Raw genomic sequence first — 144,179 nt, 5'->3', positions numbered from 1 at the left:
TCCATCCATCCATCTTCTATACCACCTATCCCTTTCAGGGCTGGAGCCTATCCCAGCTTCAATGGGCGAGAGGCGGGGTACACCCTGGACCGGTCGCCAGCCGATTGCAGGGCAACATGCAAAGACAGACAACCATTCACACTCACACTCACACCTAAGGACAATTTAGAGTCACCAGTTAACCTAATGAGCATGTTTTTGGCCTGTGGGAGGAAGCCGGAGTACCCGGAGAGAACCCACGGGAAGAACATGCAAGCTTCACACAGAAAGGCCCCGCCCAGGGATCGAACCAGCAACCTTCTTGCTGTGAGGCACGCGCACTACCTGCTTGTTCCACCGTGCCGCCTGGTCCCCATCATGTAAACCATTAAATTTTAGGGTGATGACTTGGGTTAAGGTTAGGCAAGTATGGTTGTGGTTAGGGTAAGTCTCAGAAATGAATGTAAGTCTATGCAATGTCCCCAAAAGTGATGAAAACCTAATGTGTGTGTGTGGGAGTTCTTGCTATTTATTGTCATGACTGTTTTCTGCAAGACTAAACAGTTATTACTACTTAAACGTTTCTATTTTGCAACCTTGTCAAGCATTGGACTGCTCAAAAAGTCACAACTCTACTGGAGCTTGTAGCAAAGACATCCTGCACCAGGACTCCATGATTGCCTGGGATCCCAAACTCCAGACATGTATTGTATGTTAGACTGGGGCCTGTTTACGTGTGCTCCAGCAGCAGCAGCGGCGGCAGCAACAGTTCTGCAGGTCTTCTGTGTATTGTCAGTGAGCCAGTTGCGAAACACATCAGTCTCGCAGTCAGATTGTTCAACAGATGTGGGGCTGACTGGCTTCCAGCTCCTTTGATGTGACGCTGGAGTTTCTAGATTCCACGTCTGCCTATCTGCATTGGCTGACAACGGAGGCTGCCGAGGGTTAGATCTTATTTGCGGAGCTCAGCGTAAACAAGCCCGTTGTGGCGAGCCAAGTCAACCTGACATCCAAAGAACAGGAGTGTAAGCAACGTTGGGAGATGGGGCCCAGGCTTTCTGTAAGCCGCCGTAATCAGTGACACTGAGATGGAATCGGCGCAGATGTGAGATGGAGGTCTTGCGCCATAAACAAAGGGTAGGGGAAAGTTATATCTAATCTGTGTTCTTATTTGTAACATTGTTGGGTAAACAGTTGGCGTCTCAGGAGGGCCTCAGCATCGGGTGGCAGAAGTTCAAAGGCGATTCATGGGTCATGGGATGAAGAGGCAGAAGGCAGGAGGGGATTTGGTTGGGACAGGGCTCTTGTTGTCCCCAGCTGTCCTGTCCATGTCCTTCCTGATCGAAGGGCAGTCCAAGGTCATAGGGCACCAAGAAGAAAGGGAAGAGAGAGAAGAGGGGGTTCAAATACAGGCTACAGACCGGAGGAGCCTGGAGGAGGGGTGGAGTCTATGTATATGAGTGTGTATGTGTGTGTTTTGCGACAGCACACACTGTCATCCACTCCCCTTCCCTGTTCTCACACACACAGGGACAGCGTGACCAGACGTCCCTTTGGCCTCTGATATATTTATATGCTTGGAGCAGTCTCTGCTCAGAGAGGGAGACCCGCGAGATGCACCTGAGCAAATATTAACATCCTCCATAAGGAGCCTTTGATGTGCTGGGGCCAGAGCCCGGGGTCGGCACCCCTCAGCGGGCGCGGCTCAGAGCGCAGGGTCTGCAGAGTCAATAGAGGAGTGGGAAGATATTGAAGAGCAGACGGGTCAGACTCTCAGCCAGACATGAAGGCGAGGCAACACGTTTTGGGGTCAGAGAAATCTGCATCTAAATGATGAGGGTTTTTCAAGTAAATTTATGTAGAGGTGGGACAGAAGAAAGACATGCAGTGACCTATTAAACACATTCAAATGTCAAAGCATCAAAAACACTGCATCAAATACAGTGTTTGTGATTGAACAGCGGAAAAACTTACTCTCATGACAGTTTTAAGGCAATTCTTGAGATTTTTTTCGTTATTATTACAAAGGCCATGGTTAGCGCAGGGAATTCTGTCTGTCAACCCTCCCTGAACTACTGTCAAAAGTTCATAAAACTCAACAGCATACAAAAAAAAATCCACAACTTATTTGAAAGAGGAAAAAAAGATTAACTTCCAGAGACTTAAGTGTCTTCGTTGCTAAATCCCTTTTCAAACGTTCGGAAGAGACTTGAGGGAAATAAATATATAAAGTCATCCAAGAACCAGGCTAAGTGGTTTATCTCCTTTCATCTTGCCACCGCTGTATGAGGACTAATCCTGCCTTGTGTCTTCAGCGCGGAGCCGGGACCCCTCTGAACTACATTAAATAGAATAGATTAGCTCCTCCAAAAGTCATGAGGTGGCATTTCAGAATCTGCCTTGTTTTTTGGTGCCATAGATAGTGGTTGGCACGAGTCAGTATCTGTGCTCGGCTTTGTCTTTGGGTGTGTAGCTGACATCTGAACTCTCACCAGAGCGAAGGGACTTTGTGCAGGATTGCTGACGATAAGGGGACATTGATTGTCTTTTGGTAACCAGGTTTATTTTGAAGTTTGAAAAATCTGTGTGAGACACTTTTTGTGTGTGAGATCTGTCTTTGGGGAAGGCTGTGTTTGTAGCTGGGTGGAACAGGGAGTGCAGCACTGATAAAACCCATGTGAACCATTCAACAAACCATCATCTGCAGGAGCATTGTCCTCCATCTATTCATCACAAGGTTCATTCCAGCAGATGGAGAGGACAGTTCACTGCAGGAAGTGGAGGGTGGGTGTGTAATGCAATTAAATGACTCCTTCATCTTGTTTGATCTGCTTCATTTCATTTGGTCTTACTAATTTGGAAGAAAAATCAGATAAAGTGAAGCCATCATGTGTTTTCACATCAAAAGTGATGGATGACAATGTTTCCACTATATTTCCTCTTCATCTCCTCACTCAGACTTCTGAGGGCAGCAGTGATTAGATCATCCCCAGCTCTCTACACAATGAGCTATTGTGGGGAGAAACAGTCATAAATTGGACTTGTCAAAGCGATCTAGTTAAGACAGGATCAAAGGCTTTACTGAATACTACTACCTCTGCTTCTGAGAAGCCTTGTTTATATCTGCTAATTTCTCCTCAGTCTGTGGGTGTGAGTTTATGGGCAGGAGATGTCCTCACAGACCTGAAATCAGCAGAAATAGGGGCTAGACAGTTTATCTGAGGACAAGCTTGGCATCAGTGAGACAGTTCAAGCTATGAACTATGGATTTATGAAGTTGCACACCGTTTGGAGTGTGTATATGTATTTATGGTTTGTGTGATACAGCTAAGGAGATGTGTAGGACATTCTCCAGATGTACTGAGTTGAGAGAAGTATTAACAAGACCGCAGCTATGCAAGTTATGCCCAAACCAAACAAGAGGAGCTGAAAAGACACAGGCGGCACACAAGGACTGTCAAATTAAGGGGACAGGGAGACAGAAAGCCAAGGTAGACAAGGATTTCACCTTTATTGATCTAATCGCACGTCAGATTGAGGCCAAGAGCACAGATTTGAGAGCGAGAAGAAGGCTGTGACCATTTCTGGGAAAATCACGAGGTTTTAAATTGTAGAGTGATGCGCTGGGTTGTTGTTTCCCATGTCTTATTGATTTGGAGGGAGCATCTATTAGCATGTCAAAGTGTAGGCAGTCTGATGTTATTTATGGACTTTCATAAATTGTCCTCTTGTTCCATCTCTGCATGTCTGTGGTGCAGCATGTGTGCCAAACAACTTTCAGCTTCAAGGTTTGTGAGACATAAAGCAGTCTGCATTAGAGGAGAGAATGCTGTATGTATCTGCATCTCATCACAGCATGTGACAGTCATAGCAGATGAGTTTATGACTGTAAATTAGGAACTAAAAGCCCTAATACCACACAAGTTGATGCCTAACTGTTGTAGCTTCACAAGGACATTATTTAGCTTTGCCTTCATTTAAAAGCTCTTTTAACCACGTCCATACCTTTGTGTAGTATCTGAGTATGTGACCAACCCTACGAATGTGTTTACTTCACCTCATTTACTACTTACCTACATGAAGACAGCAGCACGCATCACTTAAGTAGCTGCTTCTGTTAAACCCTCACTGGAATAAATACTGCATATTATAATGCGTGTTGTTTTTAAATGTGCTGTAAATATAATCTGATTTGAATTTGTGAAAAATTTTTAAGGATATTTTTCCGTAGCAGTCACTAGAACCTAGATAAACCAGACTACATATTAGCAATATACAAATACATTGATATACAAGCAATATAGTAAATACTGAATAAACTATGTACTACACATACTGTAAACACATGCAAAATGATACACACATACACACATTCACATACATACATGCACATAAACAAACAGACTTATATCCACTCATATATATATAAATACACGGCCCTGCAATCGGCTGGCGACCGGTTCAGGGTGTACCCCGCCTCTCGCCCATTGTAGCTGGGATAGGCTCCAGCCCCCCACAACCCCGAAAGGGATAGGCGGTATAGATAATGGATGGATGGATATAAATACACACACACACACACACACACACACACACACACACACACACACACACACACACACACACACACACACACACACACACACACACACACTCCCAACCAATTATAATTACTGTATAATATAAATTGGTAGTTTGATCTCAAACAATCCATTATATTCTATAGGCAGGTCATACATTTTAATTTTAATGCAAATAAGTACTTGAGTAAATGTACTATCCACCACTGCTGCAGTATAACAGGGAGTCAGCCATAATGGAAATGCACTACATTTGCTTCCTGTATTGGTATGGAGTAGACCACATGTAGCCTATGATTAAAACATCCTTTAATACCTTGTGAACTGTGACTAAAGTTGGAGGAAATAAGAAACAGTTCGCTGATTTCAGATCTCCTCATATGTACATAAACAAACAAATAAATCAACATAGTCAACATAGTGGCGATGAAGAATATCTATGTGTAAGGTTGAAATGAAAACGTAAAAACCTCCCTAAGGCGGCCGTAATATCATCAAAGCTCCAGTCATGCTTTTTTAACACAGTATTGGGACTTGCCTGCTGTTCTATTTTGGTATGTGTAAACAGGGGCCAGTAGTGGACCTCTATCTGTCAGCAGAAACACATTTGCGGGAGCATCAAATAAGGGCCAGAGCTGGAGAGCGGGCCGCCTTATTTAATAATTAATCAAGGTGCAGTTCAAGGCACACAATCTGATGAAAGCGCCGTCTGTCAGGCAAAATTAAGCCCCTCTATCATTCCATTATTGTTGTTAGTTTAGGCTGATCTCGCTTTCATTCCTCAGCCCCTCTCCCCCTCCCTCTTTCCTTCCATCCTTCTTGCCCCCACTCGCCTCTTCTTATCATAAGTTTGAGGTTGTCAATGTGTCAATTAAAACAGGCTGCGGCATGTTGTTTCATCGCATGGGATGTTTGATGTCTTGATATAAAAGTGCTTTGAAATCTGTTTATTTTGCCTTTGCGTTGCTCTTTCTTCAGCGCTCTTCTTCTCACCGCCTGGTATGCTGTGGGTTCCTCTCATCTTTTGTGGCTGTGAATTAAAGCGTGGAGGGAAACGCAACAAACTATGCAAGAGTGCCAATGATGTCACATGTGGATGATGATGATGATGATGATGATGAGTTGAAAGTACAGAAAGCTCCTCTAGGGCATGCAGACAAGGTGGTTTAATCAAGACAGCAACATATTCCTCATACACAAGGACGAGGTGGGAGGTCAGGTACGAACCCACTGAAAAACTTTCAAAACTTAAGCCTCACTCAGTTCACAGTTCTACATACTTGCTTGCCATAAATTTTGCTCACTTGATAAAGAATTTTCCTCAAATATGTGGAGCACTTTGGGGATGTATAGGTACTTAGGTCTTATGATGTCATGTAGGAACAAGTATGCTGCTTGTGCTTGAGGCATGCATTACTGTAGTGACGTAAAAAAATCCAAACTGATAATACCGTCTGACACGCGTCTTTGCCCTATTGGCCTCTTTTCTAATATCAGGTCTTAAGTTAGTGTGTAAAAAGTTGTCATAACCGAAACAGAAAGACGCAGGTTGTAAAAAAAACGAAACAAAACAAAGGATCTTCCTTTAAAGAGAGCAGCGCTCGCCTTCCATCACCACCATCCATTAACATCAACTCTTGGCTCTGAACTTAAAAGCCTTAATCAAATAAGTCTTTCATCGTCAGGTGTATAAACCTCCACCTTCTGCATTCCAAAATGCTACCCCTGTGTGTGCTTGTGTGTGAGTCTGTGCACACGCTCCTTGTTCACAGTATGTCTATCTATCGCATCCATATGCCCATGCAGTGCATTCCTCATTACCCACATGAAGCGCTCTCAGGCACATTTGACTGCAGCAACAGAAAACATAAGCAGAACTGACAGGAACAATATGTGCAACAGTAAATCTGTTCTTCATACCTGTATGGCAGTGTTTCTTCAGAATGAAACCACAGGAGGGAAATTACCAACGACTACTGAAAGACAAAAAAAAAAAAGTGCAGTAATTCCCCCCAAAACAAAACAACAATGAATGAGTAATGTCTATATCTATCCAAACACTAAACCATTTGAGTGCTTCAGCAGGTGTTGATGTATGGTGCAGAGCTACCTTAAGCATGTACACTCACTCTTCAGACATTTATTGCAATGACATTTAGGCTGAAAAATATTATTATTCTTTGCGATGATCTTAAATCTAATCTCAAAATCTGTGAACACAAAGCAAAGAGTGAATCTGTGGTGCTGTAAAACCAAAACAATTAGCTAAAAGGTGCTAAAATGCTCTGTGAAGCTGAGGGAAACTGCAGAGCTGGGTGACAATTCTCTGTGGGTTCGTCAAAATATGTGAGTCATCTGACTTGAAACTACTGATGAGTGCAGCTTCAAAGTATCAGTTACAGGCATGCATCCACATTATATTAGCTAGAGGCCCTCAAGGAAGCTTTTAACATTGTTCAGCTTGTTGTACAGTAGTATTCTGGGCAAAAGTTGAATCTGTTATTCTATCACAGCACACACCATGTTGTTCTTGTGGATTCCTGTTCATAACACCAAACCTGGTTATCACTTTTTTCTGCTCATAAGTCTTTTATTATCTCAGCCACTTTGTTTTTTTGTTTTTTTTTACATATGTGAGTGTCACTAGGGTCAAAGTGCATTCTACAGTCAGACAATGAGGTCTTTTTTTGAAAACTACAGTATTTTTTTCATTTCCATTCAGAATTCAGATTAAAGTTCTTTTTTTTCAGTTTGTGCTTTCACAGCAGCTCTACCACTCTTCCCTGTGTCTTCAGCCCGTGAGAGTCACACAGGAACGTGGGGGATTTCTGTTGAACAGACAATGTGGGTCTGAGTGTGCTGCTCCTTTTCAACTGCCCTCATGATGTTTTGTGGGAATTTGCCAGCTTTACTTTGCAGAGTCATCAAAGGCCATGTTTGAAAAAGAAAATCAGATTAGATGTAGAAGGCCTTCAGAGCATGCCTGTGATCTGTGAGCAAGATTCATGATTCACATGTGTAGGTTTCAACTAAGAAGCCATGACTGCTTATTATAGCCAGCCCAAAAGCAGCAGCTATTTCAAACTGACACTTTCTCTAAAGCAATAAAACAGGTTTTCATGTTAAGAGGGAAATCTACTGTGTTCAGTGTTGAGAAAGTCAAGGCACAGGTATGTGTTTATGAGCAGATAATAACGCTGATTTCACTCTGCAGTTATTGGCATGAAATGAGGTTTCAATTTTCAGATAATGTTGTATCTGAATAACATGTACTACTATCTTTCAGTTTGCATCAGCCCGTAAAGAAATACAATTAGACCTCCGGGTGAAATGGTAAGATTTCCAATATGGAAATTCCCAGATGGCTTCATTATGGACGGCCCAGAGAAAATTTACATTTCAGTAGAGTAGTAGCATGATGTTGTATACATGCATTCACATAAATTATATATGATCTCAGCAGTGGAAGAAAGAGCCTCTGAATGGTATAATTGCTGAGAAACCATGAAAAACACACACACCTCGGCAGACGTGGTGTGTGGATAACACTGAACATTATACATGAATTGGTGCTTCTTGTTTCTGCGTAAATGTGTCAGAATATTAGAACTCATTTAGGATCAATAATGTGGGTTTTTGCCATTAAATCATAAGTCAAGCAACTGGACAAAAATCATGTGAGGTGAGGAAAAGAACACAAAAATGAATGCACATGACTCAAAATATACAGACATTTACAGATGCAACATCAGATGTATTTTTCATGTGGCCTCACTCTTTGACTTGAACGTAACAGAACATAAAGGTGTATGTGTGTGAGTGTGTGTGAATCTGTTGAAGAAGGTGTACTGGTAAGGCCTGAGGCCCCGGGCCTTTGTTAAGTAGAGGGGACGGTAATTAGGACGGACTTCGTCTGGGGCCGACGGTCTAATTCAGTGGTGCTGTTAACAGCCTCACTAAAGATCAAATACAGAGCAAACAGATCAAAGCGAGCGGCGGACTGGTTTTAAAAGGGAAGCTACAGCCTAAATTAATCAAGGCCTTTATTCTTCTCAGTCAGGTGGCTGAGAGGAGACAGGTATGTGAACAGCATGAAGGTAACACCTGGTCAATGTCCAGGGGTGCAGTGTCAATTAAGCTGTAACTGAGGCTGAGACTGTGTGTCAGTGCTGGCTTGCACACCTGCCTTTTCCCTTGAATGAAGACACCTGCATCCATCCTCCACCTTCCTCATATGGCTGATTTAAAGGGTAACTCCTTTCTTTAGAACAGGGGTTTTGGTTCTTTATTTAAGTTTTGGTTATGATTTACACTTGGGTTGAGTGATAACCATCAAAAGAATAAAGTCTCAATTTTTTAAAGCTTGGGGTCACAGTTTAATTGCGACTAAAACATGACTGAAACGTCACACAGATAGAGCAGAGTCCACAGACTGATTCATCTGCTTCTGTTGGTGTATTGACAAGACAGCAAACTCTTCAGTCTGCTCCTGTGGTCTACCTTATCAACAAACACAAACTGAAAATGTGCAAATCACAAAAATCCTATCCCAGTCTCTCTCTTGTAGATGCAGATATTAAATTCATCATGACCTCTTTACACCTGGCATTAAAATGATCGGAGTGCAGTCAGACAGTGCTTGACCACATGAAAGTGCAGGTGGAAATGCAGACAAGATGCACTGAAGATAGATTGTGATCGGGTCAGCCAAACCATGTCTGGAGGTGGTCAGGGAGGCATTGTGTCCACTTTGGACAAAAATGCAAAATGCAACTGTGTTTTCCATCCACATACAACTGCAAGGGTGGAAATAACACCAATAACTGGATAGCAGTGGTCACAGTCTCCCAGTCCCCATCACAATCCTCTCCAGCCAGCCTTGAGGGAACCCAGATCATCCTCCTGACAGTGGTGGCACTGACCACAGCTGAAATAAAAGCAGCTGCATAAAACGGCATTCTCCTCTGTTCTCATCTTCAGAAGGCCAATTTCCATTTTTCTGTGTGTAATAGGCTACTATCATATATGACAGAATGAAATGAGAACACTTTCTTTATTATTTATCATGCTTTTACCCATTAAGATTTAATGGGACTTTTTTTTTTCTCATTGTAGCTGTGTGATGTGTTGAGGTTTCAGTTTTGTTTTTGCAAAGCAAGCTAATTCCCATCAACTCCATTAAAATGGAAATAATGCTGAATCTTGAGTCACTACTCTGTATCATTGAAATTCTAAACTGGTTTCTTTTTTCAACTTGCTACTCTTCCCTTTAAGGTTAAAAGTCTAAACACAGATTCCACCCTAAAGCTAGGCACTGCTCTTGAACATTTCCCACTGATGTCACACTCGATCGGTTCCCATAGATGATGTCAGTGTTTACTCTGTGTTTACTTGGCTTCTGCCTGAGAGATATCACACCAGGCTACCACGTGGACTTGGGCCTGATGAGTGGATTCTACAGTCACCAAGCCAGGGCCTCATTTAAGGCTAATCTGTTTGGCCGCAGAAAACAATGTTGACGTCATCTGTAATTTGGCCCCTTGTGTGAAGTATGGCGAGGGGGTCTGGCTTTCATCTCTGAATTCCATTCCAAAAGCCTTTTCACTGCAAATTTTTGACTTGCCCTTTACAAAATTCCCAGAGATTCCCTCCTGGGATTACTGAAAGTCTGTTTTTGCTGAAAGAATTCCAGCCTCGTGTCCCCTCTCTTCTCTGTCATTTGCTTGAACGTTCCATGTTGCTGCAAGATGACAAACAACCTATGTGAAGTGACTAATGGCTGCCATGCTTTATGAAGGCCTATAAAGATTAAGCTCAGTGCTAAGTGGAGTCAGAGGGCTGTCGGGAGGTAATTACATGCCAGCGTTACGAACACCACGTTTCCTTGGGATGCAGCCAAACCTGCTTTAGTTTTCCTCTTTGAAATGACTTCACCCCTGGCTGTAACCTGAAGGGGGATATGCAGTATGTGATCCTTGCTAATGTTAGGCCAAAGGACTCTCTTTTTTAATATGTACAAGATTATCCTGTGGATTCTGAATTTGAATGAATTTCTTGCTCCTCCTTTCCTGTGTGAGGCCAGAACCAACAGAAAGCATGCCTTCTTGACCATGCATAGAGATAATGAGATCCAGTGGAGTTCTACAACAAATACCACCCAGAAACTCCTGATGTCATGTCCTCTTACCTCCCTCCTGCTCTCTTCATGGGTGGGAGCCCGTCGAACACTGATCTGACATCAACCTCCTTCTGTCACTAACCTCAACTGTTGCATGATGAATTATAAAGCTGATGTAGGTGCAGTCAAACTGTTTTTTGTAACTAACATCCCCTGGAGTCAGCTGGGTGTAGTGATAGATGAATGGGAGGAGACCGCTGACAGAAGGTGTGTATTTGGTGCCACCTCCAATCTGTCTGTATGAATGGTAATTAGGCTGAGGGGTTTGGTGTTGATATCCAGAGAAAGGGAGTATGTCTGCACAACCTGCAGACACTTTGAGTACGCCACTCTGATAGCGCAGTAAGATGTTTCCTAATCATTCCATGCATGTGCACACGCTCAGTCTTTACGCAGCACTGCACTCTGAGGACAAACAGATTGAGCTGAATAAATTACACCATTCATTAACAGCTGCCCAGTCTGGGAACCTGATAAATGACGAGATAGAGCGAGCGATGTACGGTGGAGCTGAGCTAATTAACAACTAATTAAGCATTCACAAGCTGAATCAGAATCAGGGATCGGGGCTGCAGTTGGTTGGAGTAGCTTGGATGGCAGCTGTAGCTCCGTTGCTCCTGCAGTCGGCAGCACACGGTTCAGAGCAGGAGTAGATGGTTTGCGAGGGGCAGGATAATCATAGCTCCATAGCCCTGTGAACAACTTCAAAGTGGAGTGAGCAGCATGCAGGGTGCATATCAAGTGAATGGTGTAGAATGGGATCTACATGGGCGTGTTGTAGAGACCGGCTAAAAGCTCTCAGATAGGGGAAAGAGTTGGGTTGTTTCTGTTTCCTTGCAAGTGCACTTTAATAAGCAATTGGCCTGGAAGTGTTTTCCATGCATAAATAGAGGTTGTTCTTGTTAAACTAGCCCGTACTGAAGGAAGGGTGATGCTCTGCAGTGTGGGATGGCATTTGTTTTCCCTGTCTCTGCCTCCTCTTTTTACTCTTCCTCTCTCTCTTTCCCTTCTGTTTCTGTTTAAGGTTTCTTTTTCTCCATGCAAATGAGAGAAGCCACATTGATTTGGCCTCGAGTTTCATGTTACTATGGCAACAATATAAAAACTACAAAGTGCTTAAAGCACAGTACTTTTATCCCTGCGTCCCTCTGATCATCACAGGAAATTAGCATACCGGGAAACAGGAGAGCTCACAGAGGAAAGCAATTGTGCATTTGGAAGGCCATGCTGGCTGCCTGAACAAAAATGGGGGTTTTTGGGGGGATTTGGCGAATGAGTGGGAAAAAGCACATTGAAAAAAAAAGAAGAAGAAATAATCATGAGGCGAATAGAAAGATGCAAAGCAAAAATCAATCTGTTTTTGTCAAGGCAAAGTTACATGGCATCTCATTCCCTCTTCTCACTGTTATTATCAGTGTCAACCTGTCAACACACATAAACATGTGCACGTAAACACCAACTAGTCATATACTCTGTCCCCATCTCCCTCTTTCATACAAACAAAGAAAAGAAAAGTAGGTGCACATTCTTCCTCATTTCATCATCAGCTGAGTGCTGCAAGAGAGCGAGGCACCGTGTTTCCTATTGGCAATGTAAATGAGTGAGTATCCGCCTGCATGTGTGATGTTGACTCTGTGTGTAAAGAGTGTTTTTCAGTACGAGAAAGAGGGAGGATGGAGGGGTGGACACCAGGGCCAGAGCACCAAAGGAGATTTGAAGGCCAACATCAAATGCTACATCAGCTCATTAATGCATGTAGGGGTGACCCCGACCCAGCACGGAACAAAACAAACACATCAAAAACGCCTTCCAAAGCCCCCATCTTGACCGTCATCACACCCAGCCATAGGAAGGCTGTGAAATCCGCCCACCAGCCCCATAGATTTGAATTGTTGCCTTGTTTATCGGGTCTCCCTGAACCACAGAGGCGGACAAAGGCTGCAGATTGAGTTTGGAAAGCATGGCATGGGGCTGACAAAACTAGATTCACACCAACACCAGTGTGGAATGGGTGTTCTTTCGCCATGCATGAGAGTGAGTCCAGACTTTTCTGAGAAGAAAGGAGACCAAAAAAATTGCCTTTTCTCACACTGGTATCTGAGCCATTACATTGGTCAGATATCAATATTGTTTTCCAATTTTGCCTGCTGCACGAGGTGGTTAGCCACAGATGAAAAACGTTACGCTTCTAACTGTCTCACTCACCGAATCTGTCTGCCTGAAGGCTACCCAGCATGCAATTCTGAAACAAAGAGGCCTCTTTTTGATTTCTACACAGCGTGACCTTTTTTGATTGGGTGAGATTGGTTGGCATGGAAATCAATACTGCGTTGCGCATTTGATGCAGCCTTATCTCTTCTCCACACTGTCTGCAGGTAGAGGCAAGGGAGGTTTGTGTGTGTGTGTGTGTGTGTTTGTGTGTGTGTCTGCGGGTATATGTGCGCTTAGCACCAACACTCTCTCACAGCGTTTGGAACATAACAATAGTTCCTCTTCATGAAGTAAATTACTTTTGTGTGCCAGACGAAACAGAGAGAAACAGTTTGAAATAATTCTGAGGAGACAAAAAGGGAAAACAGCAGGTTTGTTGTGTGATTCTGGAAAACATGTTCACATGTCCAGATATTACAGTGGAATATGTTCTTCTTTGTTACCCCAGCTTTAGTAGACTGCTCCAGACCTCCAAATTTCCATCTCAGATTTTAGATGTCGTCCTCATTCACGGCTGGCTCATTGCTTCAAACAATCGACCAATCAGTCAAATAGGCAGGATTCAGAATGGGGAAGTCTTCTTCCTACATAGCTGGCTAGCTGGAAACATTCGCAAATGACAGAATTAAAGACATGGCAACAATCGTGGATGAGACTGACACCATTGCTGTTGCCTTAAGCTTCCATGTCAACTGATTATGATGGTAAAATATGTCACTTGCTACTGATTGGTTAGAGCAAAACAACACAAAGCACCACTCCCTTCCAAACAGAAACTGACTCTGGCTGAAATAAATGGCAATTAAATAGCAATTCAGTGTGATTATCAGGCTAACGTTTTAGGTCATTTACTACACAGCAGCTTGGTTCTAAACCCATCATGCTGCATTTCAAACCACAAAATCAAACAGATGTATCTTTAGAAAAGCTACATTTATGTATAATAATTTTTAGAACAGCCACTGTACCTGCAGACTTAAAGTACAGTGAGTTCAAATCACACAAACACAACAAATCTGTTCTTTTTCCTTGAAAGTGAGCGCTCATACATACAGTCTTTCATTTGAAGACAAATATAGCTTCATAGCGTTGTATCTCTTCTTTGTGTTACGATGCCATATGAACATTAAAGACGATCTCATAAGATGCTCAGAACTGAGGGTGATAATAAGCTCAACCTCTCCTCTGTGTTCAGTCATGTCAGCTCAGTTGGGAGCTGAAATAGACTGAGCTCCGTTGGCTGAGCTGAGCAGCATGTGATGGAGAACCATCAAAGGTGATGGGGTAGGACTACGTCCTGGGTGGCTGTTCTCTCTGTGGCAGCATGACTTTTTGCCTCCAAATCCCTGCGTTACAAGCCCTGAGTCAGAGCGATCACATTGGGTCAGTCCAACCATGGACGAAGCCAAAGGACCCGGAAGCAAATTGAACTTCACTGGAGCTCACCACCGACCCCCAAAAGAGAAAAACTTCATAGCTTTTTTTCTTGTTATATGTGCTCATTGAGAAGGTTTCAACTCACTGACAAACTTTTCTTGTGTTCAAACTGTGCCTTTAAGTGCATTGGGAGTGTAGAATCCTGCTAGGATGTGATTCAGAGTCGCCATTATGTGATTTCTTTCCCCCTCTGGGATATCTACTAAAAACCCATTTAATCAAAAGCAATCTACAGTCTTTTAGAAGATTTTTCAAAGAAATTCCTTAAATGAATTCAGCAGCAGATAGGCTGCCGCTCACTGTCGCACTTCAAAGCTTAATTGTAATTTCATATAGAAATTTGACAGTATAATATGTATCAGTTCAGGGTGTTGGGTAGTTGCTGTAATGAAAGGACTCCTGCATATAAGTGTCATGATAATCTACTAACAACCTCCATCTACATAACAAAACATGATACATAAGGATAAGAGCCATGTTTTGGCAAGATCCTGCCCGAACTCTGCCTATGGGGCTACTTTAACAGCCTCAACACTCTTTTTGTGCATATCAATAGCCACAGCAACCAGCTGTTTCTCACTGTGCACCTCCAAAAGGCGCATCTGAAACCATTTAAATCAAAAGCAGTCACAGTTTCCACAGTGCATTATAGGCATTCCAGCATGGCCTTTCACTCCATGCTGCGAAGCCTCGCTCGGCAGGGGAGCGTGGTATAAAGTGGGCACACAGCAACACAAATATGCGGCCCACTGTGCGTTTCCCTCAGGAACACTAAAGGAGGGAGAGAGAAGGGAAACAGAAAGAGAGAGGGAAGGAAAAAGCTGAACAACCCCTGAGTTTCTTTGCTCTGGCTTCTCGGGTTAAAACCTTTTTCCCGCCTCAGATAAGAGCCTTTCTTCTTCTTTGAATGCTTTGTCTTCTGGCCAGATCAGGGGGAAAGGGGAGAAGAAAGAAGCGAGCTGTCTTATTGGCACACCCCTGTGGTGGGTGCTCATACAAAAAGAGACAGAGGGCGATGACAATGGATGATGCTAGCCAATGGAGGCAAGCTTTATTTACGACACTACCAGGCATTTAAACACATGTTTAAGGAGATTTTAAAGCTCTGTTAAAAGATGTTTTTATAGTAACACTAAATCAAATGACCCCCTGTGGTGTCACATTTTGCTTTTCCTTTCGAGCCCACAAACCAGGACCAAACCACCAAACCAGAGCTAAATGGCAAGGAAATGTGGGTCTTATTATGGAACTATATATAATCCATTTTGTAATCATTTTCTTCTATTGCCAAGCCTGTTATACTCTACATCAGGACACATCTGAGTGCATTTGTGACTTTCCTTGCCACTGACACTTCTCCTGGACTGTCATGACCCTGTACTAATGAAACTATTGGCAGACCCACGTTTTGTAATTCAACCAAGAATTAACATTCAGTTCCTGTATGTCAGTGTGCGTTTGTACCCCAACTTTACTCCTGCAATCAAACAGTCTTAATTAAAAGGCAAAGACTTTGTTTGGCTTATCAAGGAAGCATGTCAGAGATCACAGGAGCAGCAACGAAGTGACACACCTGTGCTTCATGAGCCTCTTAATGGTTCAGTTGTTTTCACTGACTTTCACTGGCAAAATCCTGTCCTGACCAGTCAATTCGATTTTGTTTTTTGGGGTTCTTTTTTTTTTTAGAGAGCTGATTGAAATGACCCTGAAGCATCGAAGTGGGCTCCACTTAGCTCATGCTATGGAAAGGTGCTTCACTGCTTCCTTTCATGTGTCCTTTAGCAAAGGATACACTCGAAAGGTAAGGATGCCGTCCTACAATTCATTGTGGCAGCAACATTGAAAGCAATGCACAGCTTCAAAGTATGATCAAGTTAGCATTTCAAGGTCTTTACTGAGTTGTGCTGATGACATACACAAGCTCATAATCAGAATCAGCATATTAACCATAACACACGGATGTGAGACGTTTTTAATTCAGTATGTTGAAACTTAAGAATGATGATATGTATAGCAGCAAATATGCTGGCCTCATACATTATGCCTATCGCACATAAAATTGGCAATTATTTTCATACCGATTTGAAAACGTTTTATACTCCAGCGGAGTGCAGTGAGGACAGATGTTTCATGGAAGAGATGAGTGAAGCCTCAACGCAGACCTACCTGTCTGTCTGTCACCGCTAACAGAGACTCCAGTCTGCAGTGCAAACCACAGAACTGTAGAGCAACATGAGGCTTCATGATCAAAGAAAATGATTATATCACGTCAACATTTCGGTCCATATTGGTATGCTCTCTCTCTCTCTTTCTGCTGTCATCACATTTATCAGTTGATGGTGGATGCTGTGGCCCCCTCAGCACCCTTATTTGCTGCTTCCATATCTATATTCCTTTTTTTCTTTATTTCAATTCCAACCTTGGCAATGAAGTAATATTTTTAAGGCAGTCCGTATTTATACAGCCTGCATGAAACAACATAGTAAGAACACACCGGGTGAAGTATCTAAGATGTGCTTTTAGCATCCCATCTGTCAAGAGCATTGTAGTTTCATCACATCAGACCTACTTCAGTAACGTGCAGTCACATACTTAGGTAGCCTAATGTGAGTGCTGGCGGATTCTCCTTCACATCTTTCCCTTAACTCATTACATTTTCCATTGAGGTCAGGGAAAAGTGTCTATAAGATCAGCTCAGTATATTTCCAGATGTATATATATGCAAAAATTGTTTCTGGACCATATTTTCAGGACTCTCACACAGCATGTTCGATCAGTTTAAGCCTACAATCTCTTTATTAAGCGCATTCATGATTTCATTCAGTTCAGTTGTCGGGGCACGGGAAACTAGATTTACCTGTCATGTGAGTCCCTCTCAGTTTGAAGAAAAAAGTGCCTTTGTTCCTTTTACTGATCGAAAACTCTCTCATAAGAAGTTAATTTGTCGGTGGAAAATGTTGAGAAAACAGTTTAACTAAACATACACTATAGAGACAAGACGGTAAGATAGGCTGTCACTGGGATAAGTGATCACAGTAGGTTCTCTACTTTTTAATGTTTGATCACAGCAAACCGAGGAGGTGTAAGGACTGACCCGAGCCAGAGCACAGGAGTGGAGTGGAGCAGTGAGAATTCAGGCTCCTTACTCTGTTTGTTCACTCGCTCCAGAGCGAGAAAAAAGCTGCGTTGTATTTTAGTTTGAGCTTAAACACCAGTCAGACTAATTTGCAAATAAAACATGGGCTCGGCAGATTTGTCTGGTTTCTGGTTTCCCAGGCTCCTTTAAACACATCATTTCATTCATTTCAAAAAACCACAACCCAACTCATCTCGAACTGAAGCGTCATGTTTTGTTTCTAAGCTAATAAAACCAGTCAGACAATAGGTTAGCAATTCAAATGTTTTTTATTAAACCAGCAATTTAACGCTGAAGCTGTTCCTCTCCCTGAAGAGTTCTGTCTCTCATGAGTCTCTTTTAGAGCCTCCCCTAAACTGAACGAGAAATGAAAAAGAAACAAATGCATCACACAGGTCCAGCTGGAAAACAAACTGCTCGCACGGTCAACAACGTGACCAAAGAGTTCTCGGTGACACTGCAGCTGCAGCAGCATCAAAGGTCACAGAAGCCTTTATTCACGTTGAGCTCATGGTACGAGCGGTACTGGAGTGAAACTGGACTGGGAGATAAGGAGACACTCCAACTTCAAAATCCAGAATCCTGCCGGCGGTGCTCCACGTTCCCCTCCGCTCACATGCTCTGACCAAAACACTTACAAACCCTTATGTCATCACCATGGAGAGTTACTGACTCCTTGGTGTCATTGCATGAACAGTGCACATCCTGCACTCAAGCGCTGTGTGTTTAGTCACTGAAGACCAACAGACATGTTGTCTGAGATACAGGACAGCCGTTGGACTAAATGAGAATGGCTGCAGAGTGAAAGGTCATCCCTGCCTTCGCCCCTAAACAACTGTATTACCTCTCCAGGCCCTTTGGCCAAGTTTAGGCCACCAAAAGACTCCAGTTGTTACCTCCTGGGGCAAAGGCATCCCATCCTCCCCTGGTGGTCTGCTGTCATCTCATCTTTCATAGAACACAAGAGGCAGGAAGTATCCACGGGGATCAACAGATGCCGAGGAAAGCCACAAAATGGCTTCCTCCTGAGCTGGCCATGTGGCTTCTACGATCGTAAACCTTTGAGCCTCAGAACATACAACACACAACACAATGCTATGCTCTGTGGCACTTTGAGGTTATGCCTCAGTGAAATTTGCTTTCTTGGGGAATGTCTTGGTGGAAATCAGGTGATGTGGACACAGTGGCGATATGGCAGTGTGAAGGACTGTGAGGTCTGTTAATGGTGGAACTCCAAAATCCAAGCAAATGAATCAGTCTCAGTGGTTTTGATGGCGCGTGTAGAAAAGTTAGATTGCTTATTCAGACAGAGAAAACTTTTTTTTTTTCTGTAAGGCAGTACAGCCAGAGAAATTATTTTTGAGTGTGGACAGCGGCGAGAGAGAAACCTGCTGAATGCCAGAGTAAATAAATAAAGTAAATAAATCGGTGGATAATGTGAAGCAATTGTAGGGGTGTGCATAATCAGGGATTTGGAGGCTGCTCACTCTGCTGCTCATCTTCTGACTACAAAACCAGGCCTGGCCACCCCTAACCCCCCTTTCTCTCGCTCTCTCTCTCTCTCCAGCCGGTGATAATCTGTTCCAGTACACTTGCCATGAAATGAGCGATGCAGGACTCGTAATGCAGTGGACAGGCAAAGCCTTACAGATAACATAAGCCCCCTTCGCTGCCCCCCTCCCGCGCCGCCCGCCTCAGCCCCTCTCGCCATTACCGGCCCTCATCCCCTTCCACTGGTACATCAAGGCCCTTTAGCTGTAAACAAGAGGAAGAAGATTTGGTTCATTACAAGGGGAGTTGTTTTCTCTCTTCATCTGATCTGTCTGTGGCGAGCTGTCTCGTCGCTTTATGCTTGCGTCATATTTCATCTTGACTCTCATGACCTTCACTGTCAGGCGTACAATGAGAGGCGGTTGTTGTGGGTTTTTGTTCTCCTCTCCTGTTTATAGTTGTGATTGTCATTTGGCTAATGTATGCATGCATACATACACGTGGGCCTTGAAGCAAAAGCCTTGCAGAGCTGACAGTGGTAGTCTGTAGTCTCGCGGGGAGGAAGCAAAAGCCTGTTTTGATGGCAATGAATATATAATTTTTGTATTATTTTTCACTTTTCTTCTCTTTACTGTGCTGTAGCTGTCTGCCTTTTAGTCCTCTCTCTTTCCTTTATTTGCTTTGATCTGGCTTTGGTTTGAATGTCATACCATCTGGATGAGTTCACTCTGGATGAATCTCTCTCCACAAACGCTCAAATGAATATATATTATATCAGGAATATAATTCCATATGTTCTTGCGCTTTACTTTAAACCATACAAATTTCGCTCCCACTTACTCACGATGATAAACAGTGCATTCATATGTCTAAGAGGAGAAAGTGGGTCTAACAAAGGAGAAGCGATGCTGCTTTCATTTCTACACAGTGGCCTAATACGTTACAGGAGGTAAAATGAAAGTGGAGTTTCAATGCTCTGCAGAACAATTTATTGTGGGACTATAATACGGGACAAGAAAAACTGCTGATGAAAAGATCTTCCCAATGCACGCTGAATTTATTGTGCAATTAAAACTGACACTGTTATTCAAAAGCATGGCCTCCCCCAAAGACAACAATCCAAGCATCACATTTGGAATTTGTGTAAATGTTCATTAAAAAAATTAATGAGGGCGAGGAGCATATTCATCTCTGTGAGCGACAATTCCATTCGACTGTCGATGGGGACCTCCCTGGCAGAATGTTTGACAGCAAACAGCAAACATCCCCGGCTGTGATCGATAGACTCCCGGCCCCTGTCTTCCCAAGTGCCTTGTGGTTTCGGAGGTTTGGAAAATCCGCTACGAAGCAGGGCCCTCCCATCTTGTCTGAACCAAACATTGTCCGGGTGGCTCCTGCTCCCATGCTCCTCGCTCCCTGGAATGCCGGCACGCTGAGGATAACAGGGTTTCCTAAGATCCGACCGGGACCTCTCTAATTTGGGCATCCACTCCTGCCACTTCCCCTGACCAGAAACCATTTTAAATTGGTGGCCACGTAGGAGCTGGCATTCCCCTTTTCCTCCTTTTTTAATGGTTTGTTCACTTCTGTGGCTCTTTCTTGGTCGCTCTTTTATTTCTATCTGTCTCCTTCCACCTCTGCTTTGGCTGAAACTAGAAAGTGAATTTATTTCTGCTCTGTATTATTGTCCATCATATTAAATTGTGGGCTTCATGTACAAACACAAAACCCCACCACCACCACCATCAATGCCACTCCACACACTCAGACACTATCAGTGACAGGCACAGCACAACAGCGACGATGTGTTAGCACTCTCTCAGCTGTGTGTGTGTGTGTGTGTGTGTGTGTGTGTGTGTGTGTGTGTGTGTGTATGTGTGCGAGCAGGTTCTTTCTGCCAGAGAGCGCTGAGAGAGTGACAGACCACCCACCTGCTCCTGCTCTTCCTATTGATGTCAGTTTGGCGTCAGTGGGAGGGCAGCTAATGGGATTTCACTATCAGCACCTCAGTGTAGCCACCATGTCAGCTCTCCCTCCTCCGTAGCGCTACGCACAGTCAAGAAAGGTAAAACTGCTTGGCTTGGATTGCTAAAGACTGACTGTGAAACGCATAAGACGTTCAACATAACATAAAGCAGTTTTCAAAAACAGACACTGTAAAGCAAAGAGTGACTCACAGGCGACAGAGGTACTTGGAGGCCAAATATAATCTAACCTGTAAGTGAACTGTCAAGGTCATCTTATCATACAACCCATCCAGCAGCGTTGGGCAGTAACATGTTACTTGGTCACATTTCACTGTAATATATGTGATTCCTTTTTTAAGGAACAGGTCATGTAAGGGACCAGGAAGTCCGTTACAGTGACAGACAAAGAGGGGAATTGACAAATAGCTGCTTCAGAGGACAGACTGCCGCAGGAAGGGTGTGCAGGTGTAGTGATTTAGCAGTTAGCATCTACCAAAAGGGGAGAGATGCCTGCTGGTTACCTGCTGGAGTTCTCTTTAGCACTGCATGTCAGCCACCAGTGCAAAGCTAATGTTAGCTGTTGATTGGCTGGCTGCTTGTTAAACCGCAAAGTCTTGTCTTCACTTTCTACATAAACGTGTGGGTGTAAAGCCATGATTAACGTATTACTTTTGCTGGAGTGTAATTAATTAAGTAATATAATTACTCAACCAGAGAATACACTGCAAGAAGACTTTACATTCACAACAAATGATTTGTAAACAGTTTATAACACATTATACTGTAGGCTAATTGTATTGTAGTATTAATAGTATAGTAGTATTAGTATTTTATATGCTGCATTAATAGAAAACATCTTCATATGAGAAGATAAATTGTTAAAAAATCATGTTTATTAATAATAACTTTAAAATGCCCCAATTGTTGTGTACAATTACACTAAAGTGGATTATAAACCAAGCTGATAAATGCTAAATATGGACACTTAAAATAAAGCCTTGCCCATTTTTCACTGCTGTCTGCTGACCCTGCTGATGCAGATCATTTGTATTCATGCTGTCTCATCCGTCAAACTGTGGTGCAGATAGAAACTTGCAGCCTATAGTGACAGATTACGAGCTGGCATTATCTCGTGTACAAATGTATCAGTGAGAAGCTGCCACAGTCTTTCAGTGTTTGGAAGCCACATCCACACAATCCACATGCTGAAGTTTAGTGAATGGTGACTAATCAGTTCAAGGTGTTAAGAAGAGTGTCTGCGCTGAGTGAGCCTGGAAGAAATGAGTACCTCATTACTGCATCTAGTCACTATTCCATCACCTGGCACTGTCATAACAACACTGCACTTTTAAAGCCTTGTCTCACCTCCTCTTTCACTGTGTTTCACTTTGAGCTTTTCATTTTCCAGCCTTCCATGGCACTCTCTTTCTCAGCCTTTCAAAGTTTACAACTATTGTCTGAAAGTTCACACTTTTAGTTTGGTGGCAGCGTTGCACATTTTTTCTTCTCCCTTTTTATTTTTTATTCCTTTCTTCCTTGTGTGTTGCTCCACATCAGAGATCCAGAGAGGGGCCTTTTGTGTCTGACTTTGCCCCAAAGGCAGTCATCTTGCAAGGCAGATTAATAATTACAGAGTACACAACATCGGGGAAAACAATTTCAACATCTTTGATGTCAAACATGAGAGAAACCAAAATTACAAAGAAAAAAAGGATGACGAGGAAAGGTCTTGAAAGATGGTCTTTCTTTCTGTCTCCCTCTCTCTTGGCAGTATTTCCTGTTATTGTTGCTTTCTACTGTTACGCAGTGCATTAAAAGCATTAAGGAGGACTTAAAAGAGACAGGCGTCTGCCCCCGGAGGGCCACATCGGAGAAGTGGCATGGCAACTATTCTTTGTGACAATGTCACTGAAGATGAGAAGGAGCTATATATAATGTTTCATAGGATTTGGTCTATCTGTTTACATGTTTGGGCACATCAGTAAGCTCATGAGATGTTGTTTGTTTAGTGAAGCATTAGGATAAATAGAAACCATGGCCAAATATAGGAGGACAGAGCTGTCATGGCCCTGAGTTATGATTATGGGCTGTAATTGAAAGGTTGAGGGTGCTCTTTCCTTTGCTTCACTATGAAACTCCCTATAACTGAAAAAGCCATGGATCATTGGAATGAGAATTTACAGTCTCTCCTGTCTTGTACTTTACAAAACCAATACTTTTTTTGTCTTGTATAACACAGAATGATTGGCCTCGGGGCGGCCATCCAAACACAGATGATTACATATCCTCTTTTAATAATATTGAATGAATATCAACAAATCACAAACAAAGCGACCACAACCACAACTGAGATTTAAACATGTTTCCTGTGAGATCCTGAAAATCCCTTCTGACAAAAGCCAGTCCTTAATTTGGATTTACTGAGGTTGTGCTTCTTCTGTATCTCAGCTCTTCTTGAGTAGTTGAAACTGGTTAGGGGATTATCAGCACCCAATAGTCAGTGCCTGGTCCACATCAGCTTAAAGTGCTTCCAGTGACAACAACAAAATGCAACTGAATGTTGTCTTTGTGTATTGAGTGACGGTCAGTGCTGGGAGGCCACTGTAAACTGGAGCTATGTGAGGCCACTCTTCATTGAAAGCAGTTACGCTACAGCAACAGCACACCTTTGCACCTTTTGTGGTGTAATGTTTCGCACAAGTGGAAACACTATTGATTGCAATTTGGGAACAATCATTTTTATTCTATATTTACAATTAGATAAACTATTTCATTCAGTACATCTAGCTAAACTCTGAAAGTAGGACTTATTGCAGGACCGTTGTATAAGACTGCATTAGTTTCAGTTAGGTGTATCTAATAAACTGGCAGCTTCCTGCATACGGGGTCGGGTGGAGAGGTGATTTTAATATTATATGTCCCGGTCAGGCTTTATAATACTCTTTCTTGTTCTCAGTTTTCTCTTGGAAAAGAGATCTTACTCGCAGTGACACTGCATGATAAGATAAAGATTAAATAGAACAAAAAATAAATGTGAGATTTTTCACCTCATAATTACAGCTCCAATTTCTCCAATATCACCGATATTTGCGTCTGCACATAATTCCTGTCCATACAGATTGAGACCACACACATTGCTATCAAATATGTATGTGTGCTGCACACAAACATACATATATGTCCAGTATGTAATGCTATGCAATATATGATGCAATTGGAAAGTGAATTGAAATGATTTGCTGGGTCATTCCACAGATGGTGAGTTGTGTGCAACAGTCATTTGTGTGTGTTTCAAAGCAGAGAAAGTGATGTAACGACTGTACTACTCAGAAATGCTACCAACACTACACAACACTACTGAGAAATGTAGTGACACTTAAATAGCAACACCCTCAGTAAACATAATTTCTGCTGTAGATGCTTTATTCATACTACAAACTCCTCCCAGTGTGGACAGTGTGGATATTTTCTCATGGGCAGGAAGAAGCACAGAAGCAAGGTTACACCAACATGCTGCAGAATCCACTGTTTCTAAAGCATATATTCCAAGACGTCCATAATAATACACCAAATCACATTCCCAGCAGTAGAAACATGAAATAGAGTTTTTAAGGTGAGAGAAAAGGCAGTGCTGGCATGATGAGTGTTAAACCCGCTGTACTCATAGCTCCTCCACTGCAGACTCTCTGGATATGCAGCAGTGAATTTGACAGGTGTCAGTATGGAAAGACTTCTGTTTTGCTTTAAAAACAATGCTCGGTAGTGTTACACTGTGTGCTTTAACCATGACAACAGGAACTGAGGCGTCAAAGCTGAGACGACACAGAGGGAAAGCCACATTGTACTTGAGTCGTGACAGCGAGCCCTCTGTTTGACGGATGTCGGCGCGTCATCGCAGATGTACAATATTTGCTGAAAACACAACAGTCATCTGGAGCTGCTGTGACAGTTTTGATGTGTCTTCTGTTTATTTACTGTATCTGTTTGTATTTGGGAAAAACAACAGTATGAATGTATCGGAACATCCTGTCATATGGAGTCCATCTGATTGCAGTCTGTAACATAGGTGAACAGGTTCATCGCTGGCTTGCTGAAATTCAGAAACTGCTTTATTTGAAGGGTCAGTGTCCAGTTCAATACGTGTGATGACTGTCCAGGCTGCACCTGAAGTTTGGAACCTTGAACCTGGAATGCAGATAATGGAATTGTTTTTCTTATGTTTAAATGACCTAATTATAAGGAATTTAGCTTTGTTTCATCAAAGGGTTTTTGATAGACTTCTCTGCAGTTTATACTAGTTATCGAATTATTCAATCTTTGCATATAAGCATTAGCAGAAAGAATGTTTCGCCTTGAGTTTTTTTTTATTATTATTATTCATCTCTCTGTCTAACACACAGTTAACTGGTTTCAGTTTAAGTTCCTGTACCATCAGTACCAGAAATTAGACATGACATCTTCATCATACATACATATGGAAAAATCATAGCTGTCAAGTTTAGTTCAGAGGAACAAGTTGAAGTTAAGGCTGCACAAAATCTATATTTTCATGCCAGCAATGGTTCTGCTCTACAGAATCTGCAACAAGTTTCAGCTCATTGTTTTGGTTCACTCCCATCTCTCTCATCAACCTTGTTTCCACCCCCAGCAGACAGCTGTTTTTAGTGAAAACGCTGTGGTAGTTAGAGTTGAAGGAAAGTGTGTACGCCCATATAGCACCCTGACCACAACACTCTTGCTTTTTACTACACTGATACTTAGCACCAACGCACTGCAGTCCTTTCATATATTTTTAATTCCTACATGCAGTAATCACCTGCAGGTCTTCATCTAACCAGCTGTGGTTGCATCCTCCTTCTCCTCTGCAATGTTCAGTCTGATCAGCCCACAAAAAGTGGTAAAATATCCAAATGTACCTTTTTATAGGACCAGGAGTAAAAAATGGGTGTTAAAGGCAACAGTTGCTTCACAATAAAAGTCTTGCAGTAGTTGGATGGAAACAGCTGCAGGAAGTGTTCAAACTGAATGAACCACATTTAACACAGTAAACCTCCCTATTATTGTTCTGATAGCTGGGCTGAGCAATCATTAAACTGAGGCTGGTGATGAAAACAGGGAGCTGTAGAACTTGTGTTTCAAATGTGGCACCATCTCACCATTGCTAAATAGTGAGCCATTGAGTTTACTGTGACATGGTAACAGCTTAAATGATGTTGAGGACTATTATGTGTTTTTTTTCTGGCCAATCGGGATGCTGCAAAGGTACACCAGGGCCAGGACCCAGGATTTAGTCCTACTTTCAGCTCTACTGTTCCAGCTCAACGGACTTAACTCCAAAAATAAAACCTCAAATTAGCCACTCCAGACATGGATGACATGATCGCGGTCACCGGGCTGACGTTAGGTAGTTGATGGGAAGTAACTGGTTTACAGAAAGTGTGGGCAGCTGTTTACTCAGCGGGTAGCAGCAGCAGTGAAACCACATGGAGCAGGTGTGTGTGCTGAGCGGTGAGGGAGCTGACAAGCAGCAGCAGGTGGGAAAGAAGAGGTTTAGCTGTGAGGGTGCAGACAGACACACAGAGGTCATCTTTAACATCATGACCTCGCACACCCTGACGACTTCTGTCCTTTCATGGGCTAACGGCAATTCAAGGTTCAAAGCTAAGTTATATTTATCCCCAATATCCTGCTGGTGTTCACTGTCCAATCTATTGATGGACATCTAGCTCAGACTGTTTATGATACACTTTGAAGAGAAAACTCTATACGCTGTTTATGCAGCAATAAACAATTACAACAATTAACCTTTTTTTTTTTTTTCAAAATTCAAAATGCAAACAACCATAAAGACGCCCATCATGAATTTTTAATTATGAATATTTTCTTCATACTAATTTCTGATGTACTTTACTGGATAGGAAACCAGGCCATCTTGGTTATAACTGTCCAACTGTATAGGTCGAATGTGCAAGCAGGTTATTACAACCCATATTTACATTTATTCTTAGGGTGATGGGAGTAAACGAGGAAGTCAGGTGACATAGTATAAAAGCAAGAAAATCCTTTGGAGGAGGGTGGGGTGGATGGATGGCTCAAACAAACACAGCAGCTGGCCTCCACACTGGCTGTGATGTCACAAAAGCCTGCATGTTTGGTGGGGGATGTCAGGCGAGCACAAAGAAACGTTCTTCAGCAGGCGAATGTGAAAACAGCCCTCTGATATCAAACTCTGCGCATACGTCATTCTGCACAGTGAAAGTCAAACATCAAGTGAGGTAACAATACACTTTGCATTAAAAATGCAAGCTAATTTGAAAACACACTCCACAAAATGAAAGTGTCCTTTTTGCATTTTTTTTCTCTATTCCATTCTTTAAGCATCATCTGTTTCCAGTGGAAAAAAGAGCATTAGAGCGATATATAGATAGGGGTAACATTCCACTTGTGAAAGCTGACATAAACAAGTCGACTTCCAGCGGTTTGGTCGAGATATAATGGGGGCAACGGGGAAATGTGTCAGCAGCGTTAGTCACACTCTGAAGCTGCCTCCGACTGCTCTGAAGATCAAACTGAGGCACCACTGATTGAGCCTGACATCCACTTCCAAAGACCCGGGTAGTGATTGCGAAATTCCTGGTTTTCCCTGCAATGGCTGACGAAGACATTCTGCAAAAATCCCACAGAGGGCTAAAGGTGGGGGAGGGCAGATGATACCATCCAATCAGATGAATGAAAACATCACTGGATTTTCAGTATATGCATAAAACCTTTACTTCAGCCCAGGATCATGATGGTAAGGGGGTTAATTCTTCTCCCTCTTTTTCTGAAAAAAGTGTGAAAAAGCAGAGGGGAGGAAAAAAAAGCCATAAGACTCAAACAAACAACAGCGATGCAGCTGCATTCAATTTCCTGTGGCTTGCTGTTTCTATCACAAGGTCTTTTCAGATGCACCAATTGAGTGGAGTTTGGGAATGGCCATGAATCTAAACCAGTCTTCCTCTCTGCACTTGGCTTAATGAGGGTTTCATGTAGGAATGTCGGTTCTCACTCCGCACCTTCTCCCCGTTGGCTTTTTCAGACTGATAAGGAGGAAGCAACATGTTCTTTAAATAATTTTCTATCCCTTGTGGCCAAAAAAAGCGAAATTCATACACAAGTTAATCTCAACCATTAGCAAAATCATAAACAATTTTAATATTTTCCACCTGAGCCGGCGATCTGGTGCGGAACTCCAGAGCCAAACCTTTCAAATGCAAAAAAGAAAGAAATTCCTACTGACATCTCAGACTTCCCAAATCAGTTCCCCATCATGTCCGCAGATCTTCCACGCTTTTACTGCAGCGATACCGCCAAAAAAAAAAAGAAGAAAAAAGTGGGACAGTGAATTTTCCATCCTTAAGCCTTCTGAAATGATGTGTTCCATCTGGTTGCAAAGAGGGATTGTTTTTGTATGGCCAGATGAAATTGCAAACATCCCTCCATAATTATTTCAAAAAGCATCCTGTTTTGAATAACATTGTGCTATGAAGGAAACTGCACGCTGGTAAACAACAACATATTCCTCACATGGCCCTGCTTTTCCTATTAGAGGTCTTTATTTCAAGTCCAGAACCTGTTTCTCATAAGATCGTGAAGAACGTGTCATTTTGCTCATGATGGCGAAACATCAGCACTACAGAGAAAAGCTGTTACAGAGACTGTTCAGAGCATTTGTGTGTATCGAATGTCCCCCGACCTCATTAGCTGGTGTCCTTATTAAGAGTCTCCTTGCTATCCCCTGGAGCAGCCTGGTGAGAGTCTTCCCATGTCGTCCCCCCATCTCTCGCTCACTCCCTCTGTTTCTCTCTTCCATGACATGCCCTTTGAACTTCCCTCAGTCTCAACTCCCACATCAAAGCTTTGATGGAGGCTTCCTCTTTCCTGTTCTCAAGGTGAAGAACTGGCTACATGAGCATGCGTGTGTAGAAAAGATTGAGATAGCAAAAACAATTTAGGTAATTTCTGCCCAGTATTAATCACTACTTCCTCCATAATTGTGATGCAGGTGTTAATATGGAGTGGAGTTCACTATCACCATGATGTTACAGTTATAAATCAGCTGAGGAGTTCTCTCCATGTTGTGTGATGATTGGCTCAAGTATTCAGATGGTTTTCTACATGGCAGTATTCTGTTTGGGATGCCTGAAATGCTGGAGCAACATCTTAATAAAACAGAAAAAACATAGCTAGATGAGTAATGATATTTGAATTTCTGTTTGGAGTTCTATAACAATTTGTTCAAAAGAGGGTGTTAGACCTTTGAGGTCTAATTTACCACAAACATGAGGAACGTCACAGTCAGAAACATAATGTTTCTTCATGCACGGCCCATATAACACTCAAAACATGAAACAGTTCCTTATTGAGTGTACTAACAATGCTTTATGTTCATTCCAGCATTTTGTAACCATCATCAACTGTGCAATAAGCCAATCTGTGGCAAACTGAAGGGTTACCACTTCAGTACTTTGTGAAATATTGGATTTTAATAAGGTCAAAAGAAAACAAAACAAAACAAAAAAGGTTGATTTTGCTGTTATTACTAGTTTTTGCACACAGCAGTGAAGTCTGTGATGCCTAAAACAATGAAGATGTAAACTCCATGATTAGGAGTTTTTAATCAACTATTAATGTTAGAGCCAAACTTTATACTCTTAGACTGGAAATCCATTTAAAGAAAATACTTCAATGAAATAGAAAAGTTCACTCATTTGATTCTTAAACACAGAAAAGTGCTTTGGACGTCTTTCCTTTCATTTGAAATATTTATTTCTATTTTAATTTTAAGCTTATTTTCTTTTTAAAGGCAGAATAAAAAAAACAATACATAGACTCATGCAAAAATGACCCCTCTCAATCATCACTTATGACCCACTAGTGTATCTGCGGACACCCTGTCCCCTGCCTTTCTCATTTTGCTGTGTTCTGGCCGTCAGCCTCTGGACAGTGGGTGTGTCACTTCCAGCCAATAACAGCGGGGTGTGAGGGTGGGACTCTGAAATCATCCTGACCAGGTAAGAGGCTGAGTTGGGGAAATGGGGTCAACTTTGAATGTTGTGTTTACAATCCAACAGCTCATTCTGCCTCTCCATACAGACAATCACTGTTTCTGTTGCTCCGCTAACATTGCATGTTCTTTTTTGATTAGTTATTTATTTACTTTCTTTTTAAAAGTGCATTTCCTTCTTGAGTTGTGAAAACTGAAAATGCATCAAATAAAATTGTATAATGATAAGAATGACCAGTAATAATTCATTCCACAAACACAGTATTTACAGCAACAAGCAAGCACTTCATGTTCGTGTGTGACAGGATCGGCGATAGCTAGAGAAGCAGGCCTATCTTGAAGTGCCATGCATACTCACAGGACCTTTAGCAAATAAATGAAAGTGGATACAAAAATGCTGTAATGCACATATTTAGTGTTTTCAAATGACTGTTGACATTAGCTTTTTCAAAGTGTCTCATGTAACTGTGCAACTGTGTCTGCAGTTCTAGTTGTGAGGCTGAAATGCCAACCTCATGTCAGTGCAGCAGAAATAGGTCAAGCCTAACACACTCACATGCACACAGATAGATGAATTACTCATTCTCTTTCATGGCTTTTATAGATGGAGGAAACGGATGCGGATGCAAAAAGATCAAAACCCTGTGCGCGAGAAACAAGTGTCCTCCTCCAAGCAGCCGTGCAGGAGGGAGGAAGAGTCGCTCAACAGGTTCGTGTCACTCCTCCATCTCTGCCGCTTTTCACTGCCTGTCCTCTGCTGCTCTGTCCTGCCAGGTATCTGTTTTTGGATCCTTTCTTTGTGGAAACGTCTGCGCTATCTGCACATCAGTTTGAAGCTGCTTTTCCTCTTCCTGCGTCTGTGGAAAACACAATCAAAGAGAAAAATCAATGTATCCTGAAGCAATAAAAAAGTCAATAGCTTTCATAGAATCTATATTTAGTGTGGAGTGATGTAGAGATTCTCAGTTCTGCCTGGTTGCAATTTACGAGATTTATGAGAGATCAATTTCTTTCCACATTCATTCATTCATCATTCATTATTTCCTCAACTCTTTCTTTATGAATAATAAGTCTGTAAATGTCTTTTTTTCCCATCTAACTCAGGCATGTATACGCGTGGATCTGGGTGTGTTTATGTGAAGGACATAATGGTGGAGGTGATGCTGTCAATTTTCTGAGCAGATTGAGCGCTTGTGCCAATTATTATCTTATGAATTTACCCAGGTTCATTCCTACTTTCATTATATGAGCTATATTACATCCTGGACTTATCTAATATTAATATCACGTAATCTTGATTAATAATCTTACCTCATTTCACTCAGTGATTGAAATGTATCATGCAGATGACTCTGAGTAATATATGCAGAAAGCAGCTCTATTGTTTGGGGGTAAATGGTTTCTTTTGAAGGAAGAACTCCCTATTAAAATCCTATCCGAAGCATCTCAGTGCCTGTGTGGTTAGACATATATACAGTGCAGCAGCCCCATCCACACTGGATGAAATGCACCAACCAATCACCATCTGAGTACTGCAGTGAAAGGGAGTCCCTAGCAACAGCTGGATACCTGTTGGCCAAACCTTGCTGTTGGCATCTCTTCCAAGCTACAGATTCATTCCTAACCATTGAGCATAGCACGTCTGACAGAATATCATTATCCGCTGAACCATGAGCCCGCCACAGCTGCAAAGACTAAAATCATTTAGAAACTTTTAAATGAAGAAGTCCCTTTGATGGGAAGAGGTCCAGGGAGGGTAGTCTCCTTCCAAATTATACGTCAGATGTGAAGCCAGTTTATAATTTCTGAGCAATAAGTGTGTCAAATTCTGGATTGATTTTCAGCCAAGGCGAGTTCAGGGCCATGTAAAATCTGCACAGCTTTTGGGCCATGTGTTCACACACGTGCACACACACACACACACACACACACACACACACACACACACACACACACACACACACACACACACACACGTCCTTATTTATGTTCCATTAAATGGTCATTAACAGAATCAATTATTGTAATGCCTCTTAGCTTACTTTCCTTTTCCTTCATTCTTATTTCGTTTGAATCAACCATCAACAATGCCAGTTTTTAAACTTCCTGCTGTCTAAGATGTCTGTGCATAGCAGCTATGATATATGTTGCAAACAATCTATGGTTAAGGTTTGGCAACTAAAAGTTAAAGTTTGGAAGATAATGCTAACAGCTCAATAAAAAGCAAATATTATCTTGGACATTTGTGAGGGGTTCGCTCTCTTGTATGAAAACCTCCATTCACCACCTTGAGCTCCACACCTGTACTGTACAATCCATCTCACCACATTCAGAGCACTCTGTGCTGGTATTACACTGGTTACAAATGAATTGTTTGATATGAGCATAGTTCTGGGATACTTGACTGGTTCATTTCAAGTGATGGCATGCAAATTTTTCAAATAGTCCACTTGTGAACTGTAAGAAATCATATGAGAAGATTGCAGTTTCTCATATAGTATCAGTTACATGTTGAACACCATTTCACATTTACTGAATTTAAATACAGGCACATGTGGTTTTTAGACTTCCATGTTTTCACAAGTGAGAACATCAATGTCACACTGGCTCCTTATGGGAAGGATGGGTTTTTATTGTTGCTTTATTTTGATTTCTATTGTTTTTAAATCCTGTGAAGCACTTTGTGTTGCATTTTAATATGTATGAAAAGTGCTATATAAATAAAGTTTGATTTGATTTGATTTGATTTGATTTGATTTGATTTGATTTGATTTATGTAGAGACTTAATAGTTTCATGTTTGTTACAGAGTCAATATCACAGTGCAATCAGTCATTAATAAATACTAGAGCTCCATTTAAAAGATCAGAAAAGAAAAGAAAAGAAAAGAAAAGAAAAGAAAAGAAAAGAAAAGAAAAGAAAAGAAAAGAAAAGAAAAAACAGAGATAATTTACACATATTGATGATATAGTTTCAATTTTAAGATCTCAAAAAACTGACAATATCAGGATAATGGTCAAGATAAGATATTATATTAAAGGGTAACTCTAAAAGTTGGACAACGCCTTTTGTGGAGCTCTGTGAAATCTAATATACTGCCTCAAGTGATGTCACTTAAGTCAGTCTGAAGACTAGACGTTCGGAGTTGTGGAGTTAGAAAACAGTGAGCTTTCCAAACCTCTGTGGGCCACTTTTATTGCAGCTTGAGTCTAGTGGTTCCCTGGAACATTAACTGCCACTAGTGTAACAGCTGAATTTCTGACCCAAGCTGGAGCTGGCTGAGTTGCATTGTGGGTAATGTAGGCACCAGGAAGGAGACTGTATGGAATAAAGATGTGTTCTGCTGAATTGTTGTTATAGGAGTGCAATGCTAAATAGATGGAGTAATCTTTTAGCTTGTCTAGTGCATTTTAAGGGCTCCATACCATATAGTGGAGAGGAACCTATCCATCAACAGTTTTAACAGGAACTACTTCCTGTTAAGAAGCGCAAATTAAATTCTATTCACCTCAATTATATTGGTGTAGTGGCAGAAGTTTTATAATCAGATATGTCAAAACCTGGGTCCATACAACCAAAACTATTTGCCCAGCTGGATGCCACTCAAAGTGGGTGAAAAATATAGTTTTTGTCAACTGACCGTTTAATCTATGTTTTTAATACAAATACTACTCCTCGCAGCTTTTGAGGTCAACACATCAAGAATAAGTTTTAACAGCTGAATGTGCAGGCAATCCCACCCTTTGCTGCTTCAGCTTAATATAGTTCCAAGCTGCAGTCATTTGTGGTCCTTCACTGCTAATAGCATCCCCTTAAATGAGCTCCCATTTCCTCATCTCATCTGAGCCCAGCATGACCCACAGATAGGCCCTTGTAAATTCTCCCCCCCATCTGGCTCCTTTTAAGTCAATGTCAGACTATCCATAATCACTCTGTCAAAATGGCATCCCGTCACCACGGCTTGTTATGAGGTAGTGCAGGGTAGGAGGCTGAGACATGCCAGAGTCGGAGCAGTCTAGCAAGCCTGCCAGCCCCCTTCATGTAACATGAGGAAATGAGTTTGTGTCAGGACTATTTTGGAGTTGCTTTGAAGTCTTATTTTGCCCCCTTTGCCTCCAGGGGAATAGCACAGAAAGCAAAGGGGGAGGTGGAGTGGGTGGTACAATATGTGGAAATCTGCCGAAATGCCCCGATAACCCAAAAGGCAGTGCTCTCCTGATCTCATGTCTGGGTGGTCAAAGCACATAGAAATGCATCACCACTCCAATCTGATATGTATGTCACTGTGTCACATACTGCACAGCCTGTTTTTGTGGTGTGATTTGTCTTTTTATGGCAGCTGTGGTACTCATATTCCTTTCTGCATGCATAAACATGCCCTTAGGAGAGAGTTTCGTTGTCCTGAGGCCTTCATTACCCTCAATTCATTTATGCATTGTTTACATTTTGCACTCATAATTTCTAAGTTAAATGTAATTGTTCTATAGCTTTAAGCCTACAGTAGTATATTCGTATATGTAGCAGTACAAGAAAAACTGCAGCCTACAGGAAAGACTTTCCAGTAAAGTCGCTGTTTAGATGCATTCTCTGTTGTTGTTGCACAAGCATTTAAAAAGAGACACACACCAGAGATGAAAAAAATTAAACAGACACATCATGATCGAACTACTGGAAAAGACATATTGTTATTATCATATTGTACAAATTCATAGATCAATAGTCAGCAGAGGGCCTGTCAATACAAGCCGGCAGCGATGGACTTGTCAGTGGAGAGAAGGGGGAGGGGAATATTCCTTAGGTGGATCAAACAATGATTTTTATTCCCTCACAGGCAAACACAAATATGTACACGCACCAGGGACTAGCTTAAAATTGCTTCACAGACTAAGGCGTTATGCATTAAATAGTAATAAGCCCATAAGTGGCCACTCAGCAGAATTTTGACCTTAAACACAAGTTTGTGGGACAGTAAAGGGGTCCATCATGTTTCAAACCCCTATTTGCTTCCATAGCACCAGCAGTAACAACAGAGGAATTGCAGAAAAATAATGTCAACACAACATGAATTCACACATGCGCACATGCCCTCACGGCCACATGTACACACAGACAGACACTTTGGTGAAGATGTGGATGCTTCCCACCCCCTGTTGCGTCCGGAGCGGTGTTCCTGGAGTGGGGACAGCGAGAGGGCATCCCGCAGTGCTGTTTGAGCGTCCTTGCCAGCACCAGACAACTTCACTATCCCTGCCCTAGCAGGGGGCGATAATCACATCAAGCTCTCCTGACAAGAGGCATTGAATTCAGCTCCGGTCCCCTTAAGAGTCTGGCATCCAGCAGTCTCTCCTGAACATGCTGCTGACGTTACAATGGGAAGGTTTGTATTTTCATTTTTTCACTCTTTGGCATCGCTTTTTTTCCCCTTTCTTTTCTACCGCCGCCTCCGAAATGTATTTGGGAACGATTTGGGATTCCATGTCACTGGGGTGAAAATCTGAATTGGCAGAATCGAGTGTTACCGCCATTTCCCTGTGAGAAGTGTTATTGTATTAGTTCCTGTTTGTCATGGTGAATTCTTCACAATACATCAGGAATATTTTTGAAAAGTTTTCATGGGAAATCGCTTTTCATTTGGAATTTCCATAGATTATATCCTGCGATAGTCACCATCGAAATGGTCAAAGCGGTGACTTTACTCACAGAATAAATGGCTAAAGACACACATTATCAATACGTTGACACGGGTTTACACTCAGGCTCCAGCCCATGCTGGGCGGTGGTCAGAGTAAAAAGGATGCTACCGCTTTAAGAGGTCCATGTCTTTTCCCAAACCACGCTCGATCAATTTTTGCCGGCTCCATTGGTTAGCAGCAGTATTATGATTTTGTTTGTCAGTTGTCAGCTTTTGTGTTTTTCTGTACTTGTGCTTCCACGCAATAGTTTTATATAAAAATCTGTTGATGGGTATCTTGTGTCACACTCTGCCCTTCCAATGGTTGTGAGAGACGTTGCTTATGTTTTGTGAATACCCAATACTCTTTAATACGGCTATTTTTGGAAAATACTGTCCACTCATGAAGACTTAAAGTACCAAGGACTAAGTGGGGGCATCCTTCTTTCTTCTGAAATCCACCAAAACAGATGAGAACCGCACTGGACTGTTTTAAGCAGCTTTGTGGGCCTGCAGAGCTCCTTTGCTACCCAGGGAGCCTGGCTTCCAGCAGCTATACCCTATTCATCACCTACTTTCAATGGGCACCACCAAGCCGCCTCCAGCTAGAAGGCCAGGTAGGGTGCCGGGTGGTGCACAATGTTTGAGGGATTAGCAATCAAAGGAGTGCGGAGGCTAGGGCCCTCCGTCCCGTCCCGCCTTTCATTCCTAGCAGGGGAGGAGAGCTCCAGCAGTGGCCAAGGTCAACGTCTCAAGCTCGGCAGGAGGTAACCGGGAAAGAACCCTGGGAACCAGCCGCCTGTGCTAATCGTGGGCTAGCAGGCTAGCAGCACAGCAGGTGTCTCACCCGCCAAACATTCATCTGTTTGTGCCGCTGATAGCATGGCTGACAACAAGATAATGCCTTGCTTTACTTTCCTCTCACTTTCCCCCTCTTTTCTCTCTTCTTTCCATCTTTTGTTGATCTCTTTTGCTCTGTTCCTGCCTGATTCTGTGGGATCTGGTTTTCTTTCTTTGAACGAAACTGTATGTTGAGTGAGCAGGATGGTAAATTCGAACAATAGTCATTGTAGTCTGTTGTTACTTGTCCTCAGATTTTCATGGGAAGGACGTGGATGAGAAGTGTTTGCGTACATTAACAAAGGCTATTTTAGGACAGAAAGTAAAGTGTCTATCTCAAGTTGGTCACATGGTTTCAAACAAATCTGCCCCAAACCCCCTAGGTAAATTATTATTATTATTTTTATTTTTTTGATATAGATAGAAAAAAGTATTAGTTTAAGTCACTTTTTTTGTTCGAGTTAGAAGTCCCTCCTTTTCTTTACTATAATGAGCCTGAATCTCATGTGACGGAATAGTGATTATGGCCATCGTTTTAAGCTGATTTGGTATCCCGTGGTGCGAGACATTGGGCTGAGAAACCCTGATGGGACAGCTGGTTGTAGACTCACAGATTGTAACAGAGTGGCCCATACGTTCTCTGAGATCGCAAACTGGACAGATTAGCTTAGCCTGCTTGGACTGACAAGGAGGAAACAGTGAGGTAACGATGATGCAAAATGAATCGTTGTCGTGTTCCAGTCGGAGGCAAGAATGCAACCATGCTCCGCCACCCCACCCTCCCACAAACACACCCCTGTTGGGATATTGGCAAGTTGTCATGACGACAGGGATGTTCTCCTGATGAAGTCTCGCTTAGCGCCGTCCAATCAGATCGTGGAGCTACAACCGCAGCGTGAACAGGGGAGGACGCACCTATTCCAGTTGCACAATGCTGAGAAAGGACAGGCGAAACCCTGGACCACCAACGGGAAATTGGCAATCCGGGGGAGGCTGTCAATGGGCTGCCATGGTTCGACAATACACAAACAGCGGGGGTCGTGGATACAGGGGCTGCCAGGTAGGGGGTCTCCGTCATGTCTGATGCTGTTAGAGCTGCAATTCTTTGCTACTACCAATACAAAGTATTAATGCATTATTTATTTTCAGTGTTAGCATGCAGTTATTGAACATTGCCATCAATATGGCTTATATGGTGTTTCAGGTTGTTGCTCGTAGCTATCGGACAGCTTCAGGTGCACTTTACCAAATTGGCAAATCACTCCTGCAGGTGGTTTTTACAAATGTGCAACAGCCACAAGAACCACAACAAAAAGCAAAGGAAATTATCTGAAAAAGCGTAAATGTCATGTAGCATTAACTTAAATGTAATTTTCTATTCATTTCTCTGCGGGTTGTGGACGAGGAGTAGAAGAGGCTAATATACAGAAACTGCAGGTAGCAAAGTGAACGAAAAACTCTCCCGGTGTTAGTTTGATTCAGGCCTTTCATTTCAAATCCAAGGAAGGGTTTTTTTTTTTTTTTTTCATTTATCTGCTGGCTGACCAAAGGAGAAGCCGGGGCTGTTTGTAACTCCATGAAAGATGGAGGGCTTGGTGGGGGCGCGCTCTGGTTTTTTTCCAAGCACTGCAGGTAGCCATTATGGTCATCGTCCTGTTAAGCTTATTATTTCAACCTATGGAATTGTAGCTGACTACAATTGATATTTAGTTTTTTTCAAATGCTGACCTGTTCATAAGATGATTGTGATTAGCATTTATTTCTTTCAGCAGTTGATTAGAGCACCAAACCTCTTCTACCCTAATCTTACCCCTCACTCAGCTCCAGTCCCTCTATCATGGGGTCTCTGTGGGATGCCATTCGGCAGACTGACCCCCAGTAGTCGTTGTGTTTGACTCTTCAAACTTGAGAATCAAATGTAGGTTGTCAGCATGGCAAAACCACCTTTATTAGCTCCTGGCTGGATTTCTTTTTTTTTTTTTTTTTTTTTTTTTTTTTAATGTTCTTTTATTTGAACATTTTTACAAATGATGGCCCCACAGTGAGATGATCAGCCCAGCAGGATGGTTTTGGGGTCACTGTGTTCAAAAGACTGGTGAACCAATAGTTTTGTTTTTTAAAAACGAGGCCAATTGGATACTGTAGAAGTATATTTTATACCGTGGGGACATTTTGCATATCTGGAAAATATTGCCTATGTTATTGTCTCATGCCAGTTTAACTGTGTTTTGGCAATTCAGAACAGACTATTGGGTTCACACAATGCAGAGAAATTTAAATCTGTGGTGATTGTGGGCCTCATTGACAGTGAGCACAGCTGACACAATGTTTTATACAAGATTGGTTATTCTGTTGTGGATGGATATTTCAGCCACTAACAATGGGATGAAGCATGAGACACATAATGGTTTTAAGTATTTTATGGAATATGGTAGGCTATATTGCATGGTTATGGTCAGTCGACAGTCCAGTTTTCAGCAAAAGGCCCTATATCTGATTCCATGCTGAGGGTAAAACAGCAAATTCAGCGTTGTGGAGTCTGGAAGTTGGCTCAAGTCACAGTGATACCAGGCTTAAAGTAAAACACAGACAGGCTGTCACTTTTTCCACCAGTTCAGCATTTTTAATCCAACAAGTGAACATACTCTGCCCTTACATGAAAGAACTCTCTATGAGGCCTGGTCAGCAAGTTTGATGTGAGATATTGAAGCCATTTGGCCTGAGCAGATACTGTGTTTCATCTTCATAATGGGAAACTGGATTTAGGCAACGATGCCAAATGCAGCTCACCGTTGATTGCTGTTCTATTATGCCATTTACAATGGCAAACAACATCACAGCTTTACTCATTTCATCTTTATGCAACCTCAAGTGCACTACAATTCAAGCTAATGCCTGCTAAGATGGAAACAGTGGAAATGATAGTAACCTTGAGAGTTAACACACAGAGACTAAAAATATATTTTTATAAAGCTACAGACTTGTCTGACACTATCGCAATTATTTAATGGCCTGTATATTCATGATAAATATGTTTCAAACTTAATTATGTACTATATACTTTCATGCATGCTTAAGATCTCTGATAATGAGCCTCACTTCATGCATTAAAGCATCTCAATGGATGTGTACAGAATTCTGCTCAAGAAACAGTAATTTACATGTGAAACCAGCTAACCCAGTGAAATGTTGCTTATTCATAGTCACTTCCAAGTTGGAGGGAAGGGGTTTTCCCATTGCTTTGAAAGTGTACGCCACAAATGTTGTAGTGAGTCTGCAGACAATGATGTCAGATTGTTTCAGGGTGAGAGGGTTTGTAGCAGGAAAACCACTGAAGTGAGATGATTGCTGTTCTTGTGATGCAGACTAGTAACATTTTGGTGACTTGGGTCAGATGTGGTGAGCTCTGCGCCGTCCTGTTTACTTTCTGACCTTGAGGCTCAGGAAGTTGTAAAGGGCATCGTGTTCACTGTAAATGGTGTAGACTGAACATGAATGATGTGTTGTGAGGAAAGAATTAAAGACACATTTACATGCAGGATTATTCCTTGTTTGCAAATGTGTTAAGGATTTATTAGTATCTTGTGTCGGTGTGTGTGTGTGTGTGTGTGTGTGTGTGTGTGTGTGTGTGTGTGTGTGTGTGTGTGTGTGTGTGTGTGTGTGTGTGTGTCTTTACCAGTACCCTTTTCCAAAGCTCCAAAATGCATTAAAAGCTGGGTTGATGGAGATGTCAAAGAAACCACAAAGGCCTTTCAGGAACCCAACACAACCTGGTTGGAATTCATTTACGGCATCATGTAATCAACTGCCACTGTCATCCAGATAAATCACAATTTGAAACATCCTAAGAAAGAGGCATTATAAGCTGATGTTTCATAGGCTGAAATCAATCTCCAGAAACACGTGTCAGTAAATGTCATCCTGAGGTTGATTGGACCACCCAGAGGTTGCCCATTAAAAGCCATGCGGTTTTCATTGAAGAAGTTCCAGGGTTGCACCCCAAAGGCCGTTCATCCTGCCCACCAACCCCACAGATCCAGATCCTGTGATCTATGGCTGGGGTCCCCTTCCGCAAATTACAGCATTTGAAAAGAACCCAAGCATGGACGAAAAAGAAACAAGGCCCCTGGAGTGCTCCGGAGGAAAATGTCATTCCTAACAGTCAGCGTGCATTCCTCTCAAGAAGGAACCAGAACTAGAACAAACCATCTGATGACAGTCAAACAGCAAACTGCTCACTCAGACCCCAGCCTGGAAATGTCTATTATGACCATGTGAAGATGGGGGGAGTGGTTGGTGCAAATTAATTGCCCATCAATTGTCAGTGTAGTGCAGAAAAAAATAGCACTGTGCAACTGTCTCTCTGAGAAGCTGTCAGCCAAGGACAATGAATGCATCCCATTTCTTTACTACCTTGCTACGTCTGATTTAATAGAGAGAGACGTGGACCACAGACAGAGCTGTGAGAGCGCGTACAGCAGCAATGTGGTCAGGTTGTAAACACACAGACATAAAGAGGAAGAGCAGGATTACAAACAGGTTTGATCTCCCCCGGGCTGTCCAGACCGGCTGACAGGGGAGGAGGGGAAGGGGAAGGAGGCGGGAGAGCGGTGATTTGGGCTCCTTTTATTCACTCCTCTCCCGTCAACTACCTCTCTCTTGCCGGCAGCGTTGTCATTTGGGCTGTCCGGATACAACTGAAAGTCCAGCATTGAAAGAAGCACTACAATGAAGCAAGAGACAGACGAACAGGCAGACAAATGCACCTGGAGGCTGAAGTCTTGGAAAACAGCTGAGGCCCACCAATTTGTTAACAGCACAATTTTCAATAGAGTCATAATGTTACCCCCCCCCATCTCAATCTCTTTTTCTCTTTCTCCATTGTTCATTATTCTAAAGGCACTGAAAGGGAAGTTACATTAATTTCTTCATCCAGAATGGTCAAAGGAGAGCCCAAACTACCCTCAGTGCCAAACAAATCAAATTGAATTCCTTATTATCGCTTCTTTCTCAAATGAATCAAAAGCTTGTTTTAATTCCAGTGAAATTGAGTTCCATTTATCTTTATCCAGCTGTAATATTATCCTCTTTGTTCATATCCCATTGGTCTGGGAATGCCTAGGAATAGGCAGATCATGAGATAATGATGGTGGGCCTTTCTTCCAGTGATGAGGTCCAATGTGAGGATGACACGGTCTAGAGATGAAGAACAGTCCTCCCCAGCCAATTTAGACAGGAGAATTAAAGGTCTAACATAGCTAGAAAGTGAATTATGTCCTTCATGTTAATGTGAGACATCTAATATCATTTGTGACTGAAAGGCAGATCTCTCTTTGAGAAAAAGTAATTGTACATCTGCAGGAGAAATATGACCTATCAGTAAAATCTCATTCCCTTTAAAGAATTAGTATGCAAAAAGAGGTTTTGGTGGTGGAATGTGATTTAAATCCATCTTCATTATTGTCTCTAGTTAGTACTAATGCCACTCTGTTACCTACATAAGCAAACGAGACCATCAGTGAGAAGACTGGTCATTTGTATATCGTTCTTCTTAATCAGGTCTTCAGGTCCGATTGGCAAAGGGAAAAAGACAAGAACTGACCGCAGAACAAAGGAAATAGCTCAAAGGGACAGTGGTAGTGTTTGAGTGAGAGCAAGTCATCACTGGTCGGTCATTCAACAGATGGAGAGAAATGCAGGATTTGATAGGATTCAAAACTGATCCGGAACTGGGCCTCCTTCTCCAAGTCAGGCATGTAATATGACGAGTGTTGACAACTTTAGCTTTTGCACAAACTTACAATTACCAGTGCTACCGAATTTGCTAGTTGTAGGCTTGCACCATACCTTGATGTGTAAATGGTACTAAAACAAAGTTTACTTAACGTTTCGCTATCGTCATATGACATTAATCTTACGTAGACACAAATAGATACATTACCTCATTGATGTGCATCCTGCAAACAAAGTTAGGCACGTAGCTTAACGTGCTAGCCAGATCAATACGATACAATAGCAAGACACAAGATGGTTGGGCTCATAGCGGTTTGTTCACAGGGGGCTCCAAATAAATACAATTTGACACTTCCTTGTCATTGCGTGAAACTGTGAAAGAATTTTAATGATTAACTTTCGTTTTCAGCTCTCTACAAAGTAAAAATCCCTGTACAATAATCTACTTGCTCTTTTAACTCTGTAAGCGTTTCAATATTTAATGATTTCATTTCACAGATTCCCAAAACACATGTAAGGTTTATGCGCCAACAGCTTAATGTTAAGATGATAAAAGACTGAACATACTGTATATGTATGTATTTTAATTAGATCCCTCGATAGAAGATAATATAACTCTAAACTACAGATAGTATGATAACATCACAACAAATGCCATTCTATACTGTAACAGAGCATACTTTACTCGGCCATTGCTGTACCATGTGACTGTATGTGTTGGACATGCATCCACTGTAGTAATAGCAAATCTGGTTCTGATGAAAATTTGAGCCCATGATGGGTTTATGTATGTAAGTGGCCATGATGGATCTCCGAAGAAAGAGAAGAAGGAAATGACAAATGATAATGTCCTGCCAGTCAGTGCAGACACACAAATACATAGAAATACACACACACACACACACACACACACACACACACACACACACACACACACACACACACGGCATGCACACATCAAACAGAGCTGGAACATCTGTCAGGCACTGGACCAGTGGTTTAGTTAAAAGATGAGGAGGGGTCTGGTGAATGCTCTGCTATTCATTTATCTCGCATTGCTGCCCATTGGTTTTAATTATGGTTGGCTCTTTCAAGTTAGAATTAGGCATGCTTCAAAAACAGAGCTGTCCTTTTTTTGTGTTTTCCTATTGTTTCCGTGGGACTTTGCGCTTGGGGGCAAAGGGGTATATGTGTGTGTCTGTCAGCAAGTGAGATCTTTATGTCAGTATTTCCTTCAGTCTGCCTCATTGTTCATCCATCTGTCTATTTGCATATGTACGCACATTTTTGTAATTGATGAGCATTTTTTGTGTATCTGTGTGTGCATGTTAGTGTGTGCATTGCCATGTATGCACAGGATCGGTCTGCCATATTTTCGTGGCACAGCTGCAATTGGACTGGATTGATGTGTAACCCAAGCCGGCACTTTAAAGGGCGAGAGGCCTGGACAGACGTGGTCTTGCTAGTATACCAGATGGGGCTTTATGATGAAAAGAGCATAATCCCCATCCAGGCATCACTTCCATCGCTCGTGCACTACAAAGCCATTCACAGCTTTTTTATTGCAAGAAATAATCTCTGTTTTTCTACAGTCCCAAATAAAGCCCATTTTTTAATATATATATACATATATATATATATTTCTCTCCTCCTTCTCTTGATTTCCTCTCTTCTATCTTTATCTTCCCCTTCTCATATCCCTCTGTTTCTCCACCCCTCCATATCTCCCTCATCTCTCTCTTTGCCCCCCACTCACCCACTCTTCCTTTGCTCTTGACGACTTGCAAATGTGGCATTAGCTAATATTCACAGAGCCAGGCAAGCGATCCCTTTTTATCCGCCAGGGCCCTACTGATTGAGCTACAGTGTGTGCATTGGAAATGAGTGCTGCGCTGGGGCTGGCAAGCCCCATGCCTCTGATTGGTATTCAATATACATGTCACTGCAGGACATGCTAGTTTGGGGCAATGGTTTACTCTCTCTCTCTCTCTCTTGTTCTGTGTCTCTATGTCTCTGTCTCTCATCCTCTCCTAATTCCAGTCATAGAAAATGCCTTTCTTTGCCACTGTCACTTGCAAAGAAGACAGCAAATTGGACACAGGGGCAATTAATAGGCTGGGCCAGCTTACACTGTAAATGTGGTTGACATATTTTTCCATTTTTGTTGCATTAAGAAGCATGGCTTTGAGATAGTCCAGTACATTTGGATGTAACCCCTCCCTCACTGCTTGGTAAAAGGCTACAGTATGTTTTATAGATGACTTTATAGAAAACAGGCCCATCTCTCTACATTAGAGCTTTATTGTACACTTTAACAGAAAATGCTGGTCGCTCTCTAATTTCCCACCCTCTCCCCTAGTAGATGTAGAGTACATATATCTCTTTCATTGGTTCAGCTGTAAATATAATCATCAAAAATAAAAATTGCTATTCACATGGCACACTTTTGCATATTATGCCTCCATAAGATCAATCTTTTTAAGTGTGTGCTTGCAGTGTATTTCTATATCTATGTCCTACCCTCTGTCCCCTGCCCTTGTTACACTAAGTGATTAGATTTTTTTGTATTGTAGAGCACATACAGTGGGTCCTCCCTCATTCTTTCAGTTGCCTGTTTTCCTTGTTCTTAGAGCTTCACCGTGTGCACCAGGGGAACAGAGGATTTCTTTCTGTCTTAGACTTACATCACACTTGCACAATATGTCAGGGATTGGACTTGCATTTACATGAGGTGTGGCGTTCATGAAAACTGACATGGCAGAAGTGGTGTGTGGCTTAAGCACAAGTTAGCTATATCCCGACTGGGACTCGAGTAGTGACGTACGCCGGAGCACTTGTGCATCAGTGGAGGATTTAGCACTGTGATTCTAAGAAATGTTAATCAAATTCAGAAAGAGAGTCGAGAGAGGAAAACAACCATCATGTACAAATAGAACCCATACATTTACTATTTTAAAGCATCCAAAAAAAAAAAAAAAAAAAAATCAGCATGAATGAAGCATCAAAAATCTAACCTCTGTTTAGTCACTGTACGTTTATGAGAAGATTTCATTTGAGGAGATATTTATGCATTGAGAGGAGACTGTGTCTTAGTTTTGTGGCCCTGCAGACTGGTGATCTTTTTCTAGTCCAAATTTCTTCTTCTATTCTTCCTGCAGAAGAGAGAGTGGGGTGGTGTTGGTGGTGAGTCAATACTCCACTCCAGCCGAAGACACAATCACTGCTCTCCTGCTGAAATCTAAGGCCCTATCTGCTGGTTCCTTCTCGTCGGCCTTGTTCCAGGTTTGCCTTGGCCCTCTTCCAGGTGTGGGAAGTGAAGTGTAAACAGTTTACAGATCTGCTGTGGCTGGGGAGGGCCAAGGGCTTTAGCTGGGAGAAATGTAACCTGAACACCACTTCACAGGGAGGCAGCGCTGTGAGATGGAGCATTCATGCATATTGTGTCAGTGCCTAACAGGAAACTGACCCAGCAGTTCAAGGGAGAGCCGGCTGGTGAGAATGTCTGCTGACGTCAGTGATCATGTGGGGGGTTTCTGGGAGAGGCAAGGAGGCCGCTTGGCTTTTGCCCCATAAACTATCACTCCTGATACTTTCCAGTTGATTGTAGCAAATCTAACATTGATTTCATATTAATACGTACGTATGTATGTATGTATGTATACGTATATGTATACAAATACGTAAGCATGTATGAGTTGCATGATGCTAAATATACTGTAATAAGTACTGTGCATGAAGCAAGCCCATCTTACAAATCAGTTAACTATGCTACAGATTAAAGTAGAATGTGAGGAATCACAAATTTATGTTGTGCTGTGTTATCGTCATCCTCCTCCATATTCTTGGCCTCTTCTATTTTTTGCCATTCTTGAGATTTTTTACCCATGTAGAGTGGGGTTATATAACTCTAGAAATTCAAAGAAGCACAGAAATAACTCATCCATTTGGCTCTTTAGTGAAATTGGCATCATCATAACCTTCACCTCTTGTCATTGTTTGAGTGCCATTGGACATGTATCCTGAATGGCAGCATATTTGCAGTCAGTGTTCAGTTTAGTTGAAATTATGCTGCTAAACCTGGTGAACAGCACTGCCGCACTATCCATTAAATTATCCATAGGGATGCTCAAGCACAGCATTACAGTTATTAATAGTATTGCACTTCATAAAGGATTCAAAGAGACAGATTCAAAACAAAAGGAGTGGCCATAAGTAAAACATATATAATGCAACTCAATAGTGTCTTCCATTGGACCATCCAGGGTTAGTTTTTCAAACTTTTAAAAGGATCTTCTGGAGAATACAGAATACAAATGTTTTCACAAGAGTAAACAGAACGTATGGCCTTGCTCTGGGCAATGTACTGCTGTAATTGCTGTTTTGAGTGTGAAAGCAGGGTTAGTGGTTAGTGGTAACCCTATCCCGGGTAGCCTGATAATCTGAGTGAAATGCCATTTTACTTCATCTCATTCATTCAGTTTGACACTATGTTCATGATGGCCAATTTCTTGTTGGGAAGTGGTTATTTCATGTTTTTGTGCACTAACTGATCAGTAGCGAGTGGCATATCTGTCCTAGGTATTATATTTTCAAAAGCTGCAGTAGTGGTTGTTAGCTGACACAGCTAACACAAAGATTGGAGAATGTTGATTTAAGAGTTATTAGGTCTGTAAGTTGAGCTACAGCAACCTGTACAGTTGTGTCACTGTCATTCAATTTGGTGGTCATTTTCATAGCAATATTTCCATCCATCCATTTTCTATGCCGCTGATCCCTTTCGGGGTCGCGGGGGGGCCGGAGCTTATCTCGGCTGTCAACGGGCGAGAGGCGGGGTACACCCTGGACCGGCCGCCAGCCGATCGCAGGGTACATACATACACCATTCACACTCACACTCACACCTAGGGGTCACCAATCAACCGAATGAGCATGTGTGGGAGGAAGCCGGAGTACCCGGAGAGAACCCACGCATGCACGGGAAGAACATGCAAACTTCACACAGAAAGGCCCGACCCGGGAATCGAACCTGCGACCTTCTTGCTGTGAGGCACACGCACTACCTGCTGCGCCACCAGCCTCAGCAATATTTCTTCTGCTATTTTTAATGGATGTAGATAGGATGCTAGCTAGCTATGATGAAAGATGGCATTTCTGTTCACCCTGCACACAAAGCTCTGATTGGTCAGTTGTTTCTACAGATGGCTGAAAAGCTGTCTGTACACACAACACCAGACCTCTATGAACTGCTAAACAAATCAGAGATGTGGGAGGCAATTCAGAGGTCTGGAAGCAGTCGAGGTCGGTGGCTTTATCAAAGCTAAAGGACTAGCTGCTTGGCAAGAAAATATCGCAAACTGCACTCTAATTTGAATGCGGTTTGTTCAAATGAGATTTTGCTTTTCTGTGGACATCTCAGAAAAAGCAGGTACTCTATGTTCAGTCCTGAGATGGTCATGTTACCTGTATTCACGAGTTGCATGTTTTCGCATTGCGCATGCGGGCACACACACACACACACACACACACACACACACACACACACACACACACACACACACACACACACACACTGGTGTATTCATCATGCATATTTAAAATCACCTGGTGTCACATGATGTGCATGTGTACTTTCTGTTGTCTGAGAATGAATGCAGCTGAGCCTGCTGTTGCTGGAGCACTAAAACTCAGTGCAGGAAAATGAGGTGCTGGCAACAAAGAGCTTTGAGGAAGTAGACACGTATCTCCAAGGACACATACCACCCAGCAGATCAAAGGACCTAGAGGACGTGTTTGATGGGGAAACCACACTGGTTTTCAAAGCATTGTAGTCCTGCATCTCACCAGCCCACCAAGGCCCATGATAGAAATTCTAATACGTCCGCCTGTCAGTTAATTGAAGCCCCATTCTGTCCCTTGGGGGACAGCAGGCTAGTCTTTAGAGAGCATCTTTGTCCTGCTGCATGCTCGTCATTAATTATTATTCCTCAATCACTTCCTCAATAACACCGTTTATTGTTTGAGTGTGTTTTTGCGTCTTGTCACCAATCTCTTGTCTTGGGAGAAGACACTGATGTTTGACAGAGAAAGAGATCACAGCTATCCACATATTCACTCATATCATATCAGCCTACCTTTGGGGATGTTGTGTTTTCACTGCAGAGATGTTTGCTTGTCAGTGTTGTTGCATTTGATCATGGGGTGGGGGAGATTCGGAGTCTGTACCTTTGTTAGTCTGCATAACAACAGAATATATGGTAGAGGACACAAGGAGGACATGGGGAGAGATTCAGCTTGATGTGTGAAGGTGACTGTATTTTGCAAAGCAGAATCAATGTATATTTTACTGTAGACAGAAAAAATGCACATACCCTCACACACACAGTCAGAGCACTGCTGTCATTCCAGATACATGTCCCCTTCCCCCTGAGACAGACAATCTTCCAGACAGACAGGAAGTCAGCCCTGTCTGTGTGTGAAGTTTGCAGAGAGGAGGAAGTGATGAGCGATGGCAGCTGATCTGAAATCAGCCATGTTTCTGCATATGGCAAATGTGGTGTACAGTGTAAAATGCACACTTGATCTTTGCATAATATAGCATATCAGCATATCATGCATGTATTAGAGTTATCTTATCTAATCAGATTTGACATGCACGAGCCCATTTATGTTTTCCAGCTGAACATGTCTCTTTAGCCAATGAGGGGGGTGATGCTGCATTTTGCTGACAGTTCTGACAAATTGTGTCTTAAAACCCTGACAAATGATATTCAAATGCAATGATATCATAGCTTGTCTGCAGCTGTGAGCCTGGAGCCGAATGCTCAGTGGATGTACAGCTTGTGATACTCAAGTAATAGACACTCACTCTTGTTGGGGTCCAAAGAGCAGTTGAAACTCTTGAACAGATCACCTCCCTCACCGCGGTTCATTGCTATAGCACACAGCATTTCTATAGTTTCCCACTCAGTCTCTGTGACCTCCTATCTCCAGACCAAATGACCGGTTTGGACATTGAAAGGGAAATTGCGTGCATTCCTCCATAATTATAAGAGGTATTTAAATATGCTCTCTAAATAATTATGTGGTCCAGCCGGGAGCATCCAATGAATTTTTCACAAAAGCACTTTCTGCTATTTACATTCCTAAAATGTAATGTGGTTTACTTATGCAGCTGGACGGCCCGAATCAAAGCATTCATTCCCGGGGACCAAGTGCAGGCAGAAGGAGAGGGAGAAAGAGAGAAAGACAGGAGGGGGGGCTGAGGAGAAAAAGTTCAAAGCATGTGAGGTCAAGCTTGAGGGTCACTCTCTCAGTGCCTTTTCACTGCCTGCGTGAATATATAACCGGCAATTGACTTTCTAATCGGGAGGGGCCTCATAAAATATGCAGTTTAATAATAACGGTTATCATGGGTCCTTTTTTGTTTCCACCCTGTGTTTTAGTCTAGAAGCATCTAAAGCGAGCTGTGTATTAAATAATGATGGGGCTGCTGCCTGCCTTCCTTTGGCTCCATGTTTTGCCTCTGAAATACGAAATGACAGCCAACCATTCCCTCTACCCCTCACTCATAAAAGCCCTTCCCTGCTGGATTTTCCTCTGATTGGATCAAAGCTTTGACCTGTGTTGCCAGGTGACCTTTCCTGATCCCACTGGTGCCTCCAGAGTAGGGACCCTTGCTGGGGCACCTGGGAATTACCTCAACAGTGGTGTAGTCGACGGCTGTCACCGAGCCCTTGTCTTTTTGATGTCACCTCTGACACCGGCCTCTGTAGCGATCGCCAGGGAGATCTGACGCCCTTGCTGGGCTGTGAATAATAGAATATATCTACCTGTCTTCGACCACTGTTGTCACCTGTGCTCCCTATGATGAAATGTTCCCATGCTTATCTTCAGGGGTGATGTGCTCTTTCTGTCTGTTCCAGGGTACAAAGCGAGGCGTCGTTGGCCAGCGATGGGAAAGAGCTGTCGAGAAGGTGGCTCAGCTGGCAGTGCCCAGGGCTCTCATGGGGCCGAGAGCTGCCTGAAGTGGAGAGTCAAGGACGCTGAGGGATGACAAGGGACAGCTGGAGAAGCGGAGGACTCTTTACTCTGTGTGCAGACACGATGGACCGCAATCAACAGTGAGAGACACCGAGTGATGTTCAGTGTCTTCTCCTTTCCCATTTGTTCAGTCACCAAAACCTCGTAGGACTCAAACTTGCAAGTTTGTGTTTGTTTTGATGTCTGTATGAAGTGTATACTATAAGCGCCTCTTTCAACCATGTGGCTCTTCAGTTTAGTATTTTTTGTTTCCTTTTTTCATTACAACTGCTCATCTTTTTCTGTAATTGTTCATGTTTTCATTTTCATAGTGATTTGGAATATTGATTGCACTGCATTTCCCTTTATGTGAACCTTTCGCTTTCAGCTAGTGAAACCAGTCTTATCAATAGTGGCTCACCCGGTCTGATCCTAATCAGGCGGTTGCTGACAGACCTCTGGCTTGTCAGGCTTATCTCGCGAATCCTTGGAAAGGGTTTCGTCCACGACTCACAGCTGTGTAGCAGGTCCACACTTTAACATGTTGATCCCTGCAAATGAGGTTTTGAGGATTTGGCAAGTGCCAATGCATGCATGTATGCATGGATGTATAGATGAATACTGTGGATTTTGTAGGGGGTGAGGGACTGTGTGTAGCAGCCGTGAGAAGGAGAGAGCTGTGGTTTGGCCCAATGTGTCACTGTTTCCGTTGCTGCTGTCACTCCTCACATTAACCGACCAAAAGGCATATGGTTGCCGTTATTATGGCTTATGTGACGTTTCATTTTTCTGACTTGAAATCAAAATACCCACTTGGTGAATTCAAGTGGTTTTAAGGCATGTTATCGGTAATTAGAAATGCATCACAGGTGCATGTACAGTCAATCAATGTACAGGAAATGATGGATGTGTGGCCCTAATACTTTCCATCAAAGTCACTGTCATTACGGAACACATGTGTGTCAGACATCATCTGCTATGGATTTTTGTGGTCTGGGAATGTCTGTGGGTTGATCTGGTCCCCATCATTTTGTCACCATATGTCACCCCTTATAGTCTTTTGAATAACTGTGATATATTCTGTATGATGTGCATAACCCACCAAATATGAATTTCTGTTTTCACACAATCTTTCTGCTGAGCATTCTGAAACAAAATGAAAAAAATATGACCTGCCTACATGCTTGCAATAATCAGAGCTCTGAATCCACATTAGGCAGGACGAATAAACCAGATTTGTGCTCTGGTCAGTACCTGTGTCTAGAAACAGGATTCAGTAGCCTGCTGTTGTCCGGGTGTTGACAACAGTGGAGTCCCCGGCTGTTTGCCACAACAGAGATGCATTGATGGTGAAGGTGCAATACCATGCTGACATGACATGGAGTCTTCCCTACTTTTTTTCTCTCCACCACCTCTATCTCCTTTAATTTCCACTTCTCTCTTTCCTCCCCCTGTCCCTTCTATCTACCTCCCCACTCCCTGCCTCTACACCTCTTTCTGCCTCTCTCTAAGCTGGTTGGAGATGCATTCCTCATTCCTTGAATGCTCACAGAAATGCTCTGCACTCTGGCATCAGCATTTCTTAAAATGGACTGTTGCCACTGCTGCTCCAGCTGGAGCTTCAGCACTTTTCTCCCTCCCCAAAAATCCTGGAGAGATGAGAGTGGGAGGAAAATCCGCTAAATCCACCAAACTCAGGAATGTATTTTCATTAAAACAAGTTTGTTTGAGGGGATTGGGAAGGTGGAGGAGAGAGAGGCAGTATCAGAAGTGATCAGACCCAGTAGCTTAATGGCTGCACAGTGCTACAAGTATTAGAGAAGCAGAGAATGAGGATACATTACATCTGCTGTGCACACATAGACACAGGCTGGAGACTGTGTTTGGCTGCTGGACTTGCTAAAAGGAGTTTATCAGTCAGCTATGGAGAAAGCCTCTGTCCCAAATCCCTGTTTTTGCTGCTTCTAGATAGGTAGCTTGAGGAACAGTGTTTCTACAGTATGTGTACCTGAGTGCATGCTTATGTGTGTGTGCGTATGTGTGTGAGTCACCTCTACCACTGACTAAAGCCATCATCCCTCTAGATCTCCCATTATCCAGTCCACACACATATAGATTTATTTCTTGCCCTGGTCAGTCTACAGGAGAGGTAATTACTAACCAAGAAACACAGGACCTCCTGCAAGAAGCTTATCAGAATACACACACCATCCACTGTCTTAAATGTGACTGGCAATCTGGGACTGACAGCATAGAGTTACATTATTGCCTGCTACTCCTCTACAGTTGGGTACCTGGTTTTATCTCTTTCTTTCTATAAATAGAAAAAGGCATGGCCACAGTTTATTTTTTCACCTTGTCTGACCTTTTCTCTTAAAGGTCCACTAGTCAATATTGTTATGTTAACAGGGAGGGAAATAACAATGTTTATCAGTTTTGTGCATAAATGTTAAAGCTCATGTTTTAGGTGAATAGTGAATTGAAAATATCAGTTTGCAAATAATGAATGTGAGCGTCATCGACTCCTGCGACAGTAAACAAAGCTCACGCACCATGTTTTACAGCACCCAGCATACTGAGCATAGCTAGTGCAACTGGAAGATTTATGAGCCAATCAGTGCAGATTCCAACTTAAAAAATCTCACATTTCTATGCAAATTGTGCCTGAATTGGGTCTAAAAAAAAGTCTGAATACTAGCCTCATCTGCAATGAATAAGAAACAACACATCAAATTAAAACCTTTGACCAGAAATAACTGCAAGTAAATGATGATCACGAGAAACTAATGACAAAGGGTATGACCACAATCCAACTGCTACAAAGTTCCTCCTCCCAAGTCCAGCTCACAGCAGTTTACAAAGGACCTGTGTCTCATAGTGGTGGAGGAAGTACTCAGATCCTTTACTTAAGTACTCTACCACACTGAAAATACTCCACTACAAGTAAAAGTCCTGAGTAAAAGTACAAAAGCATTATCAGAAAAATGTAATGTATAAATGTTGATACTTTTGAGTATCAAAAGTAAAAGTACTCATTGTGCAGAAAAATGCTCCCCGACTGTGTTTTACAATTAAATGTGATTTTTAGTTAGTTGTTTTGTTTTTTTTAGACAAATATTTGTGCTGCATTAAGATATGGTGCATTTTACTGCTGCAGTTGTAAAGTTGTGCTGATTTGAGTAGTTTAATGTACAGCAATGCATCACATTCTGTAAGATCACATTTGCAGCATTGCTGTACTGAGAGAACCATGAATCACTAAATAAAATCACCTTTTCACAAGCTCAGAACAACAGTAAAAATATTATATCTTCCTATGGGATGTAGTGTAGTAGAAACATAAGCTGCAGAAAATAGAAATACTCGAGTAAAGTACAAATATCTCAAATGTGTATTTAAGTACAGTAATTGAGAAACTATACTGAACCAGTGACAAGTAGACACTTTACTAGACTACACTGTCAGGGATCTGCAGTCTTTGGAGCTCATTAAAGAAATGAACTTGAACTAGCTCATTGTTTGGGATTGTGAGCCGTGAACTCGAAGTGTGCACTGAACATGAACTAGCTCATTTTAATCTGTGTGAGCTGAACTTTGTGCTCGCTCTTGTGAAGTGTGAACTTGCACAACAGTGATATTTACGAAACGTGTTCCTTGTAGGGATGAATCCCTACAGTTTCCCTCAGCTCTGTGAATTGTTGCTCTTGTTAACAAATTTGATCGTTTCAACACTCATCACAGCTATTTCAGCAAAGTCACCATGATCCTAGATCTCAGCCATCCCTTTGGTGGGCACAATTGTTCGAATAAATGTAACTATGGTCAAAACTACAAAAATGAGACTCAAGTTAGAATAAAAAAGAATTATCATTTCACATCCTAACAAGGTATCTACACGGGGCAGTAACATCAGCTCCTGTATTTGGGCAGATGCCTCTCGCTCTCAGTCTGTTTCAGCACTTTGTTGTGTGTCTCAATTAACTCCCTGAGGGTGTATATTATCACCTAGAAGACTGAAACCAGGAAGAAATGAATCAATCAATATCATTGTGTGGTTTCGGTAATCCCTGCCTAAGTGTAATAGGCTGCTGTGATCCTCTTTTTCTACAAGCTGACTCAGTCAGATGAGCACACCCACCAGGCCTTTTTTGGCTGCTCCTCCCTTGCTGCTCTGCCCTTGATCAGCCCAGGGTGGTGGATGCACATGGGGACCACCCTTGCATTAAAAGAGACTTTTGCTCCCTTGATCAGTGGGAATGAACTCTTACATGGCTTTAAACATAGATAAATACACAGAAAACTGCATATGTGCATGATTACATGTACACAAAACAGGAAAGAACATCACATGGCTGAGTAACATGAATCTTATTTGATGACACACAAGAATACACACAAATTGGAATATCTATCCATCACCACACGTGTGTATCCATTTAGTGATGCATGTGTGCAAATGCATTGCCAAATAGTTGCAAATGCACATATTTCATAGACCTTGTTTTTGATGATTTCTCAGGCCACTGGTTCTGATGAGGTGAAAGTCGACATCTCGATGTAATGCTGCAATATGCCAGCCAGATGAGACTGGCCATTTGCTCAGTGCCACTACTTCAGTAGGCCCACAAGACCTTTTGAGACATTGCCTGTCAATCTCTCCCTGTCTTTCTCCCTGCCCAGTATCAAAGTGTGTAATAGACCTGTCATTTGAATGTGTATGAAGTATGAAGTGGACTGTCTGAAGGTGCAGTGCCAGCACAGGGCAATAATGGTGGGAGTAAAGGACAAACATAATAGAACAATAAGATGTGAGGTGAGGTGAGGGTGGATGCAGGGCTCAAACACAGGACTTTCACACAGGAGACATGGACATGCGAGTCATGTCTGGTGTGAGACTAAAACATAAGTATGTTAGTTACACAAATATGTGCGTTAGTCATGTAAGTTCGGTTATGTATGTATGTATGTACTTAAGTATGTGACGTCACTTATGTCAGGGACTTAACATGTAACTTAGATAACTAGTGTACTTAACTGAGGTAGTTATTTTAATCCAAACCATGATCTTTTCCAAACTAAGTCCAAAGTAAGATCTTTTCCAAGTAGTTTTGGTGTCCAAATGTAACCAAACTGCAACCGTCACCTGAAATGTTTCTCAGCAAGCTTTATTTTGAATGTCTAAGCAGATGTTGCATATTAATTGCTAACTTGGCCACAGAGGTAAAACATGACATGGTGGACCAGCGGGTCCATTACTCGCTTTGGTGTGACACCAGGTTGCCTCTGCTCCCTGGTATCGTTCTTGGCTGTTGCCATGAGGTGACAGAGAGTGTTGATGACTGGTGCAGTGGGGGGGGCAAGAGAGAGGAATGGGCCAGTGGACAGAGATAGGAATGAAGGAGCATGAGGATGGCCAGAAAAAAAGATGGAGAATGAGGAATGAGTAAGATAAGAAGAAGAGAGAAAAGAGGATGAGAAATGAAAGACAGGGGATGGTGGGTGTTCTCCTTTTATTGTTGTTTCCTCAGAAAATAGCTTTAGAATCTGTGCTTGGCTGATAGCACTGCTACTGGCACACAAACACACATTTTACATGCATACACACACACACACACACACACACACACACACACACACACACACACACTCATATTACTTGCTCTACATGGCAATCACCATGGTAACAAAATGTACAGAACAAAATCGGGGTGGGATATTTTTAAGTTTCAAAGGCATGGAGACAACAATAGGGACAACAAAGGGAAGAAAAGACAAGAACAGGGGGAGAGAGAGAGAGAGAGAGAGAGAGAGAGAGGAGAGAGAGTCAGGCCAGTCTGAGTCCAGCAGATGGACGTGTGTGCATGTGTGTGTGTGTGTGTGTGTGTGTGTGTGTGTGTGTGTGTGTGTGTGTGTGTGTGTGTGTGTCCAAGGTCACAGCCCAGAATCATCTGGGAAAGTGGAGAGTGAGGGATGGAGGATGAAAGTAGGAGGACAAGGCCTAAAACACATTAAAGAGTCCTTTTATCCAAACTTCAGTTTTCACAGATTTTCTCACTGAACTCTGGTGTCTCTCCACGCAGATAGTTTCAGTTTTATCTGTTCAGGTTTGTCGCTCTCTGAGATTTCGACCTCCACTTCATTGTAAAAGAGGTGAATACAAAATCACCTGCAACACAATGACTCGTGTCATTGTGCAAAATTCACAGACCTGACTGTGAACAGGAGCATTGCACTGAAGAACGAGTCTCTAGTCAAACTGTTGACAATGCATTGTGTAGACAAGCCTTCTGGAAAAACAAGCCACTGGTGGACTTTTTAAATGAACATTTTCAATGCTGTAAGAACCACAAATGCAATACCATTCATCTTTTTATTGGATGCACAAATCTCAGCAGCAGATGTCTCAGAACCAAAACTGACAGCATGGATAAACAGTGCTGGAGTTGGTGAAAATGTTTGGTAAAGGGACCTTTTAAACGACCTGATCACCTATTTTCTCAATCAGCAATGGGACCCTGTGTGAAAACACAATGTTCTGCTGAAGTTAGACTAGATTCACATGAGAGATTTGTGTTTTTGTTGACCAGTCAGAGTTCAGAAACATTTGAATCAAAATCTGATGACAGCTGCTGGGTCGTATGTTTATGATGCCCACACTCTTCATCAAGTCTGATCAAACCACACCCACACAGTTTGGATTAAATTTCAAGTGTTAAGCTCTGAATAAATAATGAATGAGATTATTCAAACTTCCATTTTTGCTTATTTAGTCACAAATATTTAATGCTACAAAGAAGTACAGTTTACAGGGGCTTTAAGACCGCAATGTGAAAGTAAAATTAGCTCTGTGGCTTCTCCTCTTCTTGTCCGTCTTCAACCTTATCTGACGATGTCCAAGTGTTGCATTCACATGTGTGGCTGGTTGGGTACATGCACACACAACTGTGCGTGTGTTTGCTGAGGTCTAAATGCGCTTGTTTGTGGGTATGTTTGTATGTGTATCTTCTCCCCCAAAACAGGTCTTCCCTCCTGTGTGGGTGTAGATTTAGCAAGGACAGCTGAGTTCTTTTCAGAAGTCGAAGTGGGTCGGAGGTCAGACACTGGTGTAGGTGGCCTCTTGTACTCAGACCACCATCTAGTTGTTGCCAAATAAATCAGAGTCTTGCTGAGTGGTTTGGCGAGCATGACATACCTCCCTCCCTCACACTCTCTCTGCTTTCCATCCCTCTCTCTGTCTGTCTGTTTCACCCTCCTCACGCTCGCACACACACACATCCAAGCCAACAGCAACCCATAAAGCCACATCTGGCCCACTTCTCCCCACTGGACATGAACAACACTGCCACCTTGAAAATCCTTTCCTTTCTTTGTGGTATTTTGATAGTGAAGTAACCTTCGTTCGATGTTCCAGATCCTGATGTTTTTCACTGTTCTAAATGTTTCTATGGTTAGGTAAAGTTTGGCATATCATTAGTTTATTTATTTGTGCATCTTCTATACTTGTCAGGCTGCAAATCTAATCCAGATGTTATGACTTGTACAGGAGACATTCATGTAACACACAGTAGCTTAACTACACACACACACACACACACACACACACACACACACACACACACAGGTATGCACTGTACATATATGTATGCAACTGAGCCTCCACATGTTGTACATACCAGAGTTAACTGTCCCCCCTCCTGTGACTGTGCTGCTCTGTTCACTTGTTTACTGTTTTTCGGATTTGTGGTACATTTACGTAATGCTTTCCCCATCAAAGTGCAGCTGTATGGCCCTGTTGCCAGGAAACGATGTTGGGCTATGCAGGAAAGATGGAGAACAATGTGGGGGTGAGCGGAGCCACCTAAGCATGACTGATGGGAGTGTACCCATCTGGATGGCCAGCAAAGAAATGACATCATCTGCATCTGAGCAAAATGACAAGTCACGCTTGAAAGCTATTCTCTGCTTATCATCTACAAGAGTGCACTAATAATATTGTAGTGACACAGGCCAATTAGACGTCTTCCAGTGGGATAAGGGATTACACTGTGACTGCACACAGACTGTACCACAGTTTGACTGGAAACAGTCTCAGACCACCTTTTTCAAGTAGACTTGGGTAAAGTTTCACCGTCCATATCTGTGTTTGGAAAAAATGTTCATATTAGTACATTCTCAAGCAAACTACTTCTGTATTTATTGCCTAATGAACAGTAAGTTAACTCAGTTTAGACAGTTCAGTGAGAGTGCCCTTTAAACCCCTGCCTATGTGTTTACATAGCATAGCCATGGCTTCATGCGCCAGCTCCTGTCTGAGAGCCTATAGCAGCACACATGCATACCATATTCATACAGAAATGAACATTCCCGTTCAATCATGAGGCCTGATGCTAAGCTCAAAGTGTTGAGTGGAAGCCCTCCTTTTGTAGTTCTGGACTAAGCTGACAGAAACGAGGCACAGAGGTCCCCACAGGTCGCTAGCTTGTTCATAACATTCAGCCTGTGACTTCCACCATCCTCATTTTTTGGAGTAATGATCCAAACTGGAGACGACAGACCAGCGTCGTGTGCAGCTGCAGATAGGGCAGGTTGAGCTCCGCGCCTGTGTGACTTTTACCATGACGATATGCCTCAAAAGATAATTTGATGATCTGTGTGTTTTGCTGCCAGGTTAGCCCACCACCTCCACCATCTCCTCCCAACCCCTCCTCCTCCTGTTCCTTCATTGCTGCAGTAACTTATTAATTTCTGTCAGCTGGTTTTCCCTGCCATTTAGAGATACTACCAAATCACATTATGTCTGTCATGGATTACGTGTACAGGCAATGCATCTCCTTGAAGAAGAAAGGGAAAAAAGATCAAAGATGTTCTTACAATCACCTCTAAGTGAATATAGGAGGTGGACGTGTTTGAATGTGTGCGCTCGGATCTCACATGCTATATGTTTTATGGGGAATGCAAATGGCCAGCAAAAATGCTGTTGACGTTGTGTTCAGTTTCCTGCTTATATAATTATCAGGAATATTGATCATTGAATAGTTGGAACTCTGCCGAGCGCACTATGGAACATTTAAAGGTCATCATTGCAGTTATGTTAGCTGATGATAGAACGAAACGAGAGATGCTCATCTCAGGTTTTCTTAGCTGAGCTCAGAATCTGAAAGGCTACAAAGCCATATTCCCATATTTACCCATATTTGGCTGTGTGTGTGTGTGTGTGTGTGTGTGTGTGTGTGTGTGTGTGTGTGTGTGTGTGTGTGTGTGTGTGTGTGTGTGTGTGTGTGTGTGGCAGAGGATTTGAAGCTGTCACTTTGTAATTACCTCAGCAAATACAGGCTTGGAGAGAGTTGACTGAAGTCTTCCAGTTGGACAGCCCTGGGAGAAAATGAGAAGTGACAGACCACATAACACAGCGTGGGACGTAAATAACTTTTACCCCCCTTTCTCTCTCCCTCTCTTTCTCTCTCCCTCTCTCTCTCTCTCTCTCTCTCTCTCTCTCTCTCTCTCTCTCTCTCTCTCTCTTTTGTCGTAGAAACATGGTTGATACTTCAAGGATTTTGAAAGTGAGAGAGGGAGAGATGAGCTGAAATGAGAGAATATCCCTCGCTTTCATCTTTAGAAAAAATCTCTGACATCCTCTCTCACTTGCTTTGATGAAAGTCTTTGGTTTTTTGGTGTTTTATCCTCTTACACGAGGTGTATGTATTATAGCGTGTGTGTGTGTGTGTGTGTGTGTGTGTGTGTGTGTGTGTGCGTGTGTGTGTGTGTGTGTGTATGTGTGCGTGCGTGTGTGCATTCACACATGTTGTGATGAACACCGGTACGCAGTGATATCATTTCCTCACCAGAATTTGTGTAGGTGGCATGAGGAATCTTTCTTTGTGTGCGTGTGTTTGAGGGACTTTTCTCCACAGAAGGGCCTCAATTTTTCATTCTGTGTCCTCATCAAGCACAGAAAGTCCAGGGGTTTGTGTTATACCCACTGGCCGCTGACTTCATTTTGTTGTGCTGGATTTACTTCACCGTCCTCTGTTCTTTGAGCTCTAGGCAGGTTGTTACTGAGACAACAACACTGTTGTTCCAGTGTGTGTGGATGTGTGTGTGCGAGTCCAGCATTGATCACTGAAGAAACACTTCCACATTGGTAGGCACTCATGGTATGTCTTCAAGCTACCTCCACCAGAAGTACTCAGAACTTTTATTTGAGTAAAAGTAGCAAAACTGAAGTGCAGTGTAAAAAAAAGTGAAATATTTACTTCATAATCTTACACAATGTGCAGGATGGACTATTCCAGAATACCTCATATATACAGCGGATTGTAATTAGTAATGCATAATTGTGTAAGCATAGCTGATGTTGCAGGTGGACATGGTGAAGGCTAATTTTAATCACTTTACACAGTATACTGCTGGTCACTTCATTCATAATAAACATTACATTATGATTTATATTTTGTATTAATAATCTGAATCTAAATAAGGAGTAACTACTGTTGTCAAATAAATGTATTGGGGTAAAAAGTGCATTTCTGGCTTCCAAAATGCTGTGCAGTTTAAGTAAAAAGCAGCATGAAATGGAAATACTCAAGTAAGTTAAGTACAGTATTTGAGTAAACGTACTGAGTTACACTCCATCGCTGACCTCAACCCCCATATAAGTACATTTATATACACATACACACATATAGCACATCCTTTCAAGCTGTACCATCCCGCCTCTGGCTCTGCACCACCGGTGTCTTTCTCTTTTTCTCCTTTTCTCTCTCTTCTCCCGCCCTCTTTGCACCTCCACCGCTCAGCCTGGCTCAAGTCCAGCTATAGATTGTTAATTATGGTTTGTACGTGATGCACGGTCTTGCCTCCAAATACTACAGCAGTGTTCTTTGGCAGACATCAAAGTGTCGGTGTTTCATTCCATGGGGATTAGTGATGGTAGTGTGTGATAATGCCCCTGCCTGCTCGCTGAATTAAACGCCCATGGCTGGGCGCAGGTACTGGGAGTCTAATGAACACACACTCGCACAGGCAATCACATGCAGTACATGCACTTCAACAATGAAACAAGATGCGGAGACACTGAGGAAAGATAGTTACAGACAAAGAAAGATCGTGCTGAAAATATGAGTCTAATTACAGAAAAATCATACTCATCTGTCATGATTAAACTATGGACTAAACATCCAAGCAAACTCTCCCTTTCATCTGTCTTCTCTCAGGAAAAAAGAAAAAAGCTGCATGTTGGTCAATGTCCACAGAGATCCGCAGTGCATTGACCGTCCTTCACTCATCTCTCATCTTACACCCCCGTGGCAAATTGGATTTTTAAACGGCTCGTTTTTGATCATTCCCCCGTACTCATAATTGACTGTGGTTTTCTCTCTCGCTGTCTGTTTTCCTCACCCGCTTTCTCTCTGTCTCACCAGCAAACTTAATGAAACAAGAATTGGTACATAAAAAATATAAAAAAAGACCAGTCTCTATAGCAACTCCAGCCATGATTCATAAAAGGACAAATGACAAGTGTTTAAAGGGCTGTGGGGCGTCTTAATGTTCAGTTTGTGCTTTCTCTTGTCGACTGAGAAGGTCTCAGGAGACAGCAGGAAAAACAGCCATGAAAGGAAAATTACAGAGAGAGACAGAGGGAGACGGAGAGGCCGAGGGAGAGAGAGCGATAGAAACTCGTCCTTGGTGATCAATGCATCTGCTATTGTCTGATCTGTTTCTTTGTCCACAAGGACGAAGGCAGAGGAGAGGAGGCAAGTGATGTATATGAGCAGTGTTTAGGCCTCTTATACCAAATGCCTGACCACAAGCTGGGTGTACAAGGAACTGTGCTGCTACTAGCATGTAGCTGTTTCTGTGTGACATACATATAGAGGACATACCATACCTTCACCATCTTCATTGATGAGACCTGTGAACATGGTGACATCACTCAAAGTACAGCACATGATCAAAACTTGTATTTATTCACCCCAAACAGTCACAGTACCTGTACATTAGCTGTTAGCTAGCAAGCTGCAGCATGTGCTGACTGTAGTCTGAGGGTGTGTTTGTGTGTGTTTATTCAGTTTAGCCTCCGATTGAACTCAGCACTCACCAGAGACAGTTCTGTTTCCCTGCAGCCCCTCTTCTTTTCCCCCTCTTCTCTGAACATTCATGAAGTAAAGTACATTACCCCTCCAGTCAGCAGTCAACATGGACAGACAGCCTAATTACACAGCACCCGACAGTGGAGGTCGGCACTTCCGTGGCTCGCCGCTGCAGACAGGTTGAGAAGAGTGAAGATAATTCCACTTTCTAATCCCAAAAGTTTAAGGAAAAACTCTGAGCTCTCCTCACGCTGGTAAACAGCTTGTGATCAGAGCACAGGCCGCTGTGACTTCGGGTGTTTGTTTCTCCAGAGGCTCCGGCTGCGTCCCCGGCCTCTCCTCCAGAGATCCCCAGCACAGCAGCTGTCTGTCGGCAAGCGGTAGCTCCATCACTCCACTTCACCTGGTCCTCCATAAATAACGCTCTCAAAGCCTGGCAATACACACACTTTTTGCTAAAGCTTTGAAAGTTTTTTCAAAGTGCGGGAATACCCAAATAATCTGGGCATCTAAACTGTTGGTTGGTATGTTTCTTTCCCCATCGGACCTTGATGTGGTATGACGCCACTGTGTTCCCAGATCTTACTTTGAGTGAACATAATATCATTAAGTGCAATGGAAATAACAGCCAAACCTACAAAAATGAAACCAAGAAACCAGACATGATTCTCTAAGATACAGGATGAGCATGGAAGTTAGACATGGGAATGTGCAGAGACCCTGATTAAAAGGGTTTAACACACACACATAGAGACCATGAAATAAGAAGAAAATTGTGATAAAAATGGTCCTTTAAATCCTAGAGTTTAAGCTGTTCCTTCATTCATAACTTTGTGGCAGCTGGAGGTGATCACAGCCTGAAAAGGTGAAAAGGTTGTGACAAGAGTAGTAAAAATGACACCAAACAATTCATCTAACCCTGCTATTTGAACCTATACAGCCAGTAGTAAGGGTATCATCAAACTGAGAAAATGTGCTTTGACTTGTCATGTGAAGCAGAATATTTTTACGTACATAGAGCCAAACTCTGCCTGAATAAGAAAAAAAGGAATAAAAGAAAGAGCCTTGAGCCTGTTAGCCAAGTTAGAGTTGCTGTGGAAGTGTAACCTGCATCATTTATGTGATTATTTCTGCTCTTCACGGGCTTTAAAATGTGTCTTGCTTACTGACAACACTGTAATCCTCTTCTGTTTGTTGTCATGACATCCTCATCATTTGTCTGACATGCTCCCTCAGTGAACAGGCTGTCATTTACAGTCGCTTCTTGCTTTGGTGACACAGTTAATGTCTATGTGTATGTATATATATATATATATACATACCTATACGTACAGTATGTGTGTGTGTGTGTGTGTGTGTGTGTGTGTGTGTGTGTGTGTGTGTGTGTGTGTGTATGTGTGTGTGTGTGTGTGTGTGTGTACTAGAGAGGAAAAGATACAGACAGGCAAAAAGACAGGGACAGAAACACCTCGACAGAGACAAAGAAATGACCTTTTTTTGTCCTTGTGAACTGGTTTAACAGCACGCAGTGGTAACGGAAAGAAAGGCACAGATAAGGATGGCAACAACAAGAGGAAGAGAGGGAGTCTGAGAGAGATAGTGAAAGAGGCAAAGATAAAAAAGGGCATCCAAGAAAAAAGAAAACACCAAAAAACAAGTCTTAGCAGCCAGACAAATACCTCTCTCCACCTGTAATCACCTCCTGCAGGTCAGCTTCTGCCTCGCCTCGCCTCTACTCGCCACAATCCTCCAACTAACACAGAGCCAAGCCATCAAACAGCCATGTCTTCTTCTACCCCCTCCCTCTTTTCTCTTCTTTCTTTTTACACAGACAGAAAAGACCTTGATGTTTTTCCAATAATTGGCAGCAGAGGTTGACTTTTTTTCTCCACCTCCCCCCTCCCTCTTTTTCTGTTTATCTTTTTCTCTCTCTCTTTTTTTTTTTTGCTCTTCCTCTTCCTTTAGAGATGAATACTTGGCCCGGGATCAAAGGCAGACCCCAACCGGCTACTCTGGCCACCACAAAGGGGCGTTGGGCGCTGGCGTGGGGCCAGGTGCTGCACATGGCCACATAGCCAGGGACAAGGCATGCAGATGGGGCCTGCAGAGCCCTTGTCGCCTCCACCCCCACTCCTGTGTGCCAGAGGTCAGTGGCTAAAGTATCAGAGTGGGTGCTTCCTGTAAGATGATCCAGTCTGACTCACTTTTGTTTCCATCTGTCTTTTCCTTACGCTTGTGTTTCTCTCAGTTGGTTTGTTTACTTCCTGCAACTGCCATGTTTTTCTTTCTTTCTACACCTATCACAAACTCTGACTTTCCGTGTTCTTCTTAGCTGTTCCAGAGCGCAGATCCGAGGGAGACTGGCAGCCAGTGCAGCAGGAAAAGCACCAGCTGAGGTAAACATCTTGCCCCCATGGACAGAACTGTGTTTAAATGTTTGAGAAGACCTGACTTGAGTTTAGTCGAACACTTCCCTCAACCCTCAGCAGCCCTTGTTTAAATATATAAGCGCTACAGCCAAGTCCGATGTCTCCGAGGCCAGTACAAATAAATTGAGGTGGAGGACATAAAAAGTGGGATAGATAAAACAAATGAACAAGCCCTTGCAGTCCAAATATATATGCAACACCCAGCTTGCTTTTCAACTCCTTCGACTGACACGTTTGCAGAATTTCTTAGAAGACAGCCAAGATGATGTCAGTGAGAAAGAGCAGGATTGTTGGATTACAATTACAGAACAATTGTGAATCACTTCATTAAACAGGGGATGTGAAAAGACATAGTGAGAGCCTTCTTTTCCTATCGTGCATGTCAGAAAACATCCTCTCTGTCAGAACCTTCCCAATAACTTTCCAGCACAGTTCTCGTCTGTATTACAGTTGGGGAGTTGAAATATATAGACTGAGAACACACAGTATACACACATACTGCCTCGTGAGCGCTTGGGCTTTCCAGTCTTTCCCTGCTCTGCAAGGTATTTACGGGAAACAGTCTGCGTTTTGTTGCTTTCCCTAACAAACCCGGTGGTTTCCTGCAGATTTTTCATTCGTTTTGTTTCATAAAATGTAAAGTTTCTGAACCGCCATGTCCGAATTTCTGAAATGAGTAAAAACATCCTGGATGACAAGAAGCACACGTAAATTTCTGGGAGAGAAAAAAGACAACAGCAGTGTTTTTCCACACTCTGCATGCTGTCATGCATGAATCCCCGGCTTCAGCCATATGTTTAAGATTAGATGTACTTTTTTGTTAGACGAGAACACAGTCAACAAAGTTCTGCTGCTTCCCCACTGGTCATGAATCAACTGGGCTCTGTCCACACCCTCTCTTTGTGGTCTTAATTCTATTAAATGCTGTGATCACAGCCATCATGTGTGTGAAGAATAAGACATTTATAGTGTGAATGATGGTATGAATCACTTTCTTCCTAATGTTGACTGACATAGTACTCACACAAAACGTGTTTTGTTCATTTCTGGTACGGATTTAATCTGAAAAGAACAGGATGATGTACATTTTAATGCTTATATGTGTCATGTAAATGTCAGAGTCTCTCTCTCTTTCTCTTTACATTAACCTCTAGCTCTGTACTGAAGCAGCACTATGCTGGCTGTCAAACTGCAGAGAGGTTTTTGTGTGGTATGAAGCCTCTGTGAACAGTAATTAGAAATGATTAAATTAATCCTGAAATAAACCAAACAAAAACAAACTTTCAAGCTGCATTGATTGATTTCATTTTAGCCACTAGGGGTGCCACTTCCACTAGCAGATTAAGCTGGAAACAGATTTTGGTATATTGCTCATAGGATGTCTGAAAGCATTCATTTGAAGCCATGTTTCTGTCCACATGAACTTTAATATTCACTCTTGTGCCAGCTCTCATTTGGTAAAGGTGCTGGATGCACAACTATATCCACCAGCCACTCGTGAACCTTGTCTGTCTGCTGATGGGTACAGGCGAGGTCAGCTGGTTTATCAGAACCTTTTCTCTCTGAAACCACCTGTCTGCTGCTGCTGAACATGGGTCAAAACAAAGAAAAACAGTGACCACTTAAAAGATGTTAAACAGTATGTAGATTGAACAGAATGACAGAGGCAGTGGCAATTATCTGTGGGGTTTTGCAAGTGTCACCTTTCACATTACATTTGATCCATTGTTGATCTGAAACATTTTATTAATGCATCTTTAAAATAGTTATAGACTATGACAGCGAGGCATTGATCAATTGATTGACACACAAACGGTCGAATCAGTGTGAGTGGGACAGAACATGATAAATGTATATGTAAGCGTTTAAAACAAGTGTAACAACATAATTGTTGTATTAATTGTAGTGAAAACTGGGACATTTTGGTAGTGAAAGTCGTAGTGTTTTACAGATATTTGACCAGACTCCAGACACCCAGAATGCTGGATGAACAGGGACGTCTGGTCACCGTCGCATTGGTTAGCACACAAGAAACATCGACCCCCCCCCATTGGTCAGAAGCTTTCTGTCTCAGTTCACTCACTGACCAGCCTGTTGTAGTGCATTTCTGACCTGTTTGCTGGTCTGGATTCCTGTCGCACATTAATGATTTGCTCACAGGTAGCAGGGATGTCACTCAGACAGTTGCTTCCTTTATAAACAGCTTGTTCATTATGTTTTATTATCCTCAGTAAAAGTTTAACTCTTTACTTGTATCTTAGGCTGTTGGTTCATGACATCCCCATCAGTCTCAAATGTACTTTGTGTTTAGTGCTAAATGTTAGCATGCTAGTGCACTAAACTGAGATAGTGAAGATGGCAGGGCTGCCAACTCTCACGCACTGACCGTGAGCCTAACACAGAGAAAAACAAATGCATAACTCATAACACATGAGGATGGTGGACAGAAAGGACAGAGCAGCACAGCACAACAGCAGCACTGTGCGTGTGCAGCAGCCAGTTAGACCATCAGGGGGAAAGTGGGAAATATACACAAATGCATCATATTGAAATGTGTTCCCCTGCATGTCATATTCTCAGTCAGCAGCTCCTCTGGCGTCTCTTTCTCACAAGCAGGAGTGACAGTTACTACGGTAATAACTGTCGCTCTGAAACTTTCTCATGATTCCCATTAGCAGGTTATTAGGTTAGTGCAATGCTAAATCACATACGTAATTGTGCGTCAATGGTGAAATCTGATAATATAACATAATTTTTTTCAAGTTTGGTTTACATCAACTGGCCAAACAAGTCTCACACCAAATAAGAGGAAGCCTCAAGGCGGCTACAGCACTGAAAAAATAGAGCTGTAATCTTTAATAGACTGTCTGTGCACACAGGACAAAGTCTGAACATCAGGATTTTTTTTCCAGGACCCTAAGCACACACACACACACACACACACACACACACACACACACACACACACACACACACACACACACACACACACACACACACACACACACACGCACACACACACACACACACACCACTCCAACATCAAAAAACAACTTTTAACTTTGTGTACGTAGAGTTTTGTCTCACTTTGCACCTCAGTTCCACATCTATGACAAATTGATTATTGATTCATAAAAAAACCCCACATATTTGAATGTGATTAAGACAGGTTCGTTTAGATTAATGATGCTCACCACGCCACAAATCTGAAAATCCAATCATCAAATCAGCATCATGTATTGGTATTTATCCAAGCTCTTATTTAGACAGTACCTTTGTTTAATAGCTTAATTCAGCTGCCAAGGTGTCAGAAGATGAATTGCCTTTGTGTGAAAGCACCACTGACTAAATCAATAAGAAAAAAAATATGACAAATCCAAACAACATAGTTCAGCCAAGAACTCTTTCCCTCTATTCAAATTCTAGGCTGTTATTCTAGTTTAACAAAATCGAGTTTGTTTGTTTTCTGGACAAAATCATCCTGCGGGATCCACTGTCTTTGAACAATGTGTTTTTCTCCCTCATTTACTTTTCATACCATGCTACTGTTTGTAGATGCAACTACTTGCCAACCCTCCAGATTCTCCTGAGAGCCCCATTTTTCAATGCCCCCTTCCCCCCGTCCCCCTGATTCCACATTTCTACACCAAAATGACTCGGTAAATTCACTAGAATGCAGGAAAACAGACTCTGAAATTAGCAATTTTCTGGGGAAGATCCCCAGATACCCTGATTAGGTTTAGTTTCCTGTTGCTATGATGACTGGCGGTTGGCAAGTATGCTTATCAAGCATGATTTGGCTTTTCATCCATAAAGGCTTTAAAATGGTGAATTTGGGGCACCCGGATCACTGACCTGGTGGAGCGTGTGCGTCATACACTAAGTCTGCATCCTTAGTGCAGCAGTCGGTTTGATGACCCTGACCCCTTCACCGATACCGAATCTTACTCCAAACTGCCGAGAAAGCCCTGACGTGCATCGTACACATTACACCTGCCAAACAAGAGCATTTTAACATTGCCGTTATGAAGATCTTTCATAGCTTTTAGCTCAAAGCTCTGCCTCAGTAAGCCTCACAGAGCCATTAGCGTAGCTGTAGATTATTGGCCTTGTTCAGGGTGGGCAGCATCAGCAAAGCTAATGAGTGAAGTGGGAAGAGCAGGTTCCCTAATGTAAGCAAAGCAACACACGTGTCCACTCACTTAAGTTTGAGATCATTGTGCTGCAGAAGTGGACTTAGAAGTGTTTTTTCTTTTCTTTTCTTTTCTTTTCTTTTCTTTTCTTTTCTTTTCTTTTCTTTTCTTTTCTTTTCGTTGTTTTTTTTATTGCATTGTTAAAACTTGTCATATTCGAATCCATTTGAACAAACCTGAATCAAAGCTGACTACAGCCTCTGCGCTCCATCATAGCAACCTGTAAACTTATTACTGACACCTTTTCAAACTGACAAGGTGTTAGTGGTATTGGATGGCTTATCACTGTATTTGCCTCATGATGAAGTAGCATATAACTATTTTTTATATAATCTGACCGTCACTAGGTTATGTAACTGGATCGTCACTAGGATACATAACAAATACACCTTATGTTGTGAAGTAAACGAAAGAAACAATAAGCTACCAGTGATCACAGTATTAGGAGATAGCCATGTGGATGTGGAAAGATGCCATGTTGCTGATCCTTCACTGGCTCAAATTAAGGACTTTACTTTGAAAATCATTTGATTTCTTGCTGCTTTCAAAAGACTTCATGAAAGCATCACTGTGTAAAAAGCATAGGTCTCTGTGAGTAGGTCCACTGTATGTAGCTCAGGTAATGCTGACCCCCTGCCACGAAGAGGTAAATAAAGCCAACTAAATAAAACGACATGATACACTTAATGTAACCATTATGGAAAAAAACAGTTACTTCCAGCTCAGATAATGGCCCGCTTAATACAGAAGACTTAGTAATTAAAGAACAGGGGGGAAAAGATAATGCAGTTACCTAAACAGGGTCAACTGGTTGCTTGTTTAGCTTCAGTGGTAGCTTACTTGCTGTTAGAAAATTATGAGCAAAGAAGACTGATGTTGTTTTTCTGTAATAATGGGCATTATTTTCACTTTTATGTGTTCCTCCTACAGAGAAAATAGGCCTGATCTCTCCCTTTGTGGTTGCTCCAACTGCTCACTTCCACCACCCACACAACACATTTTCCCAGGCAACAATGTTCCTCCAAAGTTTACACACAATAAATAACGATATGCCCAAAGCAGTTAGCAGTGGCCCCGCTCTCCGTTTCCTGGCTGGAGTTGAAATGAAATGGTAATTTTGACTTGAGGAGGATTTCAAAGGGATGGCCTCTACTTTTCATCTTGGTGCATACCACGAGCTCGCCGACACATTCACGCTGGGATTTGAGAAAAAAAAAAAGGAGGAGAGAAAAAAAAAGCAGAATTTTAAGTTTTTTTCTATGAACTTCCTTCTTTCTTTTTTCTGCCATCTCCCCACAGAAAAAGAGATGCAACGTTGCTGAGATCTCTCCCCCAGATGGACAGCGTTTATATAAACAACCATCCCCGGTTCAGGGAGCATTTGATTGATGTGTCATTGTCTAAAGATTGTTTCCAGGCATTTGAATAGATAATTCAGAGTATTTGATGTAGACATCTTTCTTCAAAGGTCAGTTGTGGGGGTAGAGCAGGGGTGTCCTCTATCTCCCATGCTATTTTTCGCGTTGACGGCTGCAACCAGCCTGCCTGCTTTTCACAGGGGAGATTGACTGACACTTGAATCGTCCTTCTGCTCAAGATTACAAGGTGCTTTCCAAAACTCCATCTGAGATCTGCTCGCTAGCTCTCTTATGCAAAATGCCTTCGTCTCAAACAAAAGACCATAACACTGTGTGGATGTGTCCTGTGCCTATTTGTTGTCTAGGTTTGGGCTACAGTCTTGAAGTGAGATTGGAGCAAGACCAAAGATGCGGCGGAGGGATTGGTTCAGGAACTCCATTATCTCTGCAACAAGGAATGAGAAATGGAATTAAATCACCCAAAACAAGGTCTGTCGCACATCAGCAGCACTGGCTCCGATCCTCCCATGTATATAACATCTTACTCTACACAGAACCCGCTCTGAAAACCAAAACAGCCTCCCACTTTGTACACTCTCTTATTCCCTACATCACAGCCTGGCTCGCTCTGACCCAGCAGCTGCGCCACTACCGAGGGTCCACTTTCCCCGAGTTGGACGATCGCATTCCATTGTCAGTCAGCCATGAGGGAAGCGTCCGGGTGACAAAAGCAGAGTGTGAAAAAAAAAAAAAACACCGTGGTGTCTTCATTATCTCCTAGCTCCGCGGCCCGTGAACGAGGCCAGGGTTAATTGCTGTTGATTAGACGTCAGTACGCATGGCTGAGTGCACTTACAGATCTCACTGAGGGGGCCACAGAGGGAGAGGAGGAAAGGATGAGGTCGCTCACAGACAATGATGTGAAATCAGTGTCAAGTGTTCCTCCTCGGTGGGCTTAGCTGGTTGGGAAGCAGATAAGGAATGTAGATGGGGCATGTTAAATGTGTTTTACCTGCGCAAATGAGGAATTATGCTGAAAATTGAGACTGAAAATGTATCATGCCGTGGAGAAAATAAGGTAACCATGGTGATGAAATAATAAAATAATACATGCTGGATTAATTAATTCATTGTGTTATGATGTGTCTCAGTTAATTATTGATTTCGAGATGAGCAGCTGATGTTGGTTTGATGCTCTCATGGTCAGTCCACCTCTTCGGTTCAGACTGAAATATCTCAGCAGTATTAAACAGATGCCATTTAAATTCACTCAGATCTCCATGGTGAACAGAGGATTAATGCTAATGCTAATGCAAGAAATACCTGAAAATCTGCTAAATGTATTGACATAAAATTTCGTCGAGACATTCATGGTCCACAGAGGATGATCATTGACTGTGAAGCTCTCCTGACTTTCATAGCGCCATCATGATCACGTTTGTGGTTTTTCATGGAATGTCTAAACCGCTATTGGATGGATTGTCATGAGATGTGGTACAAGCATTTAAATCACCCAAATGATGCATTGTAATTATTTTGGTTTCTATTTCAGTTGGTCTATTTGTATTTAGGGCTAAATACCGACCTAACTGAAGGCATTCCCTTCAGTCTCAACTACACTTTGTGTTTAGTGCTAATTAGAAAATGCTAAACATTATACACTTACCTTAACATCAGCAGTTAGTTTTGTTAACAGATTAGCATGCTGATGTTAGCATTTCTTTAAAGGCACCTCTAAAGAATAAATAACTAATAAGAAGAAGATATAAGTGATGCTTTGATGTGCATAAATTCAGACTTACACACCCAAAGGTTCTTTCTCCTGTGACGTGTAAACTACAGACTTTTGCTGGTACGTTGCCAAAATGTCTGTCTCTGTGTGTTATAGACAAACAAGTGCATTCGTTAACCCTGGGTTATATTTGTCTTTAATGTGCGATTTTTATCGCTTTGTTGCTTTTGTAGCCAAAATAATCACGACAATAGAGGTGGTTCAGACCGGAGCAGGAACGGCAGGCAGACGAGCGAGGGCGGGACATTGTAACCTTCACGCCCTTTGCAGAGGGAGAGCTCGCTTTGTTTAAATCTCACAGATCAAAGGGTGCAATGCAAATTCCTGCAGCTTCCACGCCACCATTTGATGTTTTGGGGAGCCAAATTATTGTGGTGATTACAGTAGCCGTACACAACCAGTGGAACGGGCCAAACAAGGATCCTTGTTGTGACTCTCAATTAGTGGTGTGACATCTCAGCACCCGTCGTCTGAGAGGCATCCCGCAATAAGAGAGGCTGTTTAGTCTGATAAAGTGATTTGGCTTGGTGAGGTCCTTTCATCTGCACCGACAGTGGGGTATTTGAGGCTTCTGGGTATTCTCTCTGCACATCCTCACACCTCCCCTTATTGTGACAATAGTGCCACTGTGAGCAGCATTTCAGAGAGGCGATAGGCCTGCTGCACTGTGAACAACTTCAGTCCACTGTCATATACAAGTGTTTCCATGGTGAAATTACCAAGAATGTCTAAAAGTACAGGCATGTGAGGACACTGTACAGTGAAAATACAATTGTCTATTATTTTATCAGCTCCTGGTTGTGTTTTTCTTCACCCTCAGCAGCAGCATGACTCAGAACAGATATTAGATATCACACCATTAGCAGTGTTCCGATGTCTGAATATTCAAACACTCAGCCATCTCTGAAGTTGACGACGCAGGCGTTATTTTTTGTTTGTGTGTTATTGAAAGCCACAGTGAGTTGAAAGCATAACTTTGCCTGTGGGAAGGACAGAGCACCAGAGGATCAGGTTCAGCTGTATTTCTGATAACACTTTGCATTCTGCAGGCACTAGTGACAGCTCTGATGCCTCATGTTTGATTGTCTCTTTCATGTTTTCCTCCTGCCTTCAGTATAAGCAGCAAGGCCGGGGTGGAGGTGAACCGATGGCGAGCGGACTACCGCGGTGGAGACAGATTGAGATGTGATGTGTTTCTGCCAAGGTGATGGACAGGGGCACTGGAAGGATGTTGGTTTTCAGACACTCCAGGCTGTTTCTGATATGTAACAGAGTTGCAAAAGGCCCTGGTGGTGAAACCATTTCAAGTACAATTAGCATCATGACAGGAATCTTTGGCTGTGGGGTGATACTGGATGTGCTGGAAAAGAGCTGGCTCACGAACAGGATACTTTTTAACCATTAAACTATTAGAGAAAACCATTTTATTTTTCATTTTTAGACACAAGGTTATTTCTAAAAGCCTGGAATAGTGAGATTACTGAAAGGATAAGGTTGGTGATTTTTCTTATTGTCAACAAATCCAGTGAAAAATCAAAACCAACAATGAACTGAGCCCTCAGAAATATTGTCTGTGGAGCCAAAACATGATATAACTTATTCCTCTGTGCCATACAGCTCCACTGTTGTCCAAAAAGTATTAAAAACACATAAAAGAGCCACATTGCAGCACTGGTTAACTGGTGTTTTGGTGCCTTAAATACTCACTAGAGCACCAAATCCACAGCTGAAAGTAGTCCCCAACAAATACTTTGTTTCCCCCTGTTCTTCCTCATTTTAAAAAAATTTAAGCCTGTTTGTGACACTTAAATCTAAAGATTTGAACCTTTGATGGCATTGAATGGGCTTGAGGCTTAGTGCCACCAACAGGCTGGGGACGTCAGAAAGGATCGGGAGACCAACTTACGCACAGGATTTGGTGTTCATGATTGGATTTATTGACAGTGAGAAAATGCAGAATATTGTCAGCCTCACCCTTTGCATGCATGTAAATGCTATCATTGTAAGCAAAATTGTTCATCATTCTTTCTTGGTCAGTACCATCATGCACATCTCACTCTCTGAGGCCTGAAAAAGCAAGTATAAAAACCTGCAATGCCCTTGTCCTATAGCTTTATTCGTCTCTGTGCAGGGCATTGTGTTGACCTGGAAACAGCTATTCACTGCTGTGAGAAAGCGGCCCCTGAAATGCTCCCTCTCACTAAGAGAAACATATAACAGTATTAGATCTAGTTTAATTACACAGGGGCTTGCGGATGGGCCCCTCTTTTCTCTCGGCGGTGAAAATGCTTAGCGTTTGTTGTCGGTTCAAGGCTCTCTAAAGGATGTGCTGGCATGTGTAGGGATCTGGCAGAGAGGAAACTTGCGGTGGGGGGGTGAACTGTTATTGTTTGAAAAGCGTGTAAGCGGCCTTCACAACACCGCATCCACGGAAATGAAGCAAAGACAGAGGGAGAGGGAGAGAAAAAGGCAGAGAGAGAGCAGGAAAGAGGAAAAAAAAAACTCTTGCGCAGCTTTGACTGACGACTTAACAGGCGAAACCGAATTTGTCTTTTGCCGGGAGATGTCAGATGCCTTGCCAGTGAGAGAGAGAGATGGAAAGAGGGAGAGAAAAAGCACACCACAGAATCTCTCCTGCGTCTTTTTCGCCCTCTCTTTTCTCCTCCGGTTTAAGACGGCTCGGTGAATGCAACAACATCAAAGGCCTAGCACTCAGAATGTACATTGTTGTTCCAGTAACCACATGAAACAGAAAGGGAGAGATGGAGAAAGGCTGGGAGAGATGGAGCAAGTTTTTTTTTCTTTCTTTCCTTGTACATAAATAGGGAGCTATGGAGGGAATCGGTTTAGAAACGGTAGAAGATTAACTCTTTTATCTCTTCATTTCAAACGTCTTCCATATCCACATTCTCCACATGCTAACCACTGTCAGGATCGTCATGCCTGACCAACACCACTACAAAGCAGAGGTGTCTCCTGTATTAGGACACATATAACTCCCCCACAAACAGAGCTGATGAGAGTAGAAATAGAGCCGAGGCGGAGGAGGTTTATGTAGCGTCAGTCCTGACTCATTGTCATTAAGAAAGCTCTCCGTAATCGCAGCTAAACTTAGAAAGGAACGAGCTCGCACTCTGCCACAGACATTCCACATGTGTAGAAAAGAGGAACATAAGGGAAACAGTCCGAAAACTTGTGCCTCAACGTAACCAACGGCCTTTATTCCTGCCTGCCCTTATCTTTACACAGAGACCACCCAGGAGCAACAAGTCAGCTCTCACCTTTAGTCTGAGTGTGTGTGCGCGTCAGCTTTGTACTTCATAAGCACAAGTGTACACCTGCGTCTGTATACAGTCCTGTGTGTGTGTGTGTGTGTGTGTGTGTGTGTGTGTGTGTGTGTGTGTGTGTGTGTGCGCGCGCATGTGTGTGCACGTCTGTGAATGAATGTGTTTTCTGTGTATGTGTGTGCTTCTACCTCCCACCATCTGGGCCCTGTTTGGAGAGATTTTCTGTAAAAATCACAGTCACGCCGTGGCAGGATTACCACTGTGAAAAGCAGCACCTGGAAGAAACTCAGTGCTCCTGCTCCTTTCCCTCAGATGCTCAAAGAAGTTTCTGGCTTCCCAGCTTGAGGCGCAGGATTTGTTTTTGACCTACATGGGCGTCCTAGGCCTCATGTTCCCTTCCAAAAAGCAAAAAAGCAAAGAACACATCTTAAATTCACACTAGGCTACATCCAGTAAGGTTACAGTATCACCACATTACAGTAGATAAACAAGTGCGCGTGTGTGCGCGTGTGTGTGTGTGTGTGTGCGTGTGGGAGTGCGCACCAGAGTGTGTGTTTACACCATATATATCATATTTCCATGTTTTCTTTTTTAATGGCAAGCCAAGACACTAAAGGCTGATTATCCACACTGAGATATAAGCCTGTGAATGAAAGAGTTCAATAATCCCAGATGGAAATTGAGTCGGAGCATCTCCACAGAAGATTTCCCATTAGAAATAATCTTAGTCCAGGATTAGCCACAATTAAAACTGTTTTGATGCTCCCACACATACACACATGTAATGTCTCCATAGCTGAAATACCTCATGCAGCACAGCCACTATGTCGCATCTTTGCTTCTATTTGAATGTAACTTCTTCAGCAGCAAAGTTTAATGGCTCTACGTAGTTTATATCATATTCTATTCATATTTTATATACAGTATACTTTTTAATTATGCATTTGTTAAAGTCCATTTATCTCTGCGCTTATTTCTGTACTTCTGCTAACACCCAAATTTCTCCTCTGAAGGATAAATAAAGGGTTATAAATTGGTGCAATAAATTGGTGTAAAACATCCAAAGTGTTAAAAGGCTTCAGGTCAGTTGCCCTACTTCCTCAAAACCACAGTTACAGTACAGCTAAACGCCAGCTGAGGCTGAGGCGAAGCCCCCTAATAGACTCATTTAAAATGCTTTTTGTGGTACTAGAGAGTATCTGACACTTTCATTTTACCCCACTCTGCTCTTGGTTGAAATCTCCCAAACTATGACATTAAACTTTCAGAGAAGCTGGGGAAAGGGAAAACTAGATTTTGATCTTCTCCTGCCTCATTGTGGATATAAGTAAAGGCCATGATGGAGCCCGCTCACACAAATTAGTGTAACATGCTCATCAGTAAATGTTGATTAGTATGTGATGATGTCACTGGCAGATAATGTATTGGTATAGATCGGTTGTGACTCCTGGTTGGAACTGTTCACATGACACGTTCATAGGGTTCACATGACACATGACTCCTTTATCAGATGGCAGTCCTGCTCCACATGTTTTGTCTCTCTGGTCTGGATCTCCTTCATTCCATCTGTTCCCACACATAACTGTATATATGTTGCTCAGAGTGTGTATTTCTTTCAGCTGTACCATGAACACACACACAGACACACACTCTCCATTCACAGCCCCTCGACCCTGCAGCCCCGTGCCGCTGTTACCATTTCACTGTCCACCCTCACTCTTGACCCGCTGACCCTCTGCTTGGTGTCTGACAGTGTCAGGGTCTGATGCTGGTGACATCATCCATCACAATGAGTCCACTGCCACCTCCAGCTCTACTGTCCATTGTCTGCCTGACAGGGAGCGGCCTTGTCCTGGCGGAGGACGGCGCTGGCGTGGCACGCTCCCTCTGTAAATGATGAAAGAGAGTGAGAGAGTTGTGCTGAAAGCGCGGGCCTTGTTTGGCCGACCGCGCTGGCCGCTGAGCTGATCGGAAGGCGCCTTTCTCCCCTGACAGTAACTTCTGTGATCTGTGGAGATAAAAAAGAAGAAAGAATGTGTTTGATGTCTAGATTTGAATAAATACCCTGATGTTAATCGTTTTACAGCGTTAATCACATTTGGTGATAACATAGCTCCTCCTGCCTCGTATGTGTGTGTGCGTGTGTGTGTGCCAACATGAACATCTATTCTGTATGAGTAAATTTGAGTCAGACGTTGTATACGTGAGCATGGTTGTTGCCTGTGAGGATTTACTGGTCTAACCGTGACTTTGGAGGAGCATTCCTGACACGTTCATGTGTGTGTGTCCTCCATCTCCTCTGCAGCCTTTACATTTTTTTATGGCACTCCCATGTTTGTTTTGTCTTAATGATGTGGGTCTCTTTTGGTTAACGCAGAGGCATATGATTAAATCTTCACATGTAGTGGCTTAACAACATGCAATTAAGACCCTCCATACAGAGAGGAGACCAGAAACACTTTGAGAAATCCCCATTTAAGAGATGAAATGAGAGAGGTTAAGACCCGTGCTCTCATCATTGTTCCCCGGTGATTGAGTTTGCCGTCAGTCATCTTAACCTGTTGTTTATGACACATGAGAAATATACATGTGGATGAACAGATTGGTTGGGATAGTGCGTGTTTCCTGGAATTCCATAGGGATCCACATCTGGAATGGATATTTTACTGCTTTATGAAAGCTCCTGCTGCTGAGCTGAAAGCTGAAATGAACAGCACAAGCTCAGATGTTGTGGTTTTTAGGCAAACTCTCCGTGTCAGGTAGCCTGGAGAGCAGCTTCACGGTGGTAAACCTGTAAGCATCTGGCTATGATCTTACTAAGCTTCCAAACAACTCTGATAAACTGTAGCGAAACAATATTTTTAGCCTCAACCGAGCGTCTCTTACAGCAGATGTCTTGTCCATCGTTCAGAATGGGTTCTATTAGATATTGACTGATATATTTGATCTGATGTGTCTGTTTGATCATCTGTTATACCTCTACTTGCCGAGACAGTTCAGGATCTTTTGTGATGTAAATTCAACATCCTATGGCCCATGTCCTTTGAACGACAGAAGAGGCTTCGACAGACCTAGACAGAGAATCTTCTCAGGAATTCACCGTAGGTGTCACAGAGACAAAGCTTGCCCCCCTCCCTTGTCAAAAAAAGAAGAATCTTGCTTGCTGCCACAGCATATGGAGAATTGTCCCAATTTCTTTTCCTTTATATCAAATGCAAAGCGTTTCAAGTCAAACCTTTTGTAGCATATACCACATGCGATTTGGGCTCTTGTGTGGCGACGCAAACTTTGTGACTTTTTGATATCTCGGTGAGTGCTGTCTGACAAGTTTCTGTCACTCACACTTTTTCCTTTTTCTCTCTCCACCAGCAAGCATATTTTCTACCCCATCGATTGATTAGCATACATCAAGCCCCTGTCGTCATGGCAAAACTTCATTTGAATCTTCAGTACTTTCCCCGTGTCTTTCAACCAGCAGCTGTCAGCCACATCAACACTAGACACGCTCCGCGCCAGACGAAGTTAAATTGAAGCACACTCTAACACTATATATAGATAAAATGTCACTTCTTTCAAGAGACAAGGCACCTTCGAAGTCGTCAATACAGAGCGCTTTATCACCGGCAAAATAACTTTGAAACTGGAGAAAAGAGTAGAGATGAAACGATCATTCTCTCTTCCCACTTTGTGCTTGAAAGAGGGAAAAGGCGAGATAATTCTAAAGTGGGTAGAAGCGTTTAAGGGGCTTGCTTTTTGATCTGTCTGTCCGTCAACGAAAACGAAGAGCACCTCCTGATGCTTCTGATCGTTAGGTGTCCTCAAAGTGTCTCAAAGTCTCTTTGTTATCGCTGAGTGCGTCGATTAAAGGGAGGAATATCATTTATTCATTTTGCCATTGAGCGAAAGAAAGAAAGGATTCAAGAGCTTAGCGTTCATTTTCGTCAAACTCTCGAGGTGCGGTGATGAAGTCAGCTTTCTTTTGAGAGACGAGTGGAGTTGAGGCAAAAAGATGTGGAGTGAAAGTTTTTGCTCTGCAAATTTTGAAAGGCCCCACTGATCTTTTAGATAAAATAAATGGTGATCAAACTTTATTAAACTTTTCTTTTAACAGCACGCTGCAGAACGACAGTTCTGAGAAGAATTCTGTCTAACAAGGTGTTACTGATGGTGTAGCTAATACATAAGCATATGCACATCGCCACACACACACACACGCACACAATCTCTGTCTTTGTATAATATCTATCTGTGTCTGTCTCATGCATGCACTCGGGCACATTCAGACTGAGAATGTATAAGAAGCTTAAGTACATGTTTATTGGGATATGTTAAATTGATTTTCGGGATGTGAGCACACAAAGCGAGCCAGAATCAACACACTCTGTATGTGCCTGGTTCCTCTTTTCACCAGAGGACAATGCCATATTCATCTTCGCTCCGTTTTCCAAACGCGGTATCTGATTCTTTAACATGCCTCTCAGTCTGGAAGTCCCTTCCATTCCTACTGTTTCAGGGTTTTTTTTTTTCTTTTTTCAAATACTCAGTCCTGTTGCAAGGTGTCTCTTAGAAGTTGAAAAGTTCTTTTCAAGCCCGAAGTTTTTGCCGTCTTCACTTTTCAACTGGCAAGATGAATATCGGTGGGACAAAGCATAGAAAGGAAAGGCTTTTGACAAGACTTCTGAAGGCCCAGGAGCGCGTCCTGTCTCTCCCTTTTGCAGTTTTCCCATAACTGGCTTTCTCGCGTGGCTGCTAAAAAGACACCGTATCAAATGCAAACTGAGAAGTCACAGTCTTTCATGATACATCAGTGGGGCCCTTGTGGAGATGCTGCTCTGCTTAGGCTTTTCACAACTTTTGAAAAATGAGAAATTGGTGCATTCTCTCTTGTGTTATCAGAGCTGCTGACAGTAAGTTCATGTTCTGTATGTGCAGAAACACAATGCCATGAATACATGACCCAGAGCAAAGTCGAGTTTTAAAGTGCAACTTGTCAGACTTTATTTAATGCGGTATCTCTTTAATGAGAAACATTGTATTGCTTTCATGCAATCACACTGGTGTTAAGCAGACCACTCTCATTCATAAAAATGAGGACTGTGTGAAATGTTGTCATATTAGAGGAATGAACAAGAACATTTTTGGTATGAAACATAAATGCCCAAATAGTTTATTTTCTTTTCATACAAGCATGAGTTGCTTTCTGTAGTTTGTGCTGTCTGGACAATCTGTGTTGGATATTTGAAGTCTAAACAGTCGGTGTTTTGTGTTCACCAAAGCTGGGGGCCTGTGGTTTAACACTTTCAAGAATCACTTCGTGGGGCGGCATCGTGGGGCAGCCTCAAGAAAACCTGAAATAGCTGAAACTAGACCTCTGTGCAAATAATCACCCTGGGCCTCTGTAAACCATCATGTTTATGCATTGTAAATTGTGAAAAGGAATGCTTTAACATTGTGTGGCATATGTATTTCAAGGCTTTGAACATTGGATGGTATCCGAATTTCACCCACACAACCACAGGCTTTTGCTCTCGCCTTTTGACTGAAATATCATTCAGATTCCAAAGGGACTAAAAAAAGGCTGCCTAAAGAATGTGTCTGAAACCATTCCCAAGCTGCTTCCATGCATTTAGCTATCACTGCTGCAGGGTCAAAACCCTTCCACCAACTTCTCACTATTCTAAGTTTTCCTTTGGTGACCATGCATTTTTGAAATTACACAACAAGCTTTGAAAGGTTTGTCTGAGTCTTGACTTCAGAAATGTTCTAAATCCATAGAAGACATATGATAATCCCTCAATCCTCCTCTAAAACTGGACATAGGCCTACTGTACAAGGTAACAACAGAGCTGCTTATATATACACACAGTGGAACATATTTAGATGTTGCGTCAGCCTCTCTTCCACCTTTGAAGGAGTTTATAAGAAAGGTATTTGGCAGGAGTGCAGTCTCCACACCGGTTATCTGCTTCCTACACTGCAATTCACCTCATTTGTAACACACCTCTTCCTTTGATCTGTGGTTTTGAAACTTGGTCTCACAACCTGTTTACCCACTGAGTCCTTGAATTGACTTGGAACAGACTTGGTGATGTCATGACACACACAGACAAAGAGTCATCCACTCTCTGTGTCCTCAGCAGGTTGAGTTATCTTCAGTATGTCACAGGTTCAAACACAGATGCCTCAAAGATTTGTTGGTTTTATCTTTAGAAAATCTCTCCCTGAGTCAACTTGACTTATTAGTCTGGTTCCAGTCCAGCTCAGTTGCGTACTAATGTTGAAGTAGACAAAGAAAAAGGATATTAGTTCAGAATTTAAGGTAACTTTTGCTGTAGTCCTTGTTAAATTAAAGTTGAGCTGAAATTTGAATTCTCCTCACTTTTCGTGTGAGAAAAACTAGAATGATAGTGCCGCCTGTCCATTTTTTTCCCCGACATCTGAGGGCCAGTTTTTCTCAGAGGCAAATGGTCAACTTTTGTGGTGCGCAACTAACTTGAGCATGTCGGATCCCTGTTTAGCCTGAGAACATTGAAACAAGGCATTCTTTTCTTTTTCAACATGCCCAGATAACGTTGGTTATGCATTGTTAATGATTTAATATTCAATATACTTATACCCATCATGCTGGAAAGACTGTATTCTGCTTGCTGGCTAGCTAACATTAGCACTGATTCCCACCCTTACTTTACGCACAGCAACAGGTAGCCCAGTAACCAGTAAGTGTGGAGTGTCGAGACAAAACATCGGCTAAAAACGTCGGACTTTAAGTAATATAAAGAAGTATTTTTAGTGTCCACCCACACAGATATTGTACCAATAAAATTACCTGTCGTGACCATGTCAGTTTGCACAGAAAGTCAAAATAAACACTACAGATAACTATATAATGATTGCAGCTGTAGAAATATGGTCACCTCCAATGAGCATTGTGTCATTTCTGCATCAGCATAGCTCAAATTACAGGGCAGTCATTTGACTCACTTCTTTACAGTTTGTCAACAGGAACTCATTTACCTTTGCTTGTTGCTTTGACGAACACAATGTGAGGAGGAGTATGAGAGAAAGCAGCCCATGTGCTCTTAGTGCTATAAATGAATGGTCACCATGTAGCCCTGCTGTTTGCATGGGACCAAGACAATCATCACATTTAATGAGCATACAATAAATGTCAAACACAGATCCTAATATGGCCTTCTGAGATCAAGGGACGGTCCGAACAAAGCTCCCAGACAAAAACTGTCAGCATGACAGGTACAAGAGGCATCTTAAGATCTTAAAACTCAACAGACATGCCGATCCTGCAGCCTTGAACTCACCGCCTCGTTGCATGTGCGTACACATACCGTATACACACATATACACTCCCACATATGCACGTGTACAGTATGCACGTACACACACCCAGGTGAAATCCTCTCTCTTTTGTGAAGCGAAGAGGTGATTTATATCAGGCAGAAAAGCAAGTAGGGTGACATTTTGGAGCTTTGGAGCTCGAAGGGGCTTTGAAAGGAAATATATTCACTTATGTCTGTGGAATGTTTTGGCAAGAATGTGCAAGGATTTTGAGCTCTCACCTCACCTGTGTAGCTGCTGAACTCTGGTTGTGGTGGCTTGTGCATACCTGTTCATTTGACAACATGCAGCTAGTATTTTTCTAACACACAAACCTGTGCAGTATCACAGATTATCCAGAAGCTCACTGGGTTACAGAGCCAGCAGCAAACGAGCTTGAGTGTGGGAAGAACCTGCGCTGGCACAAGGAGATGAAACTTGGTAAAAGTCATAAAACATGAGAGGATTTGTAATGTGGAGTTTGTTTACTTGAAAAATCATTTAGGTTTTTTGTTTGCTTCTTACAGGTGAGAGGAGAGGAGGGCTTACATGCAGCAATGGGTAAGTACATATTTATGACTTTTAAGTTCACTAAACCCCCACTCTGAACAGCAACTGTCCAATAATAGCTTAGTAACTGTAACTAGGCACCAGCAGCCCTGTCAACCTCTGCATTTCCCTACAAGTCGATGCGGCGTGCATGAGGCTTTAAGAAGGTATCTAGGAGTTTGGAGGGTGGTGTATATTTATGTATTCTCTATCAAGAACCTAAAACGTGCAAACGTATGAGGAATGGATTAAACCTTGTTTTTATCTGCTCTAATGTAAGATGCAAATGTTAGCATAGCTGCCTAGCCAGCTTACTAACTGCAGTAGCAACCCAGTGTTATGTCCAACGGCAATGGCCACACTTTTAGCTTTTAGCTACATCAATCTTTGGTGTTACAGGTTACACTAAAAAAATCACATCCACTGTTTATGGATATTTCTGACTGAATTTAGAGTAACAATAGCAGCTAATTCCTGCTTTTCGTTTGATTTGAGGAAGTTCACACTCCAGCAGCTCCACCCAAACTTGCATCAGATACTAAACATTTGCCAAACTCGTGACTCATTCTTCATTTCCTCAAATCCTTCTCTCTTGTAAAAGTGAAGCACGCTGTCTGAAATGCAATAAAGTATAACTACTACATTGCTTGTCCAAGTATGGTTTATTATTTACATGTTATTATTCTTTTTTTTTTTTAATATCATGCCAAGGGGCAAACCAGCTCTGCACTCAAAAGCACAAATACTGCTGCTCCCTTGTATACATTACACAGATCAACAACCGGTGAGGACGCTGATGTTATGCTGGGACATGTAGCTTCAGCCTCAGTCTTTTAGCATTACATCATGTACAAAGCATTCAACTACATACTTAAGACCATTTACCAGAGTTCTCACTTGGAGATGGACTTCTCAGCTGACTGACAGATGTCCAAACTATTCCACAAAGGGCAGAGTGGCTGAAGGTTTTCTTTCCAACCAAGCAGCAGCACACCAGACTTGACTCATTTCATCAGCTGATCTCAGTCTTCAGACAGCTGATTGGTCAGACTGCATCCTCTTGATTGGTTGGAGGAAAAACCTGCAGCCACACGGCCCTTTGTGGAATAGTTTGGACATGCCCATTAGCTCACATTAGTTAGCTAGACTTCTAAAATCTGCTAGCAAGAATCATCATTTCAGCTGACAAATCCACAGTCGTCAGCTACAAATGAGACGCTTGATTTCGCTTACTTCTGTGAGGAATCAAAGACCTATTGTTTCAACAATTTCTTTGGTAAATCTGACCGTTTTCACTGTAAACTCCATATGTGCACTGCGAGAATGAGAAGCTTGACAGGAGCAGCAGCAGTCACTGAGAAGGTCTTAGGGCTTAGCAAAGGGTCAGCTGAAGGTTTGGTGTTCAGACTGCATGTGTAATAAATTGACTGTAATATGTCAGCCCTGCTTTCAGGCAGTTCATCTGCATTATCTTTGCCTTGAAAAGTTTGTTTATGGTGCATGTATGATCAAGCATTTTATATTTTTAGATGTCACGCTGGCAAAAGTTTGGAGATATTAATTTTTGCCCATTTTTTGCATTTTTTAGATGGTGTACAGTAGAGAAACGACAATGTTGAGGGAAGAGAAAGAGATGGGGGATGACAGGCAACAAAGGTCATCCCACAGACGAGAACCGGGGACACTGTGATTACATAGTCATATTTGCTGTTTTGAATTATAATCGCCTATTAGTGTCATAGTCCTGCTGTCAAGTTATCCTCAAACCTTTTATAAAATACAATTAAAGGACAATTCCAGTTGATTTCAACTTGGGTCTTAGTGTTATAGTTTTGGTCATTATTTCTACCACGTATAACAACATTGTACTGACCAAGTTCATTGCTGGGATCTGGGAATGTGACAGCATGGCAGAAAAATAGCCACAAACTGTCAGATGACCAGAAATGCTGTAAACAAACTCTGAGGTTATTTGTAAGAAAAAAAAATCAGGATGAACATTAGAATGAAACCTAAACATCCATCACAGTTTACAGATAAACTCCTGGTTAAACTTTGACGTAGAGCTGCAACAATTAGTCGATTGAGAGAAAATTCCTGTGCAGCTATTTTTGGAACTGATAAATGGTTTCAGATGTTTTTCAAGCAACATTGCCAGAAATTTCTGCTTCTCAATTTTGATGATCTGTTGCTTTTCTTAGATATAAGATGAAATATCTTTGAGTTTTGGCTGGAATGTAACCAAGGACTGTTACTCAATACAATTTTAACGAGCCTATGCTTTACTTGAAAATGTCTTTTTAATGCTACTTCACACTAATGCTCAACTTAAACATGAGATGATATGACAAACATGATGCAGCACTGTGGTACTAAACTTCCCAGTAGTATACAAAGTACCTAAAGCTGGCTCCACATGATGAACTACATCTATACAATATTTACAGTATACAATACATACAATATTTGTTAGTAATACAAAGAGATAATATAATATTCTATAATAACAGAATGTGAAAAGACACATTCTGCACAATGAATACTTTCACTTTTCGTAGTTTTAGGACATTTTGCTGATATCAGTACTTTTACTTAAATGCCTTTTGAATTCATGGTGTCTACTTGTAATGGAGTATTTTTAGACTGTGATGTTTCTACTTTTACTTCAGTGGAGGATCTGCCTAATTCTCGCTGCCTGTCGGACAAAAACAATTTGAAGATGCCACTTTGGCCTCTAGGAAATGATACAAAGCTTGATTTTCTCAAGAAACAATGAATCAAAGTGATAATTGGCAGATGAATCAATAATAAAAGTAAATTATTAGCAACACATCATCACTCACTTTTCGGTTTTGTCTCCAGATAAAGATGGCTAGGTTATATCATCTGGCTAAATGTTTCAAAGCTTTCTGTTCCTCATATTTCTTGACTCATCTGGCTTTGTTGTGATTATGTTGCCATGTTCCCAGATCTCAACAGCTGATTTGGTATGTTATCAATGTTATCATAAGAGAGAGAAGTGCTGGACAAAACTACAAATATAAGACCCAAGTTACAATACATGTAGTTATCCTTTAAAGTGTTGGATGAGCTGGATTTTGGAGATGCAAAATGAGCTAGGACCCTGCACATACACACACACACACACACACACACACACACACACACACACACACACACACGATTGTACCTCTATTGTTAGGAGGACACTCATTGACATAATCCAAACCATAGCCCCTTAACCTTAACTATCACAGCTAAAAGCCTAAGTCCAACCCAACTCAAATTGGTTCTCACAAAGATAGATGTACATATATACACACACAGACACACACACACACAAGCGCCATTAGTCCCCAGAGCTCCAGCTGCCCAGGGCTCTAAAGTCATGTTGTCCCAGTGTGATTGAAGGTCCAGCTGGTAGACCAGCCCTTTTGATCCTTTTCCCTTTTATGAGACAAACAGCTCCTCGTAGTCACCCACACTGGAGTGATTGATACACACACGCACACTCTCACACACACATTGTGATCACAGTTAGGCACACACATGTGTGCACACATTCACATGGTGATCACAGGCATGCATACACACACACACACACACACACACACACATACACACTTGCATCTTCTTAATGGATGCCCGCTCTCCCACTGTAATCACTCTGCTAATGACCTGCTTGAACTCTGAATGAAACCCAGAGGGTGAGAACAAAAGGTGGGGGGGGGTATAGTTGCAGCCATGCAGTGTGTGAGCATCATTCTGGCCCACCACCGTTATTACCCTGATATGTAGATTATAAAGTGTTGAGGTTATTAGGAGCGGTTTGAGATTTCAATTTTATTTGTCTTAAAGAAGCAAATTCTTTACCTTGTGAGGCAGCTGGATTTGCAAGATCTCAAGATCACGCCAGATCACACAACACTAGAATCCATCTTGCTAGGCTCCAAGTCATGCATGTGTGGCGAAACAGTCATTCAGACCAATCGACGTCCTATGAGGAACTACTGGAGGTGACCAGTGGGCTTGATTTAGGTGTGGCAACTGTGACTGTTCGTTAGAAATCAACAATAGCTGCTCCTCAAGAAGGCAGCGTAGATGCTGCTATAGCATCAGTTATATCAGAACTGGAGAGTGTTTCTTCATTGAAAGATGAACAAAGGATGGCACTGAAGGCTTTTCTCCGTGGAAAAGATGTTTCCACTCACTTCCGCCGCTCAGCTTTGGCAAGAGTTTCACTCTCGTATACATCACATGGTTTGCTAATCTGATTGGTTTTAGTTAACCCGTGATAGACAGTGACAGACAGATAGTTCATCCACTCACCAGCCAAGTATTTTTGTGTTTTGTGTGAAGTGCCTTCCCCTTTCCAAACAGTTTCCATGGACAGCTTCCCAGGTGAGTCTGCATAGCAATCCATCTGGCATAACAGCTTAATGAATTCCAACCTAAAACTAAATTTAGTAGAATATCATGATATTTGTTGCTTCCGCTTATCCGGGGCCGGGTTGCAGGGGGAGCAGTCTGAGCAGGGACGCCCAGACTTCCCTCTCCCCGGACACTTCCTCCAGCTCTTCCGGGGGGATCCCGAGGCGTTCCCAGGCCAGCCGAGTGACATAGTCACCCCAGCGTGTCCTGGGTCTTCCCCGGGGCCTCCTCCCGGTGGGACATGCCTGGAACACCTCCCTAGGGCCTTTCGGCTCAGCTCCTTCTTCACCACGACAGACCGGTACAGCGACCGCATTACTGCAGCCGCTGCACCGATCCACCTGTCCATCTCACGCTCCATCCTTCCCTCACTCGTGAACAGGATCCCAAGATACTTAAACCCCTCCACTTGAGGCAGGAACTCTCCCCCAACCTGAAGGGAGCAAGCCACCTTTTTCCGGTCGAGAACCATGGCCTCGGACTTGGAGGTGCTGACTCTCATCCCAGCTGCTTCACACTTGGCTGCGAACCGTCCCAGCGCATGCTGAAGGTCCTGGCTCGAGGTAGCCAACAAGACAACATCATCCACGAAAAGCAGAGACGAAATCTGCCGGCCCCCGAACCGAACCCCCTCCGGCCCCTGGCTGCGCCTAGAAATTCTGTCCATAAAAATAATGAACAGAACCGGTGACAAAGGGCAGCCCTGCCGGAGTCCAACATGCACCGGGAACAGGTCCGACTTACTGCTGGCAATGCGGACCAAGCTCCTGCTCCGGTTGTACAGGGACTGTACAGCCCTCAACAGAGGGCCTCCAACCCCATACTCCCGGAGCACCTCCCACAGAATGACGCGAGGGACACGGTCGAATGCCTTCTCCAAGTCCACGAAGCACATGTGGACTGGTTGGGCAAACTCCCATGAACCCTCAAGCACCCTGTGGAGGGTATGGAGCTGGTCCAGTGTTCCACGGCCAGGACGAAAACCGTATTGTTCCTCTTGAATCCGGGGTTCGACTATCGGCCGGATTCTCCTCTCCAGTACCCTGGAATAGACTTTCCCAGGGAGGCTGAGGAGTGTGATCCCCCAATAGTTGGAACACACCCTCCGGTCCCCCTTTTTAAAAAGAGGGACCACCACCCCAGTCTGCCAGTCCAGAGGCACTGTCCCTGTCTGCCACGCGATGCTGCAGAGGCGTGTCAACCAAGACAGTCCTACAACATCCAGAGACTTGAGGTACTCAGGGCGGATCTCATCCACCCCCAGCACTTTGCCACCGAGGAGCTTGCGAACTGCCTCAGTGACTTCAGCCCCGGTGATGAATGAATCGACCTCCAAGTCCCCAGTCTCTGCTTCCTCTATGGAAGACATGACAGAGGGATTGAGGAGATCCTCGAAGTGTTCCTTCCACCGCCCGACAATATCCCCAGTCGAGGTCAACAACTCCCCACCCCCACTGTAAACAGTGTTGACAGAAAGCTGCTTCCCCCTCCTGAGGCGCCGAACGGTTTGCCAGAATTTCCTCGAGGCCAACCGGTAGTCCTCCTCCATGGCCTCCCCGAACTCCTCCCAGACCCAAGTTTTTGCTTCTACAACCGCCCGAGCTGCCGCACGCTTGGCCTGCCGGTACCTGTCAGCTGCCTCGGGAGTCCTATGGGCCAACCAGGCCCATAGGACTCCTTCTTCAGCTTGACGGCATCCCTTACTTCCGGTGTCCACCACCGGGTTCGTGGGTTGCCGCCACGACAGGCACCGCCGACTTTACGGCCACAGCTACGGATGGCTGCATCAACAATGGAAGTGGAGAACATGGTCCATTCGGACTCAATGTCTCCAACCTCCCTCGGGATCTGGTTGAAGCTCTCCCGGAGGTGGGAGTTGAAAACTTCCCTGACAGCGGGTTCGGCCAGACGTTCCCAACAGACCCTCACGGTACGTTTGGGTCTGCCAAGTCTGTCCCACTTCTTCCCCTGCCAGCGAATCCAACTCGCCACCAGGTGGTGATCAGTTGACAGCTCAGCCCCTCTCTTTACCCGAGTGTCCAAGACATACCGCCGAAGGTCAGATGATACGACTACAAAGTCGATCATTGACCTCCGGCCTAGGGTGTCCTGGTGCCATGTGCACTGATGGACACCCTTTTGCTTGAACATGGTGTTCGTTATGGACAAACTGTGACTAGCACAGAAATCCAATAACAGAACACCACTCGGGTTCAGATCGGGGAGGCCGTTCCTCCCAATCACTCCCCTCCAGGTGTCACTGTCGCTGCCCACGTGAGCATTGAAGTCCCCCAGCAGAACAACAGTCCCCGGTTGGAGCACTTTCCAGTACCCCTCCCAGGGACTCCAAGAAGGCCGGGTACTCTACGCTACTGTTCGGTCCGTAGGCCGAAACAACAGTGAGAGACCTATCCCCAACCCGAAGACGCAGGGAAGCGACCCTCTCGCTCAGCGGGGAGAACTCCAACACATGGCGGCTGAGCTGGGGGGCTATAAGCAAGCCCACACCAGCTCGCCGCCTCTCACCGCGGGCAACTCCAGAGTAGAAGAGAGTCCAGCCTCTCTCAAGGAGTTGGGTTCCAGAGCCCAGACTGTGCGTGGAGGTGAGCCCGACTATCTCTAGCCGGTACCGCTCAACCTCCCGCACTAGCTCAGGCTCTTTCCCCCATAGTGAGGTGACATTCCATGTCCCCATAGCCAGAGTCGTTGTCCAGGGTTTGGGTCGTCGGGGCCCCCGCCCACGACTGCTACCCATATCACAATGCACCGGCCCCTTCTGATCCTTCCTGCGGGTGGTGGGCCTACGGGAAGGCGGGCCCACGTCGCTCCTTCGGGCTGTGCCCAGCCGGGTCCCGTGGGCAAAGACCCGGCCACCAGGCGCTCGCCTGCGAGCCCCAACCCCAGTGGTTTAATTCATGTTTAGGAGAATTTCCAACACTGGAAACCAGAGTGCCTGAGGCTTCACTTGTAATAACATCAATAGACAACCAATGGAAGTGTTCAATCATTGAGTAAAACATGCTAATGAGCTGATGACATCCATGCAATGCAACAGTGAAAAACAGGGAGATACAGCACATCAGTGCAGAATCACTCTGGCCGCTGTCCATTAAATGTTTCTCCGGTTCAATGGACACGTCACAGCGTCTTCACATCACTGACACCGCCTTGGCTGGAGTGCACTTTTCCTGCTTTAGCTGGCAGAGCAGTTGCATCCAGTCTGATTTCCTACTTGCATGGAACGTGCTGCACATGAGCTCCAAGTTGTGGCATGGTTGTTGTGTCTGGCTGGTGAAGAGCTGCTCTTGTTGTGACTCTTGCTCTTCCTGGTATTATTTATTTTCTATGTTACTGCTGTGTTTTGTCTCAGAAAACTAAGCTTTATTTTGTATTTTATTGTTAGAGGAATTTGTTTGGTTGGGAGCAATAAACCATTCTTTCAACAAGCATAACTCCATCTTAACAAGTCATTCCATCTATTGGTACAACAATGCTACATATATTTAGTCTATGACTGAGTTCTTAAGTGTTATTTTATGAAAAAAGTGGAAAAAAAACTAAGATTATTTATTTTTCGCTGTGATCTGCCGCATCCAGTGTTGCTCCAAGATATGGACATCATGTATAGGATTTTCTAAAAAAGCAAACCTGCACTGGGGTTCATACAGTCTAAAAGAGTCTACTTAACAAGGGATGCAGATATCTAACATTATGCTCATACAGTGCTGACAGCCTAATACAAGATGATGCATCTGTGCTCCATCCATCTATCCATTGTCTATACCCGACTATCCCTTTTCGGGGTTGCGGGGGGGGCTGGAGCCTATCCCAGCTGTCAACGGGCAAGAGGCGGGGTACACCCTGAACTGGTCGCCAGCCGATTGCAGGGCAACATATACACACACAACACATTCATGCTCACACTCACACCTACAGTAAGGACAATTTAGAGTCACCAATTCACCTAATGAGCATGTTTTGGTCTGTGGGAGGAAGCCGGGGGAACCCGGAGAGAAACCAGAGAGAACATGCAAACTTCACACAGAAAGGCCCCGCCTGACCCGGGAATTGAACCGGCGACCTTGTTGCTGTGAGGCACGCGCACTACCTGCTGCTCCACCGTGCTGCCTCTGTGCTCATAAATGGAAAAATAATGGAATCGGACTCAAGGGAAGTTTCTAAAATGGTGGCTGAAATGTGTTTAGACAGTGTGTTAGAGTCATAGCAGCACTGGCAATAACACTAAAACTAGCAATAATTAAACAAATGAAATTTGTGAGGCCTTTTGAAACAAGAAACGTGGAGGGGAGGCAGCGTACGCCACTTTAACAGCACTAACAAACGGTTTCCTTGATTGAGGACAAATCAGCCATGACTTTCTGGAATCATTTTCAGCATACTGCTACAAGTGAAGCATTTACATGGATCTGGAGGAGTTGGTCTTCATATAAACACAGTTTTAGCCTAATGTAGCTGTTTATCTTATGACAACTGAATGACTCAAACGTGAACAAATTGTGCTCTGATCTTCAAGCTCACATGCAACCCGAACATTGAAGTGGGGTTTTCCAGTGATTGGCTCTCTCCCCCTTTGGCAAGCCAAGGGAACAATAGATGGGCAGTAGTGGAGAGACAAGAGCAGTAGAGGGGAATGTGCTGCCGGATCTTCACTTCCTGGGTCCCCACTGCCCCGGAGGCATTCCAGGGCCTCCTTACATGGGAGCCATCCATACATGGGATTTGCATGAAACTGACTTTGATGTGATCTCCCTGCAGCTAAAGTGCTGGAACACAACATGTATTCATATTCACAACTGGGCACTGCACGGTGGATGAGAGAGAGCTTCCTCTCAGAAACGGGTGTCATCTTTCTCATTTTTGCACCGCGGGGCGTCAGGATGTCTGGGTTTGTTTTTAGACAGCCACTTTGTGAAAATCTAAGACGAGTGTGACACAGAAGAACAGATACCTGATGTGCCATAAATGCTTATTTCACAATGGAGGGAGCATAAGAGGCAGGGGTGGAAGGGTGGACAGGATGAAGGACAAATGCAGATGGAAAAAGATAGAGTTGGAAATCCACTATGGCAGACAGACAAAGGAAAATCGACAAAGCGATGTGGGAGAGAGAAGGACAGATGAAGTAAAAAGGATAGAGATAGAAACAAAAAGATGAAATGAATGAATCGAGATACTGTGAATATTAGGGGTCATCTTTTTTTTCTCTCTCTTTCCCCTCCGCTCCCTCTTTCTCTTACGGTAATCCCTCCAGTAGCAGTGAGCTGTTAGGCTCCTCCATAAATCAGCGTTTGTATGAAATACCAGCGGGAGCCAAAGGTCAAAGGAGAAAATTAGCAGCTGTCTTTTCCTCTCCTTTCATGTTAGCCGCGGGGCTAATCGCCAAGTGCGCCATCAGCCTCATTTCCACTTTAAAACAAACTCCCCGACAAGCAGGGGAGGAGCTGTTTGCCCGCTCTTACATTTTATGGCACCGGATTTTATTCTTTGAGGGAGGAAGAAGGGGGGGAGGAGTGGTGGGCCAGTGGGGGGGGGGTCAACTCCTACTTTCTGTCACCCCTCTCCTTCTACACCCTTTTCCTTTGCTTCCACCTACCCCACCATCTTCAGGTGTGTGCGGTCAAACAGCGGAGCCCGCTCCTCTTGCTTTGCTTTGTTGACACATTTCAGCAGCGCTGGGGGAGTGGTGATGATTGGCGGCCGTCCCTTCGGCTCCACTCCAAGGTAGGACTACTCATTAATAGAAGGCCGGGTGAACTCGTTTCACTCCCACACTCTCCTTTATTCTCTACTGTTAGGACACCCCAGTAGTTGAAATACTGATTTTTTTGAACACTCTCAATCAAATCTGGTCGAAAAACACCCATTCAGTCTAAATGAGTCTATTTAGAAGTGTAAATATGTGTTTTTTTACTTTGACACAGCTTTATTATTCAATCTGAGCTCCATCAACATCTCTGACACGGCTTATTAAAAACTGAACAGGCAGACTTCACAGATGTAGTGTTTGCTGTACAGCTGCTGTGCCTGATAACAGTAGATTGTACAGGTGTTTCCATTATTGTTCCACAGCCTTCGTATCTCACTGTTTATGCCTGTACTCTCCTCCTTTTCTGCGCTGTTCTCTTCTTATGACACCTAAAAAATTTCACTTGCCTTGTTTCTGGCATGACATGTAAATTGTGATCCAGGATTCAGTGCTGTTAAAGCATATAGACAGGAAGTAATACATGAATAAACAACATAGATCTGTTTCTTGTCTCTGTCATCCATCTTTACTGTCTATCTGTGTCTGCCTCTCTCTTCTCTGACCCTCTTCACCTCTTTCCTCTTTCCGTCTTTCTCTTTACATCTCTCTTCTCGTTCTCTACACCCTCTCACCCTCTCTCCATCTTTTTTTTTTTTCTTTCTCTCTGTGGGAATGTTTTCCCTGTCGGTTGTCAGAGCAGTCAGCGAGGTGCATAACAGCAGTGCTTTGTTGATGTTCCTCTTTGCCTATCTGCTGCGCAGTGTGTTTTGAAACTCACCCTCCCTCTGCACACCTGCTGAGTAGCTGCATGACACTGGGAAACATCCCACAATAGGGTCAAAACACTTTTATCTTAGTTTTAGTTATGGATTTAGAAACTCTCTCAGGAATAAACGAACAATATGCAGCTGGCCAGAGTTGAGGTCCTGGATGGTTGCTCTCTTTTGCTGTATCCGGGACTTCCTTTATTCACAGTAGGTGGGTTTAACTCTTCAACGAGTAAAAATATCACGACCTTGCAGAATGAATTCAAGAACACACATGTATATGTTTAGAAGTTCATAAAGGCAAACAGAAGTGGGTTATATGCAAGCATGCACGTAACGTATGTGTGGGCATGCTTGAGCGCTGCTGTGCACATTACACAGTAATATATGCATGCACACTCTGTAGAAACTGTGGACTGCAAGGTGGTTGCAAGGGTTTTTTGAACTTCATGGCCGCTAGCTTTTTATATATAGTTTGTAAAAACACCAGATCTGAAGAGTAAATCATCTTTCTGGTCATCTCAATCTCAGGCTTAACCTTTAGGTTTGAGAGTGTGACTTTTCAGACATAGTTCTTACTTAAATCTGGGACATTGTATGAACAGAACAGGTCCCAAACCACGTGAAAGTGGCAAAAAATGAAGCTGCAATGTTTGTTGTTCACAAACAAACATTAGCATCAAATGACAATCACAACTGTAATTCACTTTTCGGCTGCTTTGCATTGTAATTGCAGTTTCTGATTCAGTGTGGGGACTGTCAGATTGTGGCGCACAGTCTTCAATGTGTATGACTCATACTAAAACCATGAGAGTCGACATAAGTACCAGTTAAGTTCCCTGCAAAGTCAAGCAATCTTGATGTTGTGTTTCTTGACTTGGACTCTGCCGTTAGGTCTGCTGAGTTTACGCTAGGCTTATTAGTATAGCACTGCAAAAGTCACCATTCTTCAGACATGCACATGCTGCTGTCATGCATATTAGCCTCCACACATACGCTCGGCAAAAGCAATGTGTGTGAATAAGCATGTTTATGTAAATCAGCCATGTTTTAAACAATCAAAAGGAGAGCCGTTCTCAAATCTAATCAATTAGGAGCTGGCGGAGCAGAGCAAGCCGTGCACATGCTGTAACATTTAGGATAAATAAACACAAATCACCGCACATGATTGGCAGGTAATCATCTCATATGCCAAAACATCCAGTTGACAGCTATGATTATTCTCGATTTTTATGACGAGCATATTTGTTCCCTCCCGTTTCGTTGAGGCCATTTGCATCTGTATGCACGATAATCAGAGACTCGTGCTTCTACATGTCTGAGCTCTGAAACACCAGATTTTTTTTTTCTTTTGTTCTGAACTTTTCTGAACACTCACAGACAAACATGCTGTGTTGTAAAGCAATAAACTAACTGGGTTTCCCCAGCAAAGCCAAAGACCTCAATTATTGAAGCAATTGAATTAAACTGGAAAAATAAGAGAATGAATGCCTTGATCATGGGCTTAGAAGTAGCTGCTGAAAGAGGGGATGGAAGAGTTTTACTCACTCCTGTGTTTCCTGCTTCATGACATTGCCCTGACAACAGGTGGTGCAGAGAATAATAAACATGTCTTTCAACTCTGGAAACGTTTCAGTTTAAAGTTTTGCTGTTTCAGCAAGTATCCCTTGGAATTTCATTGATACTGGATGATTCTGCACCTCGTGATTTACATCCACTGCCGTGTTTAGTGCCAATGCGAGGAGGCAGTGTGCACTGTATGTAGCAAGGTGGAAAGAAAGGTTGTACAGATTGGATCGGTGGATGGTGAGCGGTAAACCAGAGTTTGCATCCTGTCACAAAACTGCAACTTTTTTTTAAATCAGAATCACAATCCTTTCCTAATATGTCTGTTTTAGTGGCCTAACCTTAACATGATTTATTTGCCATAACCACGATTTTTCCCTAAACTTAAACATAGGTTACTGTAGTTGCATTGCATCCACATTAGATGCTGAAGAACATTGTTGCTCACCATAAACCGGGGTTTTGTCCAGTATCAACATTGCGGTCTGGCAATAGAGTTGTATAGTACTACTATACTGTACAGTACAACCTCCTTATGTTTCTGACACCAAGGCTTATGACCACTGTCCCTCATTACAGAACTTACTCATTGAAGTTTGGAATATTTTGGCAATATACTGTGTTTGAAACTCTTCATTTTTGTGTCTTTTGGAACTTTAAAAGTTGCATTCCTAATCCAGACACCAACTATTTTGCCTCTGATGTCTGTTTTGGAAAAGTCACATATAAAAGTGTAAGTCATCAGTCCTCTTTTAAAGCTGACACACACTGTTAATTGGCATTCAGCTTAATTTGACCGCGTGGCTGCCTTTCTAATTTCAGCCCACTTACTTCAAAGTTGGGTTTTTTCATGTGCAACCCACCTCTTAGCGCCGTGTTTGCATTATTTTGTCCACCCTTTGGTATTTATGCTCCCATCACCCTCAGATCCTATGATCGTGAGCTTTGTTGCTGTGCCCTGTGATGCTTTGTGACAAACAGTAGGAAGCAGCTCCAGGCGAGCAGAGCTACAAGTGGATAGAAAACAGGTTTTACAAAGACACCAATCCTGTGTATCAATTCACACAGGTGATGAAATACTTGTCTGGTTAGTTCTCACCACACACAGAACTGTTTGGTTTTTGCCACAGAACCTGACACTGTGTGTGGACATAGCAATCACCCGCACTGTTCTGTTGCAGCATGTCTGAAATGGCAGGATGTGGATGTGTTGATATCACAACAGCTGGCTGTGAAGATTCTAAATTAAACAATGAACCACTGTCACATCTGTCTGCTGCTTTTTATGGTGTCACTGTTGTCCCACGCTGCCATCCTGTCCAGTGGTGAAACAGCTGAACACAGAATCATGTGGTCAATAGGGCCATTTCATTTGCCTACGCAGCACATGGATTTGCTGTCAGGCTGAGTCTCAGCCAGTTAGTCATTGTCAGTTTACACCAGCATTGGTCTGTAACAAGGTTTGTTCAGCCACTAATAGGCCTGATTATTGCTTCATATCAAGCGTTTTTCTGTATCATTTGTCCGACGCTCATTTAGGATTGCTAACTGAGCTCAAAGTGAACACATTTCTCTTGCTTCACAATCGGAAGAATCGCTTGATTTGTCAAGCGTGATACATTGACAAACATAGTTAATACACATGAAATTGTTTCAGTGGAATTACTGGAACAATAATTATCCGGAGCAGTCAGTGCAGGAGGCAGTGGCGTTGTTAGGGTCTCTTGGGGCACCAAGCAAGAAATTTCTGGGGCCCCCACCCCACCCGTGCACGCCGCAAAAATTTGGTTTTTGCACACATAAATGCACAATTTTTGGGACATTTGAGATGAATACTGAAAAAATAGATTAGTGGTTCTCAAAGTGAAGTCCAGGGACCAACAAAGGTCCCTGAAAGCCCAGGCCTATCAATAATCGTTGTTGTAAATAAGTGGCCGGGGCCCCCCTAGTGGCCTGGTTTGCCTGTCTGCAAGCCCCGCTCCCCCGCTGGCAGGAGGACAGTGCACACTGGAGTATGTACAGTGTGCTAACAATCTTTATCACACTATAAATATCATCTGTGATGTAAAGTTTTCTCTTGTTCTTTGCATTCATGAAATAACATAGTGTAATGTGCAGAAAGCTGTTTTCATGTTGTTTTTCAGCTGTCTGCACATGCTGGCTCGGCAAACATTTGCTCCCATCAGATAGGGTTTCGGTTACCACAAAGGTTTGCCGAGCCCAAATGGATTAGGCCAAGCATCACAGACATTGTTTCTATACATTATTAAACTTTTAAGCCACCGAAAAACAGGATTGTAAGGAAAAAAAAGAGGGAGAGTGGGAAGAGAAAGTAATTATTCATCCTCAGCGCTGACACGCACCCCCACACCTTCTTCAGCAAATCCCTCAGTCAAGTTTCCAAAGATGACCGCTCAGTTTAGTTTTTCAACCCTGCTGAAAATCTTACCTGATTGTTGTCACCCTTGATTTATTTAGACTTCTGCCAAAGTTGAAATTAAAGTTTATTTCCCCAAATTGGGCCTTTTTAAAGGAATGGTCTTAACAAGCCATAACAAGCAGATGAATGGCTGGCTTCTCAAACTTTAAGGGTGTTATGCACCATGTCCAACTTCAAAGCCCGTCTTAACTCCACACTTTAATTGTATCTTCTTCAAGCCTGCCTGCCTGACCGCCATCTGATTCTGCTGACAACTGCACTCCTCTCTCTTCTTCATGCTCATCCTTCTATCTCTCCATTCCTCCCGCTCCTTCTTTCTCCATCTGTCATAACAGATACCCCCCCCCCTTCCTTTAGCTCTTCTAAAGTCACTCTGCTACAAGTGTCAACTCAGGCACGAGCCCTAAATTACTTTTTTGGATGAGTGTTGACATCTACCACTCACCCTTCAGCTCATGCAAACACAATGATGCTATTTGCCCCTCTTTTCCTCTCTCTCTCTCTCTCTCCTAACTCTATTTATTTCTCTATCGCTTCTTTTTTTTATATTTCTCTGAGCCTACAAACAGACATTCACGCTTCTCTCCATATGGGCTTTAATTTGCCATTGTCCCCCAAGATATTCCTCGCTCAGGCTTGAGATAAAGGGATAATCACTTCAAAGGGAAGCTAGGGGGGAGACTGCCCCCTCCCTCCCAGCTTAAAGGACAAGTGGACAATACGCTAATTGAGAGGGGAACTGATCACAGGGTCTGTTCAAAGGGACGCCTGGCCACGCCCCCTCCTCACTCCGACGCACTTAATTTTATTAGTGTTTATGGTGATGCTTCAGCCAAAATTATCACTCAAACCCACCACAGCCTTTGAACTCCAAAATATTGGGTTATTTGCAATTAGCCACCCTCTCCTCTGTTTTTCTGTGCTATTTTAGCACGAGTGTAGGATTTGAGCGTAGGGAAGGGTGATAAAACGGGCTGTACGGAATTTATTGTTCGCATTGTGGGAACATATACTGTGGGCTGTTACATGATGCAAATCCAAAAGTTCTTATGAAAATGCGACAAAAAGGGAGAACACAGGCGCACTGTTTGACTGATGCAACTAATGATACACCATCAAAGACCTTTGCAGTACAGTACTAACAGAAAGAAAGAAAGAAAGAAAGAAAGAAAGAAAGAAAGAAAGAAAGAAAGAAAGAAAGAAAGAAAGAAAGAAAGATTTTTTAACAACCCTTTTTAACACACTACAGTTAAAGTCCTCTGCCTGGTTCCACGGATCCTGATGCGACACCTGTACTGACAGCAGTGAAATGCATACTTTCTCTGTGCCTTTAATGCAGCCTCTAATTAAAGAGGAGTTTCATTTCCAATCTCTGGTGATACACCAGATGCCTTTAATTTCTTCCCAACCACGAGCTCTCAATTAGCCTCCAGGTCACCCCGTTTTATTGGGGTTTCGTAGCAAGTCAGTGGCGGCAGCCTCGTCCTGTATTGTGCTTTTAAAGCGTTTGGATCTTCCTGTGAAATGGTTAGGGCCCCAACAAAGGGGTCAGAGCAGGGTCAACATCAAAAAGGGGCTTCTTGTGGCTGGTTTACAGCACCCTCTCTCTTTTGTCACTGCTAAACACAAGAGTGGGCAGTCAAGGGTCAACAGGTGTGGTCTCATGGGCTTAGTGTCTCATGACACTTCCCATATGAATTTAAAAAGTCAGCAACTTGTATTTTAGCTGCGTTTTTGTTTTTTGTTTGTAAAACTGCATAAAAAACAAAGACATCCTGAAAAGTTGAATAACCTGAACTTTACATGTCATTACAAGCAGACTGAGGAAAGCATGAACGAAGCTTCCTGCCTGTCAGCAGAAATTAAACTGTCGGTGGACTTTTTTCTCTCTTGCAGTGATATGTGCGGCCTAATTTAATTTGAGTGAAGATTACATCTTATCCCAAATGTGAATATCCCACTTTTAAGATTGTCCTGCACTTCAAAAATTACATTTTATAACCCCTCTATATCTCAATCCTCCTTTCAAAGCAGACTTTAAAGAAGTTAGTGCGCAGATAACAGTATGGCTACATGTCTCGTGTCTTTCATTTGGGCCTCGCTGATCAGTGCCCCTTGAACGTCACAGTGCCAACGACTGCAGACCCGTTTTGTGATTTCGTGTTCCATCTCACAGACAGTGGGCACTTCCCATTTCAAAGTGTTGAATGTTTTTTTTGCATTTTGGGTGCTGGATTGCTTGGATTTGTGGCAACAATCGTTGTTTTACAGAGCCGTCCAGTATAAACAGTGGCTAATAACACCTTGCAGTGACAATTCCTTAAGAGCTTACATGTGAAATAAGCAGGACTCACCAGACAAGCTCATAGCATGCAGGAAGTGGTGAGCAGGATGTCAGTGTGATCAACTGGACTCCTCTGCTTTATCAAGAAAACAAGAAAGGGCACATTTGTAAATGCTAGATGCTCAGCAGCATGTGTCAGAACTAAAATGTACAAGTTGGAAACGTATCCAGCATGGCTGCAGGATGCAGTGAGAAAACACTGAGCAGCTGAGCGAAAATAATCATATATGGCCACTGAAAATTCTTACTCAGCAGTCCACTGTGCCAGTCCACACTGGATGAGCCTGGATGAGATTACATGTCACCCTAAACCGTGTGGCCAAGTGTAAAGATTTGGACAAACGGACAAAGATGCTGACATAACTGTAAATCCACATGGGAACTGATGCACAGCAGGCCTTTAACTCAACATGAATTAATCACCACTCGGGGACCTCAGAGAAGTTGGATTTCATTAGTTTCCTTGTCCTGTACCATCATGAGAGTTTTGTGAATTTGAATCCTCCGACTTATATAATTATATTCTCCTTTAAAGTTGATTTTCAACATCAAAGGGACAATATAGCCTTTGAAGTACCATGGGATTGGATCACTGTCTAACCCACTCTTTAAGATTCTGTCACAATGACATTAGGAGAGTCATGTGAATTAAAAGACTAGAGAACAGCTCTTGCCTTTGCTCTCTGTCCAATTTCAATCAAAATGTCATGCTGTGCCATTTTCCTTGAATGTGGAACTGGCAAGTGTGTTAGGATGACATCTTTGTGGCTAAAAGCCTGTGACTAATATGTAAATTATTTGACAGTTACACTCTATAGGATTATCAAATGGGGCTAGAACTTTAAAACACACTTTAAGTAGTTGTAGACATTGTTTAGAATTATATTTAACCATATATGATTTGCTGTCACTCCCCTTACTCTGGTAATTATGTAATTAAGAGGAAACATTAGTACAATTACATATGTGCGCAGACTCCCTGTACATTGAAAACTATATATATATATATATGGTTTTAGCTTCTCCGCCGCTGGGTGAACACACTAAACTGGCTCCTGTCACTTGTAGAGGCCAAAGGCAACAAAAGTATCGTTCTGTTTGTTGTGTGTCTCTGTAGAAGCTCGGTGTAGTAACAGACGGCCTGAAAGAATAACGCCATTGGCGCGGTGGATCACTTACTCCTGACGCGCCGAAGCCTCGGGGAGTTGGCTCGAGATTGCTTGTCTTTGATAAGGTCCTGGCAAACATGTAAATCCTTTTCCCGTCCAGAAAAGTTGATAAAACGTCAATGCACGTCAAGACGCAGGGGGGTGCCACCACGACACTGTTAAACGGGGGATATGCTGTGACTTGTAGCTGTTTCTGCGCCTTTATCTTTATTCTAGTTGGTTTAACTTAGTTTTATTTGAGGGGTTATTGCGAAGATGAGACGCGGTGTTTTTATGCATCTTCCGGGACCAGGCCAGCGGTTCCTGACTTTGAAGTCCGCAGTTAAACCTTCAGCCCAGTTGGTTCAGAAAGAGCCCGGAGGATTGTTACCGCCTGCCATGACTCCTTCAAACATACCTGGTGAGAAAAGTCGAGAGGAAAGCGCTTCTCTCTTTCATTCGCGGCTGCATTCAAACTGTCCAATGCGATAGGACATTACAGGACAGAGAGCAGCGCGGTTGTAGGCACAGCCTGTTGTTGGACTACTTTACTTTAACGTTTTCAGAAAGGGAGGCTACTCGGGTACATGGATGGTAAGTTGTAGGGAAGCTGTTCCACAGGCCCCCTCTCTTGGCCGCTTTGATGTGCTGCTGCTGAGCTTTGAAGTTGAGAAATGCGGGCTATGTTTCTTGTTTGTGGGCGAGAAATACGGTGAGATAGATAAGAAGCTTATGTGTGTGTGTGTGTGTGTGTGTGTGTGTGTGTGTGTGTGTGTGTGTGTGTGTGTGTGTGTGTGTGTGTGTGTAGCCCAGATAAAAACCGAATATTTGTCGGGTGGTGCGTCTTCTAGCTGGGAAAAAAGTGGGATGTATTCTTCAGTCAGAGCCCCCCCCCCCCCCCCCCCGCTCCTCCACCTCCTCCTCCTTTACCTCCTCCAGATTTTGACACCCCTACTGATCTACATAGGGACTGAGCCTGCCTGCTCTGAGGTCAGTTGTTGAATGGGACAGGGTACAGCAAACTACAGCGCTTGTTTCGCGCAGAGAGATAGGACACATGTGGCACGGCGCTGTCTTAAAATAGTCCGTCGTCGCTTTATGTGCTGGATTACTGTGTGCAGAGTTTTGGACTGTATTAGGCTCTACTAGAAATGGAGTAATTGTTCAACTTTTAACGTGTTTTACTCTGTTTGGATCTGCTCTGCGATGGTATGTTGTTTTACGCACATTTGTTCAGCCCTCATCCGTTGGGTTTTAGTGTCGCTTTTATTGTGATGCCGTGTCACACTGCTTGTTGATCCTGTGTGAATTATTATTTAGGATGTGTGACAGCCAGCCGCTCAGTTTATTTCGTTTGAGCTGCTTGTCGTTGAAGGTAAGAAGTGTGTAGATTCGGCGCTGACTAAAATCACTCATTTTCTGACTGAGGTTTTGCTTCAGATATATCAAGTCTTTCTGTCATATAGGTGCTAGTTCAGACACGTTGCCGGGCTGTGGCTTTAATATTGTGCTGTAATAGCCCTCTTCGGCAGATATTACGGCGATTGATCGCTCACATTTACGCATGAGCGACTGGCTTTTCCCGCGGGGCTTTTTACCCCTCGTACATTACAGCGTTTAAGGTCATTGTGGTGCAGATCAGATGCATTTCCACTCGTCTGTACATTTCTGGGATGTTGAAGACAAGACGTGTGGGCTCCGAGTGGAAACGAGTCTGTGCGTGTGATGCAGACAGGGGAAGGGTACGGTCGTCCGAAACAGATTGGGAATTAATTGGAGTTGAAGCCTGTGACATGGTCTCGTTAGGAAAACACGTGTAAGCCACAGTTGTGAGAATACGGTTTTGGTGAAGAGAGAGGCTGTGTGAGATGACTATTCTTGTAAAAAATGTTTTTTGATGTGACAGATCAATGCACGCTGAGAATGTAGGCTGCAGTTGATCTCTCATTTAGATTATAAATAGATAAATGAAACGAAAAAAAGCCTTTCATATTTCCTTTCTCTGTGAACCCGGCGAGGGTTTTGAAAGGGACTGTTTACTTGATGTCTTTCTTTGAAGTTCAGCAGGATCTGGCTTTGATTAGATCAATACTTTGTGTTTCAGAGTGAAGAGGAGCTGAGAAGCTCCCCCGCTGCTTTTAGAGAGTGAGGAGGATTAGGCTGGAGCTCAGTGGAGGCACGACGGCACTCTCACACGGCAATCGGAGCTGGAGCCATGAGCAGGGTGCTTACGGAGCACATCAGCAGTAGCTTCCGAGAAGATGCTCCTCGTCCTCCGGTACCGGGGGAGGAGGGAGAGGCGTCATGCTACAACCCCAGCAGATCTGCCAAAATGAGAGCCCAGAACAAGGTTAAAGATACCCCCGCCGCCGCCGCGCCTCCCGGCTCCACTCCGCGGAGGAACGAGGATGGTCTCGGGGAGCCAGAGGGCAGCGCGTCCCCGGACTCGCCCCTAGTCCGGTGGACAAAGTCCCTGCATTTCCTCCTGGGCGACCAAGACGGCGCTCACCTCTTCAAGACCTTTTTGGAGCGGGAGAATTGCGTGGACACTTTGGACTTTTGGTTCGCCTGCAACGGCTTCAGGCAAATGGACTTAAAGGATACCAAAACGCTGCGAGTTGCCAAAGTTATTTTCAAGCGGTACATCGAGAACAACAGTATTGTCGCCAAGCAGCTGAAACCCGCCACCAAGACCTTTATAAGGGATAGTATTAAGAAACAACAAATAGACTCTGCCATGTTTGACCAGGCACAGACGGAAATTCAGTCCAACATGGAAGAGAACGCATACCAGATGTTTCTGACCTCTGACATATACCTCGAATATGTGCGCACCGGCTGCGAGAACGCGGCGTACATGAACCACGGCAGCCTCGGCAGCCTCAAGCTGATGTGCGGATACCTTCCTCCTCTCATGGAGGAAGAGGAGTGGAGTTGTACTGACCTGAAGGCGAAAACGTTGGGCTCTGTGGTTGGACTGTCTGCAAAAACCCTGAGGGCTACTGCTACCATCCGGACAGCAGCTGAAGTGCTGGAGAATAGTTGCAGGTAAGAGCAGCGCGCACCTGGAGCATGCATGCCTGTGTTATTACGTCTCAGTGCATGTTGATTTTTATTTTATATACATATATCAGTCACTGTCCTCCTGATCACCATTCCCTCATTAGTTAAACTGCAGTGAATGTGTGGCAGTTGGCAGTTATTTCACAAATGCCTAAGAGAGAGATAAAGGCACTTGATCAAAGGGTCTCAGAGGAACATGCCTGTATATTTGTGCCCTCCTGCCTTGCAGTTAGTCAAGGGGTTGGAGGGGTGGAGGAGCGGGGTGGGTACAAAACATCAATGGATCTGAGCCTTCCTTTTAAGTAAATGGTGTCTTGCAGGCAGCCCTCTGCTGGCTTGCTCAAGTTTCCTGTGCTTTGAAACCCTTCCTCCGGTTCAGGCACAAATTCAGACACCAAGCCTCATGACTGTTACAGCGACATGAAACAGTATGATGTTATCCTAAAGTTATGCTGGATCTTCTCTTTTTTTCTACCCACTAAGCCATATAGTTACTGTATAATGTCACAAAATCTCCCAAACCCAAAGAAATGCTAATACAGAGTAGAAAGAACTTGTGCAGTCAGTCTTTTGCCAAGCGGAGATATTGTTCTCTTGGTCAGAGATGAAAGCAGAACTGTTTGTGGAAAGCATTTGGGCTTTTATCTTAGGAGCTCGTCCCACTCACTGTCCAACAGCTGAAATCTTTTCAAGCCAGGAACATTTTCAAAAACTGGATTTTATGCATGAGCCTGCATCAAAGAGCACTTCAAAAAGTTTTTCACTCAAACTACTTTGTCCTCACATCTGGACGCAATTGTTACTTAGAGGTTTGACAACGTCTTGATACTTTGGTACAAAAAGTACAATTTATAGGTAATCCATACTTTCCCTGTCAAGTTAACAAAACATATAGCGAGACTAGAAACTTGATTATGATTTTTAGTGTAAAAGCTGATTAATCAAGTCTAATGACTGAACTGAAACACTCCCTTGAGGATTTTATCCTTCATGTGAGCAGGTGTCAGATAACATCATGGCACAGTTACTCATTTGCTTGAATGTAGCCATGTTGAGTCAGGAACCAATAAGCACAGGGTTTGTTGACATGTGGGCATCTCCTGGTTTCCTAGTGTGATCCCCGCGTTCTTGTTTTTCTTTTAAAAGAAAAGCGAGAGGGAGAGAGCCCTCTCTTTCTCCCTTCCATCACCCGTGCTCTCCCCCTTTCCCGCTGCCCCTCACCATCTCTTTAGGTCAACCAATTTCCATCTCAAACATGTGGAACTAATTTTGCCACTGCACAGATTCCTTTTTCCCCTCTTTTTGAGAAACGTCCAATACTCAACTCCAAAGTGATAGAAAAACACAACAACAAAACATCCTCAGCTCAGTTCCGCAGCCTCAACCACTGATCCCACTTTGCCATAGATTGTGTGTGTCTCAGTGTTTTCTTTTCTCTTTCTGTTCTATCCAGGACTTTTATCTCTCCTTTTTGGGGAAAAAAAAATCTGTCTGACAGAGACTAAGCATGCTTTGGAGGGAGACAGGGAGAGACAAGAGGAGGGGAAGGGGGAAAGACAGGAAGGGGGGGATCATGAAAGAAAGAAAAGAGATGGAGAAAGAGAGGGGGGCAGAGAGCCCAGCTGTGCTAAATACCTGACTCTTTGCGTGGACCTTCCAAAGGTCAGGTTTGTGCTTGGGGCCTACGGCTTTAGTCATGCTGGGGTTCTCCTCTCAGCACTCCCGGCAGAAGGCATTCTCATAAAGAAAGGGGCCCTCCTTCCCCCTTTCCCTCTCTCCCTCTCCCTCCCTTTCTAAAGCTCAAGTTCCCCCTTCCTCCTCTTCCCTCCCTCTTCCTTGTCCACCCCCTTCACTACTGAAACAGGAATGCAACACAGCAGGAGAGAGTAGAAAGACAGAGAGAGAGAGAGAGAGAGAGAGAGAGAGAGAGAGAGAGAGAGAGAGAGAGAGAGAGAGAGAGACTTTAAAAAGTGAAGCAGGGGAGAGTGGGTAAAGGAGGGGCCCCAGACTGGATGATAGAGAGAGGGGCAGATAGAAGTGTGAGAGCACGGAGGAGAAAACACTCCAAGGAAAGAGAGAGTGGAGTTTCAGAGTGGAAAAGTGCGAGAGTACAGGCCTGGGCCAAACAAAAGGGTGGAGAGATAGCAGAGGAGAGAAAACAAAGGGAAATGCTGTTCATTCACACTGCCAGGCTGCTCACTTCACCCACTCCGGCCATCACCCAGAGTGCCCCAAACACACAACCCCTGGAAGTTAGGGAGGAGGGACACGAGGGATGGAGTGAGATTAAAAGGGAGTCCATACCTCCATTTGTAATAGGGTTGTCACATTCCTCAGGCCCCAGTGTCTCATGAAAGTGACTCTGATTACAGAGAACGTCAACTAAACAAAGTCCGAGCTGTCACGTTTGCTGTTCAAATCTGATAAAATGAACAACAGAAGGAAAGATGGAGCAAATACACTAAACTGTCACGTTCTCCACTGTCCTCTCATCACACCACAACCTTGAGAGACATCACATTAAAACTTGGCAAATGTTTCCCTGGCTCTTTTGCAGGTCCCACCGTCGAGGAGACCCCGCCAGCCCTTACTTTGTCAACTCTGGCTACATTTTTGCCCCCGCCACCAGTGCCAACGACAGTGAGATCTCCAGTGATGCCACGACAGATGATTCCATGTCCATGACAGACAGTAGCGTGTAAGTGTTTCTAGTCTTTATTGAAATTCAAAAGTTGGTTAGTCAGCTTTATTCCAACCCAGCTTGCCTTGGAAAACAAAGTAGAAACTTCAAAAGGCTCATTTCCATTCAGCTGACCCTGGCCAAAGCTCTGTAAATTTTATTGTTTCCATAGTGTCTAAACGTGCCTGGACCAGAGTTCAGTCAACACCTTTCCAGGAAAAAGTCTCGGGGTGTGAAGAAAAATATTTGGCCTTTTAGTTCAACAGACTCAGCTTTTCTTGGGGCTAGGGGACTTCACTGTTGCGAAATAATGGTCTGTAATGTATTTTAATTATCCTCTATGATTGACTCCAGGTAAATCTATTAATGTGTAGTTGTTACTGTGGCCTCCAGGGAGATAACTCTGGGAAAGTCATTATGTCTGAAGACCTTTTGAAGTTTATTCTGATGCGTTACAGGCTGGAGAGAAGGGAGAAAAAATGAGAACGTCTTGATGTGGGTGGGGGCGTTGCCTCATTTTCCTCAAAGTTGAAATGTATCCATCCCACCCACCCTTCTGCCACAACAGACTTGTTTTTTTCATATTATCTAATCGCTTTTTCCCTTTGAAGAGCTGGAGGAGAGGGGGAGGGAAATGGCCATTCGGGCCTCAAGACAAACTCATTGAAAAATGTTGGCACCAAATGAAAGGAGGCTTACTCACATGGTGGGTCGGTTTCCTGCCACTGGCCTCTGCGGCGTGCTGAGATCATGTGTCTGTGAGGCTTTCACAGGGGTTACTCATTTCTAGACCTTGGGACGAGGCATGAGGAACTCCCCCTGGCCAGGCTAGGGCACCCCCAAAAAAATCACCTCCAACCACCCAACCCTCCACAGCTTCTCTCCTCCACCCTCCAGAGCCAATAGCAGGAGCGGTTAGGCTCGAAGTGCAAGGGAGTGAGAAAATAAAGTGCATGGAGTATAAAGGGCTTAACTGAATCGCTTTCAGCCTATTGTTAGGTGAGGGGAGCTTAGGGGGATAAGAGGGTGGCTGGCTGCTTTGAAAATGACTTGCACAACTGAATAGGAGATCCCCATAAAGTACGGGCCCATGAAACCATGAAAGAGTCCACGGCTGTTTTCTCTTCCCCACCCTGGACAAAGCACCCAGCCGTCACAAGGGTAGTCAGGGTGGGGATAGTTTGGATTGATAAAAATATAGTTCGTCATTGGGAAGCTGGCAAGCTTTCGTGTGGGAATAATGTTTTGCTGCTAAGTTTGGGGTGCTTGTTAGCGCCCAAGTTCCTCTGGGCTGTTGAGTTTAACTTTTGAAGAGTTTCCTGTGTTTCTTCCTGTGCCTTGAGGGATGATGGCTTGCAGTCTCAAGGGTCCAGTTTGTGAAGCATTGATTCTGGTGGTAGGTCCCACTTACAAGAAGCTTGCTGCGACATGGGTGATATCAGCAGCTTGGCTCCATTATCTGTTCTTCTTGACAACGTCACTCTGAAATGTGACTTGCAGAACTTGTTTAGATGAATAAAGAAGAAAACACAGATTCATTGTTGGACAGTGTCATGTGTCCAAGTCACATTCCTTTAATATTTCTCATCAAGGGCTTGACACAGAGATCTCTCCTGTCCTTGTCCGCAGCCCTGGTCTCTTTCCACCTCTAACTGATTTTAATAAAATCATCTCATTCGAGGGAACAATCTGACTTGTATGTCCTTTTACAGTGGTTAAAAGGCACACTGCAAATTTGAATCTCATTTCCCAGATAAAGAACAAGAAGAGGAGGATTTGGGAAGGGGGGATGGAAGAAGGGGTGGGGGGATTTTTTTCTCTTTTTGCTTATATCTTATTTATGGATTTACTTGGACGCTGGGGAATGCTGCTGCACCAACTTCAAACATTACCTTATCTTACAAACCAGCCTTTTGATGTTGCTGAGATCAGAGGCTCACAGCACAGCGCTTGCCAAACGAAGATGGCAGCGGGTGCATATGTGCATGAGTGTGAGATTTCAAAGAGGCAGCAGAAAAAGTAGCGTTTGGGCTAGGTCAGACACTTCTGAGCAGCCAAAACGGCCAAGATAATTGGCCCAGCTTAAGTGGCAGCTGACTGGAAAAGCTAGCAGACACAGAATGAAAAATGGAGAATAAGATTCCCAGAATAAATGCTTAAATGTCCAGAGACTACTGGTATTCCTAGCTACATCTCTATTTTCATATTAATATATATATCAGAGCTACAAAACCCGCAGCACTTAAGCGGCATTTGCCAGCCTGCTTTAGCCTGTTTACCACCAACTCTAACCAGCTAGGTTAGTGCTAATTCTTCTCCTTTTTAAACAACCACTGTCAGAGCTGACAAGGACTGATGTAATCTTGTTTAGTGCGGCTCTTCTTTTGAAGCCCACAGTGGGATGTTTAGCATATCTGTCCCATTGTCCTGGCGTGTTTTGTTATGTGTGTTTTTGTTGCCTTGGCTTCAAGGGCTCCCTGGGTCTTTTGATTTAGCTGTAATGTGCCTAGTGGGTGGTTACTGGGTGGTGTTGTGTCAGTTCAATGATGAACTGCCTCCTAAGAGCTCTTTCTCCACAAAGATTGGCTAATGGCACCAATGCACCGACAGTTGGTGTGGAGGTATTGTGACCTGCATGATGACAGGCAGTAAATGATCAAGAACAACACCCCTGGGATGGTTGGTTATAACATTTGAGGGGTCTTTTTTTCCCAAAATATAAATGTGTCATATCTTTGTCTGTTACAGAGATGGAATCCCTCCATACAAACTGGGCACAAAGAAGCAGCTCCAGCGAGAGATGCATCGCAGTGTCAAGATCAATGGCCAGATAACGCTACCCCACTTTCCTGTAAGTCCCACTCTCCTTAAATTCTACTTCCTGTCTCAGGGTTTCCTTTTTTGTAATCTGCTAAACTCAAACTTTTACACACTGACAGACAACTGGGTCCTGATTCCCTCGAGGAGTTGTGCTGTATTTTATTTAAAATTTCAGAGCTCATGTTGTGTCAGAATACTATATTTCATTTCCCCGCTCGTTTTCATATAAAAGTCAGGGTGAATGAAAGGCAGGATTTGCATACCACTTCACTTCTTCTGCTGCTGTTTCAAGCCCCCCCACTTCTTCCCCATCCCAGTAGCTTCTGTAGGGTTGTAAATATAAACTTGTGTTGTCATCTTTCTATTCCATCTCAGTAACTATAGTATGTCACAAAGCATCGTAGCTTTATGGGTTTTATGCATCAGTGATTGCTGTGATTATAGGCAATAGACATCGCCACAGTGTTAATGTTAAGTTCTACCTTAAGATTACTTTGAACTGGATAAATGACTACCAAAGCTACATCCCAGCAGATGAGCAGGAGGCACATCACTATTCAGTTCAACTTCCCTCTACTCCAACCCTGATATCTGGTCCCATTAGTATTTGGGTCATACAGCGTATGTGCTTTGAATTCAAGATTCTGTTGACCTGCTGAAGTTGTTGTGGGAATGTTTAAGGAAGTGGGTTAGGGCAGATTGACACAGGTTAGGAGGTGGATTTGTTTGAGACAAAAAAAGAAATGTGAAATTCTTTTGTCTTCCTATCCAAACACAGGTATGTGTATGTGGAAGTGTGTGTGTGTTTGTGCATGTATTTGACAGTGTTGTCTGTTCCCCCTTTTTTCTCTCTTCCTCTCAGTCTTTTCTCTCTCTCAATCTCTCTCTTTTCCTTTCCCACTTGCACTCCTTTAATGTCTCCCTCCTGATTTGGAGATGGCTCTGTCTCCCATGATGCACCAGCCCCAGGCAGCGGGGGCCCCGTGCAGGGCTGGCGCTCCTTTGCCAGCAGCTCTGCTTGCCTTTCTTCTTCTTCCCTTCATCGTGTCTACAAAGACATGAGAGGAACAACAAAAAAAGAGTCAAAATCAAGAAAGCCAGTGTGCCAAATAACAAAAAGTAAGAAAGGGAGAGAGAGAAGCCGGTGCATATAGTTAAAGAAAAAGGAGGATAATGTGACTAGAGTACCTCTGAGCTGCCCTGCATGCAGCCGGGAAATAAATTACTACTTCCCCTCAGATCTTCCCAGTATTTGACTCCTCTATCCTCTCCCTCCCTCTTTTCCCTCCTTCTCTGTCTCATTCTCTCTCTACCACCATTGCCACTTCACCAACGCACATCTCAATCCTCTCCCTCTTTTTCATGCTGTTAATTTTGTCCCCCTCTCCCTTTTCTCATCCCCTCTCCTCTCCTCACTCTCTCTTCTCTGTCGATATCTGGCTTTTATTCGGAGATTTAAAGCTGCGTGTCCCTCCCACCCCTAGTGTGCGTTTGATGTTTGACAAGGGCCCTTTGAAGTGTGCTGACTTCAGAGGCTGCCTAGCTGATGGCTTGGTCGGGCTACAGAGGGTGCAGGCAGGGGGCCTCCCCTCCGAGCGAGACCAACTGCTACCCCGCCATCACTACCCCCTTCTCTCCCCCTCGCCCAGCAGCCTGGCACTGCCAAGGGCACTGGGCATGAGAAGATCTGGGGAGGGATGGGCGGCGGAGAAGGTTCAGGTTAGCTCGAGGGCAAGGGCATCTGGATTAGGCTTTTTGGAATAGTAGCAGGCTTTTTGGAACAAGATAGGATTAGGGCAAGGGCAGTGGATTAATGCAACATATTGCATCTGTCAGAAACACTAAGCAGTTATACTCACGCACACACTAAAGTGTCCTTCCCACTGTGTTGTTTACCCTGCAGAGGACACACCGGCTGCCTAAGGAGATGACCCCCGTTGAGCCCTCAGCCTTTGCTGCCCAGCTCATAGCCCGGCTGGAAAAGCTGAAGCGAGAGCAGGATACCATGAGCTCATTGGAGGAGAGGCTCCAGCAGATCCAAGAGGTACGATGCACATCAACCTGTTCCAAACAGCCTGACACTTCCACCAACATTCAGCATGGCTGCCACTCGGAAATTCAAACTTTTATCCAAGTTAACTTGGGACAATTTCCATATTGCACTACAAAGCCTTTATGCCAGCTTTAGCATGTCGAAGAACAGGGAAAAGACCAAGGGATTTGAAAGTCTGTCTTGGTTTAGCTACTACTTCCTTTATCCTCTCTGTCCTATACTACTTCATCTGGAGGAACTTTCAAACTTATGTTTCTAGGCACACTTGAAGTTCCTTCAAATACTTAGTACTTAGCTACTCTCCAGTGGCACGTTTGCTGAGTATGTGTAGTGCCAGTCTCTTTGTGAAACACAGGCACACTCTGCATTATAGATGAAGCGCACCCAAAGCCTGTTAGCGAAGATAACAGTGCGGCAAAAAGGAAACTCAAATCAAGTTATCCAGGCGTTTGCTCTCACTGACTTCAGAGGACGACAGATATAAGTTGGTCTAAGTTGAAACATAAATTCCTCTGTTTGCTGCTTTTCCCACATCTGACTGTGCATGGATGTTTTGTCAATTGCTTAACTTTTATATATACTTTATCGCCTGTCCAGGAGGAGGAAAGGGAGGAGAGCGGCAACCTCGCCAGCAGCACCTCCCTGCATCACCCTCTGCTCCCGTCTGGCAGCCAATGCGAGGAAGACCCCCAGGCGATCTTGGACGAGCACCTGTCCCGTGTCCTGAAGACGCCTGGCTGCCAGTCACCAGGTGTGGCTCGGCACTCACCGCGCTCAAGCTCCCCAGATCGGACGGGTGCAATGGTGTCCTCTGGCCACGAGCCCTTCTTTGGTGCTTATCCTGGGGCCGCCAAGGTTCTGATGACAGGCAGGCAGTCCACAAAGCACATCCACCACCACTACATCCACCATCACCACGCTGGGCCCAAGACCAAGGAGCAGATCGAGGCTGAGGCGGCTCAGCGCGTGCAGTGCCTCTGCCCTCCAGGGGGCACCAATTATTCCGACTTCACCCCTGCGTGAGTGCAGCTTCTGAGTTGTGCTGAGTTGCATATTAGCCCTACAATTTTCCAGCGGTAAAGGTGCTCTTTCTATGGTCTTAACATGGTTCTATCTTCTTCCTCCAGTCGCTGCAGCACTTTGTCTAGACGGCCTCTAAAGGCCACTGATGAGGGCGTGTCCTCACCGCGCCTTCCCCTAGATGCCACCGACCGCTCTCAGAATGTTTGGCAGTGGATCCTAGAAAGTGAGAGGCAGGGCAAACACAAGCCACACAGGTAAGCGTCTGTCAGGAATCATCATCTGTACCACAGAACACGAGTGTCTTGAGTTGTCAGCTTATGCTATAAACTGACCGTTTTTATCCTAACAGCACTCAAGGCCTAAAGTCCAAGTCCAACCCACTTGACTCCAAGACTCTGACCAGTCGGGCTCACTCCTCTTGGGGTGGAGGAGGCATTGGCAGTGGGGCTCACCTCCGTGGCCACCACCCAGGCCACCCATTCATCCAGGACCCGGCCATGCCACCCCTGCCCCCACCAAACACCCTGGCACAGCTAGAGGAGGCCTGCCGCAGACTAGAAGAGGTTTCCAAGCCTCCGAAACAGAGGTAAGCAAACCAGGACGCACTTCCATTCGGGTCTACACATAAAACCAAAACGACCTGTCACACATATTCCCTACATTACACGTTTGATTGACCACATTGGAATACACTGTTAAAGGTGTCCAGTAGTTTCTCGTCATATTTATGTGAGTATTAATCAGTTATTGATCTCTGTGTTCTTGATAGGCAATCAGTAACCAGCAGCCTTCAGAGAGACAGGAGTCATCCAGCAGCTGCCTTCCCCAATGGAGGCAGCCCTCTAGCCAGCCCTGGACTCCAAGCAGACGAGTACGGGTCTCTTCTTTTACTGCTCTCATTTCCAATCTGCGACACAGTCCTGTCTTTGTTTCTATAGCTCCATTTTTCTTGATTTATTTCTTAATTGCTTTCTAGCTTTGTAGTTCATTCCTCATCCACACAGACACTTTTCTGAGCGTTCCCTCTCTTTCCAAGCTTGTGTTTTCACCCTCTTCCTCACAGATTTTCTCGCTCTTCCCTTCAAAGAGAGATGTTGTGAGTCAGCATAGCTATGTCTTTGAACTCCTCTTCTCTCGCTTTTTAATCATTTAAGATTAAACATGCTTTAATACAGAATCCCAACTACCCACCCGTCTCCTAACACACACACTCACCACTGGAACCCAACAAAGATGTGTTAAGTAGCCCCTGGTAACTCAAATTTATCAGCCCCCTGCATACATTTGTTGTTGAATGGGTTAGGGTGTTTGATGTTAAGCTACAGCCACCTGACTGCGAGGGCTCTTTTAGTTTTAATTGGTTGACCCTCTGTGAGCCGGCTGTTTGTTGGCATCCTTAATTAATAATACTCCAAAGATTCTTTGTCTGCATTCAGCAATCAGAGCCCTTCTCGCACAAGTGCAGTCATTAAAACCTATTTTCATTTTGCATTTTCAGGTCGAAGGAGCTAGTGGTCACCTACTTCTTCTGTGGCGAGGAGATTCCTTATCGCAGCATGATGAAGACCCACTGCCTCACCCTGGGACACTTCAAGGAACAGCTTAGCAAGAAAGGCAACTACCGGTAAATATGATGCGCGGACAACAGCACACAGATCACAGTACACCAGCACCGACTTTGAAATATAGTTTTACACAGCTGTTTGTTTGGAGTTGGTGCTGTAGCAGGGTTAGTTGTCTGTGTATGTATGTCCATTTGTTATTGTGCTTGTATATACTGTGTCTGGTGAGTGGGAGTGTGAAATACTGGAGCCCAATAGTTGAAAAAAAAAATGGGCTGATCCACTGTATTCAGGGCTTACAGAGAGAGGGGAGAGGAGGGGGGCTCTGGAGCGAATTTTTTTCTCACATCTGGTACTGATTTCCATGGTAAGGCAGCCTTAATAAATATGGCTTTGAAGCCTGGGACATTTTATTTTGTGCACAAAGACCATTGCGAGGCCTGCAAATTCCTCCTCCACACTATTGCATCAGGCATTAAAATCAAATGCCGCAAGCACCTTCTTCTGTTAATGACTGATAGCAGTTAAGGCAGCAAAACTACCTCCTGTCAGTGTCAGATGATGAAGGGGAATTCCTAAACAATGTAAAGACTTAGCAAGTAATTTCAGATATAATAGCCAATCAGTTTAAAGCCATTTAAATCAGGTCGTCCAGGCTTGCTTTATGAAGAAACTGCTCGAATGCTGTGTAGGCTGCATGCCACTGAAAACACACAAAGCCTGCATGCTCATGACATCAACATTAGGTTACAGCCACATCTGCTTGTTAGGCAAGAGAGAAGAAGGCCTGCAAACAAGTCATTGCACCCCTGCTATCCCATAACTCTTCAGTGAGCGAAGGAGGAGGGGGAGGGGGGATGAAGCGTCTGGCTTCAATGGCAGCAGAATGTGTGGAGTTGGTTAATTTGGACATGGCAGCGGTACAGTGAAGAACAGTACGCCGTGGCTCTGCCAGACGATATTGGTGCCAGATGTTGTGAAGAGAGAAAAATCCTGCCACATAAAACATGTTCCAATGGAAAGACTCCTTCTGTCTCTCTCTGCCTCACTCTCTGAAACAAAGTGATGACTTTGAACTATTTGTGAGTGAAAATGTAGCATTTTTTTCACAGAAAGAAACAAAAAATCAGCCAATTAAATTGATATGGCTAATGCATTTATTTGGTTTTTACTAATGAAGATAAAAGCCAAAATCTCACGCAGCAAAGCTTTTGAAAACACAGAATATCACTGGATGAAGCCATCACCCCTCTGTCACATCGCGGCACACTCGAGTAGAAAGCACCGCAGCCTCTTCTTCATTTGTCTGTAATTACAATCAACAAGGAAAATAAAACTGTATGTGTCCGTTTTTGTACACCCCTCCTTACATGTGTTGTTTGAATGACTCTGAGCTGAGGGATTGCTCATAAAACAGAGAGCTTTTTTTGTATTCTGAAAGCAGACACACATGGGCAAAATGAGGCATTTTTCCATTACAAAGCTTATCATTAAATCCCCTCCTGCTGATCTTTTGCTGGGTTTAAAGTAGAGAGGAGAAATCATTAGGAGCTCCAGGAGACTTCACAGTCACTGGGACCAAGCTAACCCTGGGAGTTATCTCTGCTTGAGAGAAGAAGAAGAGTGGGCTAGCTAGGTGACCTGTGACCTCCAGGAGACCGTCTGAGCGGTCGCCACTCTCCCCCCTCCCAGGATAAAGCCCCTCTGGCTCGGCCCGCGTCCAACCCGTCACACCCACTCACCGAGCCAGGGAAGGCCTGTGCTCTGCTTCCCCCTGCTTTCTTCCCTTCCTGTTCCCTCTTTTTTTCCTCTGTTCTCCGCTGGTGATCGGAAAGCTGCCCTAAGTGTGTGTGTGAGCCTGTGACGGCGGGCGTGTGTGTGTAAGAGGGAAACATTGGGCACGTGCATGCGCAAGCAGCGGAGTGTGTTCTTACAGTCACAGGCAGACTCTCAGGCACCTGAAATGTCAACCTGTGTGACAGAAAGGCCCTTCATTTGACAGCCAGCACAATTAGAAGCCGTGGAGACACAGAGGAGGGGGCACTGCTGAGGAAAGAGAGGAGGGGGGCTTAAGACAGCCTCTAATTAACCCTTCAACTTTAATAAGGCCTTGCTGGACAGATAGGCATCTGTAGAACGGCCAGCAGTCCAGATGAACAAGTGGATGAGGAGACGAGCACACATGGATGAACACACACACACACACAAACAGGCTGTTTCTAGCAGCTTGAATTATCACAGGGAGTGTTTAAACGGAGGGTTCAGCTCTGTTTGTGCAGCGGTGTGATGTGGAGTCAGGCTCTTCCTTTGAAGTGTGCAGGGATGGCATTGAAGGCTATGACTAAGTTGTTTTGAGCAGGATCCATTTCTGGCTCTCAGAGTGTGTGTGTTTGTGTTTGATTTGGACTAAAGGGAGTTCTGCACGAGCCTGTATATGGAAGTAGTCGTGTAGGTGCCTCAAAGCAGTTTAAAACATGATGAAATGTATCAGATGCACTCCTGCTGCCACTCTTTTTTTTTCTGACATACACCTACGCACAACATTTTCTAATCACAGACCTCTCTCTCTTTGTTTTTCCTTCTCAGGTACTACTTCAAGAAAGCCAGCGATGAGTTTGAGTGTGGTGCCGTGTTCGAGGAGGTGTGGGAGGATGCCACCGTGTTGCCCATGTATGAGGGCAAGGTCCTGGGCAAGGTGGAGAGGATGGACTAAGAGCCACTTTGTTACCAACAAACCAATGCCCTTCCCCTCCAACCAAAAGCTAAACTGTCCCTAAAAAACTTGAGCAAGAGACTCTTTGTAATTAACAAAAAACACTCTGGACTCCTTTTTTTGTTTTGTTTTGTTTTTTTTTTGTTGTTTTTTTTTTCTATTTCTAATATTAAGCTAAACAGAGTTAATATATCCAGCACAAGAGGAGTGATTGAAGGAAGACGAGCCAATGAAGTATGCCGTACCCAGAGGAGGTGCCGACCCTCCCTGACTTTATCAACCAATCAGCCTTAGAAACACAAGGGAATGACACGAGAGACTTTAAAAGACCAATACAAGGATGATGATGATGATGATGATGATGATGATGATGATGACGATGATGATGATGATGATGATTGGAGGCCAGTGGGGGGGAGACCCCACCTCTTCTTGAATATAACCACTGAAGATGTAGATGACTGTTTTGTTGTGATGTAATGAGAGACTGATGGTGCATTCGCGCCGGCTTCCTGGCCGAGTGCAATGGATGAGCAGGTGCTGAATACAGTGCCACCAACCTGCTCTTAATGTTCCACTCCAACATCGTTACAAAAACGTCTGTACATGTGCATATACATACATGCATATATGTATATATACATGTATTATATATATAGATGCTTTTTGTCATGAGTTGAAAGTTTTTATTAAGTATTTATTGAAAAAAACAACCCACTCCTTTCCCCCATCGTCCCTCCCTGAGTCTTCTTAAACCCGTTTCCCCTCCCCCTCCCCGTTTCCAGCCAATGGGCAAGCTGCTTTGAATGTTGGGAGAATACTGTGGTGATATTGTTTAGTGTTTGTTTTTGTTTGTTTTTACTTTACACAAAGGACGTGACACTAGCCTAGCACCTCCCATAGCCTTGTAGCCCCGTCAGACCCAAACTAACAACCTTAGCAGTGGTCTTGTCCGAGGCGCACTCCCTCCACTATTCTAATGGTCAATCCCAGTCTTATATGCTGCTGATAGTTTGTGATATTAAGTTTGTCACACTAGTATTTTCTCTCCCTCGTTCTCCCCCTCCCTCTCTTATTTCTCTCAGTCCGGAGACAGAGCTCAATCTTTTTTGTTGTGCCTTTGTTTGTAAACCAGGCATTGCACGGGGGGGGTGGGGGTTGAAAACAGTTGCAGATACACACAGAGAGGAGACCTGGAGCACAAGTTGTACCATCTAATAATGGCAGTGTTTACAGCCCGCACACCAAAATAACTTGTGCTAACAAGAACCAGTTTGGGTCACTGAGAACGACTTCTCAAGGAAGTCAGCTAGTGTGTCAAAAAACACACACAAAAAAAACAAAGAAATGGGGAAAAAAGTGAACATTGAAGAATTAAGGCTCAGATATCCTTTGAATGTTGTTACAGTAACATCGTATATAGCAGAGCTCCTGTATACATTGTAATTATGCATTCTGAAGTATGGATACTGACACATGTGGTGCACACATAGAGTACACACACAAACACATGAACAATACACACACACATACACACACACACACACACACACACACACTATCGCTGGTGTTTTATGAGTACAGCACCTGTGCCTACATGGACGCCATACCATGTGCTACCCTGTTTCAGGGTTTTAATATATATCCCTTGGTTTTCAGAAGGGTTTTATGTTGAAAAGATATTTTTATGCTTTTAATAATATCCTGTAATCATGTTTTTTTTTGGTTTTGTTTTTACACCACAGCCTTTTTTTTGTTTCATTCTATCTAAACTGTAAATTATACATTATATAAAGAGTTTCATTTAAAGATTTACATGGACCTATAATTATTGTAATTATTGAGAGATGTAGCCTTTATTAAAGTTTTATATTTTTCAAATGAAAGCTGTTGTACTTGTTTCATGATTGCACAGAATAAGATGTTTTCACAGCTTCTCTGATGTCATCATGATAGCTTCAGATAGATACCATCACCAGTTCATACTGCGTAGCAAACGTCTCAACATTAGAAAGACATTTTTTTCTGACTGTTGTTAAGATGTGACGAGAGTGGACTGCAGGGTTTTGTCCGCTTGAAGGGACAACTTAAGTTGGCCTTAGACACACATTGATATAAACACATATTTTAAGTACTTGTATTTGTGTAGATCAACACAATCAAGTGTTTCCCACCAAGTCTCAGGAGCTTCAGGGTAAGACTCAAGCAGACACAGATCATATTATTGGAATGTCCCCAATGATTCTGGCCAGAGACCTTTGTTGTTGTCATGCTTGGCAAAAAGCCAAAAAATAATCTTAAAAATATCAGGTTTGGGTCCTAATATTTCATTTTTAAAGAACACCATATAAACAGATGTAATGTTCGTCAAAACCCACTAAAAAAACATCAGCGTCAGTCAGAAATGCAGCAGTTTAACTGAACGATGGGAAACATTGGACAGTGGAAACTACCCTTCACACTGCAGTGAAATAACATATCCTAAAAATGACAGGTCTGTGGAAACTGTTGTTCAACTCTCCCAAGAATTAGTCTTGACAGTTACCTGCCACCTGTTTAACCCTCGTGTCTTCCTCAGTAATGAAGAACGTGAAATGTTGTTATAGTCGTCACCATTAAAGAGGCGCAGCCATGTAGCGCTGTGATCGCATCACAATGCAGACTGAACGTGGGGAGGTGACCCTCGATTTGAACCCAATAATTAATAAAATTCACAAAATTAATTCTTGTAGTCATGTCGCACGCTCATCGTTGGCAGGAGTTCCACAAACAGCTGGACCGAAACCCTGAACAACATGTCGTTGCTGGAAAAATGAAGTTGAAATTCATGAATGCAAGCTGTTAATTCAGTGCGTAAACAGGAATCACTGAAAGCCTGTAACCTTTTGATGCATTACAGCGCCTCAGTGGTTAAATGTGCACGTTCTGTATTCAACACTTAAATGGGAGACATTAAGCATGGAAATGGGGGCATGGGCTAATTGGTCCTATTAAAGAGCAATGAGGACCAGCACTACTCTCTGACAGTCAACACAAACATTAATGAAGCACCCTGCATCCTCTATCAGAGGGCCGAGCCATGTTTGCCTCAATTATCTGGCTTTATTTCAGCAATGTGTGTGTGTGGGGGGGGGGGGGGATAGTTTAATACAAGGAAATCATTTGGTGGTGGGGAGCGCGTGCTGCCTGCTGCATGCAGACTCTCTCACTTGTACAGCTCAGTTCAAATTGTTGACATAAAAAGAGACTTGCAATTGGCAAAAAGCAGAGGTAGCCACGCAACAAAGATAACAACAGTCATTACTGACAAGCTCTCACTTCCCACAAAATGATTTTCTCATTTCTTTCTCCCCTGGTAGCTGTTCCTGGCAATATGGCAAAAAAAAAAAAAAGAAAGAAAGAAAGAAAGAAAGAAAGAAAGAAAGAAAGAAAGAAAGAAAGAAAGAAAGAAAGAAAGAAAGGAAGAAAAACAGACAAGCCGCCAATGCTTGTCACATCTCAGAGATACTGTAGGTTTTCTCTTTCTTAAAGAACACAGACACTCCTTTTCGCCTTAAAAAATCATTTTACTGCAGCCGTCCCGGAACAGTTTGTATTTTAACAGCACAAATAGCATTAATTTCCAGACTCTTTTCATCAAAGGCACAGCGCGCTGAAACTTCAACAAATAATCAATGCATTACATAGTCCCCAAACCTTAAAATCAATTCCTCCATGGTTAACTTTACAATGAGGAGGGTTTAATCAGCCTGAACCAGCTAGTTTCTGTTGAACTGTCTGGAAGCGGCAGGTGTAACCCTCCACCCTTCCACCCCCACCCTCTCCGCCTCTCCCCAACTCTATTTTTACAGCCTCTTGGGGCTCCGGCTTTGAAGGGAAACCTATCCAGGAAAATTGCTTGCATTTTTCCCCACTGAAGCGTTGATAGATGGACATTGACTGTCGCATTCCCTCTCTTGCACATCAGGAGCTCGGGCTTCTCCTTCCTCCCCTCCTCTCCCCTCTATCTTCTCTCAGCCTTTCTGTGGCATTCCAGTCCTAATAGGTGCTTTGTGGAAGTGCATTGCAGGTTATACACAGGTTCTGAACTTCCTGACTTTTGACTCCTTAAACTTAAATTATCATTTGAAGCGCACAATTCTTTCACACAATCTTTTAATCAACGGCGAACATTTCTGGTGTGATTTCATTGGCAGCGTAAACTTTTCTTTCCTGCCGCCCTGCACTCCCCATATGTCTCCTATGCCGCTACCTTCATCCCTGCCTTTTCTCCAAACACTGGCATTCATTTCTCCTTGCATTGTGGTAATTGGCATAGCATGGTTGGGGCTATTGTAAACATGGCTGTGTGAGACTGGTATAGAGAGGCACCAGTCACTCCCCAGGCTAAGCTAGTGTGCAAGGCAAGCAGGGGCTGCTGCCTATTGTGCTGGTGAAGCCTTTGTAGATTTGCAGTGGGCCTCTTTTTAATCGCCTTCTCATACACCGCTTGCCGACTCGCTTTGCATATTTAATTGCCAGGTAAAATCATTTTGTCGACAATCCGTTTAATTATTTGATTGTACAGTAACCGTAAAGAGTGAGCGAAGGGAAGAGGAAGGGATAAAGGGGGATAGAGAGAAGAAGAGAAACAGAGAGAGAGAGCAGCAGGCAGCAGAGAAAGAAAGAGGTCTGTTGCCAGAATAGACATCAAAGCTGTGCCTTGATGTTGATGTTGAATGGGCATTAATGGTTTCTGAAGGCAAGAGATTGCACAGGAAAAAAAAGAAAGAGAGAAAAGAAAAAAATAAACCCTCCTTTTTCTCTGACAATCCCGCCAGCAATCTCAGTAAATGCATAAACATTGGAACCCAGTGCCAGATAGAGGGCTTGAACAGAGAGAAAGAAAGTGAGAGAAGCTAGTTGGATTGTTCACTTTCATTTCCTGTAATGACTGAAGGGCGAGTAACAGAGAGGAGATGGGTCAAATGGCCTGATTGGAGGCAGGCGGTGATTAGGAGGCGATCGCTACGTTAACCATTTTTGTTGAAAGACCAGAAGATTCACACATTCAGTGGCAGTTAATTCATCAGGAGTCACAAGGACATCAAAGAGCAATACACGTCAGATTAAACAACCCAGACTCCAAAAGAGTTAGGAAGCTGTGTAGAACATTAATAAAAACAGAATGCAGTCATTTCCAAATGAACTGTGTTCACTGACAACAGTTTTAAAGTCTTCCTGAGTCCATGTAGTAACATCCTTCATACAATCATGTATTCATAAAGTAGTGAATCTCGCTCCATCCTTGCTTGTGAATGGCTGAGCCTTTCCAGGATGCCCCTTTCATACCCCATCATGATACTATCACCTGTTACCAATGAACCTGTTTACCTGTGGAATGTTCCAAACAGGTGTGTTTGGAACATTCCACATCTTTCCCAGTCTTTGTTGCTGCATCAAATTCAGAATATATTTACAAAAATCAATGAAGTTGATGAGAAACATGAAATATATTGTCTTTGTACTGTTTTCAGTTGAGTTTATGTGAAAAAGAATCATCAGATTCCTCCTCACAGTTAAAGGAGGAAGCATTGAGCAGACTTTGAGCTGCTTTTGATCCAAACATTGGATATAGGGCAGTTATACACTGCATTCTAAATGCAATCAGTAATTCAAAGGACAATCTTGGAACCCATCAGTTATCATCTGATGGTGATTTGGCCTCTGTGGGCAACAGCCAATGCCCTGATATCTGGGCCAAGACTTCCACTTCCGTGCCCCAGTTATTGTTTACACTCCGATTATCAATTTGACTCTCAAGCTCGATGAAAACTCAACAGATCGGATAACCTCTATAAACAGATATCTGCATGTGAATGCAGAAAGCTAAAAAGCTAAACTGGCATTGGATGATGACTGCATGCTTACCTGCATGCAGTAAAAGCCCGCTCAAACGTGATTCGGTAATATTACTCAGACTACAAATGGACTACAAGCAGAAACCAGAAGCCCCTTGTCTACAGGTTATTCAAAACATAAGGAAAATTCATTAGCTGCTCAATGCTCCACTATGATCACCAGCGAGTTGTCACAAGTAGCCTGCCGGCTGTTTGGTGCTAGGCAGGTAACATACAGCTGACTGAGCTGACAGAGATTGTCCACTGAAAATAGCTGAGCTAGTCAGTAGTTTCAGTATCAACTAGGTGGACAAGACACAAAATGCAATATGAGAATATCCACAGGGTAGAAGGATGCTGCCTTTGACACTTCATTTGCATTCCTGAAACAAATTCCATACAGTGAATACTGTCCTGACTGGAGTCACCAAACACCTGAATGTTGTCTCATGTTTCATGAGGTGTGTGGTGGGGCTTGGCATTTGCGTGTGAACAGTCCAAGCTCGGGGCTTTAACTGCAGCTTACCTCTGAAACTCATCCAAAACCACCGTGATCCTCTTTCGACTGGCACTGCTGGAGATCTCTCTCTCTCTCTCTCCCCCCCCCCCCCCCAGTCTGTCTGTCTCTCCTCTCTCACTCGCTCTCCCCTTCTCTTGTGTTGTCAACTTTACTTATCTTTCCAGCTTCCCTGAACTATCTTGTTTCTCTGTCAGTCTGTTGTGTGGGTGATGTGTATGTGGGTGTGAGGGTGTTGTGGGGGTTTCTGTTATCTGGAGGGAACATCTAGATTCAACATAACCTTGACTAGCATGCATGTCTTGTTGTGCAAGTACATAACGCAGGTCTTTTTAATGACTCTGCTCGAGAACAAATCTGGCATTGTAGAATTACATAAAGATATGATTTTAAAAACAGATAAAAAGAGCTATGTCATCAGTGGGAAACTGCCTATTTTTCATGAAGCATGCATGCTAAGTTGATAGTCAAACGACACCTTAATATTGAACAATTATCTACTATACAACTGCAAATATACACATTGCCAGGAAAAAGCAGAGGGCTTAAAGAGATCTGTCAGCAAGATGCAGATGCCAGATCCCAGTTTCACTTGGCTTTCGTGCTTATCTAAGATAATGAAATGCAGTAAGACAACCAGAAGACAACAAACCACGAGCAATTTGACAAAAAAAACTAAAATAAATAAATAAATCTGCCTTCATACCGGCTTTTTGAGTCATATCTGCCATTCTTCATCAGTGAATGGAAGTGTCTCAGTTATCATCATGTGATCTAAATAAGGAACTTTGAGTGGAGGGTCTCACTTTTTGTCAAGGTCAAAAATGAACTTTCCCACTTTCTTCATTTGTGGATCTCATGGATAGTAGTTCTATGCATCCAGTAATCACAAAATATACGAATGCCCACACGATCTCAAAGGAGAAAAAGCATGCAGCAGCTTTCTGGCCCTCTCTGCTCTGTTTTGAGAGTACTCGTTTTGGACAACTTTTGTTCATTTATTTTGGGAGCATCCATCCGTCTCTTTCCCTTTCTCTCTACCTCTGCCAATTCTGTGTCAGCAGTGGATAGATATTATCTATTTTGTCTAACTACCCCCTGTCGGGTCTCAAACCACCCCCAAGGGAAGCCTGTGTTCTTTGTGCAAGACAGAGCTTTGGGCCCAAACCACTGTCAACAAGGGGAACAATTTGGCTGGCAAGGGCCATATTTACAGATTGGTGAACCACAGCTCCATTTAGCAGTGTTCTTTCGTCAGTAAACACCACAGGACGGTATCTGTCTCAGATCTCGAGAGGAGCAACAGAGATAGAATTATGCCATGCGGCCCAAAGTTGGTCTATGCAGACCACCACTCGGACCGCCATTGTTTAGAACTTAAGGACGGCCAAATTATCCGATAACACGAGTTTGTCGTGGCACGCAACTTTGTCCACATTCCTCAGTGACCCAACAGAATGCAGTCCCTCGAAAGCCTTCGCCTGTGGCCTCAGTTTGGAGGGTGTGCGGTGTATTTTGAATCCATTGGACTCTTGTCGTTTCTTCTAAGATCCTGAGTGTTGGGAGAGGCATTTCTAAAAATACAATGATTAAGGCGTTGTGGTGTTTCACATGAATGCTCGAACCAAACTCCCTTTGGGCCATTGTATACACACAAAGTATGTTAATGTGTCAAGATATGGCAACCTTGAGTCTTGTTAACACATTGGCCCACATTACGTTGCGGGCAGCATGGTATGCAAACAGAGGACTGGTTTGGCGTTTTGGGTCAGAAAAGGCTTTGAAGCTAAACATACTCCTGTCATAAAGTTATATCTGGGACAGATGAAACCAATAAACCAGCACCACACAGAATCCATGGAAGTCCAGTCACAAGTGGGTGACAGAGATAAGTGGGAAAAGTAAAATCTACCACAGATAATCGCTGCTTCTGCGATTTTTGGTTGCCTTTTTGCTTACAAGTGGCCAAACAGTTTTAGAAATGTTACTCTGCCTGAAAAGGCAATTGGAATTAAGGTAGAGCACAATCTTGTTCAGGCATCAGGAGGAAGAATCCGTTAAAATGAAGCAGCAGTCAGGCTGTTGTTGCCAGAACAAGATTGTTAGATTTCTGCTGTTGTGGTTGTTCCTTCTTCTGCTGGGTGTGGATGTACAACATGGAGCTGGCTATCCAACCTGTGATTTGGTTTTATTATTGTGATATTATCACTTTAGCTTAGCTAAACTCAACCCGAATTGCAAAAGTGCGCCGTGAAATTCTTGCCGTATTGCCTTCCCTGTGCACATGTACACCTACACATTGCCCTCTTTGTGTTTTGTGTGTCAGTTTAAGATGACCCAAATATATCAGTGAGTCACAAAGGACAACTTGAGCATTGATGAAGTGACATTTTTATGTACACAATATATGCCCCAAATTACAGCTTGAGTGTGCAGCAGCGACACAGACATTATCATCCATACTTGTTGTCTTGCTTGGGTGTGGCTGCCACAGACAATATTGAACTGAGCTCTTTTTTAGAAACTGGGGAATTTCTCTGTGCTTTTATCCTAAGACAGCCTCAGTGCTTCAGTGTTGTGCCTCACACATACCTTCAGGTCCGCAGTCCATTCCCCAGACGGCTGTGGGAAATGTGGTGAGGCCACTCTGGGTTTGGAGGCCTCCCAGGCACCACAGGGATAAAAACTAGCCTCCATCATGTGACATGGTCATGTGACTCTCGCAGAACTGGTATCCTATGAAGAGGAGAGCTAAAGGGGCAATGGGGATTTTCATTGACTCGGTAAATATCATGATATAAGAGATATTTCGCTGTGCGTGTCACATATCTTATTCAATAATTCCGTTACGCTACCGTCTTCTGTCTCATGTCTTTTGCTTTGCAGCCAAGATGGAAACCACATCATCATTTAGTGGCTAAAATAATCTAAACCATCCTTTTATTTTTTTTCTTTCATAGATTTTCACCATCCAAAACAAGTTAAACCACACCAAGAGTTTACACATGCCTAAATGAACCTCTGAAAACCACCTGGGTTGTGGGTGTGTGAGCCCTCAAGCCTGACTGTTTCCCATCATAGACGCTCTGCCTGGCAAAGCTCAGGGCTTAGCCGCCATTGTTTACTCTTTACCCACAGAGCCCAGCACCTGTTAGAGATTGAGCTGTACACAACCCAGCTGCAAGTCATTTTCATCCAACACCCAAGAAGATAACTACCCCTGAAGCACAAACGATTAGGCTAATCGGCCTTGATGATGGGAAGAGACTAAGTTGGATGAGAAGGTAAAAAGTTGCAGGCGCAAAATGGCAACCTCTTAGGGAATCTGTCCGTCTCCAAACAAGCTTAGGGACAACTGCACCATTCAGTCATCTCTTAATGAGGACTGTAGTGGCCCAGTCTTTCCATGTTTGTGTTCTTCATCTCACATGCCACTTACTGATGGGCCAACAAGGCCCCCCTGGCACGACAAGAGGCCACCATTGTGAGGAAATGGCTTTGCAGTCTGCAGGAGCCCACAGCAGCTCTGTCTTTTTTTTTTTTTTTTTTTCTCCTGGTTCCCTGTCGCCAGCTTGTCCCTCTTCGTCTTTGCTTTTCACACACAGGCAATTAAGTCAGTTTCCCAATGCTGTGATCCCCTCCAACACTCTTTGTTCTTGTTTTTTTTTTTTTTGTTTTGTTTTTTTTTGTTGTTTTCCTGTTCCTTAGCTTTTCTTTCTCTCTACCTCTTTCTTGCGGGTTTGTTTCTCGGGTGAGGAGGTCGAGGCTGGGGGCAGAGCAGAGAGAAGAAGAAAAACGTGGGGGGGGGTTGACATTTGCAGCTTTATGACTAACCACATATGTTTCTGGGTCTCTGTATTTACATGTTTCTCATGGAAAAGAGGGTGGTGGAAGGGGATGACGGGAGAGGAAAGACGAGCATATGGTTCTTGTTTGTTGAGTTAAATTCAGAGTCGAACTGTTTGTTTCCTGCGATGAGCAGAGGGAAATGCATTCTCGTAATCATCTTCAAACTTGACTCCTCCCCAGGCTGTGGTTAGGCTTTCCTTGAAATAAGATATGTACATATATACAGTGTATACACAGTACATTGTTTTCATGTACGCAAATATACTGTGCATAAAAAGGAACGCTTTTCTCTCGTTCGCTGCAGACACATGGTAGTTTGGGTCCTCTGACGGACGTTCACTCAGTTTGATAAAGTCTGATTGAAAGTTTTAGAAAGTGGACATCTTTGCTTATTAAAAAGTACTCACACTCTCCCTCTTTCACATACTGTGTTTCTCTCTCTGACGGAGGCTCAGTGGTGCGCACTCCCTGCTGTAACTCTCACTCTGTATGCCTTGGGCACCTCAACTGCTGACAGTCACCATTATAAAGCCTTCATGAGAACCAGAACCAGGTACTTTACTCCCCTCCTTCCTCCTCTGTTTTTGAGGAGTTCCAGCCCCTACCCACATAAGTCAGTGATTGTCCAATTGCCTTGTAGGGGTGGAGTGTGTGTGTGTGTGTGCTGCACTTTGGCTTGTAATCTGCTCTAGACCAGACTTTACATACAGTGTGTATTATCGACTGAGATCCTCATAATTTCCACAAATTAAAAGCTTTTGTGTGAATTTATTGGACTTGTTCGCCTGGTTATTATGGTTATTATGCAGTGGTTTGACTGGTCCAGCACTATTGAGATCAATTTGGGTTATATGAGGCCATGAACTAAAATGAGTTTGACTCCTGCTCTATTGTCTTTGTTTGATTCCTCCCTCTGTGGTTGTTAAACATCAAAGCACAAATCACAAGGTCAAAAAGATGCACTTGTTCTTTATTCTGGGGAACCAGCAGCATATAATTCAACTGCAGATGGTTTTAATGCCTAAAAAACGTTTGATTATCCAAGTTTCTTGTAGATGAAGTGGAAATATCTCCACAGGCTGCCAAGATTTTGGACTAAAACAAAAAAGTGTTTACAGTTAGCAAATCATTAATAGTCATCAGTCTGGTGAAGGAACACACAATGTGGCGCATTTACTGTTTGTGGATACTCTCAGTTGTGCTCTGTTGAAATGTTGATTGACTTGTCCCAGTGTATCAGGTTACACCTATCCTTGATGGTGTCCTTGCATTGCATTGAAATAAATCACAGCCATCCACAAAACACACAGTGTATGTCGCACCTTGTCTTCCTAAAGTTTTTTGATCCCTAAATCAGTGTTTGAAATTATTGTAAAGCTTTATTTGAAAATCAGAACAAAACACTGATTTCCCAAATGATCTGTGTCTGATATAATTCATGTGCTGGGTGTTGCTGGTGTAGAGTCAATGGATCAACGCTGATTAGCAAGACATTGTTGCCAGATGTACCACAACTGCTGTATTTGTATAATCAATAATTCCAAAAATAAAAATAAAAATAGCATCTATAATAAAGCAGGCTCTATTTACACCAGTAAATAGTCAATAGTCTGGATCTTTACATTCCTCGACTGAAATTCAGTAGCCTAACAAACCACTCTCTGCAAATTCATAACTTCTGTTTGGATATCTTAAGGAAATGTATCAGTTTTGGAGAAAAAACCTCAAACTTGTTCAAGTTGATCCTCTGCACAACCTTCCACAACAACTCCACCATCAGAGGTCAGAAGGCAATAATGTGTGGATTTTAGCACAAGCAAATTATTGCAATACGCCTATTGAAGTTTGTTCAAGATGTTTGCTCACATGACATTTGATTTTTATTGTTTAAGGGACTCAAATCAGTGGAAAATTAGAAAACAATAGATCTGTAAAGACAAGTCAAACCTCAGCCAAGCATCAAAGAGACATGTTCATTCAAAACAGTTGAGCACTAAATGAGTCACAGACATCTGTCAGGAAGGATGGCCTGTGGTTTGTCAAAATGGGACACTGAAAAGGCAAACAGATTATTTATTCATGTGTTGATTTGGTGGTTGTTTTTGTCCCCCTTGTCACACTTCCATTTCAAATGTCAAAGGACCTCATTTGGGCTGTGTCAAAATGCACGACATGGAGACAGGGAAGAAGTTGTCACTGCTCTCACAGGCTGAGACGGCACTTTCAGAGGATCCAAGTTTCGGGTTAGCTTCAGCTGCAAACCCTTTGGAATCGCTTCATGAATATAGACCAAGTTAGCGAAAGGAATGGCTTTCTTGATGCAGCCATCCACCTGGGAGTGGTGGAGGGAGGAAAAAGCGGAGCGTTTGCTGCAAGTGGAGGTGGGAGGTCATGTGTGATGGCGGACGAGTGAAAGCCAGGAAAGCGAAAGAGAAAGATAGTCAGCAGTGCTTTATTTGTCAGGGTGTAGGCTGATGTAAACAAATGCAGAGCTTATGCAAGCTTTTGATCTTGTGAACCGTGAAATCTTCTCGGTGAAAACAGGAAAATTAGGCCTCACTGCAGGGAAGGAGGAGGGGCACAGCAGGCAAAGACTCATGGGAAAAGATATTTAGTCTGAGATCGGGAGTTCCATGCTATTAAATGAACGTCCCCCATCTGACTTAATTTGATACAGCTTAACAGTGTTTCTCCCAAAATGTTTAACCCTGAGGAACTCAAAAGGATTGGTACTGGTCGAATTATTGTTCCCTCATCAAAGTGGCAGAGTTGTAATCGAGCCCTTTGTAGTTTAATTGTCTTTGTTCAATGGCAGGTCCTCATGGCAAAAGACCAATCAGCTGGGGCATACTGTGGATAACAAGGCACCAATAACTTCACAATTAGTTCATTTTCACGATAGATGGGGCTCATAATGATAGATACGGAAATCTGTGCTGAGGCACTGTTCTTTTCATGTGAGGATCCCATTGAGCAAGCTGATTTTCATCAGACGGCCACATTCCCAGCCCCAATTTTGTTGACATTGCAAAAGCGGCTCCAGGGGATGGGGGCGGCGAGGGCGGTTGGGTGATAAAAGGGGATGGGGGGCTACTTGAGAGACGGGAAAAAAAGGATTCAGTTGCTTTGCCCATGAGCTGCACTTTTAATTTTTTTCCCCCTCACGTAGCTCCCTGGTAGGATGTGTGAGTTTGGTATAGAGGTGAGCAGGCTTCCCTCCCTCCCCCTTGGAAAGCTTGTGCCCAAGAGCTATCCATTTGAACTTCAATGAGAGGCAGCCTTCTTGTGAGGACTTAAAACAGGCATCTTAGGGAGTGCCTGGGCATGCCTACTTTACCTGATGTGATGCAAAGCTCACTTTTGTTTGATGATTCCATACGTAGATACAAACTGGTATCCTTGGCTGGAAAAGAGTGAGAAAAGGAGCAGAAAGGGAAAGTGAAGATGGAAAAGGGACAAGATTGACATATATAGTCTGTGTTGTCAAGGTTGAAGTGAAAAAGATTTATGGAAAATGTTTTGATGTTCTTGCTTAATACAATCCTAAAATCAAATATGAATACTGAAGGAGTTATGTGTCACTTCTCTTTCCATGCTGGCCTTTTCTAGTCTGACTACACTGATGTAGGACAAAATTCACAGTCCTTGTTCTATGCAAAAAAGGTCTCTGAAGTTCAGCCAAAGCTAGTGTGTGGCGTCTGCAGACTGACTTGGACAAATCAAGTGGGTATCTTCATCTTTTTGTGTGTAGTTTATTGCAAGAAAATCTACATCCAACTAGCAGGAAGTATCCCACAACCAGTGAAAACATAAAGAGCGATTTTCATATTGAAAGACACATACAGGTGTTGGTGAGACAATGAAGTACGTTCCAGGAAGTTTGAGTAACAGATCCATGAGTTTGAAGGCTTATCACATGCCAGAACACTGCACAGCTGTTTATGATAGAGTTTTACAGTTGTGGGAAGGTATCACAGCGGCAATTACATTGACTTTTGTTGCAATGATTGTGAAGTAAACATTAGAAATATTGTGTTCTCTTTATAAAATGAGACACCAGGAATGTGCACCTGTGCATACTTGATTGGACTGACATCCTTGCTGGATAATGTTGCCTTGGAAGGATCTTCTGACAGCCCAGATGGACAGGACGAATTATTACAGTGGCAATGACTCTTTCAGTCAAATATGACGTACGTCAATTGTAATAAGGGAAACCTGAAAAAATCTCAGTATGTCCTTTAAGTATCCCAGCTCCACATTGTACTTGGACAGAATGGTCAAAAGTTCAATGTGAAAGTCTGACGTGCTTTTCCTTCTTTCAACATCCACTCCTCTACCCCCCTCCCTCGTCAGTAACCATTTTTTAAACCATGTGTCTTCAGTTTCACCCAGCAGATGCTGAGATGATTTCTCCACCAGATGTGTGACGGATGCCTCAACACTGAATGCTGAATACACCAAATTTCACAACACAATAGAGTTTTTTTGGCCTTAGTCTGCGTTGGTTGCTGTTCAACTTTGTATGATAATATATCAAAGGTTTCCCAATCTAAGTTTGTGTGCCTCGTGAAATGCAGTCTTTCTCTGTGTGCTTTGAAAATGTTCTTTTTGAGAGAAGAAGAAGTAGCCCTGGGATGACAGGCATCATGTTAAAATGGCCAAGTAGCAAAAATGTCACCAAAAAGCACATTCTGCATTACTTTTGATGGAGATCCGCCTTTTAACAAGTTCTCCTTTAAAGATCTTTTCATTTCATAAAGAGAGAAAGGGCAGAAGACAGCAGACAAAAGAACCCAAATGCAGAGACTTCACTCCTCCCTTGAAGATGTTAAAATTAGTGTCTTAAAAAAAATCAAAGGCTCGACATTAAACGCTGAAAGATGCTTGAAATGTCGACACTGCAGTGTTTTAGAAAAAAGGACATAAGATGAGAGATACTTGCAACAGACTTTGGTGTCACTTCAAAGCCTTGACTTTAAGAAAGTGGGCTAATATAATACTGATAGGAGAATCTTTACCTGGCTCTGTTGACCTCGTCTGAAGCTTCTGACAGCCCAGCCACAGATCCTGGGACCATGCCGTCACACCATGGGGTAAGGGGGGCTGCAAGGGTCTGTGGGTCATGGGGGCTAGGTTTGACGTGTAACCCTGGAGGTCGTCTTTGGTCTCTTGCTCTGTGATGGCCTCTTTCTTCTCTTGTTATGCTCAGAAAAAGATGGCCGCCTTTGAACTCCACAGTAGCTATAGAAACGGCTGGAGTTCCTCCACTTTAGCGCTTGGCTGTCAGTGTCTGACTGGGCCATCATGATGGGCCAGCATCATTAGAAGCCAGCACACACAGGACACATATTGACACATTTTCTGACACAGGGTGTATAAACAAGGCCCTGCGGAAGTGTGTATGTGCGGGTGTGTTTGTTTTTAGGGGGGTAGGGGGGTCATTTTAATTGGCTTGGCCTACAAGCTTACAAGCAACAGAGAACCTATGAGCAACAGAGGCCTGATGTGTTTGGACTACTGAGAACTCACTTTTTCACGTCAAAGATTTAAGACTTTGCTAACAAACTGAAACTTTCACATCTATTGATGCCATTACATGCTGAATCAGGGACAAAAACTCTGGGCAGTACGGTGAAGTTCCTCATACTGTGGTTTGACAGGAAGTCAGTGCTGCCATAGGTAAGAGATCAAAGGTTACCATCTGCTGCGTGGCACGATTATGACAAAAACGATTAATAAATTCATTTAATGTAACTATAAGTGCTTGACATCTTCAGCCTTGTGTTCCTTCGCAAGCCTACTGAATCATAAAACCTTTCTCCTCCTCTAATTTTTTGTAAAGACTTTAATTTTCCAGTCTCTGGAACTTCAAAGAACTGACGATTCGCTAGTCCACATCCCTCCGAGCGCTCCGTGAATCTCCATTCTTTCATTTCGACGGCCCCTTCAGTAAATATGTGCAATCGCCCCGCTTTTCAAACAGATTCGTTTCTCATGTATTTATTTTAAATGAATATTATTAGCTGGCCTGGCAAGAAAAGGTTCTTATGCTAATCCACAGGAATCACAGGCATTTCCATTTAATGCCTACTTATAGGCCATTCTTTAACGACTATTTGCCTCACAGTCTTAGCAAATGAGCTCTGCACCCGAGACTCCTCTGCGCTCATAATTTCATTGGAAAGACGAAGACCCCCCCACCCCCCCCCACCCCTTTTTACTTTGATCCCAGAATGTGTTTTTGAATCTGCTGGTTGTGTATTCGAACATCAATGGAGACGTGGTTGCAAGTGCTTGCTTTCATTATTTTTCACAGAGATAAAACGAAACAACAGAGGGATGGGAGGGGACAAGGACGTGGGAATGGGGAGAAGGCATGATGGGAAGAAATGAGCCAGGGTAGGTGACTGTCCAGGACAAGCCAGAGAGACAAAGTGTGTCAATGTGGAGTCACATCCTTATCAGATTGTGTGTCCTACTTATTAATATCGCTGACCTGCCTGCCAAGCTCGCCACGACTCCTGCTCTCTTCACTGGAGCTCTCTGTCTTTCCCTGCAGCCTTATCTTTGGGTTTTCTGGGTAAAGAGACAGACATCTGTGTCTGAGCTCTTTTATATGAGGGAAAGGTGCTGCAGCAGCCTCGCTGCAGCCACCAGTCTTAGCTGTATGGCCTTTGACCGAATGTCCTCAGTCATTTTTAGTCACTTCAGGATTTTATAATTCCTATTTTGATCCATCTCCTCCAAGTGAGGATGGAATTCCTGGTATTTCAGCCTGGAAAAACAAAAAATATTTGAGATGTGCGTGCTTTGTGTTTGACCACTGTCTCCTCAAGAACGAAGTTGCGACCTTCACATTCAATCCTCTGTTCACCTCTCGTGTGGCATCCTGCGCTGTGTCTGTGGCAAATGGGGATTGAGGCATCCCACCAAGGTATAATGAGTGATAGGGCTTCTTTGATTCCTAGAAAGCTTTCATCTTCAGTCAAGGCCTCTACTGGTAGACTGCACTCTCTCTCTTCCTGTTCTTCTTTGTCTCTTGCCTTGATGTTTGATGGTGAAGATGGAGAAAAAGATCTTTAATATGGTCCCATTCGATCACCACTCTCCTCACCGTGATGCATCCCATCTCCCTGTGTTCATGGTTTCATAATTGGGATACCATCACTGAACCACAGGAACCAATTTTGCCTGTTGTCAGAGTGTGCTGGAAAGTTAGCGAGACAACCTTTTGCGTATGCAACAGCTCAGAATCATTATTGCTCGAACTCATAACAACCCTCTGAGAGAGGCTTTTTGGGGGGCTTTAAGAGCACAGCGAGTCACTTGGAGGCGAAAAAAGATTGCAAGATTTGTGGCGAAAAAGAAGCAAACTTGAAAGGAAAACAACAAAGAAAGCATTTGTTCTTTCTCTCTGCTTGCACCCTCAGTCTAGGGTTCTAATCTCTTATTGTTTCAGACCCAAACAGAGACAAAGGAGTCGCAGATCAAAACAAATGACTATCAAGCTATCAAACAAGCACCACCCTGCTATGATTCCAAACGCTGACTGCGGGAGAGCAAGAAGAGAGTCAGAGTCAGTCGGGTCGCGTATTGTTTCCAGTCACTTTGATGCAGAACTTAAAACGCTGGCAAAAAAAAAAAGGAAGAAAAAAAAAACAATCAAACGTCTACCATGAAAGAAGGAAAGAGGAAAAGGAGAAGAGTGGGAGAGGAGAAGAGAAAGAGGGGGCAGTGCAGAACATGCTAACGCCGTTTGCATATGTGTACTCGCCTTTGTTTCATTAGTGGTCCAGCTGATAACCTTTATTGAGCCTGATCTGGAATTAAACTCATGGACCAGCAGCGCTTTGAAGCTACAACTGGCTCTTTTCCTGTTTGTACTGTAAATGCAGGTTGTGGTATGAAGATAAAGCACTTCTGAAGGATATTAAGACTTGAAAGTCCCTTGGCTATTCATTGGTACATATTTGATGTTGTTCTTTTGCTCCTTGGCTAAATTAGCATATCTCTTTCAAAGCCCCCTCCCCGACTGACAAATGTAATCCTCTGCCATCATGTGTTCACTAAAAGTCATAAATGATAGAAATACATTGTGTATGCCACTGACACATCAAAGTATGATAACACGATTAGCGATGATGACTCGAGTTTGTTTTCTCCCCTCCCCTCTTCTCTCTTTCTTCTTCAACATTGTAATCAGCACCCGTTTGCTCCCTCCTGTATTTTTGTCTCTTTCATTTCCGTGCACATCACAGTCACTGTTTCAAAGTCGTCTTACCAGTTGTGGTGGGGTGAGACAACCTTTGCCTCGGTTTGTTCACTTTCATTCAGTCTCTCTCCAGAAAATGTTATCACTATCTAATTTTAGTAGCAATCATATCATCTCTCGCCGTGACAGCTCTCTCTTATCCCGCTCCTTTCTCTTCCCAAATCGAGTCATGTGCGGTGGGTGACAGGGCAAATGTGCCACACTACTGTAGATGAGCAGTAGTCTGTAAGTTAAACTGCAAGGCACATTCTCTGCCTCATCACAGCGCACACATCAAAACAAAAGGCAGTGACAGCCCCATTGTGATCTATTATTTAGCCCCCTCCGTATTTGATCACTCGCGCGTGCCATAGTGATGATCATGCAGATTAGGCCTGTTTCTTCCAGCCGCCCCACTAAACCCCTTTACTTTTATTGTTTTGGGATCTTCATTTTTGCCTCTCTTGCAATTGTTCAGTATGAGTATAAGTGGTGATTTTTCAGGAGCGATATGATTTTCGGAATTTTCCCTCAAGGGACGAATAAAGTAATATTGAATTGAATTCCAAAGGACGGTTGACACTGTAGCTCGTTAGGTACCAGTACATCAATATGTTAAGCAATACGTAAAACTACATGTTTTACACAAGTGATGGTGATTTTCCAACAGAGATTTCCTTCCTTCCAGACAGCCATTGGTTTCTGCTCCTGAGACAAGCAATCAATCACGGTTTGCCAATGAGCCATATGCTTTTTTAGCAGCTATCATATGGGATGATCTAGATGGATAGTTTTATATTTTATATTGCTAAATGCAAATGCTGAAAATTGACCGTGGGTGTTCTCATGTGTTATATTGCCAATTTGTTCCTTATGTAAAAGAGATCATATATCACAAGAGGTGCAAAGTAAAATGTGTTGCATCCACCTCATGTATTTTTTGTTATACTGTGTGATGCAGTTACAAACTGGGACTGTTTTGAAAAGTTTCCTTGTCAGTACCTTCAAAGACAAGATTTGAGAGTCAGCTGCCAAACAGCAACCTGTGTACTGCAATAAACCATCAAATTCTTTGTATACTTTTGACAACTTCCATGTTAACTTAATGTTAGCTTTGATTTTGTGTCAACATCACTCATGAATACAGTGCTTGTACAGCAGACGAATAATTCTTGGATGTCAGAGTGTCCTTGAATGCATCACCGACAGGAGTTTTGAAATAGAATGTGTGCAGTTGTATTTTCACACAACAAAATGGGACATATCTCTTATGTCAAGCAAGTTAAATTTGTAAGCACATTTTCACACTGTAGTAAAATGAATGGGTCGACATCCTTCTAGATGGCAGGAAATCAGTCCCAAACTCTTGATATGTCCTTCAAACTGGTCCCCTTTAATATACAAATTATACGTAGTTAATCAGTTAAACGTGTAAAACTACATTTTAAGAAAGAGAAAGGTTGTTTAATCTGCCTCTGAACATTTCTGTTTTCTCTTTCTCTTTTGTCTCCGAGCTCTCTTTCTGCTCAGCATTCCTCTCTTTTATTCCTCCAGCTCCTGATTAATGAGTCACTCGTTATTTGGGCCCAAACACTGACAAAAGAGAGTCTGTGGGCCATTTCATTTGCACCAAATTAAAAATAAAATCCTTCAGTTTGTGCTGTGTTGCTTAAATCTAGGTTTAGACAAAAGATACTGTGCCTGATCATCTAAATTGTCAATAGAGTTTTACATCATTTTTTCTTTCCCTTTCAGGCTGACTCCAAGAAAAGATGTAGTTCAGGTACTTTATTGGGTAAATTATTCCTGAGAGGGCTGAAGGGACACACCAATCAGAGCTAATCTCGTTTGATTCCAAACATGAACGCTGCTCCCTTTAACCTTAACCACTCAGCTGTGCAATTGATCACTCAGTAGAGAGAGCAACTCCGTGTGTAATTAGCGGAAGACCCCTTTATGAATGGAATTAGCATCATCTTTGTCCTCTCACCAGGAGTATACCCCTAATTATCCATCTGCATGTTCCAAGGGAGGCCATACACAAGGCAGAGGAGGACAAATACATTCTGGCCCCTCTGCTGGCCCTCGTTTGTTGAGTTGAAAAAAAGGAAAGATTTAGAAAAAAGGAAGACTTTTGTCCAGCGAAATGAGGACAAACTCTCAAGTGCTAATTGAAGTCTGACTGCAGATGGGTCTCGTTAATTTTCCACCACTGGGTCACATTGTAACCCCCGGCATGGCCCTTTATATAAGTGAATGTGTGTTTGTCTAAATGTGTGTGTAGGGATAGTCTGTGTGTGTGTGTGTGTGTGTGTGTGTGTGTGTGTGTGTGTGTGTGTGTGTGTGTGTGTGTTTGTGTGTGTGTGTGTGTGTGTATACCCAGTGTTTTGGGTGAGATCATTTTAAGGGGAGAAGTGGGGGCACCCAGAGATTAAAGAAACAATCCAGCGCTGGGTGCCTGCACAGCGCCCAGCCTCGCCTCTGATTAAAAATGCTAATGTGTCTCCTTTGTGCTTTGATGTGGGACGAACAATGGTGGCAGCGTTGGTGGGGGGGCGTTACCGTGAGACGATGTAATCCTTTATTTGTCGCCATGCAATGACACCCAGCTGAGCGCTGTGACAGTCCAAATCAATCATGTCACAGGGAGCCGCCATGAGTCCGCCAGCTAACTATCCCCCCTACTCCTCAACTTCCAAGGCTGCGCAACTCTAATTAGCTTCCCTCTCTCAACATGGTTCAGAAGGAGGGAACCAAGAAAGATATGAGGAGAGAAAGTTCTTCAGCAACAGCATGAAGTGCAGGCGCTAAATACACTCTCTGGCACCAGACACATGAAACACACTAACAAGTAGCACATATCACACTATTACGCATTTTAGGAGAAAAGGCTACTGCAATTTTTTTTTTTTTTTTTTTTTTGGTCTGATAGTCATTTTATGTTGGGGAAGTGGCTAAAGCAGGGATGGAGAACCTCCAGCCTCTGCGAGACTGTTTGGACCAGCCTGCAAGGCAAATCATACATACAAAAAAACCAATGACTTTTTTTTTCAGGGATAAAGAAAATAAACTAGTGCTGTCAAAAATATCACGTTATTAACACGTTAAGGCAAATCAATTTTAACGGCGTCATTTTCTTTTATCGCAAGATTAATGCTCTTTGTAGTTTTTAGAGGCTGTGGCCACTGCTAGTACCGTAAGAAAAACTACAGGATCTGATTGTAAACCAGAAACAAAACAATAGGCACGCCCCACACACGTGTTTGGTCTTGTCTGTAAAAGAGTAGGCTACCGGTTTGTGAGGATGTCAAGCGCGAAATGCCAAAATGGATGCGAACAAGATTCAGAATGGAGAGTTTAGTTTCAAAAAGTTGCCAGATGGGTCGACTGACAAGACCAAAGTTATCTGTGTGTATTGTTGGTGTGAATTGAGTTATCACTGTAGCACATCCAGTCTGAAATACCACTTGATGGCCAAACACACAGAGAATGCGAATTCACCGCCGCCTCCTTGTCAAAACCAGGCGACAATGGATGACTTTCGACAGAGGCGTATGGATACTTTTATGTTGAAAGGAAACTTAAGAAAGGAAAGTTTAAGTCATGGTTTAACTGCACTATAGCCTGAGTCCTCGTTTACAATGATGTGCACTTTGTAACTTTATCTTGTATCACCCTGTTTTGATCCCTTAGAAAGGTTTGTTGAAGGGGCTTTTTTGTAACCAAGTATTTATTTTTTTGTCATCTGTTTATTGACAGCGTTAAATTGTGCGAGATTTGATTCATTCAAATGTGAATGACTGCTCAAAGTGAGAATGTTAGTGTGAAATATAACACTAAACGTTGTTGTTTTCAATTAAAAAACATTTGCACAAAGCAAGCCTATCCACTTTTCCATGCTGATAACGGTATTAAAATGATAATTCAAGGGACATTTCGAATAGGTTTTAAGTTTCGATTAATCGCAACTTAACTATGCCACTCATGAGATTAATTGCGATTAAATATTTTAATCAATTGACAGCAATAAAATAAATATAAAATAGTAACCTAACATGTTCTTCTGAGCAGTCCCTGAATGCAACACACAGTGAGGTTGATGTCATGTCAATGCAACATGGTGACTGTCAACAAAACACAAGTGGATGCAGACTGTTGCACTTTCCAACAGAAATGGATAAACAGTTATATATTTTGTGGTTGACCTAAAAGGCAAATCAGTGTGTCTCAGTTAGTTTATGAAATTTATTCTTCAAAGGGTGAGTAGATGAAAGTAATTCAGAACGTAATGTAACTAATTACCTTTACTGTTGAGAAATTAATAATGTAATATGTGTGTGTACATGTAATGAGGAATTTATTCAGTTTTTCAAGTAACTGGCTTAAAGTTGCTAAATACTGCATTGTACATGACTAGTTTAAGTTGAATATCAATAATAAAATGAATAATTAATGAAATCATGGACAAAACTAAAAAAGACCAAATGAAATAAAATGATTTTGATTACATGTGTGACATCATCCAATGAAAAAGTGTTGAATTCAACATTTTGATGAAGCTCAGAAGCTCATACCTGCAAACTTCAACATCAAATGTTACCTATATTTATCTGTAGATATATATATACACACACACACACATATATATATATATATATATATATATAGAGAGAGAGAGAGAGAGAGAGAGAGAGAGAGAGAGGATATATGAAGAGAATGAATACAATACAGAACAGTGTTTTATCTTAATCAGTGCATACTTCTGCACTAATTACAAATCCTTTTTTTGTTTCACCTTACATTATATTCCAAAGGACTCACACTCCCATTCACCCACAGACTGCGCCTTAGAGACAGTGTACAGTTAGTCCACTGTCAACCCAACTGTGGAATAGAGACTGTTTCACTTTTCAGACACTTGCATCCTCCTATTGTATTGCTCACTTTCAGAGTTTTGACCAAAATTTCCTGGCATGTTTACCATGTTTACTCTACTTTCATCACACCACGATCAGGATGTGACACTGCCGTGACTCTGTTTCAAGACATCTCCTCAGCTTGAAACCATCATCGTTGTCACACCCTGGCGATCTGTCGCTCAGCTGCACGCGCACAGAGCTTGAAGATATTGTCTTCAGAGAGCGAGTATGGGTGTGTGTGTGCATGTGTGTGTGTCTGAGAGACAGAAGAGGGGGTGCTGGGATATGAAGTAGAAGGGCTTTTATCAGCCTCTGAGTTGGAAGTCTTTGAGGGCCTCCTCAGAAGCTCAGCATTTCTTCCATTGTTCTATTTCCATCCCTCGCTTCGCTCCTGTCACATGTAGAATTACAAAAGGCCTCCTATACCCCCTCCTCCCTCCCATACCCCTCGTCTTCACTCATATCCCACCCCTTTTCCCCATGTTCCAACGTCAGAGAGGCATATAACCCACTTAGATTATTCTCAAAATACTTCACAACTTTACAGTGTTCCCACCGCAAATTGGAGTTCAGGCAAAGAACTGGAACTGGAAAGCTGAGGTTGTGAACTTCTTTTGGTTTGAAGCCGATCTCCTAATTTAACCCCAGTCACCCCCTTCTACAGAAAATAATAGCACTCCTGTGTACTGTAGTGCCACTGTGCCACACACCGCGTGCACACGGTAACAGTCTTATGGGATGTTTTCTTGCCTTGTCTTGAACCCCCCTATTTGAGTCCATTGTTGTAAATATGTGAAGATCAGCCCAGCTCTAAGGTGAAAAATACACCTCACACACACACACGCACACACACACACACACACACACACACACACACACACACACCATCTAACCTAAGGGAGGGGTGGAGAGAGTCTACCTGGTGTCTGGATGTCGTCCTCCGGCAAGATGGTGTGTTTACTGTATACGGTAAGGTGAAATCCTATCACAACAGGAGCTGACTCTATCTTACTCTCTCTCTCATACACACACACACACACACACACACACACACACACACACACACACACACACACACACACATGCACTGATATCTGAGACCTTGAAAAGCCTGCCTGCAGGCCTGCACCCGTTAACAGGTGATGCCGATGTGACATCTCAGCTACAAGAGACAAAGCCCCTTCCTTTGCTCTCCTTTCTGTAATACTATTACCCTTCATTTTTCCCTTTACAGTATTTTGTCTTAGCCCCTGTGCCTTGTCATTTCCCCCTTTTTTTGCTTTAATCCCTCTTTCTGTTCCCTCTTTCGTTCCCTTCTGCCCCTGTTGTCATTGTCCCTTCCCCCCTTTCTGCCCTAAGGTACGCAGTGACTTCAGGTTTCAGTGGTAGACACAGGAAAAAGAGGATTAGTTGACCGTTTCCCTGAGCATAAACTGCAGCAGGTGTATTGGAAATCCCCCTGTCATGCTTTTGTGCAGCGGAGATCACCTTTGATTTTTGAGTCGCATCGCCTGGGAGCATGTGAAGCCAAACTATGTGTCAGGGAATACAAATAGAGCTGCATCTCTGTCACTGATTTGTACTAAACACTAACCGTGCATCGCCAGTGGTGTAGTAACACCTCCTCTGTGCACCAACCTAGCTGATCCTCTGTCCGGCATAATCGAACATGACACCAGCTTGTGCAAACAACAACTTGGCCATGTTACCTGTGCTATTTTGCTCCCCTCCCTCCCACCTTTTCCTCCCTCACCCGGCTGCTTTTTCTTTTTCATTCCTCCACCGGAGATAACGTGAGGCGATTTCAAACCCTCTGAATTCAGATGCTGTCAGAGAGCTCGTTCCTCTGCGTGTTGGCATGTCATGTGAGAGTTCACGTGTGTGTGCATATGTGTGTGTGTAAGGTGAATAAAAGGTATCATTGTTGGTTGCAGGTGTGTGCTTGTGCCAGGCAGGCTTCAGGAGGATCCGGAGAACAATGGCTCTCTGTTGGAGGACACACCTGAGTCAGAGAGGGGAGGTGAGAGGGCCCAATCGCAGGAAGATTACACAAGAGCCGACTTCATTAAACTTGAGGGGGGCAATGGAGGGATGGAAGAGAGGAGAGGAGGGAGAGATAAAAAAAAAGGTGCAGGAACGTGGAGGGAGGGATGGAAGGAGAGTGGGACATGGAGGGAGAGAGAGGGGCTAAATACCACGAGGAGACGGTGGACTGAGGAAAGTGGAAACGGAGGGTGGAGGGTTGGAGTCTCAAGGGGAGCTGACTGTCGAATGAAAACTAGTGCAACTATGTGAGGACAGAGGAGTCAAGGTGACTGGATGCACAGCAGGTGCAACAGGTGCAACGCTTTATGCCTCCATTGTCTACAAGAAGCATGCCAGTGTGCATGGCATGATGGGATAGGTGGCGACACAAACCAAACCCTCAGTGTGATCAACAAAACTTCACTTCACTGGCACTTGTTCTCTAAATCTGAATCAGTTTTGTTTAACCACTTGAGGGCGTGAATACTGACATATTACCATCTTATGAAGTTATTTACATATAGAATTTACAATCAGGTTTTCTGACAAACACTAAGTATATATATTCTCCACCAACTTCTCAGAGAAATGTCTAATTGATGAATGGTCCACCGCAGCTAGTTGCTAACGTGCTTAGCATGCAGTGTACAGTGTGCTTTAAGAGCTTGTTTCATTTGATCTATTGTGCTGAAAACTGCTTCTAAACTTGAGTAACTTTGTGTTGCTGCAGCTCAGTCTCTTGCAGTGGCCGTGTGGTTGGAGCTGGACTGGTCTAGTCCTCTTCTTGGGTTGCCAACCATGCAGTGAGCTCGGTGCTGTTTTAATAGGTTAACAGATGCAGAGGGAAAACAAAGCAAGACATTTCAAAGATGAGGGTTATCATTCATTGTTCATCACGCCATTCTCATGCATCCCTATCTATACTCTCTCCTCTGGCCTTTGTCCTCTGACAGGCTCATCTTAGGTGAAGACCTTCTTGAACCAATCAAAAATAACACTTCACAATCTGACAGTGCTGACAGGCAAACAATTGGTAGTGGGTG

The 144,179-nt window shown here is 43.2% G+C and overlaps 1 protein-coding gene and 1 long non-coding RNA gene across 3 annotated transcripts; both read left to right on the top strand.

Annotated features, from left to right (window-relative positions):
* Nucleotides 1–35,320: 35,320 nt before the first annotated feature.
* On the top strand, nt 35,321–72,092 carry LOC139349588 (uncharacterized). Its single transcript, XR_011603468.1, has 5 exons — nt 35,321–35,401; nt 50,191–50,388; nt 64,342–64,522; nt 64,718–64,772; nt 70,722–72,092. It is a non-coding gene; the product is annotated as an uncharacterized lncRNA (long non-coding RNA).
* A 30,015-nt stretch (nt 72,093–102,107) lies between these two features.
* On the top strand, nt 102,108–119,576 carry LOC139344242 (axin-2-like). Of its 2 annotated transcripts, none has more exons than XM_070982218.1 (11): nt 102,108–102,200; nt 103,884–104,827; nt 107,400–107,540; nt 110,271–110,373; nt 112,246–112,386; nt 112,993–113,414; nt 113,523–113,672; nt 113,768–114,004; nt 114,188–114,289; nt 114,917–115,042; nt 117,567–119,576. In XM_070982218.1, exons 2-11 carry the CDS (start codon nt 103,995–103,997, stop codon nt 117,691–117,693), a joined length of 2,382 nt encoding a protein of 793 aa, XP_070838319.1. In that variant the 5' UTR covers nt 102,108–102,200; nt 103,884–103,994; the 3' UTR covers nt 117,694–119,576. The 2 variants fall into 2 exon arrangements, with proteins under 2 accessions (XP_070838319.1, XP_070838310.1); XM_070982209.1 differs by lacking the exon at nt 102,108–102,200 and adding an exon at nt 102,769–102,988.
* The last annotated feature ends 24,603 nt before the right edge of the window (nt 119,577–144,179 follow it).

Source organism: Chaetodon trifascialis, chromosome 2 (assembly GCF_039877785.1).
Source record: "Chaetodon trifascialis isolate fChaTrf1 chromosome 2, fChaTrf1.hap1, whole genome shotgun sequence".
NCBI classification, from domain to species: domain Eukaryota; kingdom Metazoa; phylum Chordata; class Actinopteri; order Chaetodontiformes; family Chaetodontidae; genus Chaetodon; species Chaetodon trifascialis.
The sequence above is the reverse complement of the archived record's forward strand: the minus strand, read 5'-3'. Positions and strand labels throughout refer to the sequence as shown.

Excerpts from the sequence above, each read along its gene's own strand:
- LOC139344242 (XM_070982218.1), top strand. The coding sequence starts at position 103,995 with ATGAGCAGGGTGCTTACGGAGCACATCAGCAGTAGCTTCCGAGAAGAT. Across the intron at positions 112,387-112,992 it reads GGCTCCAGCAGATCCAAGAG|GAGGAGGAAAGGGAGGAGAG; the intron begins GTACGATGCACA and ends TCGCCTGTCCAG. Across the intron at positions 115,043-117,566 it reads AGCAAGAAAGGCAACTACCG|GTACTACTTCAAGAAAGCCA; the intron begins GTAAATATGATG and ends TTTCCTTCTCAG.